This window comes from Amphiura filiformis, chromosome 11 (assembly GCF_039555335.1).
Source record: "Amphiura filiformis chromosome 11, Afil_fr2py, whole genome shotgun sequence".
In the NCBI taxonomy this organism is placed as follows: domain Eukaryota; kingdom Metazoa; phylum Echinodermata; class Ophiuroidea; order Amphilepidida; family Amphiuridae; genus Amphiura; species Amphiura filiformis.
Window position 1 is genome coordinate 23842354 of NC_092638.1, and position 123547 is coordinate 23965900.

General features: G+C 36.5%; 4 protein-coding genes and 2 long non-coding RNA genes across 8 annotated transcripts; 4 read left to right on the plus strand and 2 right to left on the minus strand.

Moving 5' to 3' along the window:
* Positions 1-3322: 3322 nt before the first annotated feature.
* Positions 3323-30570, plus strand: LOC140164591 (cytochrome P450 1A1-like). Of its 3 annotated transcripts, none has more exons than XM_072187904.1 (10): positions 3323-3649; positions 4076-4251; positions 5842-6015; positions 7151-7244; positions 7629-7787; positions 8276-8484; positions 9699-9824; positions 27025-27264; positions 28036-28134; positions 28804-30570. In XM_072187904.1, the coding sequence occupies exons 2-10, from the start codon at positions 4092-4094 to the stop codon at positions 29064-29066; spliced, it is 1524 nt and encodes a 507-aa protein (XP_072044005.1). In that variant the 5' UTR covers positions 3323-3649; positions 4076-4091; the 3' UTR covers positions 29067-30570. The 3 variants fall into 3 exon arrangements, with proteins under 3 accessions (XP_072044005.1, XP_072044007.1, XP_072044006.1); XM_072187906.1 differs by having other exon boundaries at positions 28766-28878; XM_072187905.1 differs by lacking the exons at positions 27025-27264; positions 28036-28134; positions 28804-30570 and adding exons at positions 10706-10945; positions 11637-11735; positions 12396-13566.
* Positions 30571-40690: 10120 nt separating this feature from the next.
* On the minus strand, positions 40691-48388 carry LOC140164594 (hematopoietic prostaglandin D synthase-like). Its single transcript, XM_072187910.1, has 5 exons — positions 48163-48388; positions 45205-45297; positions 43578-43693; positions 41250-41354; positions 40691-41022 (listed from the first exon to the last, which is right to left on the minus strand). The coding sequence occupies exons 1-5, from the start codon at positions 48293-48295 to the stop codon at positions 40858-40860; spliced, it is 612 nt and encodes a 203-aa protein (XP_072044011.1). The 5' UTR covers positions 48296-48388; the 3' UTR covers positions 40691-40857.
* Positions 48389-60587: 12199 nt separating this feature from the next.
* LOC140164596 (uncharacterized) lies at positions 60588-64050 on the minus strand. Its single transcript, XR_011860545.1, has 3 exons — positions 63933-64050; positions 61133-61293; positions 60588-60641 (listed from the first exon to the last, which is right to left on the minus strand). It is a non-coding gene; the product is annotated as an uncharacterized lncRNA (long non-coding RNA).
* A 1792-nt stretch (positions 64051-65842) lies between these two features.
* LOC140163565 (cytochrome P450 2J6-like) lies at positions 65843-80033 on the plus strand. The gene is made up of 5 exons (XM_072186879.1): positions 65843-66283; positions 68596-69564; positions 70097-70270; positions 78574-78691; positions 79594-80033. The coding sequence occupies exons 1-5, from the start codon at positions 65884-65886 to the stop codon at positions 79892-79894; spliced, it is 1962 nt and encodes a 653-aa protein (XP_072042980.1). The 5' UTR covers positions 65843-65883; the 3' UTR covers positions 79895-80033.
* A 4334-nt stretch (positions 80034-84367) lies between these two features.
* LOC140164592 (steroid 17-alpha-hydroxylase/17,20 lyase-like) lies at positions 84368-101119 on the plus strand. The gene is made up of 10 exons (XM_072187907.1): positions 84368-84670; positions 86550-86725; positions 87893-88066; positions 88239-88332; positions 88857-89015; positions 90044-90252; positions 94673-94798; positions 95911-96150; positions 97967-98065; positions 100240-101119. Exons 2-10 carry the CDS (start codon positions 86566-86568, stop codon positions 100500-100502), a joined length of 1524 nt encoding a protein of 507 aa, XP_072044008.1. The 5' UTR covers positions 84368-84670; positions 86550-86565; the 3' UTR covers positions 100503-101119.
* Positions 101120-120320: 19201 nt separating this feature from the next.
* Positions 120321-121876, plus strand: LOC140163960 (uncharacterized). The gene is made up of 4 exons (XR_011860443.1): positions 120321-120700; positions 121230-121268; positions 121485-121577; positions 121798-121876. It is a non-coding gene; the product is annotated as an uncharacterized lncRNA (long non-coding RNA).
* Positions 121877-123547: the final 1671 nt, after the last annotated feature.

A 123547-nucleotide genomic window follows, 5' to 3' on the forward strand; every position in this document is an offset into this window, starting at 1 on the left:
AGCTCAATACTCCGTTGAAATCAATATTCTATTATTAATATAGATAAAAAAAGTTTACATATGCATTGTGTTATAGGACATGCACCTGGAACTTAACTAAATGGGCTAAACGCGTTCCTTTATACCTATAAAGTATAATTGTCATTCTCAAAATTAAATATATCTCAATTTTTACGTTGGATTTCAAATTTTTTACATTAAAAATGCAGTAAAAGATATCCACAACAAGCTGCAAGGCCCCGCTAATTAGTGTACTGCTTTTCGAGTGAGTGTACTGGAGACAAAAGCCTGGTTTTACCTGAAAACAAATTTTTTTCTTGTAATAGAAACATCATATGGGGTACTAGAGCATGCACAAATCGTAATAATGTGTAGAATATAGAAACGCTGTGGTATCTCATATGATAGTCATGGTATGCTTAGCCTGAGTCGCCGGGCCTATCTCGAACAAAATCGCGATGCGTAGCTGTTAAAAAACGAGAGGATTCGCTGTACTATCACGGCAATTTTAACACGAATATAGGGATGATGACGATGTGCACCTGTGCCATAAATCACTTTCCCCCCTTTCGACCTGCCATAAATCGCTCCCCTTTCGACCAGCAAAAACAAAATGCTTGCCCCCCCCCGCTTTTTTTTTTGGCCTGCCACCCCTATTATTCACGGCCCGAGGGTAGACATAATTATTTCACTACCCCTTACAACTTATATACATCACACTCCCATTCTAGGAAGGCACTTTATTTTCAAATAACAATCACTGACAATATGACAATATATGTGATAGTGTTCTCTTTTAATAGCGTTTGAAGTGCTCATATAATACTGACGGATCATCATTAAACCATATTTTTGTGCCAAAATATCTAACTCAAATATCTCTGAATGTCCCTTTTTTAATTATCGATTTATTTATTGCATTTAATGCAAAAACGGTAGACCGTGACCCATGAACTTGATCGAACAAATATAATGCTGTATTATCACTTATTATATTTGGTAGGTAGAAATTTACATTTGGTATGACTCCTAATACTGTACATGTATATGTATATCACTACACAGCGAACATACCGTAATAAACAATTGTCTACGATACATGAAGTCCAATGCTGTCACTTACATATGCAAAATAGCATTCGCCGTTTTGAACTTGATCGAACAAATATAATGCTGTATTACAATGGGTATAACTCCTAAAATACTGTGCATGTACGAGGGGCGGTCAATAAGTTAGTAGAACACGGTACTTGAAAGAGAACTAGCCAAAGTTTTAGTTGCATATGGTCACTGCTCCAGCAAACACAAAACGTTTTCGACATCATTCGCAAAAGGTTATAAAAGGTTGTCAGAAAACGTTTAAATGTCGGGTTATATAAAGGGCATATTAAGAGTATAAAACGTTTTAATAACCTTAAAAAACATTTTTCGATAATCTGCTGCTCAGCAAACAAAAATGTTTTACAGAAAACGTTTAAATGTCGGGTTATATAAAGGGTATAAAAACGTTTTAATAACATTCCAAAAACATTCTTGAAAACTTGATACAAAACATTCTAAACAGAATGTTATTTTGGGGTTGAAAAATATTTTGCGAAAAATGTTTGCCCAAAATGTTTTCAACAACGTTTTAAAAACGTTTTCATGACCTTTGTATAACCCGACATTTAAATGTTATTAAAAGGTTTTGAAAAAAACATTTAAAGAACATTTCTGTGTTTGCTGGGTTCAAACATTTTAACATAATGTTATTTAAGTATTGACACAATATTTGAGGAAAATGTTTGTAAAAATAGTTTACAATAACATTTTGTGAAAACATTTAAAAATATTGTTGTAGTGTGTTTTCATACTAAACGTTTTAAAACGTTATCATGACCTTTATATAACCCGACATTTTAACGTTATTAAAACGTTTTTACCTAAACCAAAAGCCAAAATACAACTTATTTAAAACGTTTTTAAAACGTTTTTGTGTTTGCTGGGGCATGCCTTAATCCATCTTCGCGATTTTTCTTCAAACCTTCTATGTCAACAAAATGGAAGTCTTCCGATTGCCCCATGAGTCAGGCTTCAGTGAAGGCTTACCAGCATTGATCATGAAGGTATGGCTTAAAATTCTAAAATTGGTTTCACTAACTGGAGGCCATACCTGGACCACAATATGGTTGCTTTAGTTAACTGACCCCTCTGTCAAGAATGACAACTCGACAAATTGAGAATAGAGAACAGTCCATTTCTACCACCAACCTTCTTTATTATAATAATAATAATAATAATAATGCATTTATAATGCGCCATCTATCTAGACAACCTATTCCGAGGCGCAAACATTGAACAATTACAAATTAACACACAATTATAAAAACAGTCACATATAGAAGTCAATTGTCATAGGCAATCTTAAACAGATGAGTTTTTAAAGTCTTTTTGAAAATATCAAGTGAATCACATATACGCAGATTTAAAGGAAGCAAGTTCCAAAGTGCAGGTGCACAAGCATAGAAGGCCCGGTCGCCAAATGATGAAGAAGTCCGTGGAACTGAAAGAAGACATTTATCCGATGATCTAAGGTTTCGTGATGGAATATAAAAATTGATAAGTTCACTGATATAAGAAGGTGCCATGTCATGGAGCGCTTTCCAGGTGAGAAGAAGGAGTTTGAAATGAATGCGATACCGTATTGGTAACCAATGCAGACGTTGTAAGACGGGTGAAATATGGTCAAATTTCCTAGTCCTTGTGAGTCCTTCTTTACTTGATGGCTTGTCTCAATATTGCTATCAACATTGTATGATATATGCCTATGATTGTTTTTTTCATTTGGCAAATGATCTGTCATCAAAACTCTCCCTGAATCTCAGAAAACAGCGATGAAGACCTCACACTGTGGTGAGTGTTGATCTTCTTAGGGGCGGGAGATCCAGGTGCTTCCACTGAATGGACTCATACTTCCAGCCAGTGATTAATGTATGTCTTATCACGGTCAGCCAAATATGATGAAAACTGTCTAGGTCCTCATTCTAAGTGTACAGAAGGAGTGAACCTGATTATGTCAACTGGTATCAATTTTGTTCATGAAGATTCGGGGACCCTCATTTAGAAAACACCTTGGAATAATCAAATGCTAATGGATTATATTGAAAACACTTTCATCAGAGTTGGCATATCCTGTGGCTGTCTCATCTTTCTTTGGTTCTTTATTCGTTACCAGTACCGCTGTACCAGCATGTAGTATTTAGGGGTGACGTCAGGAAGTCTTTTGGACCTTGTGTGATCTTCAAAGACCTTGAACTCTAATTAAGGACCATTTTGTTGCTGTTGAATATCACGGACTTTACTACTTACAGCAACTGCACATTGCTCAACTTCATTTGGGTTTTCACAACCGTCGGGTGAATTTTCCGTGATGACCCTGTGTTCACATACCCGCAAATATTTTTCCAATAATGTTTTGAAGGAATAAGCTTTCAAATAAGGCCAAATTCATTATAATGCGACAAAGTATCACATACCTTGCTCTACAAACTTTGTGACAGCCCCGTATGTCATTTCGTACACAGCGAGAATTCCATAATAAACTGACAACTGCAAGAAGCCCGACGCTATCACCTAGCATTCGCATTACATAGTTGGTTGATTAACTAGGGTAAGTTTGAATTTTGAATTTTAAGAATTTATTAAGAATACATGGTCCGACTCCCAATTCCAGACAAATATAGCATTTTCTGGATTAAATCAATTACCCTGCTTTGCCAAATAAAACCATAGCTAAATCTATATGGGATTTGGAGCTACAGGTGACGATTCCCCGCCCAGTTTGCCAATAAATATTTCTTAAAAAGTGAATATCGCATGTAGACCTGGATATTTATTTTGTACTTAACAGAATGATGCTTTATGTGCCATATATTGATCAAATTATATCAAATAGTCAGTTGTCTATATGAACAACTTACGTAATTACAGAAGCCACACAACTGGTTGAATTTTCAATATACCTGAACAGCTCTTTACAGAGCAATCATATCACAAGAATTGATCTTGGGTGTTCGCTTACATTTTGTACCCATAGGCTTATCTCAATCATCATGTTGCTAGATTTTGTGAAGACCATCTTTACACCCGGCAGTGGAACCATTACCGTGGTATTGCTTACCATTCTCGTATCTCTTATTTATTGGAATATGCGAAGACCAAGCGGAATGCCACCCGGACCTATGGGACTGCCTATTGTTGGAAATATGCTGGGTAAGTTCATCGTTGACGCAGGTATATTCTAGAATGATGAGAAAGATCACTTAATGTATGATATAAAAAATTTGGACACATAAAGTAGATGAAAGAAGATATTGGTGTGATTGTCCCAACTGGAGGACAAAGGGTAAATTAATGAGCTATTCCAGAATATATTCTCACTTGGCTATTAATGTAATCAATTCACCATGGACCAAACAGTGGGTACGCCTCCACACAAAACACCCCACACCCAAACACCCCACAAACTTGGGACACGTACACATGAACTAGATGAAAGAAGATGTTGGGTATACGAATAATTAATTAATGGACTATCCAGAATATATTCTCATTTGGTTATTAATGTAATCAATTCATTATGGACCAAACAGTGACGACACCTCTCACATACAAACACCCCACACGTCCACACACCCTCCTTATGCACCGTACCCCGACCCACACCCACACAACCCCACCCCATACACCCCCACACACACCCTACACACCCACAAACCATACTCATACACCCACACTCATCCCATACAACAACCTTCCTCCTCATATACCCACACACCCTCATCCCCCATCCACATCCCCATATATGGCACACAACATCATTTCTAAAAAATAGAAAATTGCATCACCACAAGCTAATCAGAACCATTCACCTATATACATCATTTCTAAATATAGCTCATTAGCTCAACACAAGCCAATCAGGAGCATTAGTGTGTATGCACGGTGCATGGTTACTATAATATCACCACCACTTATGTTTTAGAATCCTCTGGGGCCATCATGATCATTCTAGTGGGCTGTTCCAGGATATATTCTCATTTGGTTATAAAATGTAATCACTTTATCATTGACCAAACAGTGACGACACACACAAACACCCCACACGTCCATACACCCTCCTCATACACCCAGAACCACCCCACACCCCAACCTCATACACCCACACTCACCACACAAACCCACAAACCATACTCATAACACCCACCCCCACCCCATACAACCACCTCCCTCCTCATATACCCACACACCCTCATCCACATCCCCATATATAGCACATAATATCATTTCTAAAAATAGAAATTCGCATCACCACAAGCCAATCAGAACCATTAACCTATATACATCATTTCTAAATATAGCTTATTACCTCAACACAAGCCAATTAGGATCATTAGTGTGTATGCATGGTGCATGGTTCTTATGTTTTAGAATCTTCTGGGGCCAACATGATCATTCTAGTGATTACTAGCATTATTCAATTGAGTTTTCAGATTTTTTTTTTCATTTTAATCGGTTGCATTCTAAAATACATAACATACATGAATATTATGGACTATTTTAGGGGGATATATCAATAACAATAGATATTGCTAATTATGCCACCAAACGCCTGTAATTTAGATATCGTAAAAGTAACAACACGCTGTCGCTGTTAGTGGTAACAATGTTTATATCTGAAAAGTGTTTACTTTTTTAGTTGAATGTTACCATTTTACTGTCCAATTTTCGATGTCCTATGTTATAGAAGTAAAATGAACATTTTAGTGTAACGTATCAACAAAATAACGACTTTTCTTTCAGATTTCGTAGATAAACCTCATGTGAAATTTAAGGAAATGACAAAGAAGTATGGCAATGTATTTAGCGTGAAAATGGGACAACGATGGACGGTAGTTCTCAATCAAATAGATGTAGTCAGAGATGCGTTGCTCAGAAAACAAGATGAGTTTGCAGGAAGACCTGACTTGAATTCGTGTATGTATGTTCGTAGGGTGGGTAAAAAAAGGGGCTTAAATAGTCTGAAATTCAAACATTTAGAGCATATTAAAGTCTTTATAGAGATAGGGATTTTGCAATGCAAAAATTCAATAATTTAAGTTGTAGCCAGCGGCGTAGCCAGCTTTCATGGTCATGGGAACAAAATAAAAGTTTTTGTGGGCAAAGACGAAACATATTTTCCGGTAGAATCATTTTGATCCGTTATTATAAAATGAGATATATACACATACCGGATTTTTTTTAGAGAGACTGTAGGTGTGAAGTGTGAAGTCTGCGAGCTTCCAAAAAAGGGTTTTATTAGAACAGTGTGGTATTGTGATATTTTACACTATTTTGGCCCATGATCAGGGTGAATTTTGGCGGGAACCCAGCAAACACAAAACGTTTTCGACATCACTCGCAAAAGGTGATAAAAGGTTGTCAGAAAACGTTTAAATGTCGGGTTATACAAAGGGTATATTAATAGTATAATACGTTTTCATAACCTTAAAAAACATTTTTGATAATCTACTGCTCAGCAAACAAAAATGTTTTACAGAAAACGTTTAAATGTCGGGTTATATAAAGGGTATAAAACGTTTTAATAACATTCCAAAAACATTCTTGAAAACTTGATACAAAACATTCTAAACAGAATGTTATTTTGGAGTTGAAAAAATATTTTGCGAAAAATGTTTGCCCAAAATATTTTCAATAACGTTTTAAAAACGTTTTCATGACCTTTATATAACCCGACATTCAAATGTTATTAAAAGGTTTTGAAAAAAAAACATTTTAAGAACATTTCTGTGTTTGCTGGGTTCAAATATTTTAACATAATGTTATTTAAGTATTGACACAATATTTGGCGGAAATGTTTGCAAAAATATATAGTTTACAATAACATTTTTGAAAACATTTAAAAATATTGTTGTAGTGTGTTTTTATACAAAACGTTTTAAAACGTTATCATAACCTTTATATAACCCGACATTTTAATGTTATTAAAACGTTTTTACCTAACCAAAAGCCAAAATATAACTTATTTGAAATGTTTTAAAAACGTTTTTGTGTTTGCTGGGAATGGACCAAATAAATAGATATTAAATTAATCATGACATAATTTATTCAGTTGCAATAGTCAGCGAAAATCGCCAGAACATCATGTTAGCCGACTACAGTGCCAGATGGAAACTTCACAGAAAATTGAGCCATTCCGCAATAAGGTAAGCATGGTAATTTGACTATAAAATACTTCATAGTTTTGATGCCCTTCATGTAAAATTCGTTATGATAAATTTTCATTTCAAATTTAAATTTCATTTTAAATGAACATATCCTTTGAAACTCAAGGCCTTAGGCGGTGTAATGTGACAAAATGTGTCGTTTTTAGTGTTCGTTGTCGTTCTATGGGATATTCATAAAAATTGAACGGACCTGCCTCATTACTGATTGGGTGACATGTATTTGCATTATAAGAGCTGAAATGGAATAGCGATTTTCTTTGGTTTGACCGCATTTGTTGTTCAGCTCAAAGAGACACATATATATTTCGTGGTAAAAAGAATTAAAATATATTTCATGGAAACGTTCCGATATTGCTTTAACAGGAATTTTGCGACTGGAAAAAACTTGGAAAGTATCGTTCACGAAGTCACTGAGCGCATAGGTAAACGAATAGATGAGCAGCATGGGAAGCCCATCGACCCGAAACAAGTGGTATGCCTAGGTGTCTACAATATTCTGGGGAGACTTTGTTTTGCACACAAGTAAGTGTAAAGATAAAAAGATGTTTATGATTCGGATGCACTAGTCATAAACTCTGCATGTAAAATTCACGAAGATATTTTCATGAGGATTATTATTATATTACTTTTATTATTATAATATTTATATAAATAAAGAAATGGTTAGAAGAAGAAGAGGTGGATTCGAAAATATATAAGAACATGTTCATTGTATAGATTAATATTTGTAGTGTAAGTTGAATTTCCATCTTTTTTCAGATTGGGTGCGACAAGTTTCAAACTTTGTTTCTTTGCGGCATCCTCATTTCTTCATGTTCTTGTGTTTTTTAGTAATATAATAATGTATTCTTTACCTTGTATTTTCCCCTTTTTTTACAATAACGTGAATTGAGATGAAAACAAATAAAACTTCAACTTGAATTGAACTTGAGTATAATTATATTGCATAATAGTTTTGCTCCCCGGGTTCTGCTCTCAACCCAAACACTGTGGCAATTCATTATTTCCAGGTACGAATTGGATGATCCAAGGATTACGTGGCTCGTTCGTATAAGCCGGGAGACATTTGAATCTTTTGGAGTGGGCATGCTGGCTGATTTTATCCCTATCTTGCGATTTCTTCCGACCCCTGGTGTCCGAAAACTGAAGCAGATTCTTGAAGAAAATTTAACCTTTATGCATGATGAATTGAAACGTCATCGCGAATCATTTGACCCAAGTAAGTATTTGATGCTAAAAAAAATAATATTTGTAGATCCTCTGTCTGCCCAGCACACTCTCAACATGGAAAGATTTTGCTACAAAACGGTTCTCTTATAAACGCATCTATATATGTAGTTTCCAGATCGATTCACCTGAGCACACAATTGTGTCCAAGCACAGAGAGTCTAGCAATGCATCGTCTCTACACAGTCTGTTTACACTACACGGTTGAGTGAACAACATTATAAGAGCTGTGTGAGCTTCTACCTGGTGCTTAGTGAAAAATACGGCATCTGTGATTGGTTTTTGTCAAAACCCCGAATGTTTCCTTCATCCAATTAGAAATGTTTTCATATCGAACGAAAGTTAACACTTCCCGCTAAAAATTTCATTATTACTTCAACAAATGTTAATAGCAAGATGAATGTGGTAAATCTGTTGAAAACGACCTATTCAAGCACAATTTTTGACCAAAATGTAGGTTTTAAAAGTCAAAACCCTTAGTGATCCTTACAATATTGTTTCAATTTTTATGTCATTAAATGAAAGAGCACACTTATATTGTCCATTATACTCATTTTAATGAGCAATGGCCAATTTTCTTTAAATTGCAAATCTTGTGCGAACAGTTACTATTTTCGCCTGTTTTGTCATACGTATGTAAATTTAATGAACAATGACTTTGCTTAATCACAACATTATTCCTTATAGCACGAATCACGTTTTCTGATTTAAAACAAACTCATAGTGCCCATAAAAACGAACAAAAACACCCGTCTCTCAACACGCGATATTCAAAATTCCCGGGCTTCGAAAATGTCGAGTGCAATGACGTCCCAGTATTACAATGAAGGCTGACGACGGTTGAGCACAAATAACCATTACGTCATTGCACTTAGACAATTTTGGCGCGGGAATTTTGAATATCGCGTGTTGAGAGCCGACTGTTTTTATTCGTTTTTATGGTCAATATGAGCTTGTTTTGAATAAAACCATGTGATTCGTGCTTGATAATTATTTTTCCAACATATAAGGGCATGATGTTATGATTACCGTAGAATTTGATATGGAATTATTTGGTGCCCTGTTCTCGAATACGTCTCGTCTAATATTTTAAAACGCATAGCTCGACTAAATGCGCTCAATCGATCTAACTTTATATCAAAATATTGTATTGCATCCGGGAACTTTTCAAGAACTATACAATACACAGTTTAATTATATCTGCAGGTAATATTCGCGACATATTAGATTCGTTACTTCTGGCACAGAAGGAAACTATAGACGAAGGAAGCGATCTGGTGGAATCCCTTACAGATACACATCTGGTACAAACCATCAATGACATTTTTAGAGGTAAATATCTATCCAATACATAAGTACAAGCTATTAAGATCCCAGAATAGGACCTACGATTATAAAATAAAGACCATCCATTAATCATGGGAAATGACGCCGCTGTGGATTCAAAATATGCAGAGATTCCTCTCATGTTGACTTTTATTGGCGTTAGATCATAGTAAGATTATTATAGAATAGAGAAGATGAAGTTTATGAAGTTTTTATATTATATTTTGTAGCGCATTTTGTATTTTGTACAAGTGTGTGTACGTGTGTATTGCAATGGAAAATCTCTACGTATGAACTTCGTGTTTGAATTTAGTCAAATGTTAACACATCGCTGTAGCTTTATTATAATGATTTATTACAAACAAAAGGAGGATCATAATAATAGACTTTCATTTTTATGTTCATTATCCTTTTTAAAAACATCTTTAACATATTTGGAAATGGATAAATTCTGTGCATATTCAACGATGTATGTACTTTAATTTCGCACGTGCAAAATCTTTAAAATTCGGCTAAAAACCGACCTCGCTTCGATACATGAGAGTGGTTTTAAAATATAAACACAGATTTTATAATATTTCACTACACGGTGTTTCACGCAAATGCGATCTTCAGGTTAATAAATGAAAACACGATGATCAAGGGCCTTTCCAAATTCAAGAACTCCGTAACCTAACAACGAAATATAATGCGTACACGCAACTTGAGAGTGGTTTTAAATAGATCGACGTGCGTCCGATACCTACGCTTAGATATCGCAGTCGCCGATACTTGCTGTTCGCGACCCATACATAAAAACTACGTGAAGTGGTCGCGACCAAGGAGGCCTTGGACTAAACTAAAAGTACACTAATGTATGTCATACTTGTGTTTATTTGCAATCACAGCTGGAACAGATACAACTATCGTTACACTCCATTGGATACTGGCTATTATGGCGGAATATCCTGAAATACAAAAGAAGGTAGCCATGGAAATCGAAGAGGTCGTAGGTCATGAGAGACCGTCCACTTTGGGAGATAGAGGGCGCCTACTATATACAGAAGCAACCATAATGGAAGTTTTGCGCTTTAGTACTATCGTTCCAATGGGTTTGCCACATGCAACAACATGTGATGTTATGTTAGGTAAATATCAAGTCATGTTTGTGTGTGCGATAGGTGTGGGTTGAACCTGATAGTTTTATAGCCGAATTACCACATCGTTAATTTTCTTTTTCTGTTTGTTAATTATTTTCTTTTATTTAAATGCTACCAGAATGGTCGCCTAAACATTAAAAAAGGAAGAGCATGTGAAGTTTCAATGGTTCTGTAGTAATTAAAATAATACGACATAATTTACAAAACTAAAGCAGCATCAACTGCATAACAAAAGAGGACGCTATCACTCTGCACTAAAATGATAGTTACAGACTTGACATTTAATATGGAATATTTCTTCGTGAAATGCCAAAACTATGTCTGCATAAACCGCACGGGCTAAATACTATTTGGGGTGTGTCGGGAGATGGTGTAAAATAATTGGTTGATAGGTAATGTGCTCATGGAAAGCACATTTTCTGTCAAAAATTATTTGACACCATATCCCAACACACCCCAATCAATATTTAACCCGTGCTGTTTATACAGCTACAGACTCCCTTCTAGATTAGTCTTGGCATTTTGCGAAGAAATATTCCATATTAAATGTTAAGTCTGTATTTCCACGTGACTCTGGTAAAATGCCCACTATTAATTAGCACTTTAGTAGGAGGCTATGTCGGTCTAGTATTTGAAGAAGCCTCAGATGCCTGACCACTTATGTTGAATATATTTTCAGGTGACTTTCAAATCCCAAAGAACACCGTTGTTTCCATTAATCATTATGCGCTGCATTTTGATGAAGAGATTTGGGATGAACCGAAACTCTTTAAGCCAGGTACGTCACAGCTATTATCCATTCATAAAAAATGTTATAATAGAAAATCATTTGCAAAATTGTGGACGCATTCATAGCAGCCCGTCACATTGGGCAAATTGAATATCCATACGTTTCACTGATCAGAATTACTTAGTGGCTTAGTTCAAGTTCAAATAATAGGAGGTGAGACTTTTCCGAAGTCAACCTCAAGTGCATAAAAAAACCCATTGCTCTGTTTTTGTAACCGGACCTTTCAACTGTAATTCTGTAATTATATAATTTACATAAAATCACAATACAGCTAATTTCACGCCTGTTTTTTTTTTTGATTTTTGAAGATTTATAAAGACCTGTACCGGAATCTTTCATGTACAACTTGAACATCATATAGTGCTATCAGTGCCCGGTTAGGTATTGATTACTGTTTCTATCATAAACTGTGTTGAGTATGTTAATTAGTGTTTTCAGAGCGTTATCAATTTATTTAAACAGAAACGAAAGCACTACGTAATTGTTCAGGGTACGATACAAAAGGCTATCGATACATGTCGGGGCGCCGATAGCGTCAGCCGATAGCGTCATTAGACCAAATGAAACTTTGTACCTTATTCTGTGAGTGCTATACCTGATAATATTACAGCATGATTATGAGTTTGGCTGATTTGTCATCTTTAACAGAGCACTTCTTGGAGGATTCTGGTTCAGTACGTCAGCATCCCAATAGTTTCTTACCATTCTCAACTGGAAGAAGGTCGTGTCTTGGGGAATCTCTGGCAAAAGCAGTATTGTTCCTGATTTTTACCTGGTTCTTGCAGAACTACGAGATCTCAAAAGTGCCCGGAGACAAAGGTGAATCCTTGTTGGAACGCACGAAGTCAGGGGCGAGCCTTTTGCGAGAGTTGGATTCCTATGAGGTCATCATGAAGAGACGTGTACATTAAACAGGCGTATTATTGACTAGTTGTTTTCGTACTATTATGTTGAGCATTATTAAGGATCGTTTTCGCGCTACTGTGCCCTGATGTATTGAGGGCGCGCTATACTCTAATGTCAGACTCTAATGTCAAGTTTGCAAAAATAATGGCGTCGTTATTTGCCAATCTTAATTAACATGATAAAGGGTCGAATTCATAACTGATCGACATCTGACCCCATTTTCTAGCTAGCAAAGTAGCGGGATTTGTGATATGTTTGCGTTGCTAAAATAGAAACAACCGTGAAGTGCGATGCTGCATGAAAAATTTCATAAAATTCCAACGCAATGCTCAAATTCTATCAGTTTCATTTGTACATTTTTATAGCTATTAATTTTGTAAAAAGGTAGCAATTTAATATAAATGTTAAGTACACACTCAGATATCAGTGACAAAGCAGATAATGAACTACGAGTGAAACGTACATGCACTAAGCATAATGTAAATTTTCTATAGAATTACAATCCGGGTGTTTATATCATCAGGCGGAGGTGCCCTATTTAACAGTTGCTTCGGACATTTCATTATTTTGTCGATCTTCCACCCGAGTAAGGGGGATGTTATTTTCTTTGAAGGGGGGGGTGTCACGAATTTTGTCGGTGACCGGAGTCATTTTTTTTATGACCCCCTACCGTGGACAAAATGTTTTAACGACCACTCCTTATCTCGGGGCAAAAATTTGTATGACCCCACCCTTCCGCCTAGTACTAGTAGTACACTGACTGACGACAAATTATCGGAACTGAGGCACGGAGCACGCAAAAACTTTAATGTGCGCGCGTGGAGAGCATTACAATTTTGATCGAGATTAAGTGTAAAGAATGCGTGCGCAGCGCGCGAAAATTCTGGGTTACCAGCCCTTAATAACTTTATATAACCCCCGTATTTTTGGTGTAAAAAAATTGATATTCCGCCTAAATTCTATTACTCCCAGTATATTCATGACCCCCCCCATTCCGAAGAAAATGAGAGCACCTAAAGTCTGGTGGAAAAAATATATATATAATTAAATTTCAAAAGATAAAGCTAAATAGGGCGCCTCCGGCTAATGTATGCTCAAAAATACTTCATGCTTATTCTTTGATAATAAAATTTATATGGTACAGGGTATCCATGGTATTATATTACATCACTACGGTGAATACATGTACTACTTGTAAAACTACAAGTATACTTTAGATACTTAAGTTTGTAAAATATACAGATTTACAGTGCGTGTATAAAAGTTATGGTGTTGGGATAATTGATGCAACAATTATTGTCAACGTACTCTGAGTGAGGTGCATATATCGATGTACAGAATGACTTATCAATCTAAATTATAAGAAAAGTACAAGTGGAGAAACGAGGGAAAGTCATATTTACATATACTACACATATAAAACATGTAAAAGTATGGCTTATTATATTAAAGGTGCATGATGTACGTTGTTATTTCAAGAAATTAATAACGTTTGTCCTTCATGGAATGTGAATGTATGGTATTATTATAAGACTATTTAATTATAAGATAATGAACCCCACAAAACTAACCGAGTGTATCGAAAATGCCATACGGTTGGGCGGTTTTGCCGTCTCTCTCCATCCATCATGCCGCTCGCCGCCTGACAACATCTTTAACTCATCACACCCTCTACGGTGCCTAATGTTACCCATAAAAGGAAACAGAAGATGTGATGAGTTGCCAGTCTGAAGAAGCCACTAGTGTAGTCGTGAAACGTCAGTAAAACGTGAGTTAAAAACTTTTTGTAGGAAGTGTTCAAAATGAACAAAATTTACAGTAGAAATCTACATTACATTCTTAATGAACTTGTTCAAGAAAAATATGATTTGTGGAATGAATTTTTGCAAAACATCAAAGTGTTATTTTTAGTTAGATAATGAAAATCGATTTTTTTTGGCTGCTTCGACCAACAAAACTTAGTCTACCTTTAAGGGCTGGTGACTCAAAATTTTCGGGCGCATTTATAATTGAAATGTGTGCATAATCTTTAGGTAATATAATGCAAAATGCTTGACGCTTGAACAATCGTGCAGCACGCAGTCCAATTTGCACTCTGCAAGGTACCTTAATGTATAACGCGCCATTTCCCATTTGTTACTAGTATTATCTGTTCCAATTCAAGTAACACCTCATACATATTGTACTGGGTAGGATTAGGCCTATCACTGGATGGGCATGACAACTAACACTACAGACCTGTTAAACCAATATCTATTTCAATGCTTTTTCAATGCTGACAATGCTGAAAAATGAGAGAAATTAATCAGGTGTCACTGCTAACTCATTTTTGTAAAATGGCGGAGTTGGGCACTTCTTCTACTCCACACAGGTATTCAATTATACCTTTGAATGCAATTTGTTTACCAATTCTTAAAATACCAATTGTGTGACACTTATACGTCTCTTCAAATGACACCAAAACACGAACGCGATAGCCTTACATGCAATTTCTGCAGTACACTACCTAATACAGGTCATGCCGTAACCTCTTTTATTTTGTTTGTCATTGGGTACCAATAAAATGAAAATAGGGGGTCATTGAATAAATTATTTTGAAAAAAAGTTTGTCATGGGTGTTTGTGTTCATATGTTAATACGGGTCACCATTAAACAATATTTTTGTGCCAAACTGTCAGAACTCAAATATCTTTAAATGTCCTTTTATTTATATGGTCAATTCAAGCGAAAGCGGGACAAAATTCTCTCTATGTTAACTTTCCACTTTAAAATGTCATTAATAAAGGAAATCACGTTATTGATGGAGCATATCATGTCACGTCCAATGTGCTCTCTTTGTGCATATAGGCCTTTACTAGCCAGTCATACCAGGGGACAAGTTATGATGGCTTAAATGAATTGGCGTTACCCACGAATTCAACGATAAAGCACCATATATGTCATTGAATGTCCTTCAATCAAAATGAAATTATTTCCGTTAGAAAGACGTTTGCATGATCTCTCATCATATGTAAAACGATTGAATTCCACCAAAGTTTGTGGACTCTAGAGGCCATTAAGTCAATTTGGATAATAATTTTGCTACCCGCGTATCAAAAATAAAATGATCGTTCTGAAAAATGTTAAGTGAATATGCCATAAATGACTATATCATGAAACGAAGTTTCGTTCTATAATTCTGAGGTCCAAGTGATTATTTTATGCAAATACGTTTTACCCATAAAATTCCATAAAATCAAATTTGACGTTACCCACGTATCAACTGTTACCCACGAGTCCAGCAAATATAATTGCCATAACTTAAATTAACATTTAATGACTTTGGACACTGAATTTAGTTTGACAAGCGCTTAAAATTGTAAATCGTAAAAATACGTTCACCGCTTTAAAAAAGAATCTACGACGGTTTAAACTTTTGTTACCCACAAATCCCGAATAGATGCTAACCTTGAAAAACAAGGAGATTGTTTATTTTAAGTTTAAATCAGCACATATTCAAGCCATGGGTATGCTATAATTTTTACAGTACTTACAGTTTATGCACCTAAGAAACGCAAACCCCAAACGGTACTATAGTACTTATAGCTTTACCCACGAATTCGGCGTTACCCACGAATCCAAGGATTTACTCGTAAATTATATGTTTCTTATGCATCTTAACATTTTAAAAACATGCGAAATAGGTTCCAAAACAGTCCTGTTTAATAGCGTCCTCTTGAAGGTATACTGAAGCTGTATCATGAAGTTTTGATTGATTATCCTAAATTACCATTTTTGGGTAAATGCAATTGGTTAGAGAAACGGGAATCATTGAAACACAATGGAGGAATAACCGCATGATGGTTTCCAACCTTCTGTAATATTTTCTTATTTTGCCGCTTACCAATACATACCTTCAAATATGTGTTACCCACGAACATTTTAGTTACCCACGAATCCCTACTTAAATTATAGTTAACAATGTATTGATAGTGTTTTAGTTCATAGGAACTCTCAAACACGGGTTAATAGAATATTGCTGCATGAAAATATGGAATGATTTTACTAAAATAATAATATAAAACTGTTTGCTCTGTCTATTTGAATTTGGCAACTTCATTATTCTCAACATTTTATACCCAAAATGCCATAATGATCCATTCTAAATATTCCATGTAGTTTGTATTTTGATTAAAATTCATTTTAGTGCCATTGCAGCCTGAATTATTGACATACGGAAAAGTATTTTTATTTTTATTTAAAAAATTAATAGGAATTGCTATTTTCCAGACGCTGTTACCCACGAATCCATCCGAGATCCTCATCCTGCGACGAGATACAAAATCTAACTTTATATTTATATGAAGCATTTATTCTAATCTTTCGAAATAATACAGTAATGTTAAATGACAGCCACTTTGGAAAGAGTTCGAAGAATTGACACAATCTTAACTGTACACCTGGTTCTTTCTTAAAATTTGTAATAACCAAAATATTTCTCTGTAGATATATGTAATAAATTCTATTTTACGTTCAAAGTCTTCACCGATTTCTAGTGTATATGAGTCACACATAAAATATTGAAAGATATTAAAGAAAGTGAAATTTTATGGCGTACAACAGGTGAAAAAGGCTTGAATTCGTGGGTAACATGCATATGCGCATTTAACGCTTTATTTGGTCTAGCAAGAAAAGTTATTTTTCAATCCGATGGCACTTCCACCTGAGGAGTCACACCTTTTGGTGACAGTGTCTTGATGCTTCTGACTCTTCCTGGCTAGCCCATTGGGTCTATTTTTTCTTTTGTTTCATTTTGTATGTATTTCGTAATTTTACTTTGCTTCTTGATGTATTTTTAGCCGAATTTGTAAAATAAAATAAAATAAAATAAATATGATCGTCTCATTTGATAAGTCTAGAATTGAAAAGGAAAACATTTTCAAAATGGCCCCCAGAGAGAATGTTGTCCCGCTTTGGCTGGAATTGACCATATACTTATTTATTTATTGCCTTCAATGCAATAACATAGACCGTGACCTATGAAATTGATCGAACAAATACATGTACAATGCTGTATTTACAATGGGTCTTAGTCCTATGCATGTATATCACTGTGCAATGCACAGTGTGCATGTACAGCGAGAATGTCATAATAAACTGCCTACAAAGAAGCCCAACGCTGTCACTTACAGAGGCAAAATAACATTCGCCGTACATTTGGTAACTTAAATAGGGTAAGTTTGAGTTGTTTTGAGAATGCACGGTCCTGTTCCCGATATCAGACAAATATGCCCTATAATAGAAATGTATTTTTTGGATTAAGATAATTATCCTGTGGCGTGTTTCACTAAGATGTAGTCTACTATGTAAGTAGGGTTCTTACGTTACTTTTTTGGCGTTACTTACGAATTGTCCCTTACGACTGATCGTAACCACGTACTGTACGTAAAATTATTTCACTATGTGGCTACGATGAGTCATAAGTCTGATTTTACGTTAACTGTGCCCGTATTATGTTGATCATTAGTCTTTATATTATATTTCAGCTGCTGATCTACAAAATGAACACCTCTCCCACAAATCCATGCTTCAGACCATTTGGCCAACGTGATCACATCTAGAATACCAACATATAGGTAGATCAGTCAACACTGATTTAATTTGACTGGAATTTAACATAACAGAATGATGCTTAATGTGCCAGTTCTTGATAGTCAAATTAATGTCTACATGGAACAACTTACGAAACGGGATCCATCGCCTTTAGGGATTTTTACTGGATTATAATTGCAGAAGTGACAAAATTGCTGAATTTTGAATACACCTTTTACAGAGCCATCATATCACAAGAATTGATCTTGAGTGTTTGCTTACTTTTTGTACTCATAGGCTTATCTCCGTGATCATGTTGCTTAATTTTGTGGAGACCATCTTTACATCCGGCAGTGGAACCATTACCGTGGTATTGTTTACCATTCTCGCATCCCTTATTTATTGGAGTATTCGGAGACCAAGCGGGATGCCACCCGGACCTACGGGACTGCCTATTATTGGAAATATGCTGGGTACGTTCATTGTTGACACATGTATATTCTAGAACGATAAGAAAGACCAAACTTGGGACACATAAGGGGCTGTGCAATAATTATGAGCCCTGGTGGGAGGGTAAATTGGGGGGGGGCAAACACCACATACACCCACACACCCTCCTCATACACCCCCACCTCTCACACAAACACACACACCCCCATACACCCTCCTCATACACTCCACACCACAAACAAAAACCACAGACATCCTCCTCATACACCTACACACCCCTGTTTGTAAATACGTTCAAACGAGGACCTCGACTTTAGAAGGATCTAACCGAGGACTTACACACCCGTTTTTAATCGACACACCGTGGACCTCACGCAAACACACCAGGCAACTTACTATCCAACTGAGACCCGTCCTATACCCGCTATGGGGGACCTATCTTATATGCTATCTTATATGCATATTTGCATCATTTACGTCATCCTGGGCATAGTTTCAAAACGAGGACGTCCTCGTTTGGAGGTGTGTCCTCGTTAGACGGCATTTACAAACGCACCCCAACACTCACACCCCACACCCCACACACAAACACCACATACACCCATAAAACCTCTTCATACATCCACACCCACCTACACGCACACACCCCGAAAAGAGATAAAAAAATCCATAAATATAGCTAATTTTGCCACAAAACGCTAGTAATTTATATATTGTAAAAATAGCAACATGCTGTCGATTTTAGTGGGTGGCTATGGTTATTTCTGAAAATTGTTAACTTTTATAGTTGAATGTCACGATTTACTGTCCAATCTCCGATGTCCTATATTATACTGTAAAATGAAAATTTTATTGTAGATTTCAACAAAATAAACGTGTTTTTATTTCAGATTTCCTAGAAAAACCTCATGTGAAATTAATGGAAATGACAAAGAAGTATGGCAATGTTTTTAGCGTGAAATTGGGACAGCGATGGACGGTAGTTCTCAATCAAATAGATATAGTGAGAGATGCACTGCTCAGAAAACCAGATGAGTTTGCAGGAAGACCCGATTTGTTTTCATGTATGTATGTTCGTAGGGTGGGTAAAAGAGGGAGCTTAACTAGTCTAAAATTGAAGCTTTCTGGAGCATATTTAAGTCTTTATAGAGGTAGGGATTTTGAGCAATTTAAGTTGTAGCCAGCAGCGTAGCCAGCTTTTATGGTCAAGGGGGACGAAATAAAAAAAAAATTGGGGAAAAAGACGAAATAAAAATTGATCAGGTATTATGAAATGGATATATACACCAGATTTTTTTAGAGAGACTGTATGTCTGAAGTCTTCGAGCTTCCAAAATTGTGTTTTATTAGAAGTATGGTATTGCGGTTTTTTACACTATTATGGCATATGATAGTGGTGAATTTTGGGGGGAATGGGCCAAATATCCCCCGAAGGCTTCGAACCGCCTTTGATCACTACGGCCCCACAAAAACCATTCAACAACAACTCAGGTACTTTGCAGCTTTAAGAGCGCACACCCTAGATTCCACAATAATTATTGAGTTTCGCAACCTGGATCAGCTCCCCGAGTTTCATACAGGTTACTACGAGACAATTAGCAGTAAGTTCCTTTTATAGCAGTAAGTTCCTTGTCCAGGGGAATTTCAATTTTCTCAATTTTCCACGAGAGCATTTTAAACCACCGCAAGGGTCCGAATCCGCAACCTCTCGCGTCATAGTCGAACGCCTTATCGATTGAGCTAACTTGACTGCTTTTGACAATTTATTCAGTTGCCATATTCAGCGAAAATCGCCAGAACATCGCATTTGCCGACTACAGTGCCAGATGGAAACTTCACAGAAAATTGGGTCATTCCGCAATCAGGTAAGCATGCTAATTTCATTATAAAGCACTTTCTAGTTTTGATGCCCTTCATGTAAAATTCATTATGATAAATTTTCCTGATCTAAATTCTCAACATTTCACGTTCAATATTCTCAACATTTTAATGTACTTTAATAAACTAAAATATCCTTTAAAACTCAAAACCTTAGGTGGTGTACTCTCGTATAGATGAATCCAATTTCACGCATTCTACACCTCAATGGCAGCCATGAGCTGGGTCCCCGTCGGCTCTATCTCACCTAAAATGTGAAATGATGCGGACTTGGAGGGTATTTTAAACTGCATTCTAGCACCCGTGTTACACGTAGACAAAAGACTGATGACAGTTTTCAACACAAAGAATCTAACATCGAATTTTAAGCGGGTTTAATCCACTCAATTGGGCACTCACAACACCAGTTTGGTGCATGCGGGGACCCGATAATGGCAGACCAAATCCTGACCATGACTTGGCTCGTTGGATTCGTCTATATGTGACAAAATTTGAGATTTATAATGTCCGTTGTTTTTCTATGGGATGTTCATAAATTATTGAACCGACCTGCCTCATTACTTATTGGCTGACACGTATTGGCGATATAGGAGCTGGAATGGAATAGCTATTTTCTTTTGTTTGGCAGCGGCTCAAAATTAAAAAGACACTTATATGATATTGAAAACCTCGTGGTAAAAAAACAAAAATATATTTCATGTACCGTTCCGATATTGCTTTATTATTTTTTTTTTTTTTTTGCGACTGGAAAAAAGTTGGAAAGTATCGTTCACGAAGTCACAGAACGCATAGGAAAACGAATAGATGAGCAGCACGGGAAGCCCATCGACCCTAAAGAAGTGGTATGCCTAGGTATCTACAATATTCTGGGGAGGCTTTGTTTTGCACACAAGTAAGTGTAAAGATAAAAGATTCGGATGCACTAGTCATAAACTATGCATGTAAAATTCTCGAAGATATTTTCATGAGGATCATTAAGGGTGGGGTATGAACGTTTGGACAGTATTTATTTTGGGACATTAGAGCACATCAGACATATCAATTGCATTCTGAATACGAAAAATGTCATTCTGATATCAAATAATTTAGATTTTTGAAATTCGCAATTTAATACACATTTTATGGCAAATCATTAAAATTGATATTTTGATATTTAACAGTACTTGAAGTAAACTTTATAAATCTGATGATTTATACTTAAAGTGTATGTAGGTGGGATGAAAAGCCGACGATCAATTGAAAATTTTGACCTTTCGTATTGAAGATATGGATTTTTCCCCAAAACACCAAAAAAAAATTAGGTCTTTTGGGAAAAAAATCCATATCTTCAATATGAAAGGTCAAAATTTTCAATTGACCGTCGGCTTTTCCTCCCTGCTACATACACTTTAAGAATATATCATTAGATTTATATAATTTACTTCGAGGACTGTTATATATCAAAATTTGAAAAATATCAAATTTTTATAATTTGTCATAAAATTTGTATTGTATTGTGATTTTCAAAAATGAAAATTATTTGATATCAGAAAGACATGCTTCGTATTCAGAATGCAATTCGATAGGTCTGAGGTGCTCTCATGTTCCACAAAAAATACTGTCGAAACGCAATAAACGCTCATTTTAGATCCCTTAACTTTGTAGACAAACTTAATATTCTTACTACTCCATACACCCACACACCCTCCTCAAACAAACCCACCCATATACAAACACCCGACGTACCCCCACACCCTCCTCAAGCAAAACCACCCCTATACAAACACCCGACGCACCCACACACTCTCCTTTTACACCCCGCCCCACACACAAACACCCCTCACACCCACATACACTCATCATACACCCTCCACCACACACCCGCACTTCATACACCCACACACACTCCTCACCTCATACACCCACCCCACACCAAACACCCCACACACCCTCCTCAAACAACCATATGGTAAATTATTACATCCCTCGTCAAAAAGCTTTACTCACTAGAGATTTATTACCAAGGCGTTCGACACGCTAATCCACCAAATTCTCATTGACAACCTTGATAGTTATAGTATTAGTACACTGTCAATCTTTGGATTCAAAATCACCTGAATGACAGGAAGCAGTTTGCACTTCACCATTTAAAGGGGCACTTCGTGATCCACAGCCTCATCCGGCCCACTTTTCTCAAAAAAAGTTGAGATTTTTATCACTGGAAACCTCTGGTTACATAGCGTTTATGTACAAAATATTTCTTGCAGATTAATTCGTTTTGCAAAGATATCGTGAAATTTGAATTTCGTTCTGGTGAACCAGAACGAAATTACATTGCATTGTCTATGGAGCAGTGTAATACACATAATCATGCATAACTCGCAAACGCAAAATCGGAATCAACTGAAATTTTGGGAATAGGCTTTTTTCGTGGATATGTACTGAAAAATGTCATAAAAAGAGGATGCTAGGATCACGAAATACTCCTTTAAGTGCGAAGTTCCCTATGGATCGATCTTAGGCCCTACCTTCTAGTATAATGACCTCCCCAAGTGTGCTCCAAAACTCATTTTTATCTTGTTGGCAGATGATACTAAAAATCACTTGGTTATCTAAAGTACTTAATGTTTTAATCTTGTTGTTTTTTCTTCTAAACATTCTAAATAGCCCTTATCACAAACATTAATGTCTTGAAATATAATGGTAAGAAAAAACCCCAATAAAAAGGTTAGACCATTCCTTGTTATCTCAAGGACAATATTGTTCAAGGTTGCGCCGCAGGCTTACAAAGAGACAATATTGTTCAAGGTTGCGCCGCAGGCTTACAAAGAAACAATAGCAATCAAGCTTAAACTTTAAATTAGCACCCGATAGAGGGCAGGGCCTGAAGAATGAGGGAAATTATGGGGTAAATATTTAACGGAATAAACTGCATAATCATATTATTTAGAGTTATTCCGTTAAAAATCTTATTTTAACAAATTACTAGTTTTTATATTCTATGGTGTCAAATATTTATTCACAACGTTGTAAATACGCATTAAATACGATTAATAACAACAGAGGGCGCTTTTTCTCATTCACTACCCAGAGTACAAGGGTATACTCTCACATGATACTTAATATGTGATCCTAATACAGTATCTCATATTAGTTTTCATGTTCTCCTACCCACTATGGGTGCATTTCTTCACTCTTCATGTTCTTATGATTATCTTAGTACTATCATAATGTATTATTTACCTTGTATTTTCCAACCTTTTATAACAATGATGTGAATTGAGAAAGCAAATGAACTTCAACTTGAATTAAGTATATTACTTGAGTATATATTGCATAATAGTCCCCGAGTTCTGCTTTCAACCCAAACACTGTGGCATTTCATATTTTCAGGTACGAATTGGATGATCCAAGGATTGCGTGGTTCGTTCGCCTGAGCCGTGAGATGTTTGAAGCTCTTGGAGTGGGCATGCTGGCTGATTGTATCCCTGTCTTGCGATTTCTTCCGACCCCTGGTGTCCGAAAACTGAAGCAGATTCTTGGAGAAAGTTTCAGCTTTTTGTATGATGAATTGAAACTTCATCGCGAATCATTTGACCCATGTAAGTTTCTGATGTTAAAAATAATAATATTCGTAGATCCGCTGTCTGTACAGCGCACTCTCTCAAAGGCATTATTTGGTGCCCTGTTTTTGACTACGTCTCGTCTAATATTTTAAAACTCATAGCTCGACCAATAAATATTTGCTCAATCGATCCAATTTTATATCAAAATATTATATTGCATCTGGAAACTTTTCAAAACTATACAATACGCAGTTTTATTATATCGCTAAAAGGCCTGATATGAATATTGTTGTTTCTGCAGTCAATATTCGTGACATATTTGATTCGTTGCTTCTGGCACAGAAGGAAACTATAGACGAAGGAAGCGATCTCGTGAAATCCCTTACTGTTACACATCTGGTACAAACCATCACTGACCTTTTCTCAGGTAAATATCAGTGTACTTCGGTTATATTTAAAAATGCGCTTTTATAAAATACGCACGTGACTCATGGGTACGACATACCGACAGCAGCAAGCGTGACCAAATCCTCACGCTTTGACCACTATACAGAAAACAATAGGAAATCTGTAGATAAATATCATCAAATTTAAAGGTCCGTAACCCGATCGACAGCATCATCCCCCGATTTTTTTCATTGTTGATGAGGTTTTGGTATCACATAATAGATACTATTTTTCTCATTACTATCCTGAAATTTGACGCTCCAAGTCGATGTATTTCCGGAGAAATCATGAATCACAGCGGTTTTTACAGGTATACCAGTTTGTAAACAATGGTAAATACTTTGGAATTCTGGGAGGGCATTATGAACGAAATATCAGTCACCGCAAGACGGTGCGCCGTATATAGTTATGAAAACGGCAACGGTAAGCGTGGTGTGCTAAATAGCTCAATTGACTAGCGCGTTTGTTTTTTACCCGACAGGTACCCGGTTCAAAACCCGGTCTCGGAAGGGTTTTTTTCCTCTCCATTTTACCCAAACTTTTTTTATATTCATTTGAAATGTACATATTGCAAGGGGAAATATATTTTGTTTCCTTTTTTTCTGAAACGGTACGAAAAAAAACCATTTTCCGTTCAATACGGGCCGGGCATTGTACAGCATGTCAGCATTCGTCATTGCCTGCCCAGAATGCAATTCACGTATACCAAGGTATTGGATTGCAAATTTGGCTATTTATTCACATTTACGCTGAAAATGCTCTCGTTTTTTCACAAAGCAGCATAAAGGAGGCGATATTTGATATTATTATGTAATTTTAAAGACAATCCATATCCAAAACCAATAGGGTTACCCCCCTTTAAGTATTAATTGAATTGCAAGATTATTACACATGGGTGGGGGGGTCGAATTTGTAATATGAATATGTTATCAATACAACATTTTGAAAGTATTTGCCGACGGAAAAATATTCAACGACGGAAACGTTTACAATATAATCACAAAGTTGAAAAAAAATAGACAATTTTATTGCACAGTGGTCTCGTGTTGTTCCGCCTTTGCATTCAAATGTATAGGAAGACCACCCGCTATGTAGTAGGTCAGTTCGAGACTTACTATCTACATGTACAAGCTGTTATGGCAGCGCGGAGGTGGTCACGTGCGTATTTATAAAAGCGCATTCATAAATATAAATGAAGTACAATGATATATGGGTACAAGCTGGTAAGATCCCAGACAGGCAACAAAAAGGACCGATCTTGGTTTGGTGCTGAAATATGCCAATGAGATCTCGGAAAACTCTGTTACTTTCTTGGATGTTAGGATCTCCATTCATGGTGATACAATCCCATCCAATATATAGTACCAACCTACCGACTCACACAATTATTTAATGTGTAACTCAAGTCACCCATCACCGCGTAAAAACGCAATTCCTTACAGATTCTTCGAGGAAGGAGAATTAGCTCTAAAGTTGTTTTCTTTAAACTTCCGTGGTCGGGGTATGCGCTGGTGAATTGCGATCGCTAAAAGTGACAAGGTCGCCTACTACGCGCCGAACAGACAACCAATGGGTCAACCGACTTGTTGTCAAGTGCATTGATCAGCCAATCAGCGTGATTGCTTATTTTTTCTGTGTGTACGCTCGTAGACGCTTGGTGCACAGCTCGGACCACGGAAGTTTAAAGAAATTAACTTTACATACTCTGAAGAAAGCGACTTTGATCAAGCTTCAGAAGAGATCGTTGAGTTTTTTGACCAACGTGGCTATCCATCTGACGTCCAAGACAGGAAGCTTTGAAAACCTCTAATCATTGCAATTCTGATTCCAGCCGCATTCCACTGGTTCTTCCATTTCATCCCTCCATGTCACCCTATTCGCCGTATTATAAACAAAAACTTTCAAACGCCCATGTCAGACCCATCTACGAAAGAAATCTTCCTCAGAGTTCCGGTTACTGTTTATAAAAGAGATCGTAACGTCTCTAACCACTGTGTCCGTGCTTCTCACCCGCAGACTTTCACAATCCAAACTCCTGGCACCTAATCTTGTAATAGCTCCAGATGTAGCACATGTGACAATATGTCACCAAAAGCACTCAGGTTCTCATTACTGGTCACCATGGTACTTTTGAAATCAAAGACCATTCACTTGTACCACCAAGAACGTTGTGTACATAATAATGTGCAAAAATGGTAAGATGCTCTATGTGGGTGAAACCCAACGCAGATCATTTAAGGTGTATTAATGGCACACTAACCATATCCCGCATTGATACATCCGAATATATATCATGTATATAGGTATGATTGTTCCTCGCGACCCATTCGCAAAAAAACTCCACGACCGCAAAAAGTGGTCGAGACCAAGGAGGCCGTTGGACTAAACGAAAAGTAAATCAGGCAAAATGTAATTGCTTAACAAATTTCCATTATTTGTACATTAATGTATGCCATACTTGTGTTTATTTGCAATCAAAGCCGGAACAGATACAACTATCATTACGCTCCACTGGACACTGGCTATTATGGCAGAATATCCTGAAATACAAAAGAAGGTGGCGATGGAAATCGAAGAGGTCGTAGGTCATGAGAGACTGTCCTCTTTGGATGATAGAGGGCGCCTACCATATACAGAAGCAACCATGATGGAAGTTTTACGCTTCAGTACTATCGTTCCAATGGGTGTGCCACACTCAACAACATGTGATGTTAAGTTAGGTAAATATTAAGTCGTGTTTGTGTGTGTACGATGCCTGTGGGTCAACTCTATCGTCGTTAGGATGACATACCGGCGTATCAAATGAGATAAGGTAAGTTTCATAATCTATGTATCTATATGTCATTGATTAATTAAATATTATCACTAATTATGTCACTCAATGGGAAAATTGTGTACAACCTTCCCCATGTTTTGGACGACATAGTGACGTATCAGTGACATACACCACTGTGTCGTAAATATGTGACATAACCCACTATATTGCGGCTGTGTAGCTAAATACGGATATGAATTCAACCATGATTCGACAAGTGCCATATGTCAATTTTGAATGGAGCACCATATTTCATTAAATGTAAGTTAGATATTTTTTCATATCCATTCAAGAAAAGGGGGACATTTTTATCGATGTAATGTATGGCAAACATGTACGTCACTATGTCATACGAGCGACGCGTTTTTAGCCGACAGTACCATTGACAGTGTTGTTTTCTTTTTTTTTTTTATTATTATTATTATCATTATTATTATTATTATTATTATTATTATTATTATTATTATTATTATTATTATTATTATTATTATTATTATTATTATTATTATTATTATTATTATTATTATTATTATTATTATTATTATTTTCTTCTTATGAAGTGCTATAACCAAAGTGATGGAATATTAGCACTTTAGTTGGAGGCAAGGACGTTGCAGTATGAAGAAGCCTCAGCTGCTTAGCCACGTATTTTGAATATAATATTATATCTTTTCAGGTGACTTTCAAATTCCAAAGGACACCATGGTTTCCATTAACCATTATGCGCTGCATTTTGATGAAGAGATTTGGGATGAACCGAAACTCTTTAAGCCAGGTACGTCACAGCTATTATCCATTCATACAAATGTTTTATATAGAAAATCATTTGCAAAATTGTGGACGCATTCATAGCAGTGAAATGAAAAAAACACGCACGTCACATTGGGCAAATTGAATATCCATACGTTTCACTGATGAGAATTATTTAGTGGCTTAATTCAAGTTCAAGTAATAGGAGATGAGACTTTTCCGAAGTCAACCTCAAATGCATAAAACAAGATTGCTCTGCTTTTGGAAACCGGACCTTTCAACTATAATTCTGTAATTTACATAAAATCACAATACAGCCAATTTTAAGCCTGTTTTAGTTTTTTTTTTTTTTTTATATTTATGAAGACCTGTACCGGAATCTTTCATGTACAACTTGAACATCATAGAGTGATATCAGTTCCCGGTTAGGTATCGATGTCTTTCTATCATAAGCTGTATTCAGTATAATAATTAGTGTTCTCAGAGCGTTATCAATTTTATTTAAATAGAAACGAAAGCACTACGTAAATGTTCAGGGTACGATACAAAAGGCTATCGATACATATCGGGGCGCCGATAGCGTCAGCCGATAGCGTCATAAGACCAAATGAAACGTGTACCTTATTCTGTGATTGCTATACCTGATAATATTACAGCATGATCATGAGTTTGGCTGATTTGTCATCTTTAACAGAGCACTTCTTGGATGATTCTGGTTCAGTACGTCAGCATCCCAATAGTTTCTTACCATTCTCAGCCGGAAGAAGGTCGTGTCTTGGGGAATCTCTGGCAAAAGCAGAATTGTTCCTGATTTTTACCTGGTTTTTGCAGAACTACGAGATCTCAAAAGTACCTGGAGACAAAGGTGAATCCTTGTTGGAACGCATGAAGTCAGGACCAAGCGCTTTCCGAGAGTTGGACTCCTATGAGGTCATCATGAAGAGACATGTAAATTAAATGAGCGTATTATTGACTAGTTGTATTCGTACTATTATTTTGTGCAATTAAGGATCGTTTTCGCGCTACTATGCCCTGATGTATTGGGGACGCGCTATACGCTAATGCCAAGTTTTCAAAAATAATGGCGTCGTTATTTGGCAACCTTAATTAACATGATAAATGGTCGAATATGAATTATTCATAACTGATCCATATCTGCCCTCATTTTTTATCTAGCAAAGCAGCGGGATTTGTGAAATGTTTGCGTTGTTATAAATAGAACAACCGTGAATTTAGTGTCTCCACCTTAGTTTCAACAATGCGATGTTATATTATCGCAGTGCATGACTAAACAAATTTCATCAAATTTTATCAGTTTCATTTGTACATTTTGTTAGCTATTAATTGTGTAAAAAGCTAGCAATTTAATATAAATGTTAAGTACACACTTAGATATCAGTGACAAAGCAGATAATGAACTACGTGTGAAACGTACATAAACTGAGCATAATGTGAATTTTCTATAGAATTATTTTCCGGGTGTTTATATCATCAGGCTGACGTGCCCTATTTAACATTAGCTTTGGACATTTCATTATTTATCGATTTTCCACCCGAGTAAGAGGGATGTTATTATCTTTGAAGGGGGGGGGGGGATGTCACGAATTTTGTCGTAAATGTTTTAACGACCCCTCCCTATCTCGGGTCGAAAATATTTATGACCCCACCCTTCCGCCTAGTACTAGTAGTACACAGACTGACGACAAATTATCGGAACTGAGCCGCGGAGCACGCAAAAACTTTAATGTGAAGAAAGTGTGCGCGTGGAGAGCATTACAATTTTCATCGAGATCAAGTGTAAAGAAAGCGTGCGCAGCGCGCGAAAATTCTGGGTCACCAGCCCTTAATAACTCTATAATCCCCCTATTTTTGGTGTAAAAATTGATATTCCCCCTAAATTCTATGACTCCCAGTATATTCATGACCCCCTTCCGAAGAAAATGAGAGCACCTTAAGTCTGGTGGAAAATAAAAAAAAATGTATAATTAAATTTCAAAAGCTAAAGCTAAATAGGGCGCCTCCGGCTAATGTATGCCCAAAAATACTTTATGCTCTTTGATAATAAAATTTATATGGTACAGGGTATCCATGGTATTATATTACATCACTACTTCTACGGTGAATACATGTACTACTTGTAAAACTACTACAAGTATACTTTAGATACTTTAGTTTGTAATATATACAGATTTACAGTGCGTGTATAAAATTTATGGTGTTGGGATAATTGATGCAAAAATTGTTAAAGTACTGTGAGTGAGGTGAATATATCGATGTACAGAATGTTTTAGAGAATATCTTATCAATCTAAATTATAAGAAAAGTACAAGTGGAGAAACGAAGGAAAGTCATATTTACATATACTACACATATAAAACATGTTAAGGTATGGCTTATTATATTAAAGGTGCATAATGTACGTTGTTATTTCAAGAAATTAATAACGTTTGTTCTTCATGGAATGTGAATGTATTAGTATTATAAGATAATGAACCCCGCAAAACTAACCGAGTGTATCGAAAATGCCATACGGTTGAGCGGTTTTGCTGTCTCTCTCCACCCATCATGCCGCTCGCCGCCTGACAACATCTTTAACTCATCACACCCTCTACGGTGTCTCCTGTTACCCATAAAAGGAAACAGAAGATGTGATGAGTTGCCAGTCTGAAGAAGCCACTAGTGTAGTCGTGAAACGTCAGTAAAACGTGAGTTAAAAACTTTTTGTAGGAACTTGTTCAAGAAAAATATGATTTGTGGAATGAATTTTTGCAAAACATCAAAGTGTTATTTTTAGTTAGATAATGAAAATCGATTTTTTTGGCTGCTTCGACCAACAAAACTTAGTCTACCTTTAAGGGCTGGTGACTCAAAATTTTCGGGCGCATTTATAATTGAAATGTGTGCATAATCTTTAGGTAATATAATGCAAAATTAAGTTATAATGCAAAATGCTTTACGCTTGAATACAATCGTGCAGCACGCAGTCCAATTTGCACTCTGCAAGGTTCCTTATTAGCGTTTTGAGCGTTCGACAGGATTTTGTATGGAACATGAGAACACCTCAGACGTATCGAATTGCATTCTGAATACGAAGCATGTCTTTCTGATATCAAATAATTTTCATTTTTTGAAAATCACGATATAATACAAATTTTATGACAAATTATAAAAATTTTACATTTTTCAAATTTTTGATATATAACAGTCCTCGAAGTAAATTTTATAAATCTAATGATATATTCTTAAAGTCCCAAATTCTTAAAGTGTATGTAGCTGGGAGGAAAAGCCGGCGATCAATTGACAATTTTGAACTTTCATATTGAATATATGCCCAAAAGACCTAATTTTGTTGGTGTTTTGGGAAAAAAATCCATATCTTCAATACAAAAGGTCAAAATTTTCAATTGATCGTCGGCTTTTCATCCCACCTACATACACGTTAAGTATAAATCATCAGATTTATAAAGTTTACTTCGAGTACTGTTAAATATCAAAAATATCAATTTTTAATGATTTGCCATAAAATGTATTAATGTGTATTACATTGCAAATTTAAAAAAATCAAAATTATTTGATATCAGAATGACATTCTTCGTATTCAGAATGCAATTCGATATGTCTGTTGTGCTCTAATGTGCCACAATAAATACTGTCCAAACGTTCATACCCCATCCCTTAATGTATAACGCGCCATTTCCCATTTGTTACTAGTATTATCGGTTCCAATTCAAGTGACACCTCATACATGTTGACCTGGGTAGGATTAGGCCTATCACTGGATGGGCATGACAACTAACACTAACCAATATCTATTTCAATGCTTTTTCAATGCTGACAATGCTGAAAAATGAGAGAAATTAATCAGGTGTCACTGCTAACTCAGTTTTGTAAAATGGCGGAGTTGGGCACTTCTTCTACTCCACACAGGTATTCAATTATACCTTTGAATGCAATTTGCATGTCGACCAGGTCTTGAGATACCAATTTTGTAAAACTTATACGTTTCTTCAGAGGACACCAAAAACACGAACGCCATAGCCTTACATGTTATTTGTGCAGTACACTGCAGTATACTATACGTGACATGTTACCTATTAAAGGTCCTGCCGTTGTATTCCTCTTGTATGTTTGTCATTGGGTATACAAATAAAATGAAAAAGGGGTCATTGAGTATAATATTTTGAAAAAAAGGTGGTCATGGGTATATGTGTTCATGTTTATACGGATCACCATTTTCAAACAATATTTTTTGTTTCAAACTGTCAAAACTCCAATATGTTTGAATGTCCATTTATTTATATTCTTATTTATTGCCTTTTATGCAATAACGATGACCGTGACTTATGAAATTGATCGAACGAATACAATGCTGTATTTACAATGGGTATAACCAGGCCCGTACGCAGGATTTTTTTTTTGGGGGGGGTGCTGATTTTGAAAAAGTGGACTTTTTTTCAAAGGGGGGGCAATTTTGTGAAAAGTGGACTTTCCCCCCAAATTTGGACCTTTTTGACCAAAAACCGTAAAAAACTGATTTTGTTGCTCACTACGCTCGCGAATTAAATTTTGGGACTTTTTGTATACTTTTGCAAATTTGGGGAGGTGCGGTCGCACCCCCGCACCCCCCCTGCGTACGGGCCTGGTACCGTATAACTCCTAAACTACAGTGCATGTATCACTCAGCAGCAAGAATGACCATAACAAACTGACTACAAAAAGCCCGACGCTGCATTACAGAGGCAAAATTAAATTCGCCGTACAGTTGGTAACTTAAATAGGGTAAGTTTGGGTTGTTTTTGATTTTCGATATTAAGAATATATTAAGAATGCACGATCCTAGGCCTATATAGCACTGTAGTTTTTGGATTAAATTAATTATCCTGTGTCGTGTTTCACTAACGTAAGCAGGGTTCCTACGTGCAGTATTTGGCGTTACCTTACTTCGGACTCCTACGACTGATCGTAACCACGTACTATACGTAAAACTATTTCTCTACATGGCTACGATGAGTCGTAAGTCTCATAGTACGTTAACTGTGCACGTATTATATTGATCATTAATCTTTTATATCATATTTCAGCTGTTGATCTACAAAATGAACACCTCTCCCACAAATCCATGCTTATACCAATTGGCGAACGTGTGATCACATCTAGTATAACAACGTATAATTATAGGTAGATCATTCAACACTAATTTAATTTGAACTTGACTGGAATTTAACAGAATGATGCTTTAACCCTAACCCAACTAGGACTCACTAAAGATCACTATTAAAACCGCTCTGCGTGCATGGATTCCACGGGACTTGATGACGCAATCAGACCAAGTCATATATACCCAGGGAATCGTTGGCCGGGCCAACGTCACCTGTGTAGCTACACGCTGGGGATCTTCTGCGTGGCATGCGAGGGGTCCGAGGTTCGAATCCCGGGGGTGCCAAGCGACTTTCTTCTTCATCTTCTCTCCAAATCGCTATGAACACGGCAGAGTGCCGAATACGCAAAATTGCTGTTCTGCGTAAACGACGTTTGAGTATCTTGGTACCATTCCATTGGTCCTTCTAAAAATTGAGAACATTCTTGAGCACTCATTTGAAATCTATATATATTATAGAAGTGAATATGCACGAATTATTTGTAATAATTGTATGTTCTGAAACAATCGATATCATCTCTCCAAACGGGTATTTACAGCTATTCGGCTTTATGCTAAATCCAAAATGTCTCTTACAGCTGCGCAAATAGTTGAATACATGAATTCAAAACCCACCCAAGTCCATGGGAAGTGATTTTGAGAAAAAACCTGTGTATCATTTTAATTCCTTCAGTTAGATTTACCTGGTCAATATGGTAAGTTTTACGTGCAAATGAGTGGGTTAAACTGTATTAGGTATGACGATTAGCATTTCAGGGACTTCGTGGGGTTCATTTTAAATGCTGGACTTGGGTGTTTTATTTTAATCATATTCAAAGACAACAATGTTGGAATGAGATTACCACTGGTAAGATAATACAAAATAAAGCACACAGGTATGTATAATGTTGATAAGCATTCTGCCATGTAATATAAACCACACACTTTCCTTGATTAAACCCATTTTTTTCAAAAGTCACTCTCCAGCAATGAATGTGCTACAAGTGGACTTTTATACATACTGGATTTCAATCAATGTGTTACAAGACTCAAATCATGGACTTGGGTGGTTCATTCATACATGCTATTTTTCACATGTTCAATAGACACAGAGGATGAATAGAGGCCTATGTATAGCAACAATTTCCCATGCTTAACTCAATTTGGCCAAAGTATGGACATGGGTGGGTTTTGTATTCATATATTCAGTATATTCAGTTGTATACGACGTCGAATACGCATTCAACTACGTAAACCATAGCACGCATTCTTGATTTGGTGTTTTGGTGTAGAGATTGCTGGTTGTTCCAAGGCTGTAGACTTTAAGTTTGACATATTATTAAGTTATAAATAGTCACCCCTGTAATATTTATGTAAAAACTCGAGGTTTCAAAGCAGAAATAACAATATTGGCCTACATTTTGCGTATAATGTTATGATTTCACGAAGGCGCACTCACATTATTAAGCCATTGCGATATTATGTGGGGAATATTTGTACATTGACAACACTGGATAGAAGATACCTATAGCTATCCATTGGTATCAAATATAATAGTATAGGACATTTAATATAGAAAATCAGGGGTTTCCAGTTATACAGTGCTATAGATCAACCTGATTTGTTCTAACATCTAAGCATACGATTCGTCTTTTGGTCAAATTCATGAATCGCACTCAGGCGGGATTCGTATAATGTTATGATTTCACGAAGGCGCACTCACATTATTAAGCCATTGCGATATTATGTGGGGAATATTTGTACATTGGCAACACTGGATAGAAGATACCTGTAGCTATCCATTGGTATCAAAATATAATATAGTATAGGACATTTAATATAGAAAATCAGGGGTTTCCAGTTATACAATGCTATAGATCAACCTGATTTGTACTAACATCTAAGCATACGATTCGTCTTTTGGTCAAATTCATTAATCGCACTCAGGCGGGATTCGTCCAAATCAAAATTTCGGTATCTACGTCAGGGAGTAAGATTTATCATTAATATTTGGTGCAAATAAAAGATCACCTGAAACATTATCATAAGCAACTCAATTTATTCAACATTCTCGATTTGTCACTCTGCCGAATTCATAACGAAATTATATCAAACAGTCAAATGTCTACATGGAACAACTCACATAATGGGATCCATTCCCTTTAGTGGTTTTTATTGGATCATAATTGCAGAAGTGACACTGACTTCCTGAATTTTGAATAATACCTGAACGGCTCTTTACAGAGCTACCATAAGAATTGATCTTGCTTATTCGCTTATATTTTATACTCATAGGCTTATCTCCGCTACCATGTTGTTTAATTTTGTGGAGACCATCTTTACATCCGGCAGTGGAACCATTACCGTGATATTGCTTACCATTCTCGCATCCCTTATTTATTTGAATGTGCGAAGACCAAGCGGGATGCCACCCGGACCTATGGGACTGCCTGTTGTTGGGAATATGTTTGGTAAGTTCATCGTAGACACAAACATATTCTAGAATGATGAAGATCACTTAATGTATGATAACAAATTGACACCTCCCACGCACAAACACCCCGCACCCACGCCTTTCTCATACACACCACCCACACACCCCCTCTTCTCATACACCCACCCACTCACCCACAAACCCTCCTCATACACCACACCCAGCTCACACAACCATACCCTCCTTATACATACCACCCACGCACCCCACACCCTCCTCATACACCACCCCACACACCCCATGCACCCCACCCAATTCAATTATATTCAAAAATAACCGCGAAATAGGAAAACACTTATTAATAAAATAAATAGAATATATTGCACAAGGTTCAAGCACTATAATTACACAACACACGAAACCCATTTAAAATTTATCACCCATTCAAGTAATTCTGTAATCCCTCTTCTCGCATACTTCCAGTATCGAGACCCAATTGCAGCATTATTGATGATGATTTGGAAGCCAATGGGACCAAATTATGTGCAAATTAAATCCCATGTCAAAACCCATTTATATACAAACTCAATGAACCAGGATATGGCTGAATTTGTTTAACTTGTCCCCTCTTTTCATCACCTTTTGCAGGCACCCTTTTCATTTATGAACCCCATTGGAAATAAGTTGGCATATTTAGCCAGCTTTAGATTTCACACCACCAAATAAATCCCCATAGAGATATGTACTAAATTTGCCTTCAGAAGACGTCATTTTTTTTTTTTTTTTTGCGACTCAGTTCTTAGCGACAGCTATGATGGTTGAAATTAGCCCTAGCCTGATCCCTCTGATATAGGTTAACCGTCATTATTTTTTACGACTGGCCCTCGAAGTCTATGATGTCTGGGAATTTACAGGAAAAATCGTGCATAGGGTTTGCAGTATATCGCGTTTTTGGCAGGTTTACATGGTCCAATAACCATCAGATGACTGACATGTGGTAACAAAGGAAACAGTCACTGCAATTTGATTACCTCCCCTATGATTGGCCATTCAATACATTCCTCTCCCATCTGTAGTATACTTACAGGAATTTAATGTTAATAAATCATGATCAATCCAAATTTGCAAATTTCTGCTCATTTTAATGCTTACTTTGGCGATGCAAGAGTTTTCTGAAAAGTGAAATTCAAGGGCGCACAACCATATAATACTATTTGGTGGTGTGAAATCTTTATGGGTTATCATGGCCCATTGACTTGGTTGTGTGATTCTTACGTATATTCTTGAAGAAATTCATTGTTTGTTTGATACAATTAACAGAATGTTCTTCTTGTCAAAACCAAATATATTTTACTGACCTGACAGTTTCGGCCATCTTGGTCGAAGGCCATCATCGGAGTGATGGTACTTGATCGTTCCTTCTGGTTGATTGGTCACCAACAAAGGGCGCACTAGCAGAAGTGGATCGTATACGTGACTGAGTAAACCGAGTAAGAACAAGGATTCCACAGAGAGAAATAAAGGACTTGTCATCATTTCCTATGTTGAGAAATTGTAAGAAACGACCATTAAGGACTAAGGACAAAAGAGATCCCTTCTGTACGACCGATTGTGTGTATGAAATACCTTGCGCCAATTGTGATACTACTTATGTGGGTGAAACAGGTCGTCGTTTTGAAACTAGATTGGGTGAACATAAGAAGGAATAGGACAAAGTAGCAAAAAGTAAATGAATCTTTACTAGACAAACCAGGAAACAGTCTGAAAGCGAACAATCCAAATCAGTAATCGCAGACCACGCAGTTCAACATAATCATGTTATCAATTGGGACGGCGCAAAAGTTCTCGACAAGGAATGTGATATGGGGAAGAAAGAGAGCTCCAAACACCTTGAACAGAGATGAGGGGCTAATTTACTCAGTCATGTATACGATTCACTTCTGGGCGCTAGTGTGCCCTCTGTTGGTGACCAATCAACCAGAAGCAAGGATCAAGTATATCTACCATCACTCCGATGATGGCATTCGACCAAGATTTTTTTTTTTTTTTTTTTTAATTTTATTCATCTGGCAATTAACAACAAAATTGAGACAAAACAACAAATTGGGTCTACTGAGCTGCCGGGGAACACTGAAAGCACAAAATAGCACTGTCACCATAAGGCGCAGCGCTCCCAACTCAGCAGACCACACACATACAAATCATATTGGAAAAAAATACAAAAAGGCATCAATACAAATTAATCATCATGCTCCATATAGTGAGATTTGAGTTGAGATTTAAAAGTAGACTTGCTACAGGTGAGATACGAGTCTCTGATATCGGATGGAATTGAAGACCATAACACTGGGAAATTAACTAAAAGACAGTTTTTGTAAGCATCTGTTTTAGGAGTGATTGATTGTTTAAAAATTAAAGCTTCATGTCTCGTATTAACACACCACCTGGAAAAAAGAAAGGGATTGGCATTAGTAAGACAAGAACAAGCGAATGAAACAGACAAATAAGTCCTTCTAGTTTTCAAAGTTGTGAGATTTAGAGTTCTGAGTCTGTCCTCGTATGATTGATCCCCCCTACGTTGACAAAGAATTGACCTAGTAGCACGATGCTGTATTTGTTCCAATTTATCAATATTACATTTCTTGTAAGCATTCCAAACAGGCGAGCAGTAATCTAGTATTGGCAAAATGAGCGACTGGTAAAGTTTGAGTAGAACATAGGAGTTCTTACTTCCCGCGACAATTCTGGTAAAACCAAGTAATTTATTGCACTTTTTGACAATGTTGTTGACGTGACAATTCCACGAAAGATCACTGGAGACTGTTACACCTAGGAGACGAAGGTTATCAGTAGTAGCAAGACTAGTGTTATTGACGTGGTAGACAGGAACAGGTTTGTTTTTGCGCCTGCTTATGCACATGACTTGGCATTTAGATGGGTTTAATTGAAGAGCGTTATTGTTTGACCACCAGTTTAATTTGTCCAGCTCAGATTGCAATATAGTAATATCCGTGTCATCTTTAATGATCCTAAAAATGAACGTGTCATCAGCATAAGCGTACATGGGAGACTGAAGATGAAGATGAAGATCGTTAACGTATATATTAAACAAAAGATGGCCAAAACTGTCAGGTCAGTAAAAAATATTTGGTTTTGGCAAGAAGAACATTATATTAATTGTGTGATTATTGTGCGATGACGCTTGATTGCTTATTTTCTGTATTGTTGTCAGTTTTGCCAAATAAATAATAAATAAATAAACACCCATACTCACACCCCTCATACCCACCAACCAAACCCAAAGACCCACCACCCCACACCACACACCCCCTACACACCTGTCATACACATCAACCCAACCCACGCACCCCCTACATACACCCCAGCCACAACACACACCCACACCCCCCACACCCCCCACGCACCCCGCACTCCCCCAAAAGAGATGCAATTCTATATATAGCTGCAGCTAATTTGCCACGAAACGCCTGACATTTTAAATGTGAAAATAATTGAAAAGTAACTGCACGCTGTCCAGTGGAGTAGATTTCTTTTTGACATTGGGGGATGGGGTTGGAAAAAAATTCTTGAAATATAGTGAATCACCTTTTGGGGACAGAATAAGTTTATGGTGCAAATGCGCGGGAAAAATTCGGCCATTTTGAAGCTAAACTGATGAAATATTGGGCTTTGTGGGCTAAAATGGCCAAATATGAGGTTAAATTGGACAGAAACCCACATACAGGCGTCAACATGGGGGGGGGGGGTGTTTGTATCCCCCATCCCCCCGGGATCTACGCCTATGAGTCGCTGTCGAGGTCACCCGATACACACATATGTACACGTAACACATTGTGTCAATACGGTCGTATTGGCAAGGTAAATGCCGTGCTGGGATGGATATTCTGTATTACAGCATACCGTACGTATGGGCACGGTGTACCCCGTTGTCAAAATACCAGGTACTTTATTACGGTAATAGCGCCCTCTGTTGGTCATAACTCACTTCAGTACGTATTTTCAACGTGTTGAAGAAATATTTGAGGTAATATGCGACCCCATAGAATATAAAAAGCAGAATATTGGTATGTTAAAAATCAAAATGAGGTAAGGGGCTGGCTGGGGGTGGCTATATTGTTCAAGGTTGCGCCGAAGAAACAACGTTGCTGCAAAAAACATTAGTTTATAGCAAACAAGCTTAAACTATAAATTAGCCCCCGATAGAGGGCAGGGCCTGAAGAATTTGGTTGATACTGGACCCCAGCATCAACAAACAACAATGAGTAACCTTAAGGGTGACGGGCTGTCTCTAAAAATATTTAAAAAAAATCAACCTTAATATTAAAACCCTGAGCAACCTTTATGTAACGACCTTGAAATGTAAATTCAAAACATATTAGTTTTTATATTCTATATTGTTATATTACCTCCAATATTTATTCACTACGTTTAAAATACGTACTAAAGTTAATTATGACAAACAGAGGGCGCTATTACTGTACTCCCCCTCTATAATTCACCACCCGGGGGTACACATAATTATTGCACCACCCCTTACTCATAATCATTCATTTTTTATCGTTACTTCTTTTATGTTGCCAACGAGGCTCATTTTTTCGTAGTTTACCTATCACAAGCCTGAATAAGCCAATTTGGCATTCAATTCGCAATGCATTGTGGTACAGCCGACCCTTTATCTATCTGGAAAATTGCTTTAATTATTATTTATTTATTCATGTAATAATATTACCATTAGGCTATTTAAAATAACTAATTTGTGAGATCTTTTAATATTTTTTTTATTGGAGTAAAACATATTTTGAACAATATTCTGTAAGCTCAAGAAATAATTTCCCCGATAGGTCAGAGTTCAGCTGATCCCACAATGCATTAGGAAATCGTCAGTCAGCGCTGTGAACAATATATAATGATATAGTGAAAAACAATTGACCCTTTGTTACTGAAGTCAAGTTACTCGTTTATACACCAGTAGCGAACAAAATACGTGATCATAAACCTGGGCAACTATAGTAAATATTATGCACGTACGTGACATATACAAAACAGAAACAAAAAAACACAAGACAAAAACAAAAACTCTCCAAAACCGTATGTGAAAGCCAATTAACTATATATAGCGCCACCAGAGTCGCAATCACTGTGTAATTTTTCCTTCCTTAGTATGGAGTTTTAGGTCTCTTCTGCAGCCAAGCAGCAATCCTAGGTTCCTTGCCGACTTTCTCTTTGTGTGCTACCAATTTAGGAAAATCCTTGAGGTCATTACCTGTCACCAGCTGAATACGATCGACAATGTTCATGAGTCCCAGGTCTGCTATCGTACACTAGAATGAAACATTACGTGGTTCGTATTTAGTTTTATGTGGTTCTTATTTAAGGTACACCCACAACAAATGTTTATAAAAGGTGTTTTTTATATAAATACAAAGAATATGCAAGTAAGGTCATTAATATTTAAAAAAAATATGTAAATAACATGACAAAAAGCAAAGCAAAACAAAAACGAACAAAACAACAACAACAAAAAAACCAACTAATATTATATATTTACCTTCTTCCCAACGAAGAATTCTCCGCCGTTAGCTGCTAGCATATTTTCTATATATTTCAATTTGATTTTGGTCTTTTCCTCATATATGGATTTCTTCATTTCTGCCTGTGAATTCAAAGTGTGAATGAAAATAGGTGATGCGATCAAGCAAAATGAATCGGATGTCGGGAATATAATTTTGATTAAAACATTATTGTCGATTAAAACCAGGTTAAAAGTAATGCAAATATACCATATTTTCAATATAATTCACTTGTCACTATCTGAGCGTAGTTTATTCTGCAAAAAATCAATGTTAAATAAAATACGTCACTATGTGAAAAGGACTAATGACAATTTCGCTGTTCAAATGACAAATACATCGTGCCCCTATTTGAAACAGTTGCGCAAATACGTCACTATGTGGAAAAGACAAAACAACAATTTTACCGTGCAATACATATCAAATTGTAAGCGCTCTTTTTTGAAAGTCATAGTTCATTGAATTTACAAGCGTATGACAAAACAGGCGAAAATAGTAACTTTTTGCACAAGATTGGCAATTTAAAGAGAATTGACCATCGATCATTCTAGTGACGCTAGTATATGGACAATATAAGTGTGCTTTTTCATTTATTGACATAAAATTTGAAAAATATTGTAAGGAGCACTTGAGGTTTTGACTTTTAAAACCTACATTTTGGTCAAAAAGTTTGCTTAAAGAGGTAGTTTTCAACAGATTTTCCACATTCGCCTTGCTATAACATTGAATTGCGTTATCTGTTGACCTAGTGACGATAAGTGTTTTTAGGGGGAAGTATTAGATTTTGTTTGATATAAAAAAATTCTGATTGAATGAAGGGAACACTTGAGGTGTACAATTGGAGTTTTGCATGGGTAATATCTCAGCTAAAAGTATTCTAATAGGCTCAATATGGGATAAGAGTAATGTCCTACCAAAGGGCTCTGACTGGCAAAAAAATTTACAATAAAATTATTTTTACTTTTGGAGTTCTGACCCCCCGAATTTGGTCCTGGATGGACGAAGTTGCATTTTGAGGGCCCTATATCTTTTAAAGTAAAGGAGACACAAGTTCTGATGCCAGATTTGAATTCTACATAAAAAAGTACCCCAGGATACATACTTTTCAAAGTTGTTGGGGTTCCCTTTATACATTTATGGACCTTTATTTACGCTGACCCCCCTAAATTTCAAATTGATGCCATGGGAAAACGAAATAGAGTATGAAGCTCAAATTTTCAGGATTTTACTTTCTCATCAATATCTACCACCACACAGAAAAAGAAAAAAATTGAATAGGTGCTGCGGTGCACATCCCTGGAGTTGACATGGAATGGCTCTGCTTAAAAATAATTGTATTTCAGTGCTTCCCAAATATTATGGTTGCCAAAAAAACAAATATTGTGAAAATTGGGCGCGTTGCATTAACCGTCGTGACGCCGTAAAAATGTCAATTTCAATTCGTGGACCTTGCGTATTAGATGTGCCTTTGTTTCAAATAGGGAAATGGCAATGTAATCTTTATACGGCCAATCTCACACGTATTCTCACGCATATCCCCCCTCACTCACCCCCTGCGTAGTGCAAGTTTATGTTTAAAGCAATAGTTTACATATACAATAACAGTAAAAACTTGTCCACAAATGGCTTTAATTCAGCCGTCATTTCGCAAATGTTTGGCTTTCTCAAACTAAACCCCCTAGATTTTTTCTCTAATTGGCCCCCTCTGGCTGCTCTAGATCCACCCAATGAACCCAATGTGTATCAACTTTCACGGGCAACTTTTACTTCAAATAGGCCTATATAGTATGAAACTGAAATTTTCTTTTTTTTTTTGCCCCAGCAAAATCAGGGCCGGAATAATACTCACTGGGTAATTTTGTTTTCTTTGCCCCCCCCCTCCCTCGACAAAAGGTCCAGACACGCCACTAGAAATTAACTGCAAACTGCTTCTGTTGGGCCTCATTGAACATTTTTCAAGTTTCCAACTTACATTTTACACAATAATAGTGTAAATAGTGTCCACCAAATGGCTTCATATGGCGCCCATTTTGTAAAATTTTCTAACGAACAAGAGGGGCACATCCTCCTCAGACACCCCCTGCGTCGCGAAAGCGCGACGAGGGCCATCCTCCGCGATCATATTTAACAAAACTTGTGCCCCCCTCCACAACTATTAACTTCGGATTGACGCTCTTGCCTACATGCATGTCACCTATTCAGTGATTCTGCATTCTGCTAGATTTAGTGATCGTTCCCGTTTACATATCATGGTAAAGCGTGGATGATCTGGCATATGTTACGCACCTATAATTTATGAAACCTACCTTTTTGACTTCATCTTTTTCAACAAACATGGGACTCATGTCAGTAGTGATATCAACGAAAGTTTCCAGTACTTGTTCACACTGAGCCATTTCCAAGTTATTGTCACCAGCCAATTCTGTATGAAAAAAAAATCATCCATATACATGTAGCAGCTTTTATCAGCATCCGTGCTTCGACGACAGCATACTTTCCTTTGGTAAACGATATTTTCCCGCGCCACATAGAGTACCCAATAGCCAGGTTTTACTGTTCCGTAGCGTTTTCACGTTAGGTGTATTTTTTTATTGTCAGAAATAGAATTGCTATAAATCAAAATAACCTAGATCTATAATCCCAAAGCAGCTTCCTAACTAAATGTATTATGCTATCAAAGAAAGTGCTGCTTTCTAATCAAATTTTTCCTAGAGCTGTTTTACTGAATACTATTAATACTGAACGTGAAGTCTGCAAATGATAGAGCATGACGCAAATTGTTTTTTTTTTCTTCTTTATTTATAAGTCATCTATTTTGATAACGGTACAGTTTGTGGCATTTGTTTGGTAATGTTGTGAGATTATAAGATCAACTTGTGACTTATGCATGGCCAATTATTTATTTATTGTTATTATCAATTTTTCATAGAAGCTTTTTGTGTAATTAATTGTATTCGAATTTGAATTGTTGAAAAGTGCTCTTCTCATTTCCCTTACAGTGATGGTTAGAATTGTTTAAAATGTTACTATACTCTACTCCCTATTCCAGAAAAATACAGCACTAATTTTTGGAATAAAAAAGTATTATTCTGTTTTGCCAAATGAAACATAACTAAATCTTAATTCTTTATTTAGTTCTAATTTGCAATAAAAGTTAAATTTCACTATTTACCCAAATTTATGAATTAAGGGTCAAAACATGCATATTTAGGGTGTTTTAGCAGTCAAGTTAGCTCAATCGTTAAGGCAATCGACTATGGTGTGAGAGGTTGCGGGTTCGAACCCTGGTGGTGCCTATTATGCTCTCGTGTAAAATTGAGTTAGCTTGAAATTCCCCTGGACAAAGAACTTACTGCTAATTGTCTCGTTGGAACTCATACGAAACTCGGGGAGCTGATCCTGGTTGCGATGGTTATTTGTGGATTGTCTAGGGTGTGCGCTCTTGTAGCAGCAAAGTCCCTGATTTGTTGTTAAATGGTTTATGGAATGATGTGGGGCCGTAGTGGTCAGCGACAACCTGTAAAGTGTGCTGAGGCTTGTGGATCAACGTCTAGGCGTTGTGCCTGTGCGTAGCGCACTATAAATCACTGCGCTTTTTTTTTCACATGCTGTGACTATCAACACTTGTTTTTGGAAAAGACAAGTTTCATTCTTATAACCAATCATTTAATTAAAGTAACACAAGAAAGTGCAAATTAGAGTAAAGTTTTGGCATAAACTCAAGATTTCGATATAGACTTGTTCCAAGTCTTTGATTTGTTTTGACTCCTTTATTAAGAAATTAGTAGAATAGTAAACCGTTTCTTTTATCTCCAGTTAGTACTAAATGAATGATTAGGATTGAGCTTTGTTTCATTTGGCAGAACTTGATAATATTTTTCAAATCCCAAAATATTAGTGCTGTATTTTTCTGGAATGGGGAGTATTACTCACTTAACTCTCGCGCTACATATCGAGCAATGGCTTGGCTTTGTGCTATTCTCTTCCCATCGACTTCCAGGACTGGTAGGGTTCCGGTGGGCATAGCTGTAGAAGGAAATGTATGATTATACATAAACACAATCGCTCAAGTCATCAGTAACTAAACATGCCTCTGTACAGTACACTATATATTTAGAGACGTTTATTTCAGACGTCTATGTAATGGTTGGAAATAATATGGGTTTAAACCACTATCAATAATTATTGTGTGATCTTTCATTTGCCTCCAATATAAGTGGCCTAATTATATTGGAATTCACTGGTACCCAACCTTTCCAGTGTTTTTGTATCATCATGGTTTAATACAGTATATTGTCGTGCTGCAATACACACCTTGTACGACATACACGTCTAACCGATCGATCAATCTGGGTCCTGAGGGGGGATCTTGTACGGGGATGTGCCACGTTTTTTGGAGTACCTTTTCAGTGAATTTGCTCTCTCCCCTCTGTTTCTCTTTCTCCCTCCCCTTACCTCCCCACGCACACCCCTTCCACTCTCTCTCTCTCTTCTCACCCTCTCTCTCTCTCTATTCTCATTTTTTGCGAGTAATACATAACTTGGATAAAAGTCTAATATATTGGAAGTCATATAGCTTTCTATCGATCCTCCTGCATGGTGTTATGAACAGGTGTGTTTATATCACTAGAGTGAATGTTCTTTTGTAATCTCGTATATTCTTTCACAGGGGAATAAACTTAGTCTTATTTCGAAAACTAAATCACGCTTTCAAATGTAGATTGATTTGTTCGACTTCTCTGCTCATGAATATTAAAAACTTCAAACTAGATACTTTAGTAATCTGTGGTCATACAATTATGTAACAAACTGAAAAGAAAAACCAAAACTGCTTCCTACAAATTTCAAGTTTCTAACAAAGGGTACAGACAAAGGTATATTCGCTATGACATGAACGAGGTCAGTCAAGAGCTTAGGGGTGATAATAAATAAATAAATTTCGGTGTTCTATATAGCGCTTTTTCCCAGATCTCAGAGGGAACAAAGCGCTGTAATTTCGCTGCCATGGTGAAACATCACAATCAGATCGCATCAACTATAGGCTGGTTGCAGCCGACGGGCGCAAACCTATCCGCATATAGATTGTAACATCCACCAATTATCTGTGTAGTTCCCCAAATTCCATTGGGTGAAGGAAGTTTTTGATAACCAAACAACTAATCACAGATTTTTGAAAGCAGGAGGAAACCGGAGATCCCGGAGAAAACCTGCGAGAGCGAGCATGGAATCGGGATAAACCAAGTGCACATCGGAGTCCTTGGGCCGCGCCGGGGCTTAAACCCGGGACCCGGGACCTTGAACCCGGGACCTCAGTGGTGCAAGGCGAGGGAAGAACCGCTACGCCAACTCGCCCTAGTTGGCAAATAATAGCAAATCACGTGATCAAAACCAATACCAAAACTTATTATTTGAAACGACCAATTGTCAATCTCTCTCTTTCTCTCTGTCAGGTGGCGCTGTGTAGCACAAGAGTACGCCATCTCACTCGATCTGATGCCAAGTACGTTGCACCTTGCATTCCTTGGTTAGAAACCAGCTTCACGTCATTAGTCCAAGATGTTGGTGGACATTTGGACAATTGTCAATATATACGAATAATTTGAGACTTTTGTAATTGCAATTGGATCATTTTGAAAATTTAACCCCTGTACAATTTTACCCTTTGATCTACTTTGACCTATACCTCACTAATTGGGTATTCTAGAGATATATGACATTTGACCTTTTTACTCCTTGTGACTAAACATGCTAAAGGAAGAACTTGTGATATTTCATAACTTGATTTAAACCATTTTAAAATTTAATCCCCTTGTGTGACCTTTGACCTCAATAACTCAATTTGCTCAAGAGTACCCTCTTGGCGGATTCCGAATCTACATACCCCGGGTAGTAGTTGTTACTTAAAGTAATAAAATACATTTCGCAACTTCACACCCGGCACCCATAAGGCAATTTTATTCGACTAATATAACTATATAAATTTCTCTTCGGGAAACCTTTTACTTATTTGTTCTTTCATTTTTTATTTATGGATAAATTTGATAAGCAGGTAAACTCAACGTCACCTTGGCAAGCCAATTACACACAACAAAAAGGAAAGAATTTCAGTTATTGAGTGAGTGAAACCAAGCGAAGCCAGTCACTTAACCGTATTAATGGGTCAGCACAAAATAACTGTGCATTTTCTAAGGGGTATATAATCGGCTGAACCATTTATTCCACGGTGGAAAAATTACTTATTTTGTTCTTTCATTTATACAGTGTGTATCAAAATAAAGTAAGCATTTGAAAAATGCCACTAGATTAAAAAGTATGCGGTATTTGGTCATGCTTTAGTTGCTAGCTTGTCCGGGTACGTGTTCGAGAAAAATATGGGGTCTTTTGGTGACAGCGATGCTGAAAAGGTGGTCTTAACAGCCATACATACGCGTATTCTCCCAAAGTGGGAGTGCCGCCCGGCCCGGTGTATATCATTTTGGCCCGGCATTAACAATGGTCCCATAGCCTATGTACTCACCACCCCACTACGCCTCACCACGCAAAACATTGGCATTGACATGATTGAGTTGGCCGAGTGAATTCCCTAGTTGAATTCACGCTGTACTTGTGTAATGTAATACTCAAAGCCGTAGATAGGGGTGTGGTGACAAATGGCAATTTGAATAAAAAAAGTCAATTTTTGTCTGTAAAATGTTGAAAATCGGCTATTATTTGAAGTAAAAAATAAAAAACGTCCCCTTTTTCTGTAAAAACGTTCAAGTGAAATTGGACCTGTTTTGAATGGAAAAACGGTCCACTTTTGAGCCCGCACACCCCACATACATCCTGACTACGGGCCTGTTAAAGCTTGTTAATACTAAAAAAAATATGTATTTCCATTTTAACACTTACTTGGTTTTAGAGTAGGCCATGTGTCAGATGCAAGGCGATGATCTTCATATTCTACCCCAGCCTGTGCAAACAGAAGCCGTGTTAACTCAGCTCGGCCCATCACAGGAAAGTAAATCAGCTTGTACTTCGGCATTTTGGAGGTTTGATTTTATACCACTCTCACTGAAAATTAACACACTATGCAAGGCAGGGTTAGCAACTAAACTGAAGCTAGTGCAGAATGAAGACCTTGTTTTCACGCCAAAGATTCAAAGTTAATGAATAGCATCACCTTGATAAAATGCTGTATCACTAGCACTCTTTATGAATCAATCAGGCAAAACTTTTTGGAGAAGGCGCGTATGCCCGGCGGCGTTTTTTTTTCCGTACAGTCATTTATCAAAGGGTTTTTTTTAATTGTCCCAGTGTCACTGATATTTTTTCCTTGTATGCTCGGTGGCGTATAGCCGTGTAATTGTTCAAAGTATTTGGGATTTGACGCTATTTTGGCCCACCTTTGCAGAGAACCATATATTTTAATGGCAAAACAGTAGTTAGTATTAATATACAACAGCCTCATATCAGTGGCAGTTTAGATTGGATCCCGGCTCGGATTAAGCAGTTTCTTTCCCATCAAGACCCAAGTGTGTCTCCACACGGAGCGCCCGAAAACAAACAAACAAACAAACAAACAAACAAACAAAAAAGCAAAAAAAACAAAACAAAACAACGAGTCCCCTAAAATGCAACACCTTTGCGTAGGTATTATGTTACGCATATCACACAGTCAAAGTTAAGAAATAGGTATTAAAATTATTGGCTGATAAAAATTACCGATGGAATATTCGATTTTCTTAAAACTCAAATATTGCACCGTGACTGTAATTCCGGCGGTAATACGATTTTCATTATGAGGATGACTCGATATTAACACACAATTTTCGTTTGTTTGTTTGTTTTTTCTTTAATTTTGGGAAAATGTTGGGATGCCATTCCTGTTTCGATAGTTGGCATTGCAACATTGAGTCAATGTTGGGATGCCGTTGATACTGCAAAATTGGACACTGCAAAATTTGAAAAAGACAATGGCCCAATGTTGCAAGCCAATGTTTGTCCAATGTTTGGACTTACATTTGGCCAACATTGAGCCAATGTTGTATTGCTATCTGCAGATCCGACTTGCCTAAAGCTAGTCAAACCGGTCTGACTAGTTTGTCCGTTTGATAAAGTAGACTAGTCATGCTAGTCGGCGCACAACATAATCGTTGGTCAGGTTTGACTAGCTTTAGGTTAGTCAAGCCGGATTTTAATGTTTGAATTACAGGTTTGATTAACATAAAGCTAGTCAAACCGGCTTGACTAACCAGCTTATGTTTTCAGTGTGCCTTAAGCGGGTTAGGCCTGATGCCACAGCATGTAAAAAGACGCAACAAAACACATTTTGGCTCTTATTTCCAAATATTCACCAAATGAAAAGTTGTGTCCCAAAAGGCATTAAGGGATCTGGAATGAGCGTTTTGAGCGTCTCGACAGTATTTTTTGTGGGACATGAGAGCACATCAGACATATCGAATTGCATTCTGAATTCGAAGAATGTCTTTCTGATATCAAATAATTTTCATTTTTGAAATTCACGATGTAATACATATTTTTTAGTTGACAAATTATTATAATTTGATATTTTTCACATTTTTGATATATAACAGTCCTCGAAGTAAATTTTATAAATCTGATGATATATTCTTAAAATGTGTGTAGCTGGGAGGAAAAGCCGACGATCAATTGAAAATTTTGACCTTTCATATTGAAGATATGGATTTTTTTCCCAAAAAGACCTAATTTTTTTTGATGTTTTGGGAAAAAAAATCCATATCTTCAATACGAAAGGTCAAAATTTTCAATTGATCGTCGGCTTTTCATCCCACCTACATACACTTTAAGTATAAATCATCAGATTTATAAAGTTTACTTCGAGTACTGTTAAATATCAAAAATATCAATTTTTAATTATTTGCTATAAAATATGTATTACATTGCGAATTTCAAAAAATCAAAATTATTTGATATCAGAACGACATCCTTCGTATTCAGAATGCAATTCGATATGTCTGATGTGCTCTAATGTCCCACAATAAATACTGTCCAAACGTTCATACCCCATCCCTTAAGTCCAACCGGGCTGCTTTGTGGAATTTTTTATTTGAAGATATTCCTAAGAGTAGCAGTAACCTTGCCAATCTAATAACATTAGAGCAGTAGAATAGTTATAACAATTTTTTGGTTACCTTTAAAAAAGTTATTGCAAGTTTCCCACGTGCGAAGAAGAAAACAATAAATATAAAAGTTTTTGTTTGTTCCCAAGAGGCGGCATTAAGTCCAATTTTGGGGGACAAAATGATATTGAAAATAGTTAGAGAATAAGCTAGAGTTACACACATATCCATTCCAATCGAAGTGGCATTTTAACTTTTTAACAGAACAATGTGACACATGGCATCTCATGTTAATGCATTTTGAAATAAACTCTTCAAATATTAAAATTTAAAAATGGACTTTTATTGGCACTTCATTTCTAAGAAAGCTATGTTTTAGGGGTGGTGCAATAATTATGTGTACCCCGGGGTGGTGAATTCTCAAAATGGTCTGCCAAAAATCGCTTGCCCCCTTTGGCCGTGCCAAAAATCTTTGCCCCCCTTTCGACGTGCCAAAAACCTTTGCCCCCCCTTTTGATGTGCCAAAAAATATTTGCCCCCCCCCTTACACATGCAAGATTTTGGGGAACCCGAATTAAAACCTTAAATTGTTTTATCATGTAATGCGAGCGCAGCGAGCAGGAAATTTTGCATATTTGAACGTGTTCCTAACGTTTTCCTACGCCTTTTTAGGGCGTAATATTAAGGGATCTGGAATGAGCGTTTTGAGCGTTTCGACAGTATTTTTTGTGGGACATGAGAGCACACCAGACATATCGAATTGCATTCTGAATACGAAGAATGTCTTTCTGATATCAAATAATTTTCATTTTTGAAATTCACGATATAATACAAATTTTATGACAAATTATTAAAATTTGATATTTTTTCACATTTTTGATATATAACAGTCCTCGAAGTAAATTTTATAAATCTAATGACATATTTTTAAAGTGTATGTAGCTGGGAGGAAAAGCCGACGAACAATTGAAAATGTTGACCTTTCATATTGAAGATATGGATTTTTTTTCCCAAAAGACTTAATTTTTTTTGGTGTTTTGGGAAAAAATCCATATCTTCAATACGAAAGGTCAAAATTTTCAATTGATCGTCGGCTTTTTCATCCCACCTACATACACTTTAAGTATAAATCATCAGATTTATAATTTTTACTTCGAGTACTGTTAAATATCAAAAATAGCAATTTTAATCATTTGCCATAAAATGTGTATTACATTGCGAATTTTTAAAAATCAAAATTATTTGATATCAGAAGGACATTCTTCGTATTCAGAATGCAATTCGATATGTCTGATGTGCTCTAATGTCCCACAATAAATACTGTCCAAACGTTCATACCCCACCCTTACAACGGTACCCAAAATATCTGTGCCAAAAATTGCTTGCCCCCCCCCCTTTCGACCTGCCAAAAATCGCTTGACCCCCCTTTAGACCTGCCAAGACCTAAATTTTTTTGATGTTTTGGGAAAACAAATCCATATCTTCAATACGAAAGATCAACATTTTCAATTGATCGTCGGCTTTTCATCCCACCTACATACACTTTAAGTATAAATCATCAGATTTATAAAGTTTACTTCGAGTACTGTTAAATATCAAAAATATCAATTTTAATTATTTGCTATAAAATATGTATTACATTGCGAATTTCAAAAAATCAAAATTATTTGATATCAGAAGGACATCCTTCGTATTCAGAATGCAATTCGATATGTCTGATGTGCTCTAATGTCCCACAATAAATACTGTCCAAACGTTCATACCCCAGCCCTTAAGAGGGTCAAAAATTTTCAGGGCCCCCCTTTTTGCATCAAGCCCCCCTTTTTGCATTATAAAGTAAACTTTATAAATCTAATGATTTATACTTAAAGTGTATGTAGGTGGGATGAAAAGCCGACGATCAATTGAAAATTTTGACCTTTTGTATTGAAGATATGGATTTATTTCCCAAAACACCCAAAAAAAATTAGGTCTTTTTGGGAAAAAATCCATATCTTCAATATGAAAGGTCAAAATTTTCAATTGACCGTCGGCTTTTCCTCCTGCTACATACACTTTAAGAATATATCATTAGATTTATATAATTTACTTCGAGGACTGTTATATATCAAAAATTTGAAAAATATCAAATTTTTATAATTTGTCATAAAATTTGTATTATATTTATAAAAAATGAAAATTATTTGATATCAGAAAGACATGCTTTGTATTCAGAATGTAATTCGATAGGTCTGAGGTGCTCTCATGTCCCACAAAAAATACTGTCGAAACGCAATAAACGCTCATTTTAGATCCCTTAAAGGGGCCCCTGAAAAAATGTACACAAATTTTCCTGGGAAAATTGAGTTTCTATGCTTTTCTATGGGGTTGACCCATAATTTTCATGTCAAAAAAACAAGTGTTTGTGAACGGTCTAATGTCCCACAATAAATACTGTCCAAACGTTCATACCCCAGCCCTTAAGAGGGTCAAAAATTTTCAGGGCCCCCCTTGCATCAAGCCCCCCTTTTTGCATTATAAAGTAAACTTTATAAATCTAATGATTTATACTTAAAGTGTATGTAGGTGGGATGAAAAGCCGACGATCAATTGAAAATTTTGACCTTTTGTATTGAAGATATGGATTTATTTCCCAAAACACCCAAAAAAAATTAGGTCTTTTTGGGAAAAAAATCCATATTTTCAATATGGAAGGTCAAAATTTTCAATTGACCGTCGGCTTTTCCTCCCTGCTACATACACTTTAAAATATATCATTAGATTTATATAATTTACTTCGAGGACTGTTATATATCAAAAATTTGAAAAATATCAAATTTTTATAATTTGTCATAAAATTTGTATTATATTTATAAAAAATGAAAATTATTTGATATCAGAAAGACATGCTTTGTATTCAGAATGCAATTCGATAGGTCTGAGGTGCTCTCATGTCCCACAAAAAATACTGTCGAAACGCAATAAACGCTCATTTTAGATCCCTTAAAGGGGGCCCCTGAAAAAATGTACACAAATTTTCCTGGGAAAATTGAGTTTCTATGCTTTTCTATGGGGTTGACCCATAATTTTCATGTCAAAAAAACAAGTGTTTGTGAACGGTCCCTAAATCCCTTGTTGCTCGCGCCGGGAGGCGCGAGTATTAGTGTTTACTTCTAAGCGGAACGTGGAGAATTGAAGAAAAGCCTGTTTTACTTAAATTATATTTACCTTCATTTAAATATTTAAGACACTTTTATCAAAACAAATATTCTAACGATGATAATGTGTAATATAATAAACGTGAAATTTTAGTATTTTAAGAGTTTTTGTATATTTTAGACGTTCTATGACTTTTGATTGCTGTGTAGAGGCTGAATTGCACATGCGTACTCTGACCATTGAGGCCAGTGACCCGTCAGTGATAGTCATGGGCAAATTGATATCGACATTTTTCTTACTGCTGATTGGTTATACACATTTTGGACTCTTCGATTAATTTAGGTAATAGGGGTGTTTGAGGTTAATACTGTGTACCATTAGGGACATGCACACTCAAACATTAACCAATGATCCTAGAGAGATATAGTCACTTTTTCTACTTTGTGCATTTAACCCTCTATCTTGTTAACCAAATATACCACAGAGTCGTGCGATATGTCAAACTATTCCTCTGGTCATAAGGAACAAAAAAGTCAGTGGTCGCGCATCTGTACGATCATTTGTTAATGAGATATAGTCACTTTTTTCTACTTTGTGCATTAAACCCTCTATCTTTTTAACCAAATATACCACAGAGTCGTGCGATATGTCAAACTTTTCCTCTGGTCATAAGGAACAAAAAAGTCAGTGGTCGCATATCTGTAGGATCAATGGTTAATGAGATATAGTCACTTTTTTCTACTTTGTGCCTTTAACCCTCTATCTTGTTAACCAAATATACCACAGAGTCGTGCGATATGTCAAACTTTTCCTCTGGTCATAAGGAACAAAAAAGTCAGTGGTCGCATATCTGTAGGATCAATGGTTAATGAGATATAGTCACTTTTTTCTACTTTGTGCCTTTAACCCTCTATCTTGTTAACCAAATATACCACAGAGTCGTGCGATATGTCAAACTTTTCCTCTGGTCATAAGGAACAAAAAAGTCAGTGGTCGCATATCTGTAGGATCATTGGTTAATGAGATATAGTCACTTTTTCTACTTTGTGCATTTAACCCTCTATCTTGTTAACCAAATATACCACAGAGTCGTGCGATATGTCAAACTTTTCCTCTGGTCATAAGGAACAAAAAAGTCAGTGGTCGCATATCTGTAGGATCATTGGTTAATGAGATATAGTCACTTTTCTACTTTGTGCATTTAACCCTCTATCTTGTTAACCAAATATACCACAGAGTCGTACGATATGTCAAACTATTCCTCTGGTCATAAGGAACAAAAAAGTCAGTGGTCGCGTATCTGTACGATCATTGATCAATGAGATATAGTCACTTTTTTTCTACTTTGTGCATTTAACCCTCTATCTTTTTAACCAAATATACCACAGAGTCGTGCGATATGTCAAACTTTTCCTCTGGTCATAAGGAACAAAAAAGTCAGTGGTCGCATATCTGTAGGATCAATGGTTAATGAGATATAGTCACTTTTTCTACTTTGTGCATTTAACCCTCTATCTTGTTAATCAAATACACCACAGAGTCGTGCGATATGTCAAACTTTTCCTCTGGTCATAAGGAACAAAAAAGTCAGTGGTCGCGCATCTGTACGATCATTGGTTAATGAGATATAGTCACTTTTTGTACTTTGTGCACTTAACCCTCTATCTTTTTTCACCAAATATCCCAGAGTCGTGCGATACGTCAAACTTTTCTGGTAGGGCCTACGTGAAGACGAAGATTGGCGCGAGGTTCATATTGGTGGCGTTGGTGCGCATGCACCAAGTATGTATCTTGTACTACATGTATTTATACCAAGATGAGCAATGGTTTTTGGGGTTGTGGTGAGCAGCGGTGGTTCCCGGGCGGTGGTTTCGGATTAGGATGTATACCCAGCTAACCAAAAAACGTTTTCTGAACGTTGTGAGAACGTACCGTTGACGTTTTCTAGACGTTTTGATAAAACGTTTTTAAAACGTAATTTTGTGGAGGGTTTTTGACGTTTTAAAAACGTTATTAAAGACGTTCTAAAAACGTTTTCACAACGTAAAAGACGTTTTTAAGGCCTATCTTTCCGTTACCCAAGACGTATCCAGGACCTAGAAAACGTATTGGACGTTCTAGCACGCAACTAACGTACTAAGAACGTTGCAGAAACGTCCAAAACGTCCTGAAAACGTTATAGCAACGTAAAAACGTATTGGAGGATGCATTACTCACCACCAGAAAACGTATGTTACGTTTCTACTACGTTTTTTTTTCGTTTTCTTGACGTTTTAGTGACGTTTAGAAAACGTGCTATGTTTTATTAGTTAAAAGTCCAAAACAAATATCAAATATTATTAAATTAGGCCAATACAAAATTCATGAAACAAGTTAGTTTGGCAAATTAGTGATACTTACGACTTACGACACATAATAAATCACACAAGACAATTAATGTTGATTTGATGTGTGATTCATTAAACTTTATTCCTGTGTATGAATATTATTCTTCATTCATTTTCGTTGAAAATACTGCTGAAACATAAATTAATTTTATACAAACATGCTATGCAAAATCACCCCATGGAACATGTGGAACTTGTGTTACCATGTATCGAGTCAACTATTGTCATGACCATTGATGACTGTTTATACACTCTATTACTCGATTTATAATAATTATTGTTTAATACATATGCATGGATGGAATACTTATGAAACCCGATTATTGTACATTTATAGGATAAAAAGTTTTAAAACATGATTTATATACATGAAAACTCTCAAATATAAGTTACTATTTATAATTGAAGACAGAATAATATTCAAAAGACTAGTTTGCGTATAATGTCCTGTCAACCAGACCAAAAATGCCGTTCTGCGCAGGTCAGCAACCAATCACACCGCGCCTTTGCCCTGACGTCAGACGCAAACTAATGTTTTCAATTCGGTCTTCAGTTAAATTCGACAAACTTAATTGATTACTCTCACGTACAAAGCGCAGTTAACACTCTAAGAAATAAAGGTTCTAAAAAGATTCTAATGTTGTCCTCTCAGGAGAACCCTTAGAGGTTTTCTAAAGAACCAAATATGGTTCCAAGACTATCGAAAATGGCCCCCAAACTAAAGAACCTTTTAGAGGTTCAAGATCTAAGAGGACGGGTTCTCCTGAGAGGACAATTATTTCTTAGAGAGTTAATGATGACTAGACTTGAAAGTGCTCGTAACTTTTGCCAACACTTTGCTAAAATTAAGTCATAATTATTGTTCATGGTTTACTTTAATTTTGTAGAATTTTGCCATAGGCCTACTGTGTTCGTAATGAGTTATAATGTCTAGCCCCTCTCTAATTCTAAGTCGCAACTCATAACGAATATATGGCGACGGAATTAACAACACGTATTTTGATTGACCAAGTTTTAAGGCAGAATTCTGTAAAATAAAAGTACCATGAACATGTATGCATTTATTTTTGGCATAATATTGGCAAATGTACAGTTCATGAGCCTTTTCACGGCTCATTACCTAAATTGATTAAATGTAGGCCTATAAAGGTGATAAGTCTGCATTTCCCTTATGGAACTAGCCCCGTTCTCAAACCGCGACGCCTCTCGAAAAGCGAGCGGAGCGAGCAGCGAGCGCAGTGGAAAATCATCATACAGGTATCAGAGTACAGAGTGCTAGGAACTACCGGTACCCAAAGCATTAACGAGCAAATTAGTCCTTTAAACGAAACTACTTTCGTTTTCGGCCATCATCTCCCTCCCTGCCAGAAACGTAAATCCACAAATGTTGAAAATTATCTTCTTAAAAGAAATATTTTTACAAACGTCATTGAGATTTGAAACCCACTCCCACAAACCTCGATCTTTTTTGTTTGTTCCTTTAAGGGATGGGGTATGAACGTTTGGACAAAATTTATTGTGGGACATGAGAGCACATCAGACATATCGAATTGCATTCTGAATACGAAGAATGTCCTTCTGATATCAAATAATTTTGATTTTTTTTTTTAAATTCGCAATGTAATACACATTTTATGTGAAATGATTAAAAATTGATATTTTTGAATTTAACAGTACTTGCAGTTAACTTGATAAATTTGATGTTTTATACTTAAAGTGTATTTATTTAGGATAAAAAGCCGACGATCACTTTAGAAAATTTTGACCTTTCGTATTGGAGGTATGGATTTTTTCTCCCAAACACCCAAAAAATAGGTCTTTTGGGGAAAATTCCATATCTTCAATATGGAAAGTCAAAATATTCAATTGATCGTCGGCTTTTCCTCAACTACATACACTTTAAGAATATGTCATTAGATTTATAACATTTACTTCGAGGACTGTTAATATCAAAAATGTGAAAAATATCAAATTTTAATAATTTGTCATAAAATGTGTATTATACCGTTAATTTAAAAAAAGAAAATTATTGATATCAGAAAGACATTCTTCGTATTCAGAATGCAATTCGATATGTCTGATGTGCTCTCATGTCCCACAAAAATACTGTCGAAACGCTCAAAACGCTCATTCCAGATCCCTTAATGTCATTAAACACGTCAAATAATTTGAATACGCACAGTCTAGTCTCAAAGATAAAATAAAGTTCAATTGAAGTGCTGTGTGAAAACTCCTCAAATTGAATTATTACCTCTTTACTAGTGTCCCCAAATACAACGTAAAAACCACTAATTTACATTGTTTACGCAACATACAAATAATATCATCACTTCCGTTGCTGATGGGCAGAGCGATTAACTGTAAACCGTTGACAAGAGCGTACTTGCGCGATGTTGACAAGGCGCAACTTGCGAGTATGGCGACAGAAATAACAACACGTACGGCGTGTAAAGCACACATAGTAGGCCTACGCTTCGGATCGGAGGCGCATTGTGAACATCGCGGAAGTATGCTCTCGTCAAAAGTTTTATCGCAAATTAAAATCACGGAATAGGAAATATAATCGATAAGTCGCTATAATCTGAGGCAGAATTTAAAAGTCAGAGTACCGGTACGACATTTTCGGTCTGGTTGGCAGGATGTCAGACGCAAAGTAGTCTTTTTAATTCGGGCTCAGATTATAGCATGCCCTCGAGCGTCAAGTTGCAAGCCATACATGGCCTTTAATGCAACTTTGACCAAAAACCCGTACATATTGCCGCAATTGCGGTGCGGTGCAGTGCGGTGCCACACTGCAGAATAATTACGATATTGCAATGAAGTTCAATACATTTTAACTTGGAAATGCGACGAGTAGCGTTGAGTTGAGGCAAAAAGTAATCGATATATCGGTACCGCATCGCACTGCATTGCGGCGTAGTTTGAACGGACCTCGACGCTGCAACAATAAGGCTTTTTGAGTATGACGGGCACAAATGGAGATGGTGTACTTTTATTTGGGTAATCTTGTGTATGCTTTCTTTCAGCATACAAAGATTACCCAAATCAAAAATACTCCCTCTTTGTGCCCGCCATACTTCAAAAACTTAATAATCAACGATTGTGAAACGCACTCAGCGAATACTAGTGTGATTATACACTGGTGAAGTGACGTAGTTAATCGGATTAACTACCATAGCAATAGATGAATACAATTTTGACTGTATCCCCCGTACAGGCCTACAACGTCCATGCGGTACCGATGCATTGAACCATATATGTCAAAGAAATGCTAATCACTTGCACCTGTAAGATTAGCCTGTTTGAAAAGAGCGGTATTGTATTCAATCTATTATATGATTGAAGACAGGTGATGAGTGCAACCTGCTGTAGTGCAGAGCGATCTATTCAAAAATTGTATTCATCTATTGCTATGGTAGTTAATCCGATTAGGACGTCACTTCGCCAGCGTATATCGGATAGGAAAAGTTAAAAGCTATAAGTACAGAAACAAAAACATCTTAACATGCTTATGAGAAATGTTTTAAAATAAAAGTCTGATATATAATCACAGCTATTTTAAACTTAAACCTTATATTTATCGAATATATATACTTCAATAGACAGTGAGCACCTTGTCCGACAATGTTGTAAAACTAGCATGTTTACCAGTACAGTGTCTGTGGTCTTCACTCTTCAGTTTCAATGTGTCCCCTAGTCTTGTTCTTCCTCTTCCTGTTGGGGGCCACGTTCATTTTCGCCGCGCTCATCATCCTCCAATTCCCTACAGGTACCGCTGCATCCACATTCCCAGCTTTCTATAGATAATAAAATGGAAAACAATCTATTTATAAGCATGATCATCATTTTGGGAAACATCATTTTTTAAATTGAACTGAAACCCTTAAATCTATCAGCTCACTAAAATAGCAGCCCTGACAAAATATATATAAATAGGCATAAGAAATTCTATGAATAAAAAAATTCTATCCGGTTATGGTCACCCTTAGATATCCAGACAACTTATTTATATTATCAGTATCATTAATTCTGAGTAACTTTCAAGGTCTGTATAAACCATAACGAAATCATAATGCGCGCGTGGGGGTGTGTGTGGGGAGGGGGCATGGTGCCCCTAAAAACCTAAGAGAAGTGAAAATAAACAAAAATGCTCCATAGAGAAAGAAACATCACGTAGGTGTGTGAAATGTAAGTCCAAAAAAGTATGTCTCAGATACATTTGGTAAAATAGCTTTGTGCTATGCTTTATTATTTTTTAAAACATTATTTTTAAAAGAAAATGAGCTGTGCGATATGCGATATTTTTTCATTTTACATTCAACGAACAATTTTATGCACTTTTTGATATTCAGATACAGAAACATAGTAATACACTGCAAAAACAGTGTCTAGAGATTGAACACTTTTTTTGTCCTCAATTTGTAAATACGTTTAAAACCTAAACACCAATGTCAAATTTCAAAACATCATATGTTTAATATCTGAACACAAGACATATTTAATTCCTAAACATGTTTAGCATTTAAACGTGTTTACAAATAGAGACAAGGTGGTGTCTAGAATGGGTGCTAATATTATAATCCCTAGACATTGTTTTAGGCCTACATGAATTAAATAAATGAATTTGGCATTTCAGCAATGATATTTGAACTTACTTTATACTTTTTTCCACCTGGAAGATTTGGTGTTCTTTTCAGATAATCTCGAAGTCCCTTCTCTATCTCAACCTCCTTAGCTTGAGGATGATTCTTCATGCAAGCTTCTATAGAAAGGTGGAAATGATATGAGTTCAGTATTAAATTAAACTCCTTTATCAAAATAAACGGTCTGTATCTCAATATTAGGATTTTCCAAAAGCCTACATGTCGACGTGTTACCATACGTGCGGTCTGTGGTCTTAGGAGAATTTTTTCCTTGATAAGTTTATGAATAAAGTATACACATATAATCTAAAATTACAACAACAAAAACAAGTTGGAAACAGACGTCCGATTTAGGGGTCAGATTTAAATATCCATATTTTAATTTTATAATCACAGAATATGAGTATGTTACACCCACTATGATTGGTTCAGACAGCATGACAAATTATATGCATTCTGTTTAGGCTTAGCCGATCTTAGCTCTATGGAAGCTTATGGATCTGTTTTCTCACCCAATGTTTGGAAACATACTGTGAAATAAAAGGAAAGGCCTACGTGATTTGACATATTATGTTAATTATAGATTGTATCTTGGGCCTATGAAACTTACTGACGATAACTTTGTAGAAAAAGGGCTATCTTTAATGCTCAGCTTGCCTTTTCTCCCTATACACTGCAGGAGGACCACAAATTGTTCGTTCCCAGCTTCCTCATCATCCTCCTGATGGTTTCGTTGAGATCATGTCCTCCAACAAGACTAAGGTGTCGTATCTGGAATAAAGACATATGAATCAAAGCTAAATATTTTAATGCATTATCGCATGGAATTTGGAAGTCAATATCGTTTATGATGTTGCCGTTGTTGATGGTTCAGTATCTTGTGATACTTTGACCCACAACTGAATAAAGTTATTGTGATTTTCATCGCAAGTGCAAAATGTCAAACATATTTTGAATTATGGCCTATTTATAAATGATCATGATTATTAGTACTTCAATTGTGTAAATCAACCACAATTTCATATTGTGTACTTTTGAACACACGAAAATGGCATCTTAATTCATAATTTTGTTTTTAAAGCTAGTATAGGGTGGAGACAAGGGAATATTTTGCACAGGTTATGATTGTTTGGTATAAAATGCCAGTTCCTGAGAAATATTAAAATATTTAAAGAACCTCTCGTGTCTATTCGATATTCCTATATATTTTAGGAATAATTTTGGCTGAGTGGAATTTTAATATAAAACCACATATGCGGCCCTCATGTGCATGTTTTGCAAAAAGCAAAACTTATAGTTAAGAGTGCACCAAAATATTGACATAGTTTTTTTTTTTTGTATTTCAATCAGGTAAAAAAAAAAGCTATCTTGTCATGTTTCTCTACAAAGTTCTAATTGATAACTAACTAAACAGCAGATTGCGTAACTCTAGCTATCACTCTTTAAACAAATGATAAACTTCAATGTTGCAAAATATGGAATATGGATATTTTTCGACAATGTTCTTAGCACATCGTAAAATGTTTCAACAGAACGAAGGACAATATCTTGAACTTCTGAACCAGCAGTTACCAGGCCTTAAGGCCTATATGATTTTATGACATGTTACATGTACAAAATAAGTTACAAAATTGTCTTGCTTTTAAAACTTTATACGAAGGAGAACAACTAAGATTACAAGAGATGGTAATCTAATACTAATGGATATGCGTTTTCCCAGTCGCCACCCAAACAGGGTGGTGGGTTATGTATTTTTAAATTGTGATCTGTTTAATTGATAAAATGTCATATTTTGTGTTGGTGTCATTTGAAAGCTAAAAAACCACTAACATTAGTAACAACCCTGTATATATGAACAATATAGCTTTTCAACTACAGGAGATGTGTGGTTGATCGAAGTTGTGAGGGAAGGATGGGAAGAGGAGCACATAAAGTCTATGGGAACAGGGCGTGTCGCATGTGTAACTTGAATAAATTAATGACTACAGGGGCTACATGAACTTGATTTTGGTCTTAATTTACAGCTAAAAAATTCTACTGGTTGTTTTTAATCATTTTGAACTCTTATGCATGCATACCTAGGGCTAAAGAATCGTCATGGTCATCGATCTCTTTGATTTTTTTCAGACAGAAGCGCAATTCAGACGTCCCATTTTAATTCAGTGCTTTCAGGCAACACAAACCTAATAATAATTACACTAAAAATTAAAACAAATGTGTTCCACTTCCAAGCAATCAATATACATCATTATTCATTTGCAATCATTTCATAAATATTGCAACATTCCATTGTTTAGGGCAAAAATAAGCGTACTTGAACTTCATGGGTAATATATGATTTATAGGTCATACCATCTGTTGTCTTTAACCATGGACTTGGAGTTTGTGACTAACCCAGAACATAGGTCAAGACTGAGGTGGTACAGGTGAAGTTCTGGGTGCACAAAATACACCTCTGGGTGCAATAACCGGCAACATGATAATCATTTCAATGGATTTCCAGTAAACCCTTAGAGCTCCCTTCTGCCTGACTTTAAAGCAATTATTCAAATTGTGATTTTTTGGGCGCTAAACATGCTAAATACTCCCTATTAATCACATATTGCTTACATATTGGGTAACAACGGCCACTCTTTTTTTGCACTTGTAATTATTAATGTTACTTCTCACGTGTTCTGTTTTTATACTTGATGACTTCTCTTACTACTTTCAGGAATTTGTCTGTGTAAATATAATATGATATAGATGAGAATAATAATATAGCCTACTTGCCCGGCCTACTTGTAATTAAATCAGGTACTAAGTTGTCCGACGATCTGATGATCGAGTGTCATGAGTGTCATGCTAATCTAATACTCATCTAACACATTATGTCAGATAGACTTATGAAATAGGTATAACAATTTGACAAACATGACAAAACTCAAGTCAATAAACCACCTTGAATTTCAATCAAATTAATTGTAGGCACGGCCTTTCAATTCTGACAACATCGCCGATCTTTTTCAATTTCGAGATTGCAATTTTATAAAGCGCTCAATCACGACGAATAGGCCAGCTATACGAATGCATCACGAACATACAAGTATTTTATTTAGTAGTACCAATACGGAATTAAACCATGAATATCATCAAACCTTACAACATACTTTTAAGTCAAGAATGGTAAATAATAATTAGAAAAACAATATCCTATTAAAAACATCTTATTAAGTTTAAGTCCTCAGCTTTTAAAGACTTTCCTCGAATTCAAATTACATCAACCGTCATTATATTGTGGATGCCATGCATACATTACAATGCATATGTTACTCATTGTACTTCACTGATTAAATTGACTCACTGGACTAAAAACATACACGCTTTATCATGTTTAATGGAAATATAGTAATAATAAAATACAATCTTACCTTTGTTTGGTAGAACTGAACGAAACAGATGCAAATAGTTCCTTTTGATGAGCAACTTGATGTATATATTCCTTAGAACAGCATGCCAGCATAAACGATCGTGTGAAACGTATAATTTGTCACATTCAGGTTTGAATTTTGGGTTGCCAGACGATTCACAAAACCATAAAACTTTTATATAGGTCACACTTAAAGATGTCAAGCAAGTCAAACACCCGGGTCATACATCACAATCTCTAAGACACAGTTCCTCACTAACCAGCAGCTTATGCTAGGCTTAGGCTGACTTTAAAATGTTGGTTGCAAAAGCTTAACTCTACAAATTGAGGTCAACGTCCGAGAAGTGATGTTGTCGAATGCATATAATTGAACCGTGCTGTGATGATGAGATATAATAAAAGGACTGCGTGAAACACTTGCCAAATTAGGTACATGTTTCCTGATTGATGCACATATATAAAGAATTAAACAGTTAAACTTGTATTCATCAACAATATACAGACATCATTGACTTCACAATTGCTGGGATTTATGCGCGCACAGCATAGCGAACATTAAGTTTCATATTTTGAAGTGAAAGTTGATACACATTTGGGTTCATTTCCCACGAAGCGCGCAAAAATATGCAATTTTACACTATTTTATACCAAATCAAGGCGTTTAGGGCTATCTATAAACAACAAGGAATTTTTCTTTCACTTTTTTTTTTTTGATATGTGGGGGAGGTTGTCATAAGAATTCAAGGAATTATTTAATCCCTGTTGATTTAATATTTAGTCGGCTTTGTCATGTGTATCTTGTCTTTTTTTTTACTTTCTTCAATCCTTCGATTCCGTCCTTTTCCTCAGTCTTCTGACATGATAGCTCCTCTTTTTCCTTTCTGTTAATTGCTGACGTACCAGATATCAGGGGTATGACATAGATAAATTGCTTTTTACCGGTCAAGTTTACGGGGAGATGCGCGTATTATTCACACAAAACTTGTTATACTATTTTAGCCCCCAATCACGGTGAATTGGATGTGAATATGAAGGTGAATTTGAATTCGATGAAGTACGCGGAGCGCGAGAAAATTTCAATTCTAAACTATTTCATCCAAAAATCAAGGTATAATACCGAATAGGCCTATTGCCTGTATTTTTAGAGTAAATATACTTACACCAGGGAAGTGTTTGCCGAAAACGGGTGGGGTGACATTTGATATCCCAAAGTGTATGCGGACGTGTCCCCCTGTCCCCAGGATTTACGACCATACAGTGCCTTAAACCAGAGAAGGCTACGTGTTAAAACATTTTGATAATATGAAATAATAATTAAACGCTTTAGAAAGACATTTAATTGACGTTGTACAAAACGTTCGGAAAACGTTCTGGAAATAACGTATTACAAACGTGGCAAAATAACGTAAAAAATCGAAATATTTTGTCACGTTTTAAAAACGTTCTCTGAACGTCATGGTAAAACGAACAATATTTTACCCAAGTCAAAACGTTTTTAAAACGTTTTTAAAACGTTTTGGAAGACGAAGACGTAAAAGACCAAACTAGAACCTAGAGAAAACGTTTTCTAAACGTTTTGTGTTTGCTGGGTAGGTGAAAAAAATGTACACTAATTTTCCTGGGAAAATTGAGTTTATATATACTTTTCTATGGGGTTGACCCATAATTTTCATGTCAAAAAAACAAGTGTCTGTGAACGGTCCCTAAAAGCTCCTAAATCCCTTGTACTATTTAATACCCAGGACTACTATTACTATACTTATTATTTACAGGTCGCTGGTTTAAATAATAATATATTCGCTTTCCCTTCGCATCGCTTACTGGGATCGCGTATTTAAACTGAGGAAATATCCCTGCACAGGAATAGAAGGCGTGTACATGCACACGTTAAATATTAAAATTGAGTGCATATATAAACAGCTGGGTCAAGGTCCCAATACAATAACAACATCATGGCTGTCTCGCAAGCGCTGAGTTATTTGACAGTATTTTTTGACATCCGTGCTGTGTTAGTCGGTTTGATTGTATTTCTCGTAGTGTCATGGATGGTACATGGTTATCACAATCGGGTGAAAAACCTACCACCTGGTCCAAGATGCTGGCCCTTAGTAGGTTGCTTACCTCATCTTATATACATGAAGGTAAAGAATAAGAGCAACACGCACGAAATGATCGAGACTCTGTACAAGCAGTACGGACCCGTATGCTATTTATCACTTCCTTTTGGTACCAAGATAGTCATGGTTAGCGGTTACAAAGCTGTTAACGAGTCGTTGACTTGTCCTGGATTGGGTGAAGATCGACCACCATTTCCACAAGATGCCAATCCAGATAATCTTGCGAATGGCTTCGGTGAGTTACATTTGTTTAGTTTTATATTATGTACGTGTTCCATATCAAAAAATGAGACCTTTCCGGATAACTTCCCGATAGTCACCGGGTAGACACCGCCAAATTTCACATGCAAATTAGATAGGTAGCGGGTGACTATCCGATAAATTTTTGGGAAACCATAGTGGATACCTTTCAGGTAATAGGTACCGGATGACTACCCGATGACTTTTTTGGGAAACTAGCGGGTAACTACCCGGTGACTTTTTTGGGGAACTAGCGGATAACTACCCGATAACTTTTTGGGGACCTAGCGGATAACTTTTGGTGACAATATACCTGGTGACCTCTTTGGAGACTTCCTGTTGACCTTTTGGGGAATGCAGTTATACAAATTCATGAGTATGCACAAATTTATTAGACAGTAAACTTATTATTTGAATTGTAGTTTTTGGAGAAATACAACTCTGTAGGCATGGCAGTTGAGCTTATAAAGTGCTATCTTGCAATAAGAAACTTTAAAGTGTTCAATGTAATTGTAGTTATTGCACAAAAATATTCTTCTGATGTACGTAATTTGGTTCACACCTTTATAAGGTGCATACCTTAATTAAAGTACAACCAAATTATTATGATATAGCATATACATGTATTACAGTACCTAAATGTGATGACACATACACAGCCTATAATTTTTATATCAAATATTATAATTTATTTACAACAACTTAACATAAAGCTTATATCAGTTAATTGACACATTAGCTGATGATTAGTAATTTAATTGACATTAATTTACTGTCAAAATCATGTATGATTTACTAGAAAAGATATAAACTAAAACATTCAAATGTGTCATATATTAGGTACATGTATAAAGACTGCATCAATATACAAATCATTTCATACAAATTTTCCTACCTGCTTTATAATTCCTACAGCATGTTCCAGATTAATTAGTAAATATCTTGCAATATCTTACATGTAAATCCATACATTTTGGACCACAAATAACTTGAATATTCTGCACAAATATATTCCAACTGCCAACAGCTAGCTGCTCCATTTTGAATTCATTTGTGACCTTTGACCATATACCCACCACAATGCATTCTTAAGGATGCTTTATGCTATTTTCAAGGTCAAATTAAAAGCGGATAACCACCGGGTAACTCCTGCAAAGAATCTATGTTTCTGGGAACCTTCTTGGTAACTCATTTGAAATATATGAGTTTTTGGGAGACTTCCGGATGTCTACCCGAAAACTTTTTGATAACTTAATTAGGCATCCGCAAGGTATCCGCTAGCGGGCACTTTCGGATAACTCTGGAAAAGGTACCCGAAAGGTTTCTGATGACCACCGCGACCGAATGGTCATCGGGTGGTCACCGGGAAACTTTTCTTTTTGCTATGGGTTATGGTGTCAGATGATTGAGGATGATTTTCTTGTCAAAAATGTCAAAATATCCACTATTCAATATGCAGAGTCCCGACATGGTTCCAATCACAAGTTAAGTACCAATATTTACTCCTTTTTAAGTTGTTTCTTGTCCCTAAATAAAATATAAATAAATAAATAAAATATAAATAAATAAATAAATAAATAAAATATAAATAAATAAATAAATAAATAAATAAAATATAAATAAATAAATAAATAAAATATAAATAAATAAATAATAAATAAACAAATTAACTCTGAGGGCTGTCTACTGGCCTGTGAAAAATAAATAAATATTGAATTGGTTAGTTAATTACTTGAATAGGTAATTCATTAATTATTAAATAACACATTTACCCATGTATGTATGTGTGTTATGATTTATGGTAAAATTGGTTTTGGATTTGGTAAATAAAAATAATGAATAAATAAATATACAACAAGAGTAAACTTGGATGAAACCATCACTCATGCACTACAGATAAAGTGCTCAACTAAAAAGGAGCAGAAATATATTTAAATGTAGTGAATCTTGGTATTTAAACCATACCCAAGATTCACTACATTTAAATATAAATAAATATTGATATAAATAAATAAAAATGAATAATAAATTAATTAGTTAATAATTAATTATAAATTATAGATTAACTAATTTATTAATATAGTCTACCCAATTATTTATGTGTCGTGATTTGAGGTAAATTGAACGAGTTACGGTCAACATACGTGGTAAAATAAGTATTAAACTATATAGATATGTCTATGTGTTAGATTTCATTTTGCATCGCACTTAACGACAAAATATTTTTTCATCATCTCTCTAATTTTCAGTCATATACAATTCCATATCCAATACTAACATTTTATGTTACATATCTCTGTTTTACAGGAGTTCTCATGTCATCGGGAGAACTGTGGAAAGAGCATCGCAGGTTTTCCCTCACTGTTCTCAGAGGATTTGGCGTCGGTAAAAGAAGCTTCGAAGATCAGATTACTACAGAATGTGGGTACTTGATGAACGAAATTGAATCCGGGCAAGGTCAACCATTTGAGCCAACTCTTCTCTTTTGTAATGCTGTGTCTAACGTCATCTGCTCTGTTGTATTTGGGAAACGGTTTGAATACGCTGATCCAGAATTTAAACTTTTGCTACATTGGATAGAAGGACTTCAAGACCAAGATAATCTTGCTAGTGTCCTATTCCTACTGTCGCCAACATTAGCTTCATATCTGTTTCGAATTCCATTTTTCCCAAAAGGCCCCATGGCCCCCTTCCTGAATATTCGTCGCAAAGTTCAAAGTATAGTGGATGAGCACCGAAGTACCTTTGATAAAGACAACATGCGAGACTACATCGACGTGTATTTGAGCGAAATGCAGAGGAAAAATGAACAAGGGGTTGAAACGTATCTCAGCGACGTGGAACTTCGTGCAGTCGTTCAGGATTTCTTTTTTGCTGGTACCGAAACAACATCAACGACCTTACGTTGGGCTTTTCTCTACATGATGAAATTTCCCGACGTTCAGAAACGGGTATATGAAGAAATCGACTCAGTAGTAGGACGAAATCGTCTACCAAGACTTTCTGATAAGCCTGACCTGCCTTACACACAAGCTGTTATTCATGAGATCCAGCGTTATGCAAACATCGTCGCCATTCTTCCTCCTCGCTATGCCAAACACGATACAGAGTTTCTTGAGTTTACCATCCCCAAAGGCTGTATGATGCAAACCAATCTGCCTAGCGCTAGTCGTGATGAGTCAGTTTGGGAAGAACCAGATGCGTTCAAACCAGAGCGATTCTTGGACGATAAAGGACAGGTCATGGAACCTTCACACCATATAGTATTCGGTGCAGGTATGTATAGGGGGATCGGGAGGCACTTAATACAAATTACCATACGGCGCACACCGACACCGCCTGGCTAATAATTATTTGGTGCAGCAGAGACACTAAAATGAATACACGGGACCGATACACGTGAATTGCTATGCACGATTTTGATATCAGACGAAAATCTTCGTATACCGGGTTAGAAAATGATGAATATCTCCCGTAAATGATTTTTTCTCAAGAAACCAGATGTGGTCTCATACACTTGAAAATACGTGTTGAACAGATATGATAGTCGCTAGAATGCGCTTTGGAAATTGGCCGTGCGCTTTGAACTCTTTTTTGTAGGCCGCCAACTTAAGCTGAATAACCTCTTACTAATGCATTGTCAGTCTTATGTTTGGCTGTTTGGCAGAAAAATGTTAAATACATATATATGCCCAATCCCAACGTCCAGTTTGCATGGAACACAGACCCACGGGTCCTATCGAATAGTTGATGAAATAGCGGGTTTTTTTAAAATATATAATTAAGTAGTCTCAATTGTTCATTACAGGTAAACGTGCATGTCTCGGAAAACAGTTAGCCCGTATGGAACTCTACATCTTTTACACCCACCTAATGCATCGATTTAGCTTCAAGAAGGTTACAGATGCAGAGAGTTTGAATACTCAGCCTAAACCAGGAGGAGTGTTAGCACCATATCCATACAACGTTTGCGCCATTGTACGTTAGCATATTATCACACTACACTATTGTATAACAAGATGTAGATCACATAAAACTGTAACTCTTTATTTGGTTTTCCAAATGTAAAGTTTGGGGTTCCGCAGAAATCAAGACTGGTCCCCTCCCAGCAAACACAAAACGTTTTCGACATCATTCGCAAAAGGTTATAAAAGGTTGTCAGAAAATGTTTAAATGTCGGTTTATATAAAGGGTATATTAAGAGTATTGAACGTTTTCATAACCTTAAAAAACATATTTTGATAATCTACTGCTCAGCAAACAAAAATGTTTTACAGAAAACGTTTAGATGTCGGGTTATATAAAGGGTATAAAAACGTTTTAATAACATTCCAAAAACATTCTTGAAAATTTGATACAAAACATTCTAAACAAAATGTTATTTTGGGGTTGAAAAATATTTTGCGAAAAATTTTGCCCAAAATACTTTTAATAACGTTTTAAAAACGTTTTCATGACCTTTATATAACCCGACATTTAAATGTTATTAAAATGTTTTGAAAAAAACATTTTAAGAACATTTCTGCGTTTGCTGGGTTCAAATATCTTAACATAATGTTATTTAAAGTATTGACACAATATTTGGCAAAAATGTTTGCACAAATAGCTTACAATAACATTTTTGAAAACATTTAAAAATATTGTTGTAGTGTGTTTTCATACAAAACGTTTTAAAACGTTATCATGACCTTTATATAACCCGACATTTTAATGTTATTAAAACGTTTTTACCTAAACCAAAAGCCAAAATATAACTTATTTAAAACGTTTTTAAAACGATTTTTTGTGTTTGCTGGGCTAATGTTGGCAATGTACGCGAATGACCTACCAACATGTATGCCGACACAGTAATTCATTACACTCCTAATAATGCTTACAATATTAACGTTTCCCTCAATTTGCTCAAATTACACAGAGGATGGTAAAAAATAAATTGCTCTCAATGCTAAGAAGCTGTGTTCTTCTGTTGCAGTTATTCCATTTTTTAAACTGACGATCTAGAAAATGTAAGTCAGTGTAAATACCTAGGCCTCATTTTTGATCCAACAATTAGATGGGAGCCTCACTTGATGTGCTAAATGTGCTTCACTGTCTCAAAATATATCAGGTTGTCTGATAGTATTATGGAGTGGATATATCAACAGACCATTTAAATAATATAATAAAAAGCCCCGGGGGGCACTCCCTATCTGAAATGGCAGGGATGTGCCTCGGCCATGATAAAAGTAGGGGGCATTCAGGTCAAATGTACAATTACAAAAATATGGGGTCATTCAGTACACAACCTAAAAAAAATAGGGTCATTCGGTATGAAACTTTGAAAAAAGGATGGTCATTAGGGTAACAAATTGTAAAATGGGAGTCATTGGGTACAGGATTGCCAAAAGAGTGTCATTAAGTACACATAAATAAGTGCCAAATTGCGAAAAAACAACTTGGCCACCTTGGAAATTTGAGAAATCTCATTATTTCTGGAGGAGAACACAAATATCTAAATTTGGGAATTAAAAAGGGGGGTCATTGGGTAGCAGGAAATAGAAAAAAGGGGGTCATTGAGTACATGAATTTTTTTTAAAGGGGGGTCATTGGGTAATAGATAGGACCATAACACAAAAAAGGGGGTCATTGGGTACAAGCCGGTTTGAAAAAGGGGGTCTATCCCGAGGCACATGATGCATATCTGTTATGGAAGTGCCCCCCGGGAAAAAGCCCCCGGGCCTCCAGCAAGACTTAGCTATTATTATGTCGGTCTAGGGTAGTTGTAACTTTTACACTTCAAAACAAACAAAACACAACAACTGTGTGTATCACCATGATCACCTTACTTTAATTAATGCCTGGATGAGCATGTTTTTTCCAGAGGTTCTCAAAAATGTTTTTACTTAAAATGAGAAAATCACGGTCATAATACAAGGAATATCTCTTTTGGTAATATTGCTCTCATATAAGCAAAGCTGGAATACAGTCCTTTCTGAGGCGGGCAAAAACATGGAATTCACTTTACCAATTTTACTTACAAATACGTATTATGTAAATCTGTTACGTGGTATTTTAAAGGCTCTGTAACTCACCTTTAGTTCCTTTGGGAACCTTGTACATAAAATTTAAGTACGTAGCATTAGATTGATAAAGTCTACCTAGTTTACTTCGACGACTGTTAAATGTCAAAAATGTAAATTTGTAATAATTTAACATAAAATTTGTATTATATCGCGAATGTCAAGAAATCAAAATTGTTTGATATCAGAAGGACATTTCTCATATTCAGAATGCAATTTGGTGTGTCTGATGTGCTCTTAGGTCACACACAACAAAAAAAATGTGCAAAGGTAAATGGATGACCGAGCCCTTTAAAAAAATGAAGAAATTATTTCCAAACCGTGTTAAGTCTACAACCATTATGGTTCTTATTTTCAAGAATGCTGGTTAACAATATGCAGACTATTGTCTCATTTGGGAAACATAGGCCCAAACAGTATTGTTACCTTGCGTTTGCTTTATAATCGTTCACCCAACTGAAACTATAATACCAGCTCATTGCAATATCGCACAGGTAAAACAGAAACATGTGTAGTGTGGATTTAACCAGAGAAGATCTGATTTAACATAGTTGAGCTGTTTTCAATGAGTGTTATCATGGTTTAATAGCTTTTAATGGGGTTTAAGTCCTGCAAAGGTCGTGGTGAATTCTACTGTATCTGCATCATGGTCCTTTCGGAGGCGGGCAAAAACATGGAATTCACTTCCCAATTTCACTCTTCAATTAAATTTTACTTCCAGTTGCCATGCATTTTTTAGCCTTCCGTTCAAAAGTGAGTTACAGAGCCCTTAAAATACCAAGTAAATCTGTTACGTGGTATTTTAAGGGCTCTGTAACTCACCTTTAGTTCTTTTGGGAAACTTCATGTATACATACACTTTAAGTACGTAGCATTAGATTGATAAAGTCTACCTGGTTTACTTCGACGACTGTTAAATGTCAAAAATGTAAATATTTAATACTTTGTCATAAGTCATAAAATTTGTATTATATTGCGAATGTCAAGAAATCAATTTGGGGTGTATATGTTAATATGATTAAAAAAAGAATATTATACATGACTTGTATAAACATGATCTGTATTATAGTAGGGATGACCATCATAATTTCATGTTGCCCCTTTTGCTACAAAAGATTGTTTTCTGGAAAGAACTCATCAACAGAAGTATTTTGGTGGTTAAATGGTCAAAATCGGTCAAAAACTTTTCGAATTATGAATTTTCAAAGTTTCCCATTCTGACCGGTCATTGGAACGAAATAAATTGACAAAGTCTAAATATAGCAATGTGAGCAAAATTGGTATAAGCATATATTTACCTTTTTATATTTCTTTATTTTAATATATATGCAAACATGAAACAAGCATATTGTGAAAGTATCAAAGGGGGTTCTTATGAAATGGCACTTTACTAGTCAATAGCATGAAGTATTTCTTCAAACCGAGGCACTGAAATCATGCTTTTAGAAAACATTTGCCAAAAATCATCCATAATGGCCAAAGTGGCACAAAATCAAAAGTCCAGGTGAACTTTTTTCCACAACAATATACACTACACATAAGAAAAATACTAATGTACTACAAGGGATTTTCAACATAGGAATCCAAACAATCAAGTACCAACATGCACAGCTTCATCCTGATATCACTTCTGGGGTTTTAACAAAATGTTTAACCTCTATTGTGATTGGCAGCAGCATAAGGTATCTCTTTGATAGCTGATAATGCCCAGCCATTCAGCAAGTGGCTAATAACAGACCTTGATAGGCTTGAATGAATACTGTCATGTGCTACAAAACCATCACATCCAGGGCCTGGTCATTCCATATGCTACAGAGAGCACAGTACTTTAACAATGGAGTGAAAGACTCATTATTGATTAGGCGCGTATTTTAAAAGTACAGCTCCTGTGCGTGTATAGCAGCAAGTCAGTGCAGATGGTATAAATATAAGAAAATGTTTAGGGTTGAGATCAGGTGAATAATACAACAAATGAGCATGAAACTTCACATTTATGTTCAGAAAGGTGTCTATTTAACATGATTCGAAAGGTGTTTGGAAATTCCAAAGGGAAGCTGGTGATTTAATTTTTAACTCGAGATCTACTTGTCCGTTTTTTTTCCTTTTTACAGAGGGTATGATAGAGGTAATAACAACAACTCTGCCAAATTACAGCTCAGTAGGTCAAGGTGTTCACCTGATCTTTTTTTTTTTTTTTTTTGTGCCATTCTGAGCAGTGCTGCACTGGGCCACTGGCAATTAAGCGCACTGTGGCGATTGACCAATTTTGACTCACACTTACAGAAAAACCAAATACGTTATGATGCTGTAATTTGCAGGATAGTTACAAAACATAATTGGCATTAACATCTCCAATTTTTACAGAAAAATTATGAAAAATAAAAGAATGAGCTCAATTTAGAAATGTCTGTGCAAGCAGTGCACAGTTGAGCTCCCTGCATGTCTATGGGAGTGTTCTAATCAAGTTGATGGTTCATTGGTCATCCCTAATTATAGATTGTTCTTGCAAAGTTATAGCGTAGTATTTTGACTGTACATTTTAGAATATCAGTGATCCTAAGGTATGGAGGGGAGCATAACCTAGCGGTGTTTGCATGCATAAAGCTGACGCACAAGAGGAATGATATTGGATTATATAAAAATCCCCAATTCTTTTTCCCCCTGTATATTGATATATTAAGAATGACGATAATTTGATCTCGTGCGCTAGTTTGTAATGTTTGAATGTTTCCATTTTCCAGTGATGATGCGTAAGCTTCTTCCTTTGTTTGTATGATTATATTAGGCTGGCAAGTAAGCATCATTAATCGATCTCGTTCACTGGTATGTAATGTGTTGCTTGTACTGTTTACACTGACTGCTCATATCCATATGTACCAGACTTGAGTCATGTTTAATATCAGGGACTATGTATTACATAGCTCAGTGGTAGACCGTTCGCCCGAGGTCTGGGGTTCAAGTCCCCGCACAGGCAGGTATGTCCGGAGTTTTTACTCTGGTATATCTGTCTATTACATGTCATGTTTCCATTTGTAAATTCATGTTTAATTGTGCTAGTGTGCGATGCGTAATTCTTCTTTCCCTGCCCTAAATGTTATTGGCCTTAACTGATTAACCGCAAGACCTATGAAAATAATGTGATTATTAAAAAGTACACTGCATTTAATTTTAATTGTATTTATTAAAAGGTGTAGTATATTTTTATTTCGATTTAAAATATGTATATTTGACAAGTCATAACTTTAAAACTATTTTATGCAAGTCTACAATTATGTTCACATGATTAGTAGCATTTTAAGGTACCTTAAACTGTTTATATTAGATTTTTATATTTTGATGTATTTTGGTGTTTTTATCTTTGGGCCTCATGGAAGAACAGAGGATTACTTGTATTATCCACTGAATGCGTAACCCAGGTTAAAGAAGAAATAAAATAAACAAACACACTATAGTCCGTTTTCGTACAATACCATGAATACAGGGAAACGAGCATGTCTCGGAGAACAGTTGGCCCGAGCTTCAAGAAAGCTACATACCACAGAGGCAGAAAGCTTGAATTAATTCATCCTAAAATGCTATATAAATCAGCGCAAGTATTAACGCCATATCCCGACAATATTGTCACTGTCTCCACCGGTAGATTCCAGAGAAAGATTTTTAAAAGGAACATCCACAAAAAAGTATGAACTAAAATTGAGCGCGAAATAGGCTGGTGATACAATTTCTCCCTCTAGCGTTCGACATGATAATTTATCTTGTCATGTTGACCTTTATTTTTTACTAAGTCAATTTTGTGTGATCTTGCAATGTTGACATTTTTGGTATGTCGACTTGACGTGATAATGTATCTGACCATGTCGATATAATATTTATTAGTTGACATGTCGTGGCACTTAGACGCTTCTGTACTCCCTAAAACCCTTAAAGCCCGCCTTAAAGTGCAGTTCGTGGGGCTCGTGGTCGTCTTATGACGGTGATAGTCTTGGCATTTATACTAGAACCAGAACGTGTCCTGTAAGTGGTGTTTGTAGTGGGGACTCGACGTCTTCATCTGACTGCTTTTTGATTAACTGTGATACCGGACTCGGGGCGCTCGTTGAAGATGCCGTTAAATGTAGTCAATTCCTCATTTTTATGGAAAACTAAGATATGAAACAGTTTCTACATATAAATATAACAACTCCAGAAAAGCACATATGATATGGTGTAGTTTTTTTGTGTAACATATTAGTCGGACATACACTGAAGACAGGGGTCGCGACTGATCGGCGGTTCATGAAATATATTTAAAAGCACACCAACCTCTATGTTCCTTCTGTACTGTTTGCATAATCAACTTCTTGTCGATATCTTTTTCTTCACAGCAACTTCATGGAATGGTTTCCGTTGAATGAAAAACCGACTCCATTCCATTACTTTCTTGGGAAGTTTCTAGGTGGGGGCTCTTTTCTGCGGCCTGTTATATTAATATAATAGGGGGCCTAGCTATCGTAATTATTTACCAGATGATCTGTAGCTTCCCGCCACCCGAATTGTTTAACTTTAATAAGCATGTCAGTTATAAGGGAGCTGATCTGACATTTAGCGCAAAGAACGTTGGTTTTGAACATACAAACTACATTCTAAATTTTGCAACGGATAATGTTGAACAAATGGTTGAATCGTTTGTTGCACTCTCTTGATGCTATATGCATGTATATACGTACTTTGAATAAACCTGTGTACATACAGTGCCTATATAACAATATAAATCAAATAAAACAGCCATAGGTGTCAATTGTCTTTTGGAAAAGGGCTCGTAATTGGTAGAAATTTCTTTGCTATTTATATTGCACTAGCACATGATTGTCCCGAAAATACAAACGCATACTTTCTGGACAACTATGTGTTTGTGCCCTAACACGTATAAGTTTTCCCGAAAATACATGGTGTAACGAGCAAAGAAATTGTCTTCTAACATTTACGAGCCCTTTACCAAAAGACTAATTTTGACCCATGTGAACATTTAATGGTAATTATATCATATAAGCACCGCATGTATACAGGTTTATTCAAAGTACGTATCATCAAGAGAGTGCACAAACGGTTCAACCATTTATTCACAACTACATTAACCGTTGCAAAAATTAGAGTACACTCTCCGTATAAATTAGGTTTCTGGATGATAATACAACTTTAGGTTTATATTCAACGTGCTTACCAAACTGAGAGACAAGTCTGCTATTGCAAATAGTTGGTACGTGTACTAGTAGTACGGATTCAATGATCTAATGAATGCATAATACAACATTGCTCTGTTTTCGTAACCGGACCTTTCAACTGTAATTTTGTAATTATATAATTTACATAAAATCACAATACAGCCAATATGAAGCCTGTTTTAATTTGTTTGATTTATAAAGACCTGTACCGGAATCTTTCATGTACAACTTGAACATCATAATTTATAGTGTTATCAGTGCCCGGTTAGGTATATGTTATCAGAGCGTTATCAATTGTATTTAAATAGAAACGAAAACACTAGGGAAATGTTCAGGGTACGATACAAAGGATATCGATACATATCGGGGCACCGATATCGTCAGCCGATAGCGTCACACTCACTCACTCACTCGGTCGACTTCTGTCGGACTCCTACGATGGCTCTCCAGATGTGTCTGTCCTGCATGCAGCTCCGGATTTCGTTTGGCTCCTGTCCAGTGTCCTCACACAGAAGATCTACATAGGTCTTGCTTGGCCGCCCCACACTTCTTTTGCCATGACTGGGTCTCCACAACACTAGGTCTGACACCACCTGCCCTGTACTTCTTAAACAGTGACCAGCAAATTGTAGTCTCCTTTTCCTGATTTGATCAGTTACCTTTGGGAGTTCTCCATACAGTTCTTTATTTGTGGTATGTGTCCTCCAGCTTATATCAATAGCTGATCTAAGTAGCCTGGTGTAACAGCCATCCAACAACTTGCGGATCTTGGTTGTCACTGTCCATGTTTCTGAACCATAGAGCAGGATGCTTTCTACTGTTGCTTGAAATAGCTTGACTTTAATCTGCCTTGGAAGATGGGATTTCCAGATTTTAGTGAGCTTATTACATGCCCTCCATGCCAGTGCTTTCCTTGTTTTGATGTCCTGCTCGCTGCTTTTGATCCAAGCTCCAAGATATGATTGTAGTCTGTGGGTTGCCATTAAGTGTGACTTTAAGTATTCTTGGTGATATGTAGCATACAGAAACTGAAACTTTGCTGGCAAAATTACTCAGTAGAACTCCAACTCCACCAACTGCTGCACCCATGCTGTTTCTCCATGCAGAGCTAGTTATAAGCTGGAATCCTTCAATGGGATTTTCGTATTGAAGTTGGTCATCATGGACTGTTCTGTGCTCTTGGATGCCAATAACATCTATTTTGTAGTCCTGGGCTAGTGCACATAGTTCGATTTGTTTATGTGGGCTTCGTAGTGTCCTAGTATTCATAGTAGCAATGTTCACAGCTCTCTTGCATTTCAGAAAGCTTGATAAGCTTGTTTTCCCTTCGCTTCCACCACCATCAATTGGTACCCTTTCCGTACGGCTTTGAGGTAGCAACGTCATCTCTTTCACCACACAGTGGTGAAGTGGCTTCTTCTTCAGGACAATTAGCAGGGACTTTAACCCTGGTGTTAATAGTTTTTGCCATCATATTTGTCTTTCAATTGCTGGATATTGATGGTGGTCGCAACTCCTACCATCCGTTGTCCATTGGCCGTTGGGAGATGTAGTCCTCCTCTTCCGCCCTTCCGCCGTTGAAGGATCATCCTTTCATCCGCCATGGGTAATGGACTACCCATTAGATAGCAATATTTTATGACCTTTCAAGACTGCTCCAACAGCCTTTCAGGTCACAAACTATTGCCCCCATTGCCCCGTCTGTTAGCAATGCCACAAGGCATAGCCGTAACAGGTGGAACGCGATTGACTTGCAATCTTCGAGAACGTGGGGTTGGGTAACTACAGAGTGGCGATTAGGAACAGGAGGGCTGATGGAATGCCTCCTGTGCCTACAACCTATTATAGTAAGTATAGCAAAGTAAAGCAAAGGGGTAGGAAGCATGCAGGAGAAAGGCAAGGGCATGCAGTGAAGAAAGGGTAAGGTAGGGGAGCAAAGCAGGTTGGAGTTGCGCATCATGCAGTCAATTTACCACCCTATCGTCATAAGACTAAATGAAACGTTGTACCTTATTCTGTGAGTGCTATACCTGATAATAATACAGCATGATTATGAGTTTGGGTGATTTGTCATCTTTAACAGAGCACTTCTTGGATGATTCTGGTTTAGTACGTCAGCATCCCAATAGTTTCTTACCATTCTCAGCGGGAAGAAGGTCATGTCTTGGAGAATCTCTGGCAAAAGCAGAATTGTTCCTGATTTTTACCTGGTTTCTGCAGAATTACGAGATCTCAAAAGTACCTGGAGACAAAAGAAAATCCTTGTTGGAACGCATGAAGTCAGGGCCAAGCGCTTTCCGAAAGTTGGACTCCTATGAGGTCATCATGAAGAGACGTGTAAATTAAATGAGCGTATTATTGACTAGTTGTATTCGTACTATTATTTTTGTGCAATTAAGGATCGTTTTCGCGCTACTATGCCCTGATGTATTGGGGGCGCTATACTCTAATGCCAGGCAAAGTTTGCAAAAATAATGGCGTCGTTATTTGGCAACCTTAATTAACATGAAAAAGGGTCGAATATGAATTATTCATAACTGATCGATATCTGACCTCATTTTTTATCTAGCAAAGCAGCGGGATTTGTGAAATGTTTGCGTTGTTATAAATAGAACAACCGTGAATTTAGTGTCTCCACCTTAGTCCCAACAATGCGATGTTATATTATCGCAGTGCATGACTAAACAAATTTCATAAAATCCCTACACAATGCTCAAATTCTATCAATTTCATTTGTACATTTTTATAGCTATTAATTGTGTAAAAAGCTAGCAATTTAATATAAATGTTAATAAATACACGCTCAGGTAGCAGTGACAAAGCAGATAATGAACTACGCGCGAAACGTACATACACTGAGCGTAATGTGAATTTTCTACAGAATTATGATCCGGGTGCTTATATCATCAGGCTGATGTGCCCTATTTAACATTTGCTTTGGACATTTCATTATTTATCAATTTTCCACCCGAGTAAGAGGGATGTTATTATCTTTGAAGGGTAGAATTTTGTCGGTAACCGGAGTCAATTTTTTATGACCCCCTATCGTGGACTAAATTACGACCCCTCCCTATCTCGGGTCGAAAATTTTTATGACCTCCACACTTCCGCCTTATACACAGACCGACGATAAATTATTCATTGCCGGAACTGAGGCGTGGAGCACGCACAAACTTTTATGTGAAGAAAGTGCGTGGAGAGCATTAAAATTTTGATCGTAAGTGTGAAGAAGGTGTGCATAGCGCGCGAAAATTCTGGGTCACCAGCCGTTAATAATTCTACAATTCCCCTATTTTTGGTGTAAAAAAATTAAATTCCCCCTATTTTTGGTGTAAAAATTCTATGACCCCCAGTATATTGATGACCCCCCTTGCAAATAAAATGACATCCCCTTATGTGGAAAATAAATAAAATTTATAATTAAATATCAAAAGCTAAAGCTAAATAGTTCGCTGCTAATGTATGCACACATTACGTTATACCTATTCTTTGATAATAAAATTTATATGGTACAGGGTATCCATGATATTAACTACTTCTACGGTGAATACATGTAATATTTGTAAAACTACTACAAGTATACATAAGTACTTTATATACTTTAGTTTGGAAAATATACAGACTTACATTGCTGATATAAAAGTTATGGTGTTGGGATAATTGATGAAAAAATTGTTAAATGATTTAGAGAATATCTTATCAATCTAAATGATATAAAGGTGGAAGTAGAGAAACAAAAGAAATGCATATTTAAATAAACTGCACATATAAAACATTGTAAAATTATGGCTTACTTATTAGTAACTTTTAAAATAGCTAGATTTCTAGTACATCTTAGTCATTTAAAAGCATTTTGGCCGCAATTTGTTCAAAAAGCGGCCTCTTCCAGTTAGAAAGGTAGGCTTGAGTCGATATTGCACCCTATTTGCAAATAAAATAAAATAAAACAATCTCACAATTACTTCAAATTGCTACTTAAATGTCATTATATGGGATTTTGAGGTAATTTGCCGGTCATTTTTTAAGCGCCCTCTATCATTGTTTTTCGTTTACAAAAAATAAGCTTTAGTTAATATTACACCATATTTTCAATGAAAATAAGATAAACAATCTCACAATGACTTCAAATTGCTATTAAAATGCCATTATATGGGATTCTGAAGGCCAATGTGAAAAAAATTTTTTGCAGACAACCTGATTTCAATTCTCATATGGGTAAAATTTCCAAAAACAGTTGTTTGCAAAAATCCCGAGAGGGTGAGGGTTTCGATTCCTAGCCCAGGGCCTATACCAAAAGTCATATCCATAGCAGGTTTTTTTTTCTAATTCAGACAATTTCTGCTTAAATGCTTTCTGTTCATTTTTAAGAAAAACATTAATTTTGACTGCAGTTCACAGCAGCTCTAAATATTTTATTTACTAAGAAAAAACGATTTCTATTCGAGTGAAGTAGCTTTTTTTTTGTCATTTTACATACTTTTTGATATTTTCCCTACGTCAGCTTCAAATTAAACCATCCGAAGTGAATAATGATTATGGTCACTTCCCTTTGGTCTATTTATGTCATCTTTGCAGATAATTATATGTACAGATTTTCTCCATTTCTCCTGTACTGAATCCTTATTTTATTTTTACTTCTGCTACTACAAATGCTAAGATATGATGGTGGAGGCAGAACTTTTTGGAAGACCGACTCAACTATCCAACCACCTCCAAGTGTTTATTCCAACGACTGCAAAGCTGTTGCAGATAGCATCAATGATCACTTTCTAAAGGTCTGAACCCTCTTGACTTCGCTGAGTTACCATAGTATAGACCGGATTCTAAGCCCTTCCCCATTATTCAGGACTTTCGAGTTTATAATATGCTTCGTAAGACTAAAGCGGGTAAAGCTGGTGGTCCGGATGACATCTCATCCAGGATAGTCAGAGACTTCGCGTATGGACTTCGCGTACAAACCCTTAGCAGACATTCTCAATCAGTGTTATAAAGAAGGGGTTTGCCCACCCCAGTGGAAGATAACAGTGGTGGTACCCATCCCCGAATCAAAACCTGCGTTGTGGGATAAACTAAGACCTGTGTCTCTTACAGATCACTTCGCGGAAGTGGCTGAAGGCTTTATGGCAAATTGGCTGTTCGAAGACATGGAGAGCGGCATTGATCCAAACCAGTATGGAAGTCGCTAGGGTGTCTCTACCAAACATTACTTGGTCAAGCAGACAAACCTGGACACATAAACACCGTCGCTATTACAGACTTTGGTCAAGCATTTGACCTATTACACCGCAACATCCTTATGAACAAGTTAATCATCCTAGATTGCCAGCTTTTTAGATAGTAGACCTTATATGCTCAAGTTATTGAAACACTTCAACTTACCCCGTGATGATCTTGTCACTATTTTCTCTGGCTTTGTAAGAGCGCTGGCAGAATATGCTGCCCCTGTTTGGTACCCTGGTCTCACGGTTGCTCAAAGTGCCGATTTGGAAAGGGTCCAAAGAAGAGCGTGCAAGATCATCATGCGGAAGCAGTACAAAACTTACAACGAAGCTCTTGAGATGTGTAGAATCAGTAAATTATGTGTAAGAAGAGAGCAATTACGTTTGAATTTCTTTAAGTCACCCATGAACTATGAGCAATTCAGTAGTTGGGTCCCACCTTCCCGAGGCAATGTTCATCAACGGAATCTGAGGAATTCCAACAACAAACTGACCCTCCCCGGGTGTAGAACTGATCGTTGTAGAAAGAGTCCAATCTTGTATATGACTGATTTATGGAATTTCATCTAGCATTTTACATTCATACGGTTTATATCTAATATATTAATTATTATACAGAGTGCAATATACCTATTCTATGTCTTTTTTATGTAGTTGTATGAATCTATTTTTAACCTTGGATTGGTTTTAAATGTAGGGGTGCGTGTGGGGTGTGTTGGGTGAGTGAGTGAGTATAGGGTGTGCATCTTGTGCGATTTGTGTGAGTGAGAGGGGGTGTTACTGAGGGTGGGTGTGAGATGTGTGTGGAGGTGCTTGGGCCTGAATAGTGTTTGTATGCATGCAATCGGAGCCTTACAAATGTCAGTTGACGAGTCCCCGGGACGAGTCCTGGCTTTCTCAACAAGATTAGTGATGCTGTCTCTGTCAGATTGAAGATGATAGTATTTGGTATTCTGTGTACTCGCTTGATGTTCAGCATAAAACGGTAGCCTGATGTGCCAAATGATTTTAGTTTCCATGTCCTTAGAGATAACCCAAGACTCACAGCCGTGTAGTAAAAGTGTCACGTAGATTGTGTCAAACAGTTTTAACCTTGGTGGAAATGGGTTTGGTAGAACTTTTCCACAGGGTTTGTAATTTCCAGAAGGCTGTCCAAGCAAGAGCTTTCCGTCTCTTCAGGACACTAGCACTGGACCCCATCATGGAGCCTATCATGGTATTAAGTCGGTCACATGCTTAATGGGGTTTCCGTAAACTTGGAGAGGAATCTGGGATTGACAGTTGATGGTCATATACTCTGTTTTGGGCGGGGTTTTGGGTACGCTGATAATATGTCCAAGGTCTGCTGCGGCATTAGAGAGCTGAGACTAGGTCCGTGGGGTGGAAGACTCAAGGGGAGCGATATCATCCAGGTCATTTAGCAATTTGGCTGGATATCTTCTTGATCGACGAGGACAGGTCACAACGCTGGAGTCTGGTCCCGATGCCTTTCCAAAAAGGTAGTCAACGAGGATGAGGAAGAGGAAGGGAGCCAATACATCACCTTGCAGTGCAGGACTCCTGTTGTTACATCGAAGGGTTCAGAGATGCATCCGTCAACCATAACAGTAGTTACTGCACTGCTTGACTTACTGTTAAGTACCTTATTTATTTATTAATTTATTGATTTATTGCCTTCAATGCAATAGACCGTGAGCCATGAACTTGATCGAACAAATATAATGCTGTATTATATTTGGTAGGTAGGCATTTACATATGGTATGACTCCTAATACACTGTACATGTATATCACTACACACCGAGCATATATCATAATAAACAGCTGCCTACGATACATGATGTCTTACGCTCTCACCTTCAGGTGCAAAATCACATTCGCCATTTTGTTGGTAATTTAATAGGGTAAGTAACAGGGTAAGTTTTAGTTGTCTTTGATTTTCGATTATTAAGAATTTATCAAGAAACCCAGTCTTACTCTCGATTCAAGACAAATTCAGTACCAGCACTTATTTTTTTGGATTAAAAATATTACCCTGCTTTGCCAAATGGAACCACTGCTAAAACATTAAAGGATTTGAAACTACAAGTGACAATTCCTCTCCCAGCTAGTTTACCAATAAAATAAGTTATTTCTTAAGAAGTACTCGAATGTAAGTCCATACATGCTTGTGATAACCAATTTCTAAAAGTTTAAACTGACTGGGGTCGAGCATATTAACTTAGTCCGCCTTAAATAGAATATTGTGGTTACCGCAATTGGACATTCGGTTTGGCTAAAGCCAAGAACAAGCGTAACAACAAACCTGACCCTCCTACTAATGCCATCCAAGTAGAGGGCAAGAAATCGTCAACTTACATCACCCTACCGTATATAGAGGGGTTGTCGCAGAAACTCTAGTGTATTTTTATATCCTACGGTGTTGCGACTAGCTTCAGACGGCATATTACGCTGAAGAAGCATTTAGTTTCACCCAAGGATCCCACTCCAACAGAGAAAAAATCAGGCGTACTTTACGCGTGCCCAGTGGTTTACGAGATTCCCTGCAGTGAATGTATAAGTTTTTAGATCTGCCAGACCGGTAGACAACTCGGAGAAAGACTGAAAGAGCACAAGTAAACTCCCCCAGCCGCAAATTCTCTGCTGTCGCAGAGCATAAAACAGATTCTCGCCACAACATTTAGAACCACAATGGTTTTAGCCAAGGATGATAGAGAGTACCCCCGTTTAGAAGAAACCACCAGAACTAAATCGCGATCAAGGACTGGAGTCGCCAATGGTCAATAAAAGGGCAAGTCCGTCACAACATTACAGGACTTCTTCTGAAGAAGATGTGTGTTTAAACAATTAGGAATTTCTAAAAGTGAAAATCGCAACTTAACAAATCTATGGTTAGAATGAAGAATAATTACTGAATCATTATAAACTTTCTAACAACCCGTACTTTAAAATATTGTTGTGATGTTTTACCCACATTAGGCTCCCGCTCTTTTTCACAGATTTCGGTATTTATTTTTGCGCGAGTGCTGGTGAAAGGTGATATATTCTTGAAAAGCGTTTTTGGTTGGAATATAGATAATTATTTTGTTCTGTTTGCGATTTTAATTTATGCACTCCTTTAGCCGACAAAAGTCTTAATATTTACACTATAAAAAGGTTGTAGATTGTAAAGATATCATTTTTTTAAACCGAAAAACTTTCCACACTATTTCTTTTGGGTTGAGATGTTGAGTGAAACCAAATATACCATTCCAAATGCTAGCTGATGTGTGTGTATTTAAAACTAGAACGAAATAACAGGCGTAAGCTCACTAAAATGGACTACTGCCAGATATCACGTTTTTACGATAAATGGAATTTTTGGCATCAGTATCCCTGTTTTTTAAAATCCCAAACTAACCTGATATTCGTGCAAATTTGCATTATTGCAGTATGTTGATCATTAGTCTTCTATCCAATTTTAGCCACATTTTAATCTACAAAATGTACACCTCTACCACCATTTCTATCCAACGTGAGATCACACATCTAGAATGTCAACGTATTAAATGGTAGGTCAGGCAACACTAATTTATATTTGAACTTGACTGGAACTTAACAGAATGATGCTTAATGTGCCATATCTTGATCAAATTATATCTAATAGTCAAATGTCTACATGGATTTTTATTGGATCATAATTGCAGAAGTGACAAATTTGCTGAATTTTCAATACACCTGAACGGCTCTTTATAGAGCTATCAGAATTGACCTTGAGTGTTCGCTTACATTCTGTACCCCTAGGCTTATCTACGTCACCATGTTGCTTAATTTTGTGGAGACCATCTTTACATCCGGCAATGGAACCATTACCGTGGTATTGCTTACCATTCTCGCATCCCTTATTTATTGGAGTATTCGAAGACCAAGCGGGATGCCACCCGGACCTATGGGACTGCCTATTGTTGGAAATATGCTGGGTAAGTTCATCGTTGACACGGGTATATTTTAGAATTATGAGAAAGATCACTGAATATTTAGTTAGTTTCGTCTAGTTTGTGTGTCCCAAGTTTTTATCATACATTAAGTGATATTTCTCATACCTACTCATACACCCACACTCACCCACACAACCACCTTCTCTCATACACCCCACACACACTCCCCAGACATCCACATCAACCTCACACACTCTATTAGATCACCACCCCCTTCATACACCCTCATCATACGCTCACTCTCGTCCGCACACCCTACTCACCTCACCACCTCCCCCTCATACACTCCACACACCCACCCCATACACCCCCACCCAACCCACAAACACCCAACACACTCTAATTATACACCAACACTCACTGACCAACACAACCACCTCCCCCTCATACACCCACACACCCCCCCCATACACACCCCCATCAACCCCACACACCCTACTCATACACCCACATCGACCCCACACACCCTACTCATACATCCACACCTACCATTACAACTAGTTGTAACAGACTGAGTGACAAAGTTAAATGAGCTGTGACATCTTGCCGTCCACAGCCAATACAATTGGAGCCTCATTGGCCTCATGACATTTTATACACAAATATATTGCACTTACCCACTTCTCAAGTCTGTCGAAAGGGACACCCTTGCTAAATCCCTATTGGTTTTTACAGGCGTGTTAGTTCAAGTCAATTTTCTGAGCACATAAAATACCTAAAATACTAATTTGCCTTGCCTTTGGTTTATTTATTTCATTCAATTTCATTCGTTTATTTATTTAATTCAATTATTTAAAACTTGTTGTTTCATCAAGAGGTGTTTATATAATGGCATGTTTTGTGATTTCCCCCATTGACAGTAAGTGCAACAGTACGTGTCCGTGGGGGTGAGATGGAACAGCTAAATCTCGGCAAAAGTAACCAATGGGAAAAAAAGATATCTTAGCTAAATTTGCTACCAAAATGCCTGTAATTTGAATATTGTAAAAGTAACAACACGCTGTCGATGTTCGTGGTATCAATGATTATTTCTGAAAAGTGCTTCTTTTTTAGTTTAATCTTACGACTTACTGTCCAATCTGCGATGTCCTGTGTTATACTGTAAAATGAACGTGTAGGTTTTAATAAAACAAACGCTTTTTCTTTCAGATATCTTAGATAAACCTCATGTGAAATTTGAGAAAATGACACAAAAGTATGGCAATGTATTCAGCGTGAAAATAGGACAACGATGGATGGTAGTTCTCAATCAAATAGATGTAGTCAGAGATGCACTGCTCAGAAAACCAGATGAGTTTGCAGGAAGACCTCACTATCATTCAGGTATGTATGTTCGGTAAAAATAGTCAAATATTCAAATATTCAAATGAAGTTATATCCCTTGGCGCAAAAAATGTAATATTTTTTAAGCTGGTGCAGTGTGCAAGTATGAGCGTTGCTTGTTTAATAATCTCAAAATAATCATGACATTGACATTTTAATGCAATTTATTCAGTTGGTTTATTTACCGAAAATGGCAAGAACATTATATCGGCTGACTTCAGTGCAACATGGAAACTCCACAGAAAATTGAGCCATTCTGCAATAAGGTAAAGTGATTATAAGTTCTAAACGGGCAAAGTACTTTCCAATTTTGATATCCTTAAAAAATCATTAATATTTATCCTGAATTAAATTACCAACAATTTGGTTTCTTCAAAATATTGACATTTGAGATATTTTAATACTGTATGAGTATGTGAATCTACGGGATATTCATAACACATTGAACCGATCGACTTTGATATATGATCATGAAAACTATATAAATATTTTGTGGTAAAATAATAAAGATCAATATTTTATTAAATCGTTACAATATTGCTATGACATTTTCCAGAGATGAGTCTGGTATTTATACCTAGTTATTATGTAAAAAGAGACACATGTAGCAGCCAACAAGTGCTTCGTTTTGATATGGAAGTAGACATATGTGTTAAAATTTGAGATATTTTAATATTGCATGAGTATGTGAATCTACGGGATATTCATAACACATTGAACCGATCGGCTTTGATATGATAATGAAAACTATATAAATAAACCGTTACAATATTGCTTTGACATTTTATAGAAATTTTGCGACTGGAAAAAAGTTGGAAAGCATCGTTCATGAAGTCACCGAGCGCATAGGTAAACGAATAGATGAGCAGCATGGGAAGCCCATCGACCCGAAACACGTGGTATGCCTAGGTATCTACAATATTCTTGGGAGGCTTTGTTTTGCACACAAGTAAGTGTAAAGATAAAACATGACAAGCCATAACACACAGCGTCATCATCCCTATATCTTCGTGTCAAACATTGCCGTGATATAGGGGGATTTGCCATTTGGTCTAATACCTAGTTCGTCTATATCCATGGCTAGTAGACATACTGGATATTAGACCAAACAATATTAGACTAAAATGGACATTAGACTATATGATTATTAGACTAAATGGCAATTAGCCTTTCTGGTAATAGACCAATTGAATATAGACGAAACGGGAATTAGACCAAATGGTATTAGACTAAATGGCAATAGACCTGATATAGTAGTGCAAATCCACTAGTTCTTCAACAGCTGCGCATGGCAATTTTGTTCGAGATAGGCCGAGCGACTTAGGCTAAGCACATCACCTGGACGATATGAGATAGCACAGTGTTTCCATTCATCAGCTGAAATGACACGTTTTTACGATCTGCGCATGCTCATTACTATTTGACGTTGCCAATTTGTTGTCAGTTTTTTTGTTTTCAATACCCTGACTGGACGTTTAATACCCTGACTAGAGATTACCATATTCTTTCAACACATATTTTCAACTGCAAGTCAAACAATGGATTTTAACATAGACCAAAAAGAAAAGATATTTTCTATGATTTGAGATTGTAACTAAACGATGTACAATGCCAAGAATTGAGTTTTCAACAGCTTAGAAATCACGAGAATCTATTGCAGGGAATTAATTATAAGCGATTTCCGAGGTGCACCTAATTTTTAATGGGAAGCGTAATGGCAGTGTGCCCCTGAAATATAACCTCTTTCACTAGCTATGTTCTACATCGCTCTATAACTCATGTATATAACAATCGCCGGACTTTACGATTATGAAATCAGTATGCCCACATTAAGATAAAATAATTGCAAAAATCAATGTTATACCCTCCTGGAATAGTGCATGACGGGAAGTAGATAAAGGTTTATAGATTAAATACTAGTTCTGCTCACCGGGTTCTGTTCTCAACCCAAACACTGTGGCAATTCATTATTTCCAGGTACGAATTGGATGATCCAAGGATTACGTGGTTCATTCGACAGAGCCGTGAGGCGCTTGAGAATTTTGGAGTGGGCATGTTGGCTGATTTTATCCCTGTTTTGCGATTTCTTCCGACCCCTGGTGTCCGAAAAATGAAGCAGATTATTGAAGAAAGTCATAACTTTTTGTATGATGAATTGGAACTTCATCGTAAATCATTTGACCCATGTAAGTTTTTTATGTTAAAACTACAAATATTCGTAGATTCTCTGTCTGTCCAGCACACTCTGTCAAAGGCCTTTTTTGGTTCCCGTTTTTGGCTGAAGCCAAACTGTAATTTTTCCAATGAAATGTGAAAATAATCAAGCTGATGGTTGATGGTTCTGTGGTCTTGTATTTTAGTTATAACCCTACTAATGTCTAAATTTAGCTGGTAGCTTTTTAATAAAGAAGGCATTTTGTTGGTTTCTCCATAGACATGATGGAGGGAGATTTGCACGGTATCGCAAATATTTTGATAACTTTCATATAACTACCAAATATAAAATATTCCTGGCTTTGTGGTACTGAGTGGGTTACATATTCAATATTTCGACCACATAGTCGTTATCAGATATGAGATATCCATGGTCGTTATGTACAGGCGTGGTTGTCACCACTCTCCGAACTTCAGTGATGAAGAACTATACCATTTCCACATCAATGAGACACTCAGAAAACAACTTGTTCATCCAAAAGATAGTGTACAGGCAGTGTACAAGATCTGATGCCGGAACTATAGCTTACATTACATCGGAGAAACTTTAAGAAAATTCGCTACGCGGTTGGAAGAACGTAGTGATGTGGAAAAGTCAGTAGCAAAGCGGTCAAGTGGTCACTAGAGGTTAAAGACCACTAATTATGTATTACACGGGTTTCAATGGGAAAATGGCTAATTTCATATTCAGAACTCTCACAGTTAAATGCCACTAATATCAGGTGAAACTATATGATTAGATGCCAAATGATCAAAAACTCAACATAGGTTGTCCTGAGACTTTTCTTGTTTTAACGCACTGAACCGTAAACACCTTAAAATGGCAGTGCGCCCTCGAAGCTGAAAGGTGCAACATGGTAGGGCGAATATTTACTAAAAACCCAGAGGATGTTTAAAGACATTCCCATGACCCAATGGGGTTTCTGACCTTGGTATGTCTGGTTTTTGTACACATGTGGCAAGTTTACCATACTTTGCATTGGGATTGTGTGCAAATATCTGATGTTTTCATCCTATTATTTAACATTGAAAACATCGAGACTTAGGAATAAAATTAATGCAGTGGGACAATATAAATGTTTCCTGTAAGAAAATCAAATATCAGTCCTAAGTCTCAACTATTAGCTCATTGGCTGCAGTTTTAAAATGACCATTTTGTGTGTGTGACAATGGGGACTTTGCCTGTAAAATTAGGTTATATTGGTCAAATTTCCCAATCATAGTGCATTGTAGGAATGCCTTTAAGCCTCCTCTGCTAAAAACCGAAGCCGTGCGTATGAATTTTGGTACTATTACAACAAAAATGTCATATAATGAGAGACAATATACAATTTTGAAGCATCAAACCCTAAAAAGTACTTTTTTGGCTATATAACTTGATCAATTTCAGCGATTTTAATGCAGTCTATTCAGATGCCATGCAAACAAATAGTTACTCGTCGTATTTCCATGTATCGCCCAGGCCTATTAGTGGTATGTAACCTATAGTATTGAGAAAGGGGCCATTAAAAACTACGCAGAAGTCGTCCATAACAGACCATGTTGTTGACAAGAATCACGTCATTAGATGGAGGGACGCTGAGGTCCGATTGTACGGAGCAAGACGAGTCGTTAATGATTCAAGGCCAATAATACCTTTTACCGAATTCACTTCAGAATGCACAACAAAACACACTGTTCGATTAAGATAACAATATCTGAATATTTAATCAAAAGTAAAGTATGATTTTAATAATATTTTTGTGAGTGAACATAAATACATGCAATCAATCAGAGTCAATCAAATACACTATGTTTAGTAACGATTCACTTGTACTGCCAAGAAACAATACTTTATCCTTTGCCAAGATATCCTTTGCATATAAAATCCTCGCACATATGACAATCTCCAAAATGGTGCTTTTCCCACATTTCACACAATTTCTAATGGAAAACAGGCCTGTCTCGAATGCCGTCATCCTGTTTCCACTTACATTGACAGCTGTGTTCTTTCATAAACCAGACTTCAGCAAGTCGACAGAAGAATATATTCCTTTCTTGGAATAGGTATGCACTTTGACGCATTCTAGATTTTTTCCGTTATTACTGGATATTAGTACATTGACAACCTAAGATATGTCCGGTTCGTAATTTCACTTCTTTGAAGGCATATTGATTAAGATCATTAAATAACCAACAACAACACTGAAATAATCTGTCAAGAATTGTGTTCACATTTTCTTATAAATACTAAACACAAAAATGCCATATTATATTAATAGCCAAGTCACACCTTCACAAAATATGATGTAATCTGGAAAACTCCAAGCCCAATTATTAGTGATTAATCTTTCACATTACAACACTTCTTGGGGTATTTCCCAATATGGTGTCATATCCATTTTACATTTTGGGGGATTCCCCGTCCATAAATAGTCCATACTTTGGTTACTCTGCTTACATGGAAAAGGGGGATTCCCAAATTTAAATTGTAAACAAAGTTAAATGACCAAAATGTGACGTGTCATGTCAAAAGAAGACACTTATGTGCAGGATCGTAAATAGAGAAAAGGCAAAAAATCTGCCCGGGGATGATTTCTTCACAATTTTTTTTTTGTTGCGAATTTGTGATGTTATTAATGTTTAAGATATTGTCTGATAGTTTCAGAACGGAATATAACTGGCATCTTGTATTCGAGGTAATTTCTACTCTCAACATAATAATATTCTTAAAGGCCGATATCTCAATTTCCAATTTTATAATAACTTACGAACACAATATCTTCGCTTCGGAAGGTCCGATTTCATTGGGGAAAACGGCTATGTGGAAAATATGTAAAAACCTCTCTTTTGACATGACACGTCACAAATTAGATTACTCAGGGCACATTATAACAGATATAAACGCTGGATAAAGGAGGCTGTAGAAATAAGAAAGACAGTGCGTACAACTATGAACAGAGATGAAGGATAGTTTACAAATATATACTGTTGAGAGGTTCTGGTTAAACCTATGGGCCGAGGTAAGATCAATAGTACTATTTTCCTGAGGGCGCAGTCCCGAAGGAAAATAGTATTAATTGATCTCAAAGAGGGACCATAGTTTTAACCAGAACTTCGAATAAAGGCAGTATATATTTGTTATATATTCTTCATTAATATGTTATTTGTTCATTGATTGGTTAAAAGAAAATTATTTGACGTTTTGACTCTCCAGCTTCTATCCTGAGTGAACAGCACGACCAATTTAATCACAACCTATATTTTGCCCTTCAAAAAATAGGCTAAAATCGGCGAACCAATTACAGCAGCGCGAAATTACGCTATGGCAGTTTCGCGTGCGTGAACTGTTCCGTCGCATGAAATGCTCCCACGTGGGTGAAAAGTACTATTTACGGCTTGGAGGTACTATTTACAGCTCATCCGGGACATTGCAGATACTATTTACGGCTTAGAGGTACTATTTACGGATAGGAGTACCGATGGTAGCACTATTTTTGGTCATGTGATCTACTTTTAACCAATCAATGAACTAGAATATATTAATGAAGTAAATAATATTAACTCTCTCACATTTTTGATGAGTTTCTGTCTGCAACATGGGTCAAGAAAATCCCCAGAGTAAAACCCAACTGGCAACTCCAATATTCTTGATCCAAACCCAGAGTCAATTGTCAGTAGCTGCATTCAATCCTCACCAAGTGTTGACAAAGGCAACAGTGTTTGCTGAAACGTAAACATGTAATGCAATTTAGGAATCAGATACAACGAACCTTGTTTAGTACTCTACCGATCCTGATGAATTTGTTGAATCGCAGTTTGATTATATCGCTATTGATTTCATATATTAAAATCCTGATATAAATAATTATATAATATTGAATGGCTTTGAGTGTAATATATACAAGAATAATTATATTGCACAATATTATCATTATTATTTATATCAGACTTTTGCTATGCGGTAAAATGAAAATTTAAGCTTACCTAGCCACCGGGTTTAACCAATGTGTATTGTAATGTAAGCTTACCTTTTGACCTTCTTGTTTTCTGCTCTTTACTCTCCAAAGACAATTTCGGAATAATTATATATAGGTTTATTAGATGTGGATTATATTTACTAAGGTTATCATCATCCAGAATTGCCGCGAATTAAGTTTGTAATTTTACTTGTTTATACAGTACGAAATCTCATATGAGCCGTTACGGTGTCTGTATTGTTGTCCTGTTGTATGATGACGCGTGTTGTTGTTGTCACCATGGTAACGCGCGACGCGTTCGAGATACGCGTACAATATTTAAAAAAATATTGTATTGCATCCGGGTATCTGGCAAATATTGTACAATATACAGTTTTATTGTATCGCTCAAAAGCCTGATAATTATAAATATTAATAATGAATATTGTTGCAGGCAATGTGGGTGACATATTAGATTCGTTGCTTCTGGCGCAGAAGGAAACTATAGACGAAGGAAACGATCTCGGGGAATCCCTTACTGATGCGCATCTTGTACATACCATCGGAGATATTTTCGGAGGTAAATATCAGACCAAAACTTGGGTACAAGCTGGTAAGATCCCAGAATAAAACAAAGACCGTTCATTAAGCTTGGGAGAGGACACCCACGCTGTGGATTCAAAATGTGCACAGGTTCCTCTGATGTTTACCTTCATTCGCATTAGATCATATATACGAGGGCTGGTCAATAAGTTCCCACAACTATGGTGTATCTCCGCTCATGCATGACTTAGATGTCTGTTACTTACGCTAAATACAAGTTTGTACTTTTGTCTTTCAAAACAAATATGCATTAGCGATGATGAATACTTAATTACGTAATGATATTAGCATAAACACAATAGCGTATGGACACTGCCTGATTTATGGTGAAAAGTAGTCAAGAAAATCTCGCGCCAAATTGAGGTATTGTTACATAATTCCAAATATCTCAAGAATAAAAGTATGGAATATGGCGCGGTTTTTGCAACTTTGTAGACCGATAACATAGGAATGATGCTGTACTCTTTTTAGATCTATACCATTTTTATTAAAGAAAAGGGATCGTGTTGAATATCTCCACTTTGGGTAGGCTTTATCACCCATTGTCCTTTACATGATAAGAGATAGAAAGCTTATCGATGACAAAATTAAACCAATGGTACCTTGTTTGATTGGGTATCTATTGATTATTAAAAAGGAAGGTTCCAGTGGTGAAATCACATACATTTTTTTTCTTAATGAACCCTTGTTTTCAAAAGGTCTTGTTTTTGTGATCAAAGTAGCACACTATAGAGAGGCTCCGGATTGAATAAGAAATTTGAATTTCGAAAGGCATGTCTAATTCTAGCATAATGACTTGGTATAGCAATTCACTCGCACAGCTACTGTTCCATAAACCTTGTATTAGTCATATTTTTAGCGCTTTTTTGATGAAATTTTACTTTTTTCTTACATTTTTGGTACTTTCAATCATACATATCATCAATTCTATTTTTATTGCATCAAATTCTATTGTCCTGACTATGATCTCTCATACCATACCAATAATCATATTTGTTTTTGTTTTATTTTGGAGATAATTTCGATTCTTTCGTCTACCATTATTTGTACATTAATGTATGCCATACTTGTGTTTATTTGCAATGAAAGCTGGATCAGATACAACTATCATTACAATCCACTGGACACTGGCTATTATGGCAGAATATCCAGACATACAAAAGAAGGTGGCCATGGAAATCGAAGAGGTCGTAGGTCATGGGAGACTGTCCACTTTGGGAGATAGAGGGCACCTTGCGTATACAGAAGCAACCATGATGGAAGTTTTACGCTTCAGTACTATCGCTCCATTGGGTGTGCCACACTCAACAACATGTGATGTTATGTTAGGTAAATATTAAGTCAAGTTTGTGTGCTTACGATGGGTGTTAGTCAAACCTAATAGTTTTATAGCCGATATTACCACACCGTTATTGTTCGTTTTTTTTTTAATTATTATTTTCTTTTATTTAAATGCTACTAGAATGGTCTTTAAGAAAAATTAAAGGGAATTAGAGTATAAAACCATTAAAAGGGATTTAGAGCATGTACTATATTTATAGTTTCTATATTCTATGATATCCAAAAACAAACAAACAAACAAACAAAAAACATCATGCAGTTATTGTTAACTACATGTATGCACACACAACACAGGGGCACTCACAATAGGCAATGAACACTACTGGTAGCGCTGTGTTGTAGCTATTGGGGATGGACTAGTTAGTATCATATATCAAAAAGTATAAAAGCTATAATTTTAGTATGTGCTCTATGTTTCAATTACTTATTCTTTTCCAAATATCTGAATCTTCAACCCGGTACAAGCTTTAATAACGGGGGAACTTACATTTTTATTAAAAAGAAATCCTACCATCTATCCAAATTCGCCGTGTTATTCCAATGCACATTTTGCTTCACCGGGCAGCCATTTTTTGGTCGTATTTGGAAGATTGGTGTTATAAAACCGTCATAGGTACAAATTTAGTACTTTCTGTCAATCAATTATGGCTTATTCTCTACATGTCAATCTTTAAATAATTGGCATAGTCCTTATAATAACTTGATGAGTAAATGACAGCAAACAGCTGCAAACCAGTGAAAAATATCCCAAAACTCGGTCAGTGGAGCTCCGCTCGTACATGTCAATAGAGTCATTGTCGATTGGATTAGTCGTCCGTAGCGGACAATTCAGACGCTCATTGGATCAATATTATCAGGTGGTAATAAGTTTGCATTGGACAATAGATTACTATAATGGTTTAGTACTGCATATATCGGTTTAATCTTCAATAAGCGGGTTTATGGCTGGAAAGGTCACGGCGAATTCGCCGTGGACGTAAGTGCACTATGATAAATAAATAAATTTCAAAATTAAAGCATTATCAACTGAATATATGAATACAAAACCCACCCAAGTCCATACGTTGGCTAAATTGAGATAAGCATGGGAAATTGTTGCTATAGGCCTGTCATATGTATGAAAGAACAACTCAAATTCATCCTCTGTGTCTATTGAGCATGTGAAAAATAGCATGTATGAAAGAACCACCCAATTCCATGATTTGAGTCTTGTAACACATTGATTGAAATCCAGTATGTATAAAAGTCCACTTGTAACACATACATTGCCAGAGAGTGACTTTTGAAAAAAAAATGGGTTTAATAAAGGAAAGTGTGTGGTTTATATTACATGGCAGAATGCTTATCAACATTATACATACCTGTGTGCTTTATGTTGTATTGTCATACTAGTGGTAATCTCATTCGAACATTGTTGTCTTTGTATATGATTCAAAAAACCACCCAAGTCCAAAATTTAAAATGTACCCCACGAAGTCCCTGAAATGCTAATCGTCATACCTAATACAGGTTAATCCACTCATTTGCACGTAATACTTACCATATTGACCAGGTAAATCTAACTGAAGGAATTAAAATGATACACAGGTTTTTCTCTCAAAATCTCTTCCCATGGACTTGGGTGGGTTTTGTATTCATGTATTCAACTGCTTAACAAAAGTGGACGCTATCACTCTGCACTAAAGTGCTACGTATTGCCCATTTAGACATGACTCTTGTACAGTGTATAATATTAGCCCTTTAGTTGTAGGCTAGGTCGGTCTAGTATCCACTGCCTGACCACTTATGTTTAATATATTTTCAGGTGACTTTCAAATTCCAAAGGACACCATGGTTTCCATTAACCATTATGCGCTGCATTTTGATGAAGATATGTGGGATAAACCGAAACTCTTTAAGCCAGGTACGTCACAGCTATTATCCAGGCATAAAAATGTTATTTATAGAAAATCATTTGCAGGACGCATTTATAGCAGTGTAATGAAAAGCCACACCCGCCACATTGGGCAAATATAATATACCCCACGTTTCATTGATCAGAATTATCTAGTCGCTTAGTTCAAGTTCAAGTAATGGTAGGTGAGACCTTTCCGAAGTCAACATTAAGTCCATCATTATGCAGTTACTGTACCGTCCGTTTTTCCTGTTCAGTGCACACACAGCGCTCCTTTGATGATTGACCTCTAGCTCACTCACTGTACTGTAGGTATAGGCAATAAACTCTAGTTAGTGAGCTGGTGGGAAAACCTTTCACCCAATATTAACCATAGAGGTTCACATGTGAATTATAATATTCTTCCTTAACATACTACAATTTGAAGTACAAAATGTCACGGGAAAGCTGTTCCAAAATTTCATAGCAGTAGGTCGTGTAATTTCAATGGCAAATTGTGCTCAACAGCTGACTTGTGATAGCTCCAACTTCGAAGGGGCACCATCGGGTGATCGGTTTAATCACTTTTCGCCATAGAAGCTGTAAATAAACTTCAATTCTTTTCCTCTATGGTCATCTAAATATTATTAAAATGCGATTTTGGGAAGATTATTGTCGAGCCCTCCCAAATATGCAGTTCTGACTACCCGATAGGGAGCTAAAACTTATTTCCAAACCGTGTTAAGTCTAAAATCACATGTTTTTTCATTTACTTGTGTGATACAATCACAATTACTCTGACAAGTTTGACATGAGTTGTACCATCAACAAGCCTGATTAACAATATGCAGACTATTGTTCTCATTTGGGAAACAAAGGCCACGCACAGTATTGTTACTGTGCGTTTGCTTTGTAATGGTACATCCAACTGAAATCATGATACCTATTTCACCACAGCCCATTGCAATATCACACAGGTAAATCAGAAACATGTGTTTGTGGATTTAACCATGGATATGAGACACATCACTGATTTAACATAGTTGAGCTGTTTTCAATGAGGTTTATCTTGGTTTAATGGGGTTTATGTCCTGCAAAGGTCGTGGTGAATTCTGCTGTAGACATGACTGCATAATGTAATACAACATTGAGCACTCTGTTTTGTAACCGGACATTTCAACTGTAATTCTGTAATTAAATAATTTACATAAAATCACAATACAGTGTTTATGCTTTTTAAAGATTTATAAAGATCTGTCCCGAAATCTTTCATGTACAACTTGAACATCATAATTATGACGTGTGTCTGATGTGCTTAGGCACCACATTGACGTTGGTCGTATAGTGCTAACAGTTAGTGCCCGGTTAAGTATTGATAACTCTTTCTATCATAAGCTGCATTGAATATAATAATTATTATTTGCATCGCATTATCATTTTTCATTTAAATCAAAACAAAAGCACTTTGTAAATGTTCAGGGTACGATACACAGTGTCTTCGACCCTATATCTTCATGGCAGGAATCGCCATGGTAGGTTAAATCCACAGCCACGATTAGCCATTTGGTTCAAACCTTTAAAGCTCTTTTAAACTAATAATTAGTCGAGGGACATAACTAAGGCTACTCACAATAGCCGGGTAATCGATCTTGGTTGTGCGTGATTAAGCTTGTATACCCCATTGAGGTCAATGGTCATCGACTTTTATACTGCCTACAGTGAGTGCAGCTGTACTACACGCTGCACGCTGTAGTCCATAACAGGACCAACGCAATATAAAATGGTCACATTTTGAGTTCAAAGCGCACGGCCAATTTTCAAAGCGCATTCTAGCGACTATCATATCTGTTCAACACGTATTTCCAAGTTTATGAGACCAAATCTGGTTTCTTGAGAAAAAAATCATGACGGGAGATATTCATCATTTTCTAACCCGGTATCAGAAGATTTTCGTCTGATATCAAAATCGTGCATAGCAATTCACGTGTATCGATCCCGTGTATTCATTTTAGTGTCCCTTCTGCACCAAATAATTATTAGCCAGGCGGTGTCGGTGTGCGATACCTATCGGGGCACCAATAGCGACAATCGATAGTGTCATAGGACCGAATGAGACGTTTTACCTTATTCTGTGATTGCGTAATAACAATAATATAGCATCATTATGAGTTTGGCTGATTTGTCATAACCCCCATCTTTAACAGAGCACTTCTTGGATGATTCTGGTTCAATACGTCAGCATCCCAATAGTTTCTTACCATTCTCAGCCGGAAGAAGGTCATGTCTTGGAGAATCTCTGGCAAAAGCGGAATTGTTCCTGATTTTTACCTGGTTCTTGCAGAACTACGAGATCTCAAAAGTACCTGGAGACAAAGGAGAATCCTTGTTGGAACGTATAAAGCCAGGGTCGAGCATTTTGCGTGAGTTGGACTACTATGAGGTCATCATGAAGAGACGTGTATATTAAATGGGCGTATAATTGACTAGTTTTATTCGTACAATTATTTTGTGTAATTAAGATATTTTTACCGTTTTACCGTTTAACGTTTAGACGTCCTTACCATGCTTACGTCTAGGTAAAGTTAAGGAGAATCTAATGTTCCCGCTTTAAAATCCCGCTTAATTCCCGACCATAGTGGAATTCCTGGAGAAGGCAACGAAAATTAGCATGAGGCGCATTGATATGTAAATGTAAATTATAGCGGGCGTTAGTCAGGTTATGCAGACGAAGCCCATAGGCATGTCAAATTGCTAAGGCACCAGAAACAAATTTGTCCGATCTTTGGACGACCGTCGATGCTGTTTCGATGCTTGTTATTAATGAACTAACAACTAATTAATCAGAATTAATGCTAAATTTATATTTTTCAATATTAATACAGGCAAAGATTTATATGTTAACACAATTAATAATAGTTAATTAATTGATTTCATAAATACTAAGGATCGACCAAGCATCGATGGTCGATCGAAATATCGAACTAATTTGTTTCTATTGCCTAAGTGAATGTGTATAATCTTCTTTCTGTATAGGTATATTTCGTTGACCGTTTCGTTATTATAACAAAAGAGCCAATATAAAATGTATTAAGTGTATACACTTTTACATGCCATTATTTTTAGTGTAGAGCTTCACCGACTGAAGTTAATTATACAACGACTGCATCATAGAATCCAATTCCAATAATATCAGTTCGGGGGCACTGCTAATTCAAAGACTTCTCTGATATCAAAGACGGGTCAGTGATTTCACATACGGGGGTCTGTGATATCACATACGTCGTGCTTTTTTTACAGTTCGGCACTAGATGCAGCACATCGGAACGAAGGTGACTGTATCGGAATATGTGACGTGTCATGTCAAAAGGAGACACTTTTGGGCAGGTTATCAATTTTGAGGTTTTTACATATCTTAAATATAGAGATATTATGCTCCACAACGCCGTTTTCCCCAATGAAATCGGACATTCCTAAGCGAAGATATTGAGTTCTTAAGTTATGGTATTATAAAATTGGAAATTGAGATATCGACCTTTAAAAATATTATTGACAATGTTGAGAGTAGGAATTACCTTGAAAAATATCTCAAAAATACAAGATGCCAGTTATATTCCGGTCTGAAACTATCAGACAATATTTTTAACATTAATAACATCACAAATTCGCAACAAACCCAAATTGTGAAAAAATCACCCCGTGCAGATTTTTGGCTTTTTCTCCATTTACGATCCTGCCCAAAAGTGTCTCCTTTTGACATGACACGTCACATATGCTTTCCTATGTTTAGCAAATATCTGCCTGTGCAAACATCATATCTATCTGTGCAAATTCTGACAAATGGTCCCAGAAAACACTTATATTGGCAAAATCGAGCCATTTATGGCCCAAATCCAACGTTTTGGAGTAACAAAAAATCGCAAGTCATGGGGGGTCGTGTGAATATTTTGGCAAGGCAAAAAAGGAGGGAACAATTAATTTTTGGCCAGTCAACGAGAGGGGAGGGGAGCGATTTTTGGCATGCATTGTGGTGGCACTTTTTCAAGAATATAATCAAAAATGACTTGAAAAATGGTATAGCCCCTACGGAAACGTTCAGGCCTAATCACGTGGCCTGACTCTTGCACACGTGCATGGGATGAATTCGGAGAAATTTTGTATTTTATTGATAGGGGTAGGGTTATGTTATGATTAGGTGGCTCAAAATAGATCAACAAATTACGGTAAACCAGGCGCGTGCCCACTGCCCAGGGAGTGGGGCTTTGGGGCCTGCAGCCCCGGGTCTTAAAAAAACAACGAGAGAGACAGAGAGATAAAGAGAGAAGGGAGAGAGGGAGGGAGAGGAAGGGGGTGACAGAGCAGTGGCATAGCCAGGCCCGGTTTTTTTTTGGGGGGTGCTGATTTTGAAAAAGTGGTTCTTTTTTTTCCAGGGGGCGATTTTGTAAAAAGTGGACCTTCTTCACAAACTTTGGACCTTTTTTTGACTAAAAAGCATTAAAAACATATTTTTTTGCTCGCTACGGTCGCTACGGGCGGAAAAGGGAGGGAAAAGGAAAAGGTCTAACTTTTCGGTCTGATTTCCCAAAAATTGAAAGAAATATCCCGAAAACTGAAAACATATATAAAATAACTGCCAATACCGGGACGAAAATGTTACAAAAATCAGGACAAAATATTAGCAAAACTGGGTTGAAAATTTTGTTTTGCCACAGCCACCCAGGCTCATTTCAATATCCGGGGATTTTTAGGCAAACGAAAGGGGGAAAAGTGGAAAGAAAACAAGAAAGAAAACAAGAAGAAACGAGGAAGAGTATACGTTCTGAGTCATTGCGCATCATAATTATGTTCATGCTTGAAATTTGTGACACTGGAAATCCGTTCTAAAATACATAGTAGCCTATGCATTATCATGACATGGTTATGGCCTATAGGCTATGCTTAATCGAAATCATGATGGTCGCAAAAATAAGTTAATAATAGGGGCCTAATGCAAAATGATGCACCAATTGGCTTTTAGTTTGAGGATAATATCCCCCTCACAAGTCGGGTCCGTTGAAATCTGTTATGTCCAAAATAATACGAATAATAAGTGTAAACTTTTACACCAAATGACTTTATTGTGCCTTTCATAACTTTTTAAAATAATTCTCCAACTTCTGAGGGAGTACATCCCCTCAGGCACCCTTCTCCGTCAAAAAAGAAAAGGCTAACTTGCAAGTATCCATATAGGCCTAATTGAGCAGGTTCATACCCATGCAGAAGTCTGGTCCGCAGGAAATTTGTCAGGAATTATAGGCCTATCTTTCATAGATATAATGACTATAGGCCTATTATAGCACATCCCCCTCAAGCACCCCTTGCGTCAAAACAGAAAAGCCTAAACTTAAGCTGAATTGGAGGAATTATTGAGCACGAGTGTTCATATAGGCCTAACTGAAATTCGCGGCTCAGTTGGAAATCTGTAAAAAAATATATGCTCCGAAAATAACCAATAAACATGTTACACCAAATGGCTCCATTGGGGCTTTCACATTGAAAAAATGACTAATTCGGAGGGGAGGCACATCGCCACTCAGACACCCCTAGCGGGGCTGCTGCGCCGATGTTCATCCTTTTGAAATTGTGTGTAGTTCAGCCCCCCAACGGTCCCGGATTCTGGAAACGACTAGTAATTCTAGTAATAACGATGATAATAATTTAAAGAAATAAATATGTTTTAATGAAACAGTGACAAAAAATATTTCTAGTTTCTTCTTGGTATTGGTTGAAATTATTTCCATGAGTCGGGCCTGAACAATTAATTTTCTACTCCCCCTATAATGTTGCAGTTCAAGTATGAGTAGGCCTACTCTATGAAATATTATTGTAAAAGTTTGGTGCATTCATCACCACGTTTTGATGTGTCCGGAGAATTGAAAGTCTGAAAAATGTCGTCGAGGGAGCAAAGTTATTCTGCAGCATTTAAGCTCAAAGTTATGAAAAAGAGCAACAATTTTTTTTTAGCATTCTCCGATTTCTCACGTTCACTAGAAAGAGTGTATCCCGAGCCCGCGATTTAATTCATAAATTGGATAGTAAAATTAGCAGGAGCTAGCAGGCACTTGGGCTAGCTACAAAATTAACCCTGATCATGCTGATTAGGCCTACTCGCAAAATTATTCCCGTTGCGCCAGTTCACGTTCACAATATCGTTTGCGGCTGGGTTTTGAGACTAGGGAGTATGTGATTTATGAGACGTCTTTGAATTATGATACTGTCAGGTGACTCGGCACTGAAGAGTCTTTGATATCAGAGACGTCTTTGAATTAGCAGTGCCCCCGAACTGATATTGAATTATATTCGATACATTATTGAAGCAAACACTGCATATAAAAGACATGTTAAATCACAAAGATATATAATCGAGTACGCACAGTGTCAACCAAGTAACAACGGATCTTAAAATGTTCAAGGGCATTTCTTTACGTCTGATAATAATATGTGACGTGTCATGTCAAAAGGAGACACTTTTGGGCAGGCTCGTAAATGGAGAAATAGCCAAAAATCTGCCCGGGGATGATTTTATCACAATTTGGGTTTGTTGCGAATTTGTGATGTTATTAATGTTAAAAATATTGTATGATAGTTTCAGACTGGAATATTACTGGCATCTTGTATTTTTTGAAACATTTTTCAAGGTAATTCCTACTCTCAACATTGTCAATAATATTTTTAAAGGCCGATATCTCAATTTCCAATTTTATAATACCTTAACTTACGAACTCAATATCTTCGCTTAGGAATGTCCGATTTCATTGGGGAAAACGGTGTTGTGGAGCAAAATATCTCTATATTTAAGATATTTAAAACCTCAAAATTGATAACCTGCCCAAAAGTGTCTCCTTTTGACATGACACGTCACAAATGTTCAAGGGTATTTATTTACTTTTATCACACGAGGACACGAGTACAAACACACATACAAATACGGCCCCATACTGGAAGGTCAGATCGTTTTCGTGCTACTGTGCCTTGATGTATTGGGGGAGCGCTGTACTCTAATGGCAGGCAAAGTTCGCAAAAATAATGGAGTCGTTATTTGCCAAAAATTAACATGATAAAGGGGTCGAATATGAATTATTCATAACGGATAGATAACTGGTCTCATTTTCTAGCTAGCAAACCAGCGGGATTTGTGATATGTTTGCGTTGCGAATAGAATAACCGCGAATTTAGTGTCTCCACCTTGGTCCCAACAATGGGATATTATATTACCGCATTGCATGACAGATTTCATAAAATCCCTACCCAATGCCAAAATTCTATCAGTTTCATTTGGACAATTTTATAGCTATTTAATTGTGTAAAAAGCTAACATTTATGTTAAGTACACGCTCAGATAGCAGTGGCAAAGCAGATAATATACGAGTGAAACGTACATGGACTGAGCATAATGTGAATTATGTTTAGAATTACGACCCAGGTGTTTCGTCGGCAGAGTGCTACACTATCGTAAGTGCAGTTTGGACAGTTTTACAGGAGGAGCATTTTTGTGTTTAGCGTAGCCATTTGTTTCCAAGTAGCCATAAAATGACATGGGGATGTAAAGCAATTTGATTTTAATAATATAAACTATATAAATGGTGTTAAAGTTTATAAATCGATGAAATATTTACTGATTTAGATGTCGTAAGTGCCACATACGATAGTGTTACACTCAAATTGAAATGAGTGTAGAGTGCAACACTATCGTATGTGCCACATACGATAGTGTTGCACTCAAATAGAAATAAGTGTAGAGTGCAACACTATCGTATGTGCCACATACGATAGTGTAGCATTCATTGCTAAATTAGGATATACGTAATATCGGCTCAAATATCCAATATGTCCATTTTATGTTTCTTAACAAGTGTTAATTTATTTTGGCACATAATATTTACAACAGCAAGAAACCTTTTCCCGTAATGTTATCTCTCAAGATTTATTAATGAATCTAAAACTAAAAACACCGGATTTATCGTCTCTATTACCAGTCACGGGAGCTATGAACTTAGCCAGCATGATGACAAAGCATACAACCGTCAGCGTCACAGCCAGTGATGTGTTAGAGACTGTTTTGCACTTACGATGGTGTAGCATTCCATGATTTTGTTGTTTAGGCCCAATAAAGTAGCGTATGTGGCACATACGATGGTCTTGCAGAAAAATGAAAAACAGAATTAGCGTGCAAGACTATCGTAAGTGGCACATACGATAGTCTTGCATGCATTATTTAAAATTGCATTGCACTTACGATATTTTATTTTATTAAATAAAAAATAATTAAGCAAATTTGGAACTTAAAACCTAGGTTAAAATGTGTGCTTTTATATAGCCTTCCATAATTCGTCAAAATCTCATTTTGGCCAAAAATGTCACTTACGATAGTGTAGCACTCTGGCGACGGTTTATCATCAGGCGGAGGTGCCCTATTTAACATTAGCTTTGGATATTTATTTTTTTTATTGATTTTTCCATCCGGGTAAGCCTGGTGGAGAATAAGTATATTTTATAAGTTTATGTTTAAATATCCAAAGCTAACGCTAGGGCGCCTCCGGCTAAAGTATGCCCATATTACTTTATGCCTATTCTTAACAAATTTATATGGTAGGGGAAAGTGGGGTAATCCTGGGCACCTTTCGTTAAGGCTACACAGGTTCAAGATTAAATAAAGTTCATCAGTGAAAATCATATCAATGCAAAGTAGGAGTAATGTTCTAACTAGCAACCAGTTTTTAATAACTCAATATCTCTAGTTAATAAGTTATAATTAAAAACAAAATGGAAAAAAATGATGGGGTAATGCCGGACACGGGGTAATCCCGGACACATGATTGTTGCTAAGAGGGAAAGTGGAGTAGGATGATAATCCCCTGAATGTATTAGGTACTTCTATTACCTCAAGCATACAACTTATGGAGGCTGTTGTTGTTGTCTATATTTTCGAAATAACAAGTGTCCGGCATTACCCTATCTGTATAGAGACGCATCATGCATAGGCGTAGATCCCGGGGGGATGGGGGGGATTTATCCCCCCCCAATATTTTGCCAGGGGGGATGGTCCATACAATCATCCCCCAATGTTGACGCCTGATAATGGGTTTCTGACCAAATTAACCTCATATTTGCACATTTTAGCCCCAAAAGTGCAAATTTTCGCGCGCTTCGCTCGCATTTAATCTACTTTTACACCATATTTCATCAGTTTAGCTTCAAAATAGCAAAAATTTTCGCGCGCTTCGCGCGCATTTATATCATAAACTCATTTTGTCGCCAAAGGGTACTGGATTGACTATACTTCAAGATTTTTTTCCAACTTCATCCCCCCCAATGTCAAAAAGAAATCTACGCCACTGGACGCATGTGTGTCCGGGATTACCCCTCACGGTCCCGATTTATTTTTTCAGTGCTTGTTCTACTTATCCATTTTTAGGATACCAAAATTCATGCATCCAGCTAACAATCAAGTATCAAACATAATTTTCATCCATACTTTATCTGTGTCCCTTGTCGCATTAACTGTCACCCAGCTAATAAATCACTTTTCAGATAAAAAGTCAAAAATGACAATTTTTGTTTTTTCGTAATTTTCACAAAGAAAGGCGAGACCCAAAGCGCTGGTAGTAGTACACGTGAGATACACCTTGAGGTAGCTAATACCCTAAGGTAGTATAATAGTGCCACCCTTCTCCGTTTAGCTGCAATCGACGTGTCCGGGATTCCCCACAGTCCGGCATTACCCCACTTTCCCCTACCGGGTATGTCTTGTGCAGCGCAACACATTCAATTCCCTCACCACCTCAGGTGATATCACCTGAAGTGGTCGCACATTACTCAGTAAAACAACACTCTGTTGTGTTGGTGATATAGGGTGGTGCGTTGAAACATGGCCTGTCATATTTTATATTGTAAATTGTAAACAATAATATACTCTAGGCTCTATGGGGGAGTTCATGGCCATCTCTCTTTTACTCAGTCAACCATGATTCTATTGTTGTACAAGTCAAGGGGTTTCAGAAAAACTTGGGTGATTGATCTGAATTTGCCTAACTTTTTCTATAGAGGGCGTTTTTCAAAATGGCCACCAAAATTATTAGTTTTGACAATACCTCAGTTTCTGGAGTGCGTAGAGACACGATTTTGGTGTCTATACCTATGTTTTTACTACCAAGGAATCCAATAAGACCAGTTGTTTAGTCACTGGCACCTCCTTTGAGGCAGCTATCTTGAATTTCAAAATGGCCGCCAAGAATTAACATTGTTATGTTATTTATAACTTAGTTATTTATAAGCAAAGAGCCATAGTTTTGGTGGCTATACTTTTGTTTTGTAAGTTCTTATAGTGTCCAATGGGAGCATTTAGAATATCTTATTCATTAAGTTTAACATCTGCATGACTTTGTCCATGCTTAAAATGCATTTATATGGTATAATACTATTCAAATCAGACCTAAGCTCACATGACTTATTAACCTGACAGTTTCGTCTGGTCGACAGAGTTTCTTAGGAGCCTCCAAAACATTATATTGTCATTATTAGGCATTAGGCAGTTAAACTTTATTGAAAGAAAACCGAACCAATTTACCATTTGATTTGTAAGGAACTTGATTATCTTCAATAATAGCCCGGAATAATAGATCATATAATTATTGTCTACCAGGGCTGTTGTGGAGATTTCTACAGCTATCTGTCTTCTGACACTTGCAGAATACACTGCATTTTACCATTGCTGCACGGCAAGGACAGGTTACACGAGCACATTTCGTCGCCCGTATTCCATAGTGGCGTATGGTGATACGAAAGAGAAAGAGACGTTTTTGAGAAAAACAGCTTTGAGTGATACACCGACTTTGAATGGACAGTACCGAAAAAACTTAAAATTCTTTTTTTTATAATTAATTGAAGGAAAATCATTACAACACATTAAAATTATCTCCCAATAATATTTTACTTCAAAATTTGAGCCACATGATGTGTAAAAATGACTCTAAAGTTATACGTCACTATGGAAAACGTGAAATTCCTGTTATGAGACATTTATAACCATACGCCACCCGATACGCCACTATGACATACGAGTACTTGCACATCAGCGTGTACTGGCTGACCGTACGCCACCCTATACGCCACTATGACATACGAATACTTGCACATCAGCGTGTGTTGACTGACCTTACGCCACCCGATACGTCACTATGACATGCACATGGGCGTGTGCTTTGAGTATTTCATTAACGTGCTGATAATTATGCGCTATGAAAAACAATAATATTTATTGCATTTTATTATCAGTGTATGTTTAATATTTTGATATATTGGAAAGAGAGCAAACATTATATTTCCGGGGGGCTTGGATTCCCGGAGATCTAATATAATTAGAGGTTAATAACTACCCCGGGATAACTGCGCATCGGTTATTTTGAGAGCATTGCAGAAAAACATTCATTAATTTGCCCCCATTAATTTGCCCTCATTAATTTAACCTCATTTATTTAACCTCATTTATTTAACCTCATTCATAACTGCTACCAGTTTAATCTTTGGCTATTTTGGTCATGTAACAATCCGTATAAACACACATACAATGCACTTTAAATAAATTCAGTCTCAACTTGTGTTTTATTTTAAAATCCAATACTCATATAATTATTATAAGCTAGTCTACAGATAAAAGTGTCATTATATAAATCTTATATTAACAATTTAAAATATGATCATAAATAATTATATATATACCAATCTGCTAAATCATACAAATTAAGCCTAATTTCAGGTAAAATCAGGCACTTCAAGTTAATTTTTGATCTCCTGTGTATTGCACTTTAATGTTTATTTTTTCTTTCTGTTTTTGATTAAGGAACATGCAGAAACTCCTGTTTACACCCCTATCAGATATTCTGCATTCTTATTCAATTTGATTGGTAGTCATCTATCAGGCTATTTCGTTTTAGTGAACACCGGCTACACCGGAATACATAATCTCAAAATAATAGAACTGTCTGCCCATCTTCTATCACGCCATAGATGACCACCAAAATTCCTACGTTTTATTTCATTAATATTTAGCAGATATTGATGAAAGCATCATATTTTAATGGATCTTTAAATGATCAAAAGTTAACACTATTATAATAATACCAACAAAAGAGTATAAAGTGGTCACTGATTAATCTTAATTTAACAACATCAAGGAATCGCCATATAATTCAAACGATTGTGTTTGTCTCTTAATATTTTTCTTTAAATTATCAATCTAACATTTCAGCTAACTTTAAGTAAGAAAAAGCAGCATCCAATACATTCATCCATATTTTAGAACACATTAATCAAAAAAACACAGTGGCTGACTTTTTACTGAGTTTATAGAATAATGGGGCCTGCATATATGTCTGTGTCACAAAATTATACTCTAGAATTTGCTTACAGTATAGAAAGATTTAATTCAGTTTCCCACCTACTGCAAATTTGCAATCACTACAGGGATTTTGTAGTAAGAGGTATACCCACTTACACCAGTTTTGGAACATTTTAATTGCTGGGTCGAAAGTAAGTACTTTCAAAAGTAGACTACCGTCCGTCTAAACACACCTACTATAACACCTTTGTAAATATATTGTATCATATTTTTGGTAAGACATGTTAGATGTGGCAGACTGGTCGCCTGTGATCTGTGCACATGAGTCATGTTGAAAACAGGTTAATCCTGTGTAATCTGATCTGACAGGATACAGACTTGCCATGTTGATTTCATCAGTAGAATTTTATTTATGAAGGCGGCGCCCATTATGATCCAACCGACTGTGCGTTCACAAAATAACAACAGAAAATACATAAACAAGTTAAAATGAACATATTTACAAGAAATAACAAAACATTATCTTTTAGATACATGCACGAGTTATATACAATTTACAATGATATAAGCAAGTGAAAATAAGAATAACAAAACCATCTTTTACGTATACATGGTATACCTGCATGCATGAGTTATAACTATATTACATCTGATATTACAATATCAATATAAATGATTATGCAAGTGCCACTAGTAGGCCTATACTATAGGCCTACCGTATTCGCATTTTATTGAACTTAATAGTAACTGTCCAAGGTTTTGGCAAATATTTGCCGTGCACAAACTGGAAGCATATTCGTGATCCACGTTGTGCCAGTAAGCCCGGGCCTGTAAGCTAACTGTCTTCAGTTAAGCTTATATAGCAATCACAAGACTTGTACATATACAAGTAAAACGTTCAATAAAACGTTAACAACCGCCACTGAATAAAAAACATATTTTAAACAACAATCCATATTGGTTGCTATTATACGGCTATCTATCTGTATCCGAATATAAAATGCAATATTTAATACTTCTTTCTTTTAATTTGCATATCAAATACATTTTTACATAGCACGGAAGTGCAATTTCACCACACATAGCGTACGCTTTCCAGTGCCTGCACTACCAATCTCTTTACTTTACTCAGTAAGTTAATTTATGATTTCTACAACACTTTTCAGGATAAAAACGAATCGCCACCACATTTATCAAATTATCTACCGTATATACTCAAAATCTGGATATTTCTCACTTTTGTCATCAGCTAGCTCTGTCTTTTCGACAATACTTCTTTTGACAAAATGACTTCTTTTAATATACTACTCTGCACTGTATCTCAACTTGGAACCACCTCAATACATCTTTTAATCATTTGCAATTCATCCTACTCAATATATGGATCAATTCTCCATTTGTAATTTTTTTACTGTCACTTTTATATTGGAATGTTTCTACATTCATGTTTCTAGGTAACCATTTTAACTTTGTAAGCAACATTGGCCAACTACTGAATAGACACGTGACTTGTGACTTAACTTGTGACTTAACCTATGATTTTAAAGATTGGAAGGATCTCTCGTCCAACTTATGATTTCATGACTAAAATGTCTTGTGTGTGACTTGATTAGACTTGACTTGCAACTTTTTCAAAATGACCTGACTTACTTGTGACTTGGACAAAGGGACTTTTGACTGGGACTTGACTTGACTTGATGACTTGCACAAAATGACTTGGTTACCATCTCTATTAATTATGTGCTAACAGTGTAGTTGTTTATTCATGTGGTAAATTCATGTAGTACGCAATGTGCTCATCACGCCCGATGACAGGGTGATCGCCCTGGGTGAGCCAGACTATGTCATCCGATTTTCCTTTGGATAGCTTCGGCTTGACTCTCGATGGTCCATAAGCAGGCTTTGGTAGTTCATGACCTTCCTTGTCATTGGTACGTCGACCAGCTCCCACAGTAATAGGGGCGAAACGCTCTTGCAAGTGAGACATCTTAATGTACACTTTACTAGGCTCTTCCTTCCTTAGTTGCACCGCCATATACTCCTTCAATTTACTTTCATCCCGTCGTCCGTTTCCCTAACTCTGTACACCCCAGCTCCGAATATCTTTGACGATAGGTCCTTCCAATCTTTGATATCGTGTTGTTGCACTTCGTTGACGACATACGGGAAGGGGTTGCGACGCGCTAAAGTAATGGTTGCTGCCAGCTGTGCAGGCAAGAAAATTTCTTCCTGACAGTTAAGACTTCTTTGGATAGTGCTGTGCATGCTGTCGCCCTCTGACTGCCCATGTGCCGTTACAAAGAAGTACAGTGTGATTCTTTTTATTTTCTTGGAGTTTTGTAGAAAATACTTCAACATTGCTGGTACAATGGTGTTCTTGTTTTGCCCAGTGCATCCATCTGCAAACATTACCACTTCCACCGCTCCTTCTGACTCTTTTTCTTGTAGGAATGTGTATAGGTAACTGGCTATCTCGTTAGCCCCTCTTCCCACTATTCCCTCATGTGACAAGAAGCAAACCCCTTTCCTGGATGATAATTCGTATATGGTGAAGTTGTAGTTTGATAACCTCCGTTTGTAAAATATCTCAGATCTGTTCGATTTAGGCAAAAAAATAACTTGCTGGAGGTCAAAGACAGCGGCCACTACTTTCTTTGTTACGTCGGCACGTGCCTTTTCCTCATCTTTTATTTCGCGAACTCTCTCCTTTTCTTCAATATGTCTCTTATAAGAATGCTCCAACCTTCTCTTCTGTTCTTCCGATGATTTGAGATATGCGTCGCATAGCCCGCACTTGTCTTTTTTTTTTTTATGGAATTTCAGCCTTTTAGTTTGGAAGATTTTCATGTACAAACTTTCAGATGCTCTCATATCAGGATTTTCCTCCTTGAAGAGGCGATGCATCTTAGCCACATTCAGCTCTGGGGCTAGATACATATAAGTGGAACTTGCTCGGCAGTAATGAGATTCAACTCGCGGAAACCGGTCGATGTGGTCAAGAATAGCTTGCCTTACAGGTTTCCTTTCATCTTCCATCTTGTCATTCCTTCCCCCGCGTCCTTCATTCTGTAGTATACCAGTTTTGGGGTTGGTTTTTTTAAGCGTAGTTCTAACCTGTCTCTCCGAGATACCGACGGTTGTCAGGAACATCTTTTTGCATACAAGAATGACCTCCTTGTCTTTACCATCACTAGTTGGATTTGGTAAGTAATAATTCATCATCCGACCTTTTGGTTTACGTTTTCCTGTTTTCTTACTTGGAGAAGTGACCTGCACGTGTCTCTTTATCCATGCTCTCTGAAGATGAAGATCAGCAAGTCCAAAATATGAATCTTGGATATTCTTTCTTTGTACTTGTGTGTAGTTGGTACACTCAAAAGCCTTTGTATTAGAAGCGTCGTGACCCTTACATCCCACTTTAAGGTCCCTTCTGGCTGGCAAAGACTTACCGTTGTAGTTACTCACATATGGCATGCCGCTATTCCTTCGTTTTTTGTTATCAAGGCGTCTGTTGACCCTTATTTTTTGAACATAGGGGCTAACCCGCTCTTCACTTTGACCATCTACTTTGAAATCTTCTGGTTTGTGGTGTGCAGATTGGGAACTAACTGGTGTTTCCTGATGATTCTCTTCCAGTTCACCGACCTCTGCATTTTCCGAGATAGTTGATAAGGTTTCTTGTTGTCTGTTGACCCTTATTTTTTGAACATAGGGGCTAACCCGCTCTTCACTTTGACCATCTACTTTGAAATCTTCTGGTTTGTGGTTTGCAGATTGGGAACTATCTGGTGTTTCCTGATGATTCTCTTCCAGTTCACCGACCTCTGCATTTTCCGAGATAGTTGTTAAGGTTTCTTGTTTTATGCCCGAGTGGAGTTGAATACTTTTATTCTGAATGGGTATGTTTTGCACGTTATTCATGATATCACTTGTTGCATCATTACCACTAGTATAGACAGTAAACTGAATAATTTGTGTACCACTATCATTACTACTACTAGTACTACAGTCATTAAAAGTTATACCTTGTATATTACTTCCAGTAGTAACTTCATCCGGCAATATCAACTTGGAAAAACAGTTGTGCTCAGAGCAATCACCTTTCTCACAATGTTGGCTGCAAACCAGCGACAAACACCTGTTACATGCTGTCGTTGCTTCGTCTCTGCACTCTATGTTTGTACATATTATCGGTGTATCGTCCTGACTGTCTGTGTTGTCCTGGCTGTCTGTTTCTTTGCTTTCCTCTTCTGTAAAATTAGAAAGATAATACCTTCATTTTGTATAGGCATATTCTTAGTTATTCTGTCGTTTTAGCAATACTATGATATATGAAAAAAAAATGTTTGCGTGCACTCCAGTGCCGGGATTTTTAGGGGTGGGTGGGTCGGTCAGAAAAATATAGGTAACTATATAGTCTTGTCCCTCGGTTGACACACTATTTTGATAGTGGTGGCGGTGCTTATCCGTGTATACGTCTAGCTATTTTGAAGAAAAAATATCTTGGCATACTCAGAGATAACAAAACAAACTACAAATGTAGATAGGATTTAACAGCACCACAACCAAGTAAACATTTACTATTTTAATACAGAGCAATATTGTACTGAGTGACTGAAGAAAAATGTAAACATTTACCCGCTTGCGTGGCATCGAGTGGCAAAGTATTATGTAGGACAACCCCCATCTATATACCAAAATAGTGATACGACTTAACTTTGCTACAAAGTAAATCTTACCAGTAGACAAACTCATGTTCCATAAGTCTTCATCTGTGTCCATATCCGTCACCTCATCGCCATCCTTGCTATCAGTATTGTCCATGTGACCTTAAATTTAAAATCAAAAGTACAGCATTGACCTTTATTGAGTGGCAAGCAAAGACAAAAAGAAAAAAACTGTATGGAGCGGCTCTGTCATAAACATATCTTGACTCACCTATTGTTCCTTCCCTGTCTTTCTTCCTTTATTATTATTTAAAGCATGTTCCTTCATTCTTTTACGCAAAATTATGTTTTCATAATACATCTCCCACTTCTTCATCATAAACATCTCCACGTAGCATATTCTTTTCCAATATATTACATCGTAAGTAGCTTACCTTCATTTTCTTGCCCCTTTTGGTTTTGGTTTGAGGATGTCGCTGAATCTGTAGTCTCCTCATAGTGTGGACGACCTGCAGCTGCTTCAAAGTCTAAAACAAAGAATCATGTACAAACTTTAAAACAAAAACAAAAATATGTCAACAAATAATTAGTTGCAAATTTGATATACATAAATTGTATCGACCATGCTGTTCTAAAATAAGTATTATTGTGCTAGTTTTCAGCATTAACTTTCTTTCTCTTGCCCTTCATTTTTTTTCTTTATTATTTTGTTTTTGAATATAGGCCTATCAAATTTTAGTAGCTTACCTTCATTTTCTTGCCGCTTTTGGTTTTGGTTTGAGGATGTCGCTGAATCTGTAGTCTCCTCATAGTGTGGACGACCTGCAGCTGCTTCAAAGTCTAAAACAAAGAACAATGTAGACAATAAATATTTTTTTTTAAAAACTCCATTTCAACAAATCTAGTTGCACATTTAGTATGCTGTTATAATATTATTATACATGGTGCTACTTTTCAGCATTAATTCTTCCTCTTGCGCTTCGGTATTCGTCATTTTACTCTGCTTCTCTGCTTATTATATTTTGTTTTTGAATATATTAATTTTTTAAATAGCTTACCTTCATTTTCCTGTGACTCTTGAGCTTGGGTACATTCTCCTAATTAAAGATAGAATTATATATTACTTTTAGTCTCTGTAATCATGGTAGTTGCTGTCATTATAATTGTACTAATTTTCAGACTTAATCTTCTGATTTGATTACGTATTAGTATATAGTAGATGTAACTGTTGAGTCATTTTTAAAATCTTCTTTTCATGGTTTTACTGTTATCAAAAAAAGAAAGTTAACTGTTATTATTTCTTGTTTGTTTTGTTTTGCTTTGTTTATACAATCACCGACTCACAAGCTTCATAAGCGACACTTGCTTATTTTATCTTATCTAAGTGATCTTCAGCAACAGCAATCTCAGTCTGCTTCACAACTCATCACTGTAAATCCCTAGCTGTAACACTTTTTAAACACTTTAGGCGTTTAGACAAATTGTTATTATACATGTACCTTTTTCAGAAAAAGGTTTCATATTTTGAAAATTATTCTCTTATACGTACATCACAAATCCAAAATAAAATCAACACCGTCCCTTAGATCAAGAGTATCATCTTTGGATCGAAGGCAATAATGCATACCTTTATTGTCTGTATAACACAGCCTTTTTAGAGGGGTTTCGTCTTCATCACTCCACTCTAGGCCTGCTATCTGTTTAAGTGGAACGTTATCTTCCTCTCTCCACTCAAGGCTTGCCACCTGTTTAAGCGGCTTGGTATCGTCCTCCTCCACTCCTCCTCATCACTGTCACGCTGTATTTCCATGTCTACAGTGTTCTAGGTAAAGCGTAAATCTACATGAAGCCCTGAAATCAAATAAATCCACACATTGTACTAATGGGAAACTTTATAACAGTAGCTACTTGTAAATTGAAGTAGTGTTATGTAACATGTGCAATGCTTTTAACGTAAAGTCTGCAATCCATTAAACGTTTACAAACAAACACATTGCAACATTCACCTAGCTTTCAGTATTCTTCAAACGGAAAAGGCATACGTACATGACATTTTGAGCATAGTATTTCTTGTACCATATAGGCCTATGTCACTGAAACCAACATGCTTATTTTAAGTTTTTACACAAATGTACCGCATAATTCTGATTAAAATTACATACATTTCTGGTGTAGAAAAACGTAAATATTCATGTATTTCGTCTGGTTCTGTAGGCCTACTCACTTTATACTGCGTTACAAACCTAATGCAGCGAGTACACGCGTATTAAACTAGTAGGTTTGATGTGTTTACAGGGTCAGTGGTAGGCCTACACATAGTATTTGCGTCAATATAATTTTACTTCATAAAAGTATGATAATAACCCAGCAAACACAAAACGTTTTTCGACATCATTCGCAAAAGGTTATAAAAGGTTGTCAAAAAATGTTTAAATGTCGGGTTGTATAAAGGGTATATTAAGAGTATAAAACGTTTTCATAACCTTAAAAAACATTTTTTGATAATCTACTGCTCAGCAAACAAAAATGTTTTACAGAAAACGTTTAAATGTCGGGTTATATAAAGGGTATAAAAACGTTTTAATAACATTCCAAAAACATTCTTGAAAACTTGGTACAAAACATTCTAAACAGAATGTTATTTTGGGGTTAAAAAATATTTTGCGAAAAATGTTTGCCCAAAATATTTTCAATAACGTTTTAAAAACGTTTTCATGACCTTTTATAACCCGACATTTAAATGTTATTAAAGGGTTTTGAAAAAAAATATTTTAAGAACATTTCTGTGTTTGCTGGGTTAAAACATTTTTTACATAATGTTATTTAAGTGTTGACAAAATATTTGGCATAAATGTTTGTAAAAATAGTTTACAATAACATTTTTGAAAACATTTAAAAATATTGTTGTAGTGTGTTTTCATACAAAACGTTTTAAAATGTTATCATGACCTTTATATAACCCGACATTTTAATGTTATAAAACGTTTTTAACTAAACCAAAAGCCAAAATATAACTTATTTAAAACGTTTTTAAAACGTTTTTGTGTTTGCTGGGAACATAGACCATCAGACTACATGCTTTTATTGAAGCTTAACAACTGTAAGAACATGTCTAGCTATCAGTAACATTTATAGTGGCGTAAATTAACTCAGATACATACATGTACCAAATCTATAACTAATCATGTATTTCGCCGTCTATAGGGGCATACTGTAGGCCTACTCGCTTTATACTAAATTGCACACCTAATGCAGCGAGTGCACACGTATTAAGCTAGTAGGCCTATATGTTTTAGAGGGTTGGTGGTACACTTAATTTTATCCGTCAATATTGCCTAAGAATAATAATAAGTTTGCGTCAATATCACTTAGGCCCTAATATAAGGGACCGTTCACAAACACTTGTAAGGGGGCCTGATGCAAAAAAGGGCCCTGAAATTTTTCACCCTCCTAAGGGGGTCCCTGAAAAATATGACCACAATTTTTCCTGGGAAAATGGGAGTTTATATGCTTTTCTATGGGGTTGACCGATAATTTTTATGTCGAAAAAGGGGGGCCCTGAAATTGTCATGGTCTGTAAAGGGGGCCCCGAAAAATTTTCGCGATAATTTTTTTTTGCATCAGCCCCCCCCCCCCCCTTACAAGTGTTTATGAACGGTCCCTTAGTATAATAATAACATAGACCATCAGACTAATTGCTTTTCATTAAAGCTTTACAACTGTAAAAGCATAGAAAAGCATATAAACTCCATTTTCCCAGGAAAAATTGTGGTCATATTTTTCAGGGACCCCCTTAGGAGGGTGAAAAAATTTCAGGGCCCTTTTTTTGCATCAGGCCCCCTTACAAGTGTTTGTGAACGGTCCCTTATATTAGGGCCTAAGTGATATTGACGCAAACTTATTATTATTCTTAGGCAATATTGACGGATAAAATTAAGTGTACCACCAACCCTCTAAAACATATAGGCCTACTAGCTTAATACGTGTGCACTCGCTGCATTAGGTGTGCAATTTAGTATAAAGCGAGTAGGCCTACAGTCTGCCCCTATAGACGGCGAAATACATGATTAGTTATAGATTTGGTACATGTATGTATCTGAGTTAATTTACGCCACTATAAATGTTACTGATAGCTAGACATGTTCTTACAGTTGTTAAGCTTCAATAAAAAGCATGTAGTCTGATGGTCTATGTTCCCAGCAAACACAAAAACGTTTTAAAAACGTTTTAAATAAGTTATATTTTGGCTTTTGGTTTAGTTAAAAACGTTTTATAACATTAAAATGTCGGGTTATATAAAGGTCATGATAACATTTTAAAACGTTTTGTATGAAAACACACTACAACAATATTTTTAAATGTTTTCAAAAATGTTATTGTAAACTATTTTTACAAACATTTTTTTCATATATTTTTTCTATACTTAAATAACATTATGTAAAAAATGTTTTAACCCAGCAAACACAGAAATGTTCTTAAAATATTTTTTTTCAAAACCTTTTAATAACATTTAAATGTCGGGTTATATAAAGGTCATGAAAACGTTTTTTAAAACGTTATTGAAAATATTTTGGGCAAACATTTTTCGCAAAATATTTTTTCAACCCCAAAATAACATTCTGTTTAGAATGTTTTGTACCAAGTTTTCAAGAATGTTTTTTGGAATGTTATTAAAACGTTTTTATACCCTTTATATAACCCGACATTTAAACGTTTTCTGTAAAACATTTTTGTTTGCTGAGCAGTAGATTATCAAAAATGTTTTTAAGGTTATGAAAACGTTTTATACTCTTAATATACCCTTTATACAACCCGACATTTAAACATTTTTTGACAACCTTTATAACCTTTTGCGAATGATGTCGAAAACGTTTTGTGTTTGCTGGGTTATTATCATACTTTTATGAAGTAAAATTATATTGACGCAAATACTATGTGTAGGCCTACCACTGACCCTGTAAACACATCAAACCTACTAGTTTAATACGCGTGTACTCGCTGCATTAGGTTTGTAACGCAGTATAAAGTGAGTAGGCCTACAGAACCAGACGAAATACATGAATATTTACGTTTTTCTACACCAGAAATGTATGTAATTTTAATCAGAATTATGCGGTACATTTGTGTAAAAACTTAAAATAAGCATGTTGGTTTCAGTGACATAGGCCTATATGGTACAAGAAATACTATGCTCAAAATGTCATGTACGTATGCCTTTTCCGTTTGAAGAATACTGAAAGCTAGGTGAATGTTGCAATGTGTTTGTTTGTAAACGTTTAATGGATTGCAGACTTTACGTTAAAAGCATTGCACATGTTACATAACACTACTTCAATTTACAAGTAGCTACTGTTATAAAGTTTCCCATTAGTACAATGTGTGGATTTATTTGATTTCAGGGCTTCATGTAGATTTACGCTTTACCTAGAACACTGTAGACATGGAAATACAGCGTGACAGTGATGAGGAGGAGTGGAGTGAGGACGATACCAAGCCGCTTAAACAGGTGGCAAGCCTTGAGTGGAGTGAGGAAGATAACGTGCCACTTAAACAGATAGCAGGCCTAGAGTGGAGTGATGAAGACGAAATCCCTCTAAAAAAGGCTGTGTTATACAGACAATAAAGGTATGCATTATTGCCTTCGATCCAAAGATGATACTCTTGATCTAAGGGACGGTGTTGATTTTATTTTGGATTTGTGATGTACGTATAAGAGAATAATTTTCAAAATATGAAACCTTTTTCTGAAAAAGGTACATGTATAATAACAATTTGTCTAAACGCCTAAAGTGTTTAAAAAGTGTTACAGCTAGGGATTTACAGTGATGAGTTGTGAAGCAGACTGAGATTGCTGTTGCTGAAGATCACTTAGATAAGATAAAATAAGCAAGTGTCGCTTATGAAGCTTGTGAGTCGGTGATTGTATAAACAAAGCAAAACAAAACAAACAAGAAATAATAACAGTTAACTTTCTTTTTTGATAACAGTAAAACCATGAAAAGAAGATTTTAAAAATGACTCAACAGTTACATCTACTATATACTAATACGTAATCAAATCAGAAGATTAAGTCTGAAAATTAGTACAATTATAATGACAGCAACTACCATGATTACAGAGACTAAAAGTAATATATAATTCTATCTTTAATTAGGAGAATGTACCCAAGCTCAAGAGTCACAGGAAAATGAAGGTAAGCTATTTAAAAAATTAATATATACAAAAACAAAATATAATAAGCAGAGAAGCAGAGTAAAATGACGAATACCGAAGCGCAAGAGGAAGAAGTTAATGCTGAAAAGTAGCACCATGTATAATAATATTATAACAGCATACTAAATGTGCAACTAGATTTGTTGAAATGGAGTTTTTAAAAAATATTTATTGTCTACATTGTTCTTTGTTTTAGACTTTGAAGCAGCTGCAGGTCGTCCACACTATGAGGAGACTACAGATTCAGCGACATCCTCAAACCAAAACCAAAAGCGGCAAGAAAATGAAGGTAAGCTACTAAAATTTGATAGGCCTATATTCAAAAACAAAATAATAATGATGAAAAATGAAGGGCAAGAGAAAGAAAGTTAATGCTGAAAACTAGCACAATAATACTTATTTTAGAACAGCATGGTCGATACAATTTATGTATATCAAATTTGCAACTAATTATTTGTTGACATATTTTTGTTTTTGTTTTAAAGTTTGTACATGATTCTTTGTTTTAGACTTTGAAGCAGCTGCAGGTCGTCCACACTATGAGGAGACTACAGATTCAGCGACATCCTCAAACCAAAACCAAAAGGGCAAGAAAATGAAGGTAAGCTACTTACGATGTAATATATTGGAAAAGAATATGCTACGTGGAGATGTTTATGATGAAGAAGTGGGAGATGTATTATGAAAACATAATTTTGCGTAAAAGAATGAAGGAACCAATGCTTTAAATAATAATAAAGGAAGAAAGACAGGGAAGGAACAATAGGTGAGTCAAGATATGTTTATGACAGAGCCGCTCCATACAGTTTTTTTTTTTGTCTTTGCTTGCCACTCAATAAAGGTCAATGCTGTACTTTTGATTTTAAATTTAAGGTCACATGGACAATACTGATAGCAAGGATGGCGATGAGGTGACGGATATGGACACAGATGAAGACTTATGGAACATGAGTTTGTCTACTGGTAAGATTTACTTTGTAGCAAAGTTAAGTCGTATCACTATTTTGGTATATAGATGGGGGTTGTCCTACATAATACTTTGCCACTCGATGCCACGCAAGCGGGTAAATGTTTACATTTTTCTTCAGTCACTCAGTACAATATTGCTCTGTATTAAAATAGTAAATGTTTACTTGGTTGTGGTGCTGTTAAATCCTATCTACATTTGTAGTTTGTTTTGTTATCTCTGAGTATGCCAAGATATTTTTTTCTTCAAAATAGCTAGACGTATACACGGATAAGCACCGCCACCACTATCAAAATAGTGTGTCAACCGAGGGACAAGACTATATAGTTACCTATATTTTTCTGACCGACCCACCCACCCCAAAATCCCGGCACTGGAGTGCACGCAAACATTTTTTTTTCATATATCATAGTATTGCTAAAACGACAGAATAACTAAGAATATGCCTATACAAAATGAAGGTATTATCTTTCTAATTTTACAGAAGAGGAAAGCAAAAGAAACAGACAGCCAGGACAACACAGACAGTCAGGACGATACACCGATAATATGTACAAACATAGAGTGCAGAGACGAAGCAACGACAGCATGTAACAGGTGTTTGTCGCTGGTTTGCAGCCAACATTGTGAGAAAGGTGATTGCTCTGAGCACAACTTTTTTTAAGTTGATATTGCCGGATGAAGTTACTACTGGAAGTAATATACAAGGTATAACTTTTAATGACTGTAGTACTAGTAGTAGTAATGATAGTGGTACACAAATTATTCAGTTTACTGTCTATACTAGTGGTAATGATGCAACAAGTGATATCATGAATAACGTGCAAAACATACCCATTCAGAATAAAAGTATTCAACTCCACTCGGGCATAAAACAAGAAACCTTAACAACTATCTCGGAAAATGCAGAGGTCGGTGAACTGGAAGAGAATCATCAGGAAACACCAGATAGTTCCCAATCTGCAAACCACAAACCAGAAGATTTCAAAGTAGATGGTCAAAGTGAAGAGCAGGTTAGCCCCTATGTTCAAAAAATAAGGGTCAACAGACAACAAGAAACCTTATCAACTATCTCGGAAAATGCAGAGGTCGGTGAACTGGAAGAGAATCATCAGGAAACACCAGTTAGTTCCCAATCTGCACACCACAAACCAGAAGATTTCAAAGTAGATGGTCAAAGTGAAGAGCGGGTTAGCCCCTATGTTCAAAAAATAAGGGTCAACAGACGCCTTGATAACAAAAAACGAAGGAATAGCGGCATGCCATATGTGAGTAACTACAACGGTAAGTCT

Excerpts from the sequence above, each read along its gene's own strand:
- LOC140164594 (XM_072187910.1), bottom strand. The coding sequence starts at position 48,295 with ATGCCGAAGTACAAGCTGATTTACTTTCCTGTGATGGGCCGAGCTGAG. Across the intron at positions 43,694-45,204 it reads ATATGTAGCGCGAGAGTTAA|AATTGGCTGGTGACAATAAC; the intron begins GTGAGTAATACT and ends TTTTTCATACAG. Across the intron at positions 41,355-43,577 it reads AAAAAGATGAAGTCAAAAAG|GCAGAAATGAAGAAATCCAT; the intron begins GTAGGTTTCATA and ends TTGAATTCACAG.
- LOC140163565 (XM_072186879.1), top strand. The coding sequence starts at position 65,884 with ATGGCTGTCTCGCAAGCGCTGAGTTATTTGACAGTATTTTTTGACATC. Across the intron at positions 66,284-68,595 it reads TAATCTTGCGAATGGCTTCG|GAGTTCTCATGTCATCGGGA; the intron begins GTGAGTTACATT and ends TCTGTTTTACAG. Across the intron at positions 78,692-79,593 it reads AATCCTTCAATGGGATTTTC|CATGATTATGAGTTTGGGTG; the intron begins GTATTGAAGTTG and ends ATAATAATACAG.
- LOC140164591 (XM_072187904.1), top strand. The coding sequence starts at position 4,092 with ATGTTGCTAGATTTTGTGAAGACCATCTTTACACCCGGCAGTGGAACC. Across the intron at positions 27,265-28,035 it reads AACATGTGATGTTAAGTTAG|GTGACTTTCAAATTCCAAAG; the intron begins GTAAATATTAAG and ends ATATCTTTTCAG. Across the intron at positions 28,135-28,803 it reads ACCGAAACTCTTTAAGCCAG|AGCACTTCTTGGATGATTCT; the intron begins GTACGTCACAGC and ends CATCTTTAACAG.
- LOC140164592 (XM_072187907.1), top strand. The coding sequence starts at position 86,566 with ATGTTGCTTAATTTTGTGGAGACCATCTTTACATCCGGCAATGGAACC. Across the intron at positions 90,253-94,672 it reads TCGTAAATCATTTGACCCAT|GCAATGTGGGTGACATATTA; the intron begins GTAAGTTTTTTA and ends ATATTGTTGCAG. Across the intron at positions 96,151-97,966 it reads AACATGTGATGTTATGTTAG|GTGACTTTCAAATTCCAAAG; the intron begins GTAAATATTAAG and ends ATATATTTTCAG.